At 26.5% G+C, this 119685-nt stretch overlaps 4 protein-coding genes across 7 annotated transcripts; 2 read left to right on the top strand and 2 right to left on the bottom strand.

The window, feature by feature from the left end:
* Positions 1-11581: 11581 nt before the first annotated feature.
* On the bottom strand, positions 11582-14665 carry LOC145840510 (GLIPR1-like protein 1). The gene is made up of 3 exons (XM_082947795.1): positions 14492-14665; positions 12567-12891; positions 11582-11957 (listed from the first exon to the last, which is right to left on the bottom strand). Exons 1-3 carry the CDS (start codon positions 14618-14620, stop codon positions 11701-11703), a joined length of 711 nt encoding a protein of 236 aa, XP_082803921.1. The 5' UTR covers positions 14621-14665; the 3' UTR covers positions 11582-11700.
* A 21263-nt stretch (positions 14666-35928) lies between these two features.
* On the top strand, positions 35929-50083 carry LOC145840677 (calcium and integrin-binding family member 4-like). The gene is made up of 7 exons (XM_082947999.1): positions 35929-36008; positions 36249-36283; positions 43788-43910; positions 44948-45081; positions 45640-45752; positions 48666-48754; positions 49686-50083. Exons 1-7 carry the CDS (start codon positions 35949-35951, stop codon positions 49705-49707), a joined length of 576 nt encoding a protein of 191 aa, XP_082804125.1. The 5' UTR covers positions 35929-35948; the 3' UTR covers positions 49708-50083.
* Positions 50084-62118: 12035 nt separating this feature from the next.
* LOC145840345 (arf-GAP with dual PH domain-containing protein 1-like) lies at positions 62119-81804 on the top strand. 2 transcript variants are annotated; one of them, XM_082947578.1, is made up of 13 exons: positions 62119-62228; positions 62657-62790; positions 68944-69035; positions 71730-71922; positions 74131-74283; positions 76156-76239; positions 76347-76409; positions 76634-76705; positions 77253-77374; positions 80156-80256; positions 80786-80836; positions 80990-81109; positions 81499-81801. In XM_082947578.1, exons 1-12 carry the CDS (start codon positions 62150-62152, stop codon positions 81064-81066), a joined length of 1221 nt encoding a protein of 406 aa, XP_082803704.1. In that variant the 5' UTR covers positions 62119-62149; the 3' UTR covers positions 81067-81109; positions 81499-81801. The 2 variants fall into 2 exon arrangements, with proteins under 2 accessions (XP_082803704.1, XP_082803703.1); XM_082947577.1 differs by having other exon boundaries at positions 80990-81804.
* A 9254-nt stretch (positions 81805-91058) lies between these two features.
* LOC145840317 (ADAM 17-like protease) lies at positions 91059-115733 on the bottom strand. 3 transcript variants are annotated; one of them, XM_082947533.1, is made up of 16 exons: positions 115515-115733; positions 114979-115122; positions 114212-114439; positions 113595-113728; positions 110343-110531; positions 108891-109094; positions 106622-106666; positions 104436-104592; positions 102738-102908; positions 97237-97371; positions 96573-96705; positions 95890-96083; positions 95193-95341; positions 94369-94579; positions 91960-92189; positions 91059-91706 (listed from the first exon to the last, which is right to left on the bottom strand). In XM_082947533.1, the coding sequence occupies exons 1-16, from the start codon at positions 115686-115688 to the stop codon at positions 91535-91537; spliced, it is 2670 nt and encodes an 889-aa protein (XP_082803659.1). In that variant the 5' UTR covers positions 115689-115733; the 3' UTR covers positions 91059-91534. The 3 variants fall into 3 exon arrangements, with proteins under 3 accessions (XP_082803659.1, XP_082803660.1, XP_082803661.1); XM_082947534.1 differs by having other exon boundaries at positions 91059-91703; XM_082947535.1 differs by lacking the exon at positions 106622-106666.
* Positions 115734-119685: the final 3952 nt, after the last annotated feature.

Here is a 119685-nt window from a genome sequence, read left to right as displayed (position 1 = left end):
GTTGCTTAAACATTCTTTAAATTTTATTTGAATATATAAAACGGAACTTTTGTTAAACATTTTATACAAATAAAAAGTTATGGTTTATAAATTTTATTTGTCTTTGTAGTTTTCCGTATAGCTAAAAGTTTTACAAACAAGTTTTGTTTAAATTTAAAAATACAAACGGATAACATTTATTTTTGTTAGTAAACTACTACATTAATTTTTTATACATAACTGACAAAAATGTTTTTGCAAATTTTCTTAATAAAAAAGATGTATACAGTTGTGTAATGAAAACAACTTAAAAATAAGCAAGTATCTGCCAAGCGAAAAATGAACACCTTTTTAAACATTTACACAAAAAGCTTTGTCTTAAATCTACTGAATAATCTGTTTTTAAGTAAAATATTATCTCGGCTGAACATTTTTTTGCTCGACGGGTAGTTTACCGAATTCTAATTAAACTATTTATATACAAAAATTGTACATTCGAAAGCTCATTGAGTGGCCAATGAAAAAGAGAACTTAAAGCTAGATGTTAAGAACCTAATGTTTAAGCTACTGTTAATCTGTTTTAGATTGTCTGATCTTCGGACAAATAAGCCATTGAGCTACTATTTTTAGAATAAAAACTATAGTTTACATATATAGATTGTAGAGGAAAATAGCATTCATTATTTTTTTCTACTGACAGAATATATTTATGTAACTTTTTGTTTGTAAGCAATTATCATGTTTGTAACAGACATTTTATCCAAATGCACTAAGTTACACTTTTGGAGTTTTTTTTTTTTATTACTTTATCTCGTTTTAAATTAGAAAATCTAGTTAGGAAATTCTACCTTGTAATTTAATTTGATTACTTCATCAATAACTAATCAAAGGTGTATAAAAACATATTAAGCTCCTAGATTAGTATTTAATACTTTATTTGTGTACTTTATTGAGGTAACATTAGTTTGGCTTTTCTGTAAAAAAATGTTATAAAACTATAAAATCTATTAATCTTGCATGGTTTAGAATTTAAAGTTTGATTAGAATTAGCAATTTAATTCTATAAGTTCCGTGTTTTATACGAATTAAAAGGAAATAAAAAGTGAAGGCTTAAAAGTAGTTTTAATGTTGTAGTTTTTAAGCATATTTATAAAATAAGAAATTATTCTTTTGTGTTAATGTTTTAAGTTTTTGAAAATTTTTACAAATTTGTATTTTCAAACTAAAAAAATAGTTTACACTTACATTATCATCACTTTTAAATTACTCGTAAATAAGTGTCAAGTAAAATATAAACCAAACTATCATTTACAAAGCTTTCATCAATTTCTTTGACATTTTCAATGCAATAAACAGCTGTTAAAAATACAAAACAAAAGTCAAAGTATAAACACAAAGTTAAAAAAATACTAAATATCAAAAATTAAATAAATTAAGCTTTACTTATCAACACAAACAAAAAAAATCCATATAATACAACAAAACATTTCACTTAATCCTTAAAATAATAACATTTAGCTTATAAGAATTAATAAAAGTACAAATGTACAAACCAAAAAAATTATATATATTAGGAAATCTACAAAAAATGCATCATCTTACAAAGTGTGCTTTTATTATTATACCCATATAAATCACTGTGTTTTGTTTTAGCTATATCAATATTTTATTTAAGTTGTTTATCCAAAAATGTTCTTTATAGTCCAGATTCTTAAAACTTGGTTGTTCTAAAAAACTTTGTAAATGTTATTTTGGTTTATATTTCACTTGACAGATATTTATGAGCTGTATTATAGCCTTTCTGATTTGATCTTTAAAACTGTATAACTGTCTGAAATAGTAGTAATTGGCTTTTATTCTGACCCCGGGTACGGCTTACTTGATTTTCTAATCACTTTTAAACTAAATACTTTAAAAAAATTTAATGACATTTGTAGCTTTATTTTTACACCATTTATTTTTGTGTTAGATTAATTGTTTTAATGTATATTGTTTTTAAACTATTTCAAACAACAAGATTGATATGGTTTTATACTGATAAAAATTTTGGAATACTTTTTGTTTGTACAAACGAACAAAAATAAACTAAAGAAGTTAAATGAGAAAATTATTTGACTTGTTTTAGTATTGGTATTTATTTTTGAAAGAAAATCTATTTAATAAACATAATTGCCAAGTTTTACACACATATAACAACAAAAATACTATTTTGTTGGTAGCTTTATTTTTTAGGTCTTTTTATTTTAAAACAAAAAACTTTAAAACTTTGTATTTTTAAAATTGAAATTATAAATATTTGGGAAAACAAGTTTAATGCTTACTCAAAGAAAGTAGAGTATAAGTCTAATTTTACTCTAGTACAATTAAATTCTTAAAAAGGTTTTAATTCTAAAAACACTTCGCATTTCAATATCTATGCATAAAACGTTTACCATACTATATTTTTCAACAATAAGGATAAACATGCTAAAAAATTCTGGTGTATGAAATACCTTTCGCGTATCGAGTTTTGCACCACAAATTACCAATTTTTTTAAATATTTTTTAAATTTATGCTGATATAACACCATTTGATTATTACAAAATTAAAGTTAATTCAATTGGTAATAACTTTTATTGGTTTTAAAGTTTTTTGCAATGCTAGAACAAGTTCTAGTATACCGGATTGTAAACTAGGAATAAAAAATCATTTTCTTGTTATTAGTTAAAACAATCAACTCTTATAAACGAATAGCTTCATTTCGTTTTAACAAACATTATTTTAAATTTTTTATTCAATTTTTTTGTTTTTCATATTGTGGAAGAACATCAACTTTCTCTGGTTGATAAGCAGCATTAACACTAGCATTTGGAACTAGCACATTTTAACCAGGGATCATTACATTTGAACCAGGAACCATTATATTTGAATTATGAACCAACACATTAGAATCAGGGACCATTATATTTCCAACTGGAACCATTACACTACCGCTAGGAACCATTTGAACAACAACTGATTGGTTTCCAAAATTTGGTTGAACTACAAACTGTTGGTTTTGAGGAACAACCAAGTTTCCTGAAAATTTATATTTTCAATCTTAAAAAAAAATAAACATTAAAAAAACATACATTGTATAAAAATTTCACAGCACACTACCTTTATAAGTACTGCAAACTTATGTTTTATAAAAATGTTTTTCAAGTAAGTAGGAAAAATTAGTTTTTTCATCATTCAGTTTTTTATTAGTTTGTTTTACATTCCGCATGACTTTTAATCATAAATTCAAAATGCCACTTTTTTATTGTTTCTTTAACTACAACAAGTTAAAAGTTAAGAAGTATTAAAAACCATTTTCTAAAATTAGTCAGAAAGACATAAGAACCTGGTTGAATGTTGCTTGATTGCACATAAACAACTTGTTGAGTAGCAGTGTTTTTGTTTTTCTGCAAAACATAAACAGTATTAATCTTTACTTTTTCCTAAAATAAGACATGAAGGTTTATTGCTATAAAAAACAAATTTCTAAAGCTAGAAAGTTGTTTTTTTAAAGCTATGTTTACTCACTTTATTTTGCCGATATAACCGAAGACGATTACAAAATATTTTCAATGATTAAAGTTTTATAAACTTACATTTTCGCAGGAACAATCGCATCGCTTGAAGCCATACACGCTTGAAGTTATGAGCAAAATAATCAGCGCTGCAGCGAAGAGTATTATGAATATTCCAAGAATTCGACTTACTCTTTAATAAGATTGATTCTGAAACGATAAAACATTTTAAAATTATATAAAATAAACCTTAGTTTTAGTGCTTGTTTAATTTTAATATTTCCTTACTTATTTGAAAGAATTATAAAGTTCTTTTTAATAGTTTTAAACTATCGAAACGCTATTGAAAACGAATTAAATGAATAATATATTACGCTTAATAAAAGTTACAAAAATATTTTAACTTAAAAATTTATGTTTAATAAAACATTAAAACTCAAGAGTAATAACTGTTGCTTCAATGTTTATTCTATTAACTATTATTAGTTAAACATGTACAAAAGTAAAAATTTAGTGAAGCTAACTACAATAAAATAACTCACTGTTACAAATATTGACTCGAGAATGAGTAGTGTAAGTCACATAATAGCCCCGGCAATACTAAGACCAATAAAAACTCCGTTCTAAAAAATTTTTTTTTAAGGTTTTAGAATGTTAATAGACTCAATTATTGAAATTTTAGAAACCAGTCTATTGAGACTAATTGGTTTTAGATATAAAGTAGTAAAAAAACAGGTCGTTTTAATATTATTATAAGTGAAATTACCAAGGTATTAAGTGATTGACTGATATTTCATACATTTCTTCTAAATATTATGATCTACGCGTCAAATGAAAAATTCACAAAAAAAATTGTTTTAGCTACTTTAAATAGTAATTATTATTTAATCATATAATTTTTTTAATCAATGGATGTGTTTTTAAAAAGAAATTAAACGTCTTTGCTTGTCTTTTAAACATTAGCAACAATTTTAAAAACTCTAAGTTAGTCGTCAAATTACCTTTTTAGCTACAAAGTTTATATACAAACAGCTTATTTTGAAGTACAGAAGCTTTTTTATTTAGTTCGGTTAGCGCTCAACAGAATAAAATTGCTAACATCTGGCAATAGTATACAAATTTTAGTCAAGCGTGAAATTATTTTATAATCGATTAAAAATAGTCACGTTATAAATAATGGGATGTAAACAATCTGAGAAAACTTTTAAATTTGGATTAATTTGTGAAAACTTGGTACTTTATGTACTGATTAAAAGTTAAGTTTAAGATAAAATTAACACAATAACTTTTTTATAAGTTTTACAAAATTAACTTACCAAATTAAAAGTAAATTAAAACAAAGATTAAAAGTAAGAAAATATAAAACTGACAACAATAAGAACACAAAACATCTCGTTGTTTACAAATTTTCGGCTTCTGTAATTTCGCGGTTTTACTTTATAAGCTTATGGATTATAGGTATGTCTTGTATAGAAATAAAAAAACTTTTGAATTAAAAGTTCTTCACTAAAACTACTCAATGCAGTGTGAAAGTTAAATCAAACTTATAAAACCACGTTTACTTTTTTATAGCTAATTTAATATATAATAAACTTAAGTATGCATTAGATTTTGAATTAGAATTCAACATTATTCCAAGCATTCCGGCAACAAATGGCTTAAAAAAGGTGTTATTTTTTTATTCTGTACTCAAAGTAGTTAATTTAAAGTTTAAATGCTTTCTTAACTAGGTTCTTAAATGTATGCTACAAAGTTTCTTAAAAGTACAAAGTTAAACAAAAAATTAAACAGTTTTATTCAATTTAGTTCTTAAGATTTATTAATCCGTATTCTTTAAACTTTTTTAAATACCACAAAGTAATTAAAAATCTAACCAGTAGTGGGCACCATACTCCGTGCCATATCGTGAACCACAAAAGCGAAGTTGCGATGCCGCATAAAAAGCAAACAACCGAAATAGCAACAACTGCAATCTGTAAAAAAATGCTTAAAAATTACTTTTACAAATTTGGTTTCTAATTACTTACACTTATGGGTTTGATTGTTTTTAACAGTTTTTCATCTTTTTTTGTTGTAATAGTTGAACAGCTTTGCAAAGTTGGTTGAGCAATAACTTGTTGTTGTAAGATTTCTGTCATACTTGTCTAAAAACTTTATTTCTTTGTATTTTACACACAATAAATGCCATAAATAAGTTTTTTTTTTGAGATATATTTCCTTAAATTATTACAGCTAACTGTCATTTTTTTATTTGAATTTAGTAAACACTTATAAATAATTATGTTTTACTAGCTAATGTACGAATTAATGTATCTAAAATAATCAACACTGTCTTTAAAAAAAGTAAAAACCCATATAAAAAAAAGCTTACGAACATATTGATTTATATAAGTGAAACGGAATAATTCTAGCTTGTTTAACATTATTAAAAAAATATTTAAATTTATTTTAACTAAAATTTTATTAATATTACTTCTTTTTTAGTTAAACTTGTTCTTTTTATTTTCTAACATTGATTTTAGTATTCCAAATATATAAAGGTAGCTAGCACGTTTTTATACTTATTATTAATAAAAAAACTTTTGTTTCCAAAACTATACACTTGTGCTATTACTAACCATATAACCTTTAAGTATTTAAATAAAGCTTTTAAACGATTTAGACATTTTTTATATTGCCCTAGGGATGCCATAAAAACGTAAACTAAAGAGAAAGTTATTCCTCAAATATATTCGAAACCAAGATTAAGCGAGCTAAACCTTTACTATTAGACGTTTTTGGCTTTTATAACGTATAATTTTTTATAAAAGCTGTACAAGTGTGTATTGAAAATTATAACTTACAAGTCTGTAAATATTTTCTTTTACTTGAATCTGCTTACGAGTACAAAAAATGTTTTTATCTGTTTTTTAACATATTTTATATTTCAGCTCTATTAAACACCGCTTAGTTGTTTAAGGTCGGTAGTCTGCGGCTTGGGGGCTTTGGACCTGCGAACCAAAATTTTTATCACAAACAAAAACTTTCAATTTCAAATTCATTAAAAAGATTGATATACTCACTTTAGAGAACAGAAAGACATATTTAAAATGTAATGGGGGCATTACCCAAACTCCTACCAAAAGTATGATCGACACTCAAAAAACAGACTTTTGCTTAGCTTATATTTTACTACAAACATAGTTTATCTTGTAAAATAAAACTTAAGCTTTTATATTTTTCATATTTACTGAGGCTAAGTGTTTATCTTCTTACTATCGCAGTCTTTTAGCACTTACCTCAAATCTAAATTTTGAGCTTTCAGGTATGATCTTGTTTTTCTTACGCAATATAAAGGACTTTGCGCAAAACTTCTTGTTCTTCTTTTCATCCATACTCTTCAGCGGTTTTTAGTTTTCTGCTTGTGACAATCATGCACCATCGATGGCACGTATAAATTCTGCAAGGGAGAATATGTTTCACAGCTTTTTTTTATATAACAAATTTATTAACTACGGGATATGAAATATAAACTTTAAAGTTCATAGGGTAATAACTAATACTTACAGTTATATACTTTTGAAATTTTTTTTTTTAGTTAAGTAAAAAAAGACTCAAAAAAATACTAACTTAACGTTGGTTATTAATACATTTAAAATGAAACGAACCCTTAGCATATGAGTTGAGCATAGTAGTTTAGTTCAAAATAGTTTTGTAATTTTTTTATTAAAACACATAAAACATTTCAATAAAAAAATAATTATATGTTGACTATAAAACTTATCGAGAAATTTTAAATTTGGAACAAATAAGTATTACAAAACTATGAAACGATTAAATTATTTTTTTAAATGATACTTTATTCCTTTTTAACTAGTTTTAATCTAACTTAAACATTTTAATTTTGTTGATTATAAAACAAAAGTTTTTTTGTTATATGGCTGTATATTTTTAAGTAACCGTGCTCTAATCCATTCAAAAATAGCAGTTTTTTATCAATAGTTAATTTTTTAACTTATGCTAATTTCTAATTACTTAAATGATAAATTATACTACTTTAAAACAACTAATTATCTGATTGCGAGTTAAATAAAAATCAACAAATATTTATATAATTGTCAATTACAATTCAATTTAAATATATAATATATTTTTTATGCTGGTGTAAATGGATGGAATGGGAGTAAATATATGTTAAAAAGATTCGATTTTTTAATAAAAGTAAATCTAGAACATTTAAAATAAATTCAATTAATTTGAAAATAAATCTGAGTTTAACCATACGAATACCTTTCTTCAACTTTCTAAATAGAATTAGACTATCCCTATAATAAGCTAAAAAAATGTTAAACAAATCTTAACATTTTTTTATCTTTTTATTGCTTGATAAAATTTAAATTGTTAGTTATAATTTCATTTGAATATAATCAACAAAACATTCATTTAGTAAACTTGTTTAAATATACAATTAATATTTAGAAAAAGACAATAAAAAACAAAACATATCTAAACATTGACTAGAGCTAATGATTTTTTTTTTGACACTGTAAAAAATATGTGTAACTTCTATTTTAACCATTTGTGTCTAACGCTCCATTTTTGAAAATAAAATCTATATATATATTTTCAAAGTGGTTTTAACTAGTTTGTCATTTTATCAGCCCCAACATGCAAAGTGACGTGAAAAACGATGGAAATTCTGATAAAAATTTTTCATTATGTTGGAGATTTGACTTAAATTCGGGGTTTGAAACGGGCTCTCACTTGCCAATGGTTCCCACAACTTTGTTTAAGTTTGCTATAACATGTTTGCCATTATAAGGACTTATAACTTTATGATACAGTAATCAGTTTACAACAAATCTTTAGCTTTTTTCAGTTTAGTACTTTTCAACATTTCATAAAAGCTTTTTGTTAACTTACAATTTAAGTTTAACGTTATATATAACTGTTAATATTTTCAGTTTGCAATTCGTTGTATTTCTTGTGCACTCACACATTTTTGTAATACAACAGCATCTATAAAGTTTTGGTTGTTTTTAATATATATATAAATTTAGTGTTAAATTGAATGCAACCTAATCGACAAGATATATTTTAAACATACACTTGAACACATTTCATATTTTGAAAAATATTTCTACAACGTGTGGTTAAAAAAGCACATTAGTTTTGGCTCTTAAACTAATAAAACAGTTAAAGTATACAAGCTCGTACTTTATGAATTTAGTAACGATATTTCTGTTATGGTAAGCTAAAATAATATTTAATGTAAAACTAAATAATGAAAAAATATTTAGTCTAAAAACTGAAACTAATAAAAATCTATTATAAAAGTATTATAATCTACCTATATAAAATTACTCGGAATCATGAAGCAAAACAAGCAGTTTAAGGTAGGGGTGGGCAACTTTTCTAATAGGCGTACAAGGTCCATTAAAAAACGATTTTTAACTACAGATTTCTTATTAAGAAAAAGTAACTATAATAGTAACCTAAAGATTATAAAAAGTTTAAATGTCTTTAAGAAAAAAACTTAAATAAAACTCTTTATTTACTAAACTACGTTTTTTACTGTTATACCCCGCAAAAACCGTATTGCTTTTTTTTCAGTTAAGTATAATTGTAATAGTAGACTTATTTTTCCTTGTTAACAATAGCATTTAAACTTCTTTAGAAAAATATTTAGTGTGATTTCATTTAGGTCTGTTAATGTTAACCTTAAGGGTGGGTGACATTTTTAGTCGAAGGGCCGAATGTAAAAAAATAGTTCTCGGCGGAACAGATAATTTCAATTTTATTTAACTAATGAAAACTAATCAATTATCTAACTCATTTAGGCGAAATACTTAAGTTATTTGTCACATTTATCTTTTACTTATGTGAATTTTCATTCTGATATAAATTATACCTAAAACCTTTTGTTCTCCTTATTTCAAATCCCAGAGTATCTAAAATAAGTTTCAAAACTTGGTCTATTGCGCCGGATCCAGCCCGCGGGCCGTACTTTTTCTACCCCTATTTTAGCCTAAAACATCACATACTATTATACTTGTTATGTCCTTAACACTGCACTAAACTATTTAAGCAGAGTTAAAAATAGCACGTGATTAAAGATAAAAGCAAAAACGACCAAGTAATTACATAAGTTTCTTACAAAACGAGTACCGATGGTTAAGAAAAAATAGAAAATTTTGATTAAAAACTATTATGTGTTTAAGTAAAAAGTTTAAAAAGTCACATTATACTTTAAGAAGATTAGAAAAACTACTGTACAACAAACACTAAGTAAGACTTTTATGACTTCTTAAAAACTTTTGTTTAGCTATTTTAAAACCGAAGCAATGTTTTTACAAACAGAAGTACGTTTTTATAACTATCTCATTCTTACAGTTTTAGCTTGCTAATAGTAGTAGTTTAAACGTAACTTCTATGTATATAAACTATTAATTTGATAGTATTTTTTTATAAAGCTCAACAAAGTAGTAAAACTGTATTAGCATAAGCAATGAGGGACAACTTCTTAAACTGTAACAAAAGGTTGAACATAAATCACAGTAAAATATAAGCAAAATTATTATATTATTAAACTAGCAAAAGCTAACTAAAGTTCTGCATAATCCTAATACAAACAGTGTCATTTGATATTCACTAAACTTTGTTTTTTAAGCTACAGATTTTTGTAATAGTTGGATGCTACAAATAGCACAAAAAAGAAGAAAAGTTAAATTTAATTTGATACATTCTTAGACAATTTGTTACAGTTAGTTTTAGAGAACAACTTATTACTAACTTGTAGTGTGTTGGTGTAAATCTTTAGTATATTGTTCATTTATATCGGAGCATTATTACATTAGATTGTATTAAACACGAACCTAATTCTAATTTTTTTTTTTAATTTAATATATTTTATGTACGTACTTTGATCAACAATTAACTAAGAAACTTTGTAATTAATAAAAAGTCTAGAGTACTTTCAGGTATTATGGCAGTTTTGTCTTTTAAGTTGACTATTAAAAAGTGCTCATTTCCCAAATACTTCGGGAGCTTCTATAGATTTTTATTTGTTTTGTTTTATTTTTGATTACACTCCGTAGAGCAGAGTTTCCCAATTTTTCGGAGAATTTTTTTTTTTAATTAAAAAAGTAATGCCTCCCCCCTTTCTCCCCCAAATAAGATTTTTCAAAAATCTACTGTGCGCACGTTTGATCAAAAAAAGAATGTTTTTTGAATAAAAAAATTTCCCATATCTTCTTTTGTAATTTTAAAGATACACTTTAAATACGAATATGGCCTTTTTTTGCTCTTTATCGTCAACTCCAGAAAATATAGTTTAAGGTTTCAAATTGTGACCTTATGGCCCCTTAAATTGTTACTTTACATATCACAGCATAAAGTAAAACTGTATGTTTTTTACATATACTTCTAAAACTATTAGCACATCATTTTTGTTTTAAACACTGAATGTAACTATTATAAAATACTATAAATTTTCATTTTAAAATTACTTAAACAACAGACATAAGCATATTTTTAATCAACTACAGTTGTTATACATAGTGTTAACAATAAGTTTTTCTGAACACATAAAGGTACTATGGCTTTATAAAAATAGTTTTTTTTCTAATTGATTTACAGATTGACCAAAGTTTAGAAATAAAAAAATAATTTTACAGATATTTTATTAGTAGGTTTAGTAAGCAAATTTTTTTGTTTTTGCAGTTATACCATCAATTAAGGTCATATTTAAAACTATAATCACCTTAAACTTCTAGCGAAGCTTGCAGTTTTATGAATAATACATTACATAACACTATTCAGAAAATTATGTTTTTAAAGCACATAGATGTTTACTATAAGTTTGAAAAAAAACCATTATAAAATTTAAACACAAATAATTTCTTCAGTTTTTTTATAGTTTATTCTAAAAGTAATTAGAAAATCAGATAATAAAATATTTAGAGACTACAAACATTGAGTCTAACGTCGTTTTGAAACTAAAAGATAAGCTTTTTTATCATCATTTGTTATTGGTGTTTTAGCTAAGCCAATAACATTCAAAACTTCAGCTGAATTGTTTAAAAAAAAGTCAAATGATAGAATTTATTTTAACATCAATCACAATATATATTATTGGGTATGTCTAATGGAATACGTACAAGTAAATAAAACAGTTAGATAAAATATTGCAATAAACTTCACGTTTCATTAGTAACGGTAATAAAGTGCAGTGAAACAGCTGAAAATGCAGCCGAACATAACGGCAAAACCGGTTGAAAGTTTGCTTGACGAGGCCTTTCCGAAATTGTCCAGGCAAGTTTTGCCGTCCGGGCACTTCGACTTGGCGACGCCGTTTATGTACGGCTTCTGTCCGACGTAGTTGCCCGCCGGCCCGTAAGTGCAGACCGTCAGGTACTGCGGACCGTCCTGCTTTCCAATGCCCTGGATCGAATCGCAAGCTTCCACTGTCACGTTAAACTATTGTTAGACAAGACAGTTGATTTATAACAGTTTACTTATAAATAAAACAATAGTGATGAATGAAAACCTTTAAATTGATACATAAAAAACGAGTTTTATTTTAATTTACATGTTTAATAGTTAAAAGTATGTTGAACGTTAGTATTAAATTAAATTTAACTTTAGTTATTAGGTGTGACGAGATTTATTTTATTAAGTTTATGAAAATTTAATTAGTTTATCATTTATTTTTATCTAATTTATATCTAGTAAAAACATACACTTCTAATTAAAAAAACTAATGTTTTGATAATGTTTAACTATTATTATTTTGACATTTTCGTGGAAGAAGACCAACTTTTATATACAATTTTAGCATTTTGTTATTAAGTTTGAAGTTTTAAAAACAATAATTGTATACTGTGTTTTTATTCAACTTTTGAACTATAAAGCTAAGATATTAAAGTTAAACTTGTTAAACTCAAATTTAAACTTCATGAAATTATTTACTCTAAAACATAACTTAAAAATGATCAAAAAAAAAAACTTTAAATCTAAATTAATAAAATATTATAATACAAAATCAATACACAATAAAACACAACTTTACGAACCGGCACAGCCAACAGTTTCGGATTCGGCCCAGACCACCTGGGTGTAGTGGCCGCAGACCCCGCTGCACGCGTTGCTGTTGTAATCGTAGTCCTTCACTTCGTCCGCCCATCCCTTCACCGCCCCCTCCACGGCCGTCTTCAAGTCGGGCCGGTAGCTGGTGCCCCACTTGTACGCCAGGTTCTCGCCCACCGACGAGTACTTGGACGTCTTCCGCGTGTTCTTGTCGCTGTGCTCCCAGATGCACTTCTTCGCGTAGTTCTGGGCGAGAGTTTCGAGGCCCTGGTCGTGCTTCAGCTCTATCATGTTCGCCGCCGGGGGATACACCTAAATTGAAATTGGGTTTTTGTAGTAAAAAACTGGCTGTGGTGGTCAGGAGTCTTATATGCACAAAGAGACGCTTTTGCACGGGTAGAAAAAAAATTTAATTTTGTTTTTTTATTTCTTTTTTTTTTACTATTCCCCCTTAAACATTACCACCGGTCGGATATTTTTTTCTTTTTATTTTTGTTCATTTGTTTTTTATTTGATTAATAAATTTTAGTAGGTATATATATTTTTTTTCTATCACTGTTACCCTTTATCCTTACCCTCGGTCGGTAACTTTTTTTGTTAGTTAATCTTTTTACTTTTTCTGTTTCTTTTTATTATTTTTAGTTTTTTACTCTCGTGCAAAAAGACCCTTCGTGCAAAATTGTCTTGTGCAAAAATTTACCTTCGTGCATAAAAGTCTTCGTACATATTTGACCAATTTTCGGCTGCGGTTGTCTTAATTAAGATTAAATGCTATGGTTTCTGTACAAAAAATAAAAAACAGTACTGACTTTTAAGTAGAGCTAAAACAAGGTAGCTATGAAACAACTATTTAAATTGATTTGTTTGAAGTTTAACAATAAACAAGATGATATTTCCTTAAATGAAAACTTTTGAAGTAAAAGGATAATACTTTATTATTAATAGCTAAATTTACAAAGATTTTGCTAAGCATTTTTATTGAGACACTATTTTTGTAAATCATTTCATATATTTATCTTGTTCCATAGTACTTAAATATTAATAAAAGAAAAAATAAGTTTGAGCAAATTAAATAAGAAGAAAAACACAACTTTTAGTAAACAAAAAAGCTGTGTAGGCCTATTTAAAAATTTACGTAGCTTTTTTCCGTTTTGTTTCAAGTATTTTACAAGCTAGATCAGAACTTACTTTTGCTAAACTAAAGAATACCTATGACTTTTTGAATTAATTTCCTTTATTTTAATAAAATTGCTTTAATAGAATTGTAACTTGAATAATCACATCATATATGTTTTTTGAAATATATTTCTGAAAGCGTTGATTAATAAGTAAAGCATTTTGCTTGAAATACTATTTATAAATAATATAAATTCGTTTTGAAAATAAGCATTACAACAATAGACTTATACATATAGTATATTTTTAAAAACTTTATTTTATAATTACAGTAATTAGTAAAGCTTTTTTAAAGTAGTTGTATTTTCCCCATATTTCAAAAATAAGTTGCTTGAACTTTAGGATAAAAGTTTTATTTGTAAGCAAAACTGATAAACTTTTAAACTTATATTATCAGTTAAGATTACATTTGAAACAGTTCTAAAATCGAACTTTTAGCGATACTTGCGGTTTTATAAGTACTTTAATACACAAAGTTAACAAGATATTTAAAATTTTATAGCAAGCACAATTGTCACTTAAAACCATTGACTCGTATCAAAAAGCTTCAAATCTTATGTTATTTAAAACGCAGGTCTATAACAGGTAAAAATTTGTTTTACTTAAAGTTTTGAAAATAAAATATTAGTAAATTCATTTACAAAGTTTAATTTAAATGTTTAAATGTATAGATTACTTGTTACTTATTGTACTTAGATTGAACAACACACATAATTATAAATTGAAAATTACTTACGTTGAGTCTAACGTCGTTATGTAGCTTGACATAAGCTTTTCTGTCATCATCTGTTATTGGTAATGTAGTTGACCTAACTTTTAAAGCAACCACTGATATAATTACCGTGATAATGATGTGTCTTATCATGCTAAAGTTTTAATTTTGGAAAACTTTAAAATTAATAATTTTTAGCAAGCTATTTAGAAAGCAATAAATGTTTATAAATACCTACATTACATACACATGATGATGCAATAATTAAATAGAGCAAGACTAAATTATTCAATTTTTCATACCTTTTAAACTTCCTTAAACTTCTCTTGTTTTATGTTAGTAAATACAATAAGTTTTTCATACATTGAATTAATTACTAGAAAGTTTGCCATACTTAAGAGAGATATCTATTTTATATTTTAACTTGGTGTATACAAAAATGATCTGGGTTTTCTCCATAAAACCAAATAAGTTCATTTGAGTAAATCAATGCAATGTTTAGATAAAATCGTTTTTCAAATACTAAACACAATGTAAAAAGAACTTTATTCCTTTTCAACATAAATAACTTGTGTATAAAATAAACAGAACTTAAAAATTAATGTCGTAGTAAAAATGTTCCTTTTATAAAAGTAATTTAAAAGAAAAAGTACTACACAAGGCACTAAACCTTTATTCAGTAAAAAGAGAGATAATAAACTTTTATAAACAATTAACTGAACAAAAACAGCACTAGACTAAATGTAGCACTAAATCAATGTAATAAAACAAAATTGCAATTATTAAGTGGATGCTTTTATCAAATTACCAGTGCAATACATAACTTTTAATCAATAATGCTTCAACGCAAATTCAAAACGTGATAATTAAAACAAAAGTTAGTTCAGTTTGCTTGAAACAATAAGCATAACCGGAAACAAATACGCAATTTTAAATCATATTTTGAAGCTTCAATTTTTTTGCGTGAGATAGTTTACAAGGTTATGAACTTTATTGAGTATTCTGTTTTAAAATAATTTGTATCTTCAAATTAAACTATTTTTGTTTCAGATATCTGTGAATTCAAAACCTAAAGTATTTTAACAGTAGCAAAAACCTTTATTTTAGGAAATGTATTTTAACTTTACATAAAAATAAAGCTAGTGTTTTATAAATTAATGATAAATATAAATAGAACATTAAAGTTTTAACGTCAAAAAATCTTCAACAATTTTTTTTTTTATTTAACCGCAAAAAAGTACTCATATTTGTTGATAAGTGCTATCTAAAACTCACTCTACAATTATAAATGCTTATTAAATTTTGATTGAAAGTAAATACAGTAAGATACTAAGCTTTAATACTTTCGGATTATAAACTTAAATCTAGCAATAATTTTATGCTTATATGTAAAAAAAAATTGCATACTTTTCAAATAAAGACAGGAATACTTCAAAGTAATTTAAATTATAATGGATTTATAAATAACGGTGTAGTACAAAAGCCATTTAATTTATAATAAGTAAAAGCTATTATAAACATGTTGTAATTAGTTATTTAATTATTTTTAGTTGTTTAAACGTTTAAAAATGTTTTGTTTTAAAAAATTTAATTATAACAAATTCTACTAATTTCTAAGCTGATTAAGTTGTTTAAATGAAAAATTAAATAAGCTTACATGTACTGTAAACTGTTTAAACGCGTAAGTTTTTTTTAAACTGTTTTAACAATTTTTTTCTGGTGAATAAGTTATTTAAAAAATACAACAAAATAAATTTCTTTTTTTCTTAAATTTAATTGAATATTTATAAGTAAATCATGTCAAAAATGTTATCTTACTAATCAAAATGAATAGAAAATGAAACGAAATTATAATGTAACTATAACTTTAAAGTTTAAAAATAACAAATGACGCAAAGATCAAATCTAAAAATTAACTAAATGCTAATACTAAAGAACTTTGCTGTACTAATAAACTTGTTAGATTAAAATCAAACTAAAAAAACCAGCGATAAAAACTAAGAAAAGAAATAAAACTACACTTTTTAAAAGTTTAAGGAACCAATTTCTTTAAAACTACTTAATATAATGATTTAAGACTAGACTTTCCAAATCCTTGTATTGAGTAGTTTTAAAGTAATTGGTTCCTTAAACTTTTAAAAAGTGTATTTTATTTTTATTGTTAGTTTTTATCGCTGGTTTATTTTAGTTTGATTTTAATCTAAGAAGTTGATATTAGTACAGCAAAGTTTCCTACAAATAAGTTTCCCACTAAACTATAAAAAATAGTTTTTATTTATAAATGATAACAAAGTAGTTAAAAACTAATATTTTTGTTGTAACTAGGTTTTTTAATAGAAAAAGACTAAACAAACTTCACTTGATAGTTAATTTTATACTTTATAAAGTTTTCTGTGCACAACAAAATAGTTTCTATGCACTTAACTGTTCTAATGTATACTCATTTTACTGTACAAAAGCAAAGACAAAGTAGGTTAGAAATGATGTAAATAATCGCGTTCATTTATGCTATTTTTCTACATATTTCTGTTATTACATACACCCTCTTTATTTTTCAAGTAAACTACAATTATATATTTACAGTTGAAGGAAAGAAATAACTTTTCAATAACTGTTATATATTAAACAACAGCATTCGTACAAACTTTTTTAATGTTTGCTAGTTATTACTTCTTTTTACAACAAAAGGTGTATACGTGCAGGAAATTTCATCTAAAACGTTATTTGCTATGTTTAAAGCCTTAAATGTTTCCAAAGCTCATCATAAATGTGTTCTAACAAAGTTAGTGTATGCCAAGGTGAAGTTTTTAAACACGTTTTTTTTTTAATAAATTTACTCTTTACGTACCCTAAGATGGTTTTTTATTTATATAAATTCTTGAGTGATTTGAAAACAATGCCTAGATTTTTCCCTCCTACTTACAGAAAGTTTAAGAGATGCTTTAATTTTTCAGTATTACGTTTGACTTATAGTATTCTTTTATAAAAACTGATATGTTAGTTCCAAAATGTATTATAATTTTTACCAATGTCAAAAATAAAATTTTATAACACAAGTGTTGCTTGCTTGTTTTTTTTTTGCTTTTAAACTAAATCGTGCACAATTAAATAGATCTAAATTTTTTTTTTTTTTATTGTCTTACAATCAAAATAGTATGTTTGTTTATGTGATTAATTATTTAAGACTTTTTGTTTTCAGGAAAAGTGCAAACTTACTAAACAGTTTTAAAACATAGATACGCTACTGTTCATTTTACATCGTTGGTTGATTTCTTTTTAAATATGCAAAACACTGCTTTTTTTTCAATAATTACTTGTTTTTCTTAATTAAGACTCTTACAACCTTTTAAACTTGAGCAATTCGCCAAAGTGTACGGAACAAAGCTAAGATAAAACACAAGAAATTACAAGTATCGACGTTAAGTATAGGAAATGTCAATTTAAATAAAACTGTAAAACTTTTTAGCATTTTTGAAAGTAAACTACTTATTGTATGTTTTGGTTTTAAGAAAACAAACAGAGAGATCTCAACTATTGGAGGAGAATAATGAATTTATTATTTCAAGAATTTATTTTACAAACTAAGTTTCGGTCGAAAACCTCGTCAGTGCTTAAATAGACCTAAAAAGACATGTGACAGTCATGGAAAAAAACATTTAGACAATTAAATTAAAACAAAAACAAATTTTTACTCAAAAATTTTTACTTTAATAAGCATTTTAATAACTGTATAAAACTGTGAATAAAAAAGTAACAGCTAAAACATATAGTTTAACAGGGACAAAATAAAAATTTATTACGTCTTTTGAGTTTTAACTTCAACAATGTTTTTCTTTTTAGAAAAGATTTAAATCTTTCAATTTTTTCGTATATTAACTAAAAAAAATATAACTGTACGATATAAATGGTTTTTAATTTATAAGTAAGATAATTAAAAGTCATAAACAACAAACAAAAAATTAAATGTTTGAATTTAATTTGAAACTTACATTTTGTAAAAAGTGAAAACATAATTAAAAAAAAAACTGCTGTAAGAAGTTTACATAAATATTTTCAATCAAAGTTTAAGATAATCAATTCTTTCTGAATCAAATTACAATCATAGACTACCTTTTTAGCTATAAATCAAAAGTTCAAAAGTTTTGAAATATTGAAAATTTATTTTTCATACAATAAGTTACATAAGACACACAATTTCAAAAACACTAAATATATTTCGAGCAATTCTCATCAGTAGAATACAAAGCTAACATATTATAAGATTTTACAAACTTATATAGTAACCAAGTAATCAAGTAATCATAAAGTAATCAAGAGATTGATAAAGGACAAAAGCAATTAGTAACAGTTGAAATCAAATAAGTCCATTTACGTTATAGTTGATCTACAGTAAAACTAAACATAAATAAAATGAAAACAATCCTTAAAAAGTATAACGAAAATAAAGAAACAGTATAGTCAAAACATTTTTGCTTACATAAAACAGGTTTCTTTAACAAAATACAAATGGCTTTTAATTAAATCAAATCGAAAACACTACTACAAGTTTTAATAATTTAAAATCTGTTTGTATCATTACTGTTAGATTAACTAAATGTTCTGCAATAGATGAACGTTTAGATGCGTTTAAAACCTTGACCGGTGTATCATCTTTTTTGTCTGCAAAGCAAAAATTTTCAACACTTTTTGGTACATGCTCTTGAATTCTTTTCTTCAGATGTCTTGTCGTTAATCCAATATAACTTGCTGTAAAACAGCAGCTATATTGGTAGATTACCATACTTTTATTTAAGTTTGATACTAGATCCTTACCAACTGGTGTTAACAGTGGCTTCGAGGTGAAAACGATTCTAGGGTTTGCTGCACGACAAGTATTTCTTAATAATTGTCTAATTTTATTTTCTAACATCTCTGAGCTTTTATTAATGAGTGGAACTTTTAAAGTAGCTACACATTTTTCCGGTCATATTGTCTTTATTCTATCCAAGCTTTTTAAATGTAGATGAATTGTTTTGTAAACTAGCTCTTGTGGGTAACCGTTTTTGTTTAATAGTAACTTGATCTGTTTTATTTCAATAAGAAGCAACTCTGGGGAACAAGTTTTGTGTGCACGATGACACAAAGTTCTTATTAGATTTACTTTCCTTCTTAAACTACAGTTTGATTGAAAATTTAAATAACATCCTGTAAAAGCTTTCTTACTATAAACTGAAGTTTAAAATTTATTTTCTTTACGTTTAACTAGTACGTCCAAAAATGCAAGTTCATCATTGTTTTCTATTGTGAAATTATAGAATCATGAGCATTATTCAAAATATTAAAAAATTCATCTATAATTTTCTCGTTTTTTACTAAAACAAAAAAATCACAAACATACCTTAGATACAACAAATTATTTTTGAAAGCAGGAACAACTTTTAATTCAATAAAACCCATAATTATATTCGCCAATGTTGTTCCCAAGGGGATTCCATGTCTATTTCGTCTTGTTAGAAATAAATTAGGGAGTTAAAACTAAACTTAACGCCAGAAGCTGCAAGTTTCAAAAGTTTTTTGAAATTCATTCTGCTAACTGTAGGTTTACTTATCTTATGCAATGTATCAACACAAATTTCAATAACCTCTTCCAACGGTACATTAGTAAAAAGGCTTTTAACAACAAATGACGCAATAAACGTATTATTAGCTTTCATTCCTTTAATTTGTCTACGAACGTAAAAGAATCCTTTAAACAATATGCAGAAAAGTGTTTCAAAACTGGTTCAAGACTCGAATTCAAAAACTTTGCCAATTTATGCTGTGCTGAATTAACCATAGATAAAATGGGCCTTAAAGGAATGTTTTCGTTATGAATTTTTTGTAACCCATACAAACGTGGGGTAACTGGTCCAACCGGTTTAATTAAGTTTAATAAAGAATCACTAATTTCATTCTTGAATAATAAATGTTTTAAAAACTTAGTAATTTCACTTTCCACTTTATTAATACTATCTAGATCTTTTGCTTCGCCTAAAAGTTTAAATTTTGTTGAAACACTAATAATATCAATCATTTTTTTCCAAATAATCAGATTTATTCATTAATACACACCCATTTCCCTTGTTGGGTTTAGAAATTATCAGAGATGTTAGAAAAGAAAATTAGACAATTAATAAGAAATACTTATTATGCAGCAAACCCTAGAATCGTTTTCACCTCGAAGCCACTGTTAACAAAAGTTTGTAAGGATCTAGTATCAAACTTAAATATAAGTATGGTAATCTACCAATACAGCTGCTGTTTTACAGCAAGTTATATTGGATTAACGACAAGACATCTGAAGAAAAGAATTCAAGAGCATGTACCAAAAAGTGTTGAAAATTTTTGCTTTGCAGACAAAAAAGATGATACACCGGTCAAGGTTTTAAACGCATATAAACGTTCATCTATTGCAGAACATTTAGTTAAAAATCCAACTTGTGCAAACAGTAATGATATAAATAGATTTTAAATTATTAAAACTTGTAGTAGTGTTTTCGATTTGATTTAATTAGAAGCCATTAGTATTTTGTTAAGGAAACCTGTTTTATTTAAGCAAAAATGTTTTGACTATACTGTTTCTTTATTTTCGTTATGCTTTTTAAGGATTGTTTTCATTTTATTTATGTTTAATTTCACTGTAGATCAACTATAACGTAAATGGGCTTATTTGATTTTAACTGTTACTAATTGCTTTTGTCCTTTATCAATCTCTTGATTACTTTATGATTACTTGATTACTTGGTTACTATATAAGTTTGTAAAATCTAATAACTTGTTAGCTTTGTATTCTACTGATGAGAATTGCTCGAAATATATTTAGTGTTTTTGAAATTGTGTGTCTTGTGTAACTTATTGTATAATTACTGGTCAGTGGTCACTATGTTCCAAATTATCTTTTGTAAACTTTTTTTTGTGTTTTGTTAAATTCTCAGGGGAAAAATTTTACTGCTAAAATTCACCTACAGCTTCTTATTTATTGTGATTTTTTTTTACTATTCAACTATCAATAAGGAGTATAGTATGCCAAGTTTTAGTTTTAGAATTTTCACTATGCTTAAATTTTTTGGAAACTTTAACTAGTGTTGCTTTAAGATACAAAAATAACCGTAAAATCAACAATAACTGTAAAATCAATGAAAATTAAATTTTTATATTTTGACATCAAATACTTTAAATATCTTTAAAATCCTTTAAAGTATTAACTTAATTTGTATTGATTTTTTTTAGTTTTAAAACGTAACAATATACAAAGGATCAAATATTCAATGTTGTAAAAAATATTAAATACTTTGTACTTTCTACTTTTTTTGCCATTGGTGCTCGGTTTGTGAGAAACTGATGGAATTACTCGGTCGTTTTTGCTTTTATCTTTAGTGACGTTTTATTTTTAAATTTTTCTTAAATAGTTTTGTGTAGTGTTTAGGACATAACAAAAAAGTATAAATATGTGCTGTTGCTATGCTGAAATAAGGCTGGGCAAAGTAGCGGGCCAGATCCAGTTGCGCTAAAGCAAACTTTAAATCTGATGTTAGATATTGTTTGATTTGAAGTAAGGAGAAAAAACGGTCTTAGGCATAATATACGGCAGGATGGAAGTTTACGTGAGTAAAAAATATAGCAAAAAAAAAATGTCACAAAGAATAAGTATTTCGTCGAAATGAATTGGATAACTGAGTAATTTTCGCTAATTAAATAAACTAAAAATGCCTTGGTCCATCGAGGGCTAGTTTTTTTACATCTTAAACCCAAAAAACGTTACCCATCCTTAAGTTAACATTAACAAATCTAAGAGAAATCTCAGTGAAGCTTTTCTTTTTTTTCAAACAAAACATTTTACTAAACAAATTTGAACGCTAGGGCATACTAGGAAATATAAACTTGATATTAGAATCACACGCGGTTTTTGAGAGGTATAATTAATAAAAATATAGCAAAAAACCTAGTTTGTTGAATGAGCAATTGTATTTTAGCTTTCTTCTTAAAAAGTTTTAAACCTTTTTATATTCTCTAAGTATAGTTTATCAAAGTTATGTGGGACGCGAAGATGATTTGTAGCAAATCCGTAGCTTAAAAGTTTTTTTTTAAACCTCGTACGTCTACTAGAAAAATTGCCAATTCCTACCTTATACTGTTTTTTTTTGCTTCATTATTGTGAGTAATTTAATTTAGATGGAGCATAATACTATTTGAAAAATCTTTAAACTAAAGTCTTTCTTTTTTTAAAGTTCTTAGATCATTTTGTTTGTGTTATTATATATCTATTATATGTTTAACAGAAATATTTTACTAAATTTAAGTCCAAACTTCTTTAACTGTTTTTGTAGTTTAAGAGCCAAAACTTATCTGTTTTTTTTTTACCAAACGTTAAAGAAGTATTTTCAAAATACAAAATGTGATTAAACATATATTTTTAAGTTCATGTTTAACATTTAATTTCTTAATCAGGTTAACAACTGTTGACTTTTTATTCAAATATTTTACTAAAAAAACAAAATTGCAAACTTTGCACAAGAAATTTAACAAAATTGCAAACTGAACTAAAATTTAGATTATAAAACGACAAAAAGTTTAATGAAATGATAAATAGTTTTAAACTGAAAAAAGTTATATTTATTTATAATTTAAAGGTGACAGTGTCGTAAACTGTTTACCAAACTATAAAAGATTATAATTCCTTGCAATAGTAAATAAGATCATACTTAAATAACCAGGTACACAATTAACGGAGAACACTGTCATCTTTAACTAGCATAATCAACATCTGCAGGCAACAATGAAGTATAATTATATTTATCGACGCAAGTAATCACATTCTCGCGCTCATTCCAACTAAAATCACACACTTTAACTTTATGTAAAAATTCTAACTTAACATGAGTGTTCTACTGAAAGTCGCATATTTTTATTGTATTGTCAGAACATGCTATTGCGATAACAGTCTCACTGTGCAGTTACCAATCTGCCTGTTATATTGGAGTTTTTAGAGAAATTAATTAGAAAATATTTAAGTACAGAACTATTTATAAAACTTATTTAATATATGAATTACGTAATCCTTTCAAATCGCCATACCACCAAAGTATTAAGAAATTTAAAAAAAATTCTTCTTATTTGCCAAATTGCTCCTTTTGCGTCGTATGTAAAAATATTCTTTTTGATATGCCTTATATCCTAAACGTCAATCTCGTTATTAGCAGAACCAGTAGCTAGAATGTTCTCATCTTAGCGATTAAAACATATAGATTTGATTTCAGATCTGTGTGCTTTCAGGCTTTTTTGGGAAAAATTTTCTTTTCTACTGTCCAAAATTTTAACCACCCTTTTTCGCTGTTTGAGCCAAATAAACTGTCGTGCAATCAATTGGTTGAGATAGCATTTTTCGCTGTGTTCAAAAACATAATCAAGCAGCAGGTTTCTGTATTAAGTCATAAAGAGTGATAAAAACCTTTTTTTTAACATTATAAAAAAATAAGAAATTTTTGCAATTCAAATAAGAAATTAACAATTAAAAATAAAATTAATGAATGTGAAAAGGTAAACGAAGTCTATTTAAGTTCAAAAAATAAATAACTGTTTTATACAAATTGTTGTAGCAAATGCTTATAAAAGCTTCTAAACAGATAGTCAAATGAAATAAACCAAACAACAATTTCAAAGCTTTTGTCCGTTTATTACAAAACTTTCAATATAAATCGTTTCAATTTATGATACACAAACTGTTGAAGTCATAAATTAGCAAAGTACCAGCTGCCTGTATGTTTAGATATTGTTTTTAACTCTTAGGGCTCTCGATACTAATTTACTGTGTTGAAAGCAGTTAATACGTTTTTTAAATTCGTTGTATAGCTTTTTTTTTAACTTATAACACATAAGAATTTTTTGTTGATTTTTTTTACACGTGCATCGTGCAGTTATAAATAAACAGCGACTAACAGCAGACAAATGTTTTTTGTAACAAGTCTATCAAAAAATATTGATGTTTACAACCTGCACTATACTGAAAATAAAGTGAGCAGAAAAGTGTGGTTATTTTAATAATTCAATTTATTTTTAAAAAGTCAGAACTTAAGTGAAAACGCTAAAAAGTAACAAGAGTAGAGAGAAAAAAGATGATAAATAGATTTAACACTACTTGAATACTTAATTATAATGAGTAAACAAAGTATAGCTATAAATTGAAAGTAAATTTTTTGTTATTTAAGTTTTACAAACTTTCCTTATTTGAGTTTATCAGTATTATCAACAAATAAATACTTCGCTTGCTTTTGATAAACTTTTAAATTTTAGAAAAACCAAAAACTCTAAAAGTTAAACATTTTATTTGATTGTTCAAAATTATAGTTTATCTAACAAAGTTTAAAAATTAAGTATAACTAAAAATTATTATATAAACAATAAAGGGTAAAACAGCTTATATACGGAAGAAAATAAAAGTATTATAGTTTAAAAAAAAAACGCTAAAAAGTATGGCAAACTGCCACATGCAGTGCCTTGCGTGGAGGTGCATTTGCTAAATCATTGCTTGGACGACCCGAAAGGAGTAAAGCTCCTGCTGAGAATTAAACGTAATATTCAACTAATTAGAACTTTAATTTACCTTTTAAGCAACAAATGTGATTTTAATTTTGATGTGATTGAGATGAGACGCCCCTCGACCGAGCGCGAAGCATCGGGAGGGAGATGGAGAGAAAGTGAAATCTTGAGGGGAGAAACTCTGAGGGCGACAAACACCGTTCAGATCAGCAAGTTTTAATTGGTAACGCGATCAATGACTTAGAAGTGGCCCGCCGGCACCTCCGAAAGATGTAAATAGAGAGCTAGTAAATATACGCGTCGGTTGTGCTTGCGTCGAGCGTTTGCGAATTCATTTTGTGACGTATTATTTTGAAAGAGCTTTGTTTTACGTGAAACTTTGGAGAAAAAAGAGAGGCTTCAGATTTCCACTACTTTTTTGAATTGCTTGAAAATCATGAAAATAATTTGCATGTTTGCTGAGTCAGAATTTTTAAAAATACTATTCTTAATTTTAGTAATGAAATATAATTTTTTGATTAATATTTTTTATGTTTGGGTAAGATGGGTTAGGGATAACGGTACAAATATATAAAAAAATTAAAAAAACTAAAAAAATATTTTGCTGACTCGGCAAATATGCAAATGATATGCATGATTTTAAATTTACTCAAAAACATTAGTGGAAATTTGAAGCGAGAAAAAATGCTTAAGCCTGCTTATGATTTTCATTTATAATAAAAGTTATGATAAATTGTTTTGTAGAAGTAGTAGTATGGAACACTGGAAAATATAATGCGTTATAAGTATAATAAAGCTTTAAAACGATTAAAAGATAATCCAAACATCGTATGTACTGTGTAAAGCAGATAAAGAAAACATAATTGTAATTTTAAATTAGGCTGATTATATCGAAAAAATGATGGTAACTTTAAATGACAGTTCAAAAATTTTTAAACGCGGACAAATCGATAAACTTGATCATACAAGTGAAATTGAAAACAGCATTCAGATAAAATTGAGAAGTTGATTTGCAAAAGGTCTAATATTGAAAGAAGTGTATGAATCAACCAGACCGATTAGCTCACAGCGCCCTAAGTTGTATGGACTCCCTAAAACACACAAAAAATAAATTCCACTTAGACCCATCTTATCTATGACTAAATCATCACAATAAAATTTATCTACCTTTTTAATTTCCGTTTTAGAACCAGTATTAGAAAAATTCACAATTCACACAGTACCTGATTCTTTTAGTTTTGTTGATAAACTTAAAAGCTTAAATTTTTTCCAACCAAACAACTTAGGTCTCGTTTGACATTAAAATTTTGTTTACAAACGTTCCACTTGATGAAGTTTTGAATATTTGTTTATATCAGCTGTACAATTTTGACTTACTTCCGCCTCCTTTCCAAGATCTGTTTGTAATGATATGTTATGAATGGCTACGAAGAATGTACAATTTAGTTTTAATAATCTCCTCTTTCGTCAAACTGACGGCGTAGCGACGGGAAGCCATTTAAGCCCTATTCTTGATAAAATTTTTGTCTGTTATTATGAAAATAGTCTTCTTTCACTAGATAATAGTAAGCCACTTGCGTATTACAGGTATGTCGATGATGTTTTTGCTATTTTCCCTTCAAAAAACTATGTCAATAACTTTTTTACTTCTTTTTAATAAGATGTACAAATGTATAGTTTTTACCGTCGAAGAAAAAGTTTCTGGTAAAATTCACTTTTTAGGCATTAACATTACTATAAACAGCAACAACACCTTTTCTACTTCTGTGTACAGAAAATAAAATTTTAGTCCACACTACATTTCTTGGAACTCGTTTTGCCCCAGCAAACAAAAGATGAAGATCATACAATGCATAACCAACAGAGCTATTAAAATTTGCAAGGCCGACTGTTTGGATTTAGAACTTGACAACATTTACAAAACTTTTCTCACATTAGGCCATCCCGAAACAGTCATCAAGAAGACAATTAAGGCAACTCACTCCAAAATGAACTGCTTACCCTCTTTCGGCCCACATCCTTGCCCAGTCTACCTCCGCCTTCCTTATATGGGTGAAAACTCAATAAGACTGGCTAAGAAAGCTTCATTAGCTGTAAAATCCACCTTTAATAACGTTTTGCTACGTGTTGTTTTCAACACCAACCGCCCACTTAACAGAATTGTGAAAGATGCCACACCTATCCATGATTTAAATAATGTAGTGTACATATTTAAATGTCATTGCGGAAATGACTACGTAGGTCAAACATCTCAACGTTTCCACGTCAGGTGAGAGCAGCATGTCACGAAAAAGCTAAAAAGGTTTATTTTTAATGACGACGTTAAGCCGAAAGGTGAACAGTCATCTATCCAAGAGCACCTCCTCAACAACCCTGTTTGTGCTGAAAACTACTTGGATAGTAGGTTCAAAATTTTATCTAGAGCGAAAGACACTTACCATCTATCAGTTCTAGAATCTTTCTTTATTAGAAATCGTGAGCCGAAAATTTGCAAACAAAGAGATTTTTACAATTTAAAACTTTATAAATAGCATGTTTTAGTAATATTGTTGTCGTTTATTGTCGTATTTTGTAATGTACTTTTTATTTAGTTTTGTTTCAGGTAAAGTTTCTACTATCTTAAATGTTTTTGTTTTAACAGGTTTGTTTTACAAACAACTACAAGTCAGCTAAGTATAATTCAACTATAATTTAAACATTTTAAACATACTTTTATGCTTCATAATGTAACAATTATTAGCTATATATTTCAAAATTACTGTTTATAACTAAATTTGCACTATATTATTATCAGTTTTAAGCAAATTTATTCTGATGAAGAGCTAAACAAAATTAATTAATAAACCTTTTTTTTAAATGTGTGATTATGTTTAAACTTTTTAGTTAAAACTAGTACCAGAACCAAACTATTCGAAAATAACAAAATTTTCTACAAAGTTTGTAGCATTAGCAACTAGAATTTACCTACCTTTATTTTCTTATTTATTATCAAAGTTTAAAATTGCTGTAATAATGTTTGAAAGTATTTTATTATTATTATTATTATATTGTTTATTGTGCAATGTTGGACTCAGGCATCAAAACCTGAGCCACTTAAACAGGACACACAAAAAGAGAAAAAGAAAATTTAATTGATTTTATTCATAAGTGTTGACATCAATCAAAGTTCTTTAAAAGTTAATGTTTTACTAATTTTAATAATTAAAAAAATTGTTAACTCAATCAAGAAAGTTTTAATTTTTTGATGAAAAAAGTAAGTTTATTGCCTATAAGTTGTATGAACAAGAAGTTACTACGAAATTCGAAATTCGAAATTTCGAAATTTCAGTGCACTGGTCTTCTAATATTTTAACATACTAAACCTTTACTTAGAACGTTGAAACTTTTTATTTGTGTACTATTAGGTCTTGTCTCCAATAGGTGCCAATAAAATTGGTCATTTGACCATTTTCGTACAAATGGCTAAGTATCCGAAAATTACTCTGAAACTTAACGTCTATCCAAAACATAACACCATACTAAACACTGGTCTTCAAATATTCTAACATACTAAACCTTTACTTAGAACGTTGAAACTTTTTATTTGTGTACTATTAGGTCTTGTCTCCAATAGGTGCCAATAAAATTGGTCATTTGACCATTTTCGTACAAATGGCTAAGTATCCGAAAATTACTCTGAAACTTAACGTCTATCCAAAACATAACACCATACTAAACACTGGTCTTCAAATATTCTAACATACTAAACCTTTACTTAGAACGTTGAAACTTTTTATTTGTGTACTATTAGGTCTTGTCTCCAATAGGTGCCAATAAAATTGGTCATTTGACCATTTTCGTACAAATGGCTAAGTATCCGAAAATTACTCTGAAACTTAACGTCTATCCAAAACATAACACCATACTATACACTGGTCTTCAAATATTTTAACATACTAAACCTTTACTTAGAACGTTAAAACTTTTTATTTGTGTACTACTAGGTCTTGTCCACAATAGGTGTCAATAAAATTAGTCATTTGACCATTTTCGTACAAATGGCTAAGTACCCGAAAACTACTATAAAACTTAACGTCTATCCAAAACATAACACCATACTAAACACTGGTCTTCAAATATTCTAACATACTAAACCTTTACTTAGAACGTTGAAACTTTTTATTTGTGTACTATTAGGTCTTGTCTCCAATAGGTGCCAATAAAATTGGTCATTTGACCATTTTCGTACAAATGGCTAAGTATCCGAAAACTACTCTGAAAATTAACGTCTATCCAAAACATAACACCATACTATACACTGGTCTTCAAATATTTTAACATACTAAACCTTTACTTAGAACGTTGAAACTTTTTATTTGTGTACTATTAGGTCTTGTCTCCAATAGGTGCCAATAAAATTGGTCATTTGACCATTTTCGTACAAATGGCTAAGTATCCGAAAATTACTCTGAAACTTAACGTCTATCCAAAACATAACACCATACTAAACACTGGTCTTCAAATATTCTAACATACTAAACCTTTACTTAGAACGTTGAAACTTTTTATTTGTGTACTATTAGGTCTTGTCTCCAATAGGTGCCAATAAAATTGGTCATTTGACCATTTTCGTACAAATGGCTAAGTATCCGAAAATTACTCTGAAACTTAACGTCTATCCAAAACATAACACCATACTATACACTGGTCTTCAAATATTTTAACATACTAAACCTTTACTTAGAACGTTAAAACTTTTTATTTGTGTACTACTAGGTCTTGTCCACAATAGGTGTCAATAAAATTAGTCATTTGACCATTTTCGTACAAATGGCTAAGTACCCGAAAATTACTATAAAACTTAACGTCTATCCAAAACATAACACCATACTAAACACTGGTCTTCAAATATTCTAACATACTAAACCTTTACTTAGAACGTTGAAACTTTTTATTTGTGTACTATTAGGTCTTGTCTCCAATAGGTGCCAATAAAATTGGTCATTTGACCATTTTCGTACAAATGGCTAAGTATCCGAAAATTACTCTGAAACTTAACGTCTATCCAAAACATAACACCATACTATACACTGGTCTTCAAATATTTTAACATACTAAACCTTTACTTAGAACGTTGAAACTTTTTATTTGTGTACTATTAGGTCTTGTCTCCAATAGGTGCCAATAAAATTGGTCATTTGACCATTTTCGTACAAATGGCTAAGTATCCGAAAATTACTCTGAAACTTAACGTCTATCCAAAACATAACACCATACTAAACACTGGTCTTCAAATATTCTAACATACTAAACCTTTACTTAGAACGTTGAAACTTTTTATTTGTGTACTATTAGGTCTTGTCTCCAATAGGTGCCAATAAAATTGGTCATTTGACCATTTTCGTACAAATGGCTAAGTATCCGAAAATTACTCTGAAACTTAACGTCTATCCAAAACATAACACCATACTATACACTGGTCTTCAAATATTTTAACATACTAAACCTTTACTTAGAACGTTAAAACTTTTTATTTGTGTACTACTAGGTCTTGTCCACAATAGGTGTCAATAAAATTAGTCATTTGACCATTTTCGTACAAATGGCTAAGTACCCGAAAATTACTATAAAACTTAACGTCTATCCAAAACATAACACCATACTAAACACTGGTCTTCAAATATTCTAACATACTAAACCTTTACTTAGAACGTTGAAACTTTTTATTTGTGTACTATTAGGTCTTGTCTCCAATAGGTGCCAATAAAATTGGTCATTTGACCATTTTCGTACAAATGGCTAAGTATCCGAAAACTACTCTGAAACTTAACGTCTATCCAAAACATAACACCATACTATACACTGGTCTTCAAATATTTTAACATACTAAACCTTTACTTAGAACGTTGAAACTTTTTATTTGTGTACTATTAGGCAGAGATGGTAAAATGCTAATAGTTACTATGGTCATTCAGCATTGAAGCGTATAAACTTTGGTTTGTTTTAAGTTAGTAATTTCACGCTCGAGTAAACAAAGCAAAGCTTTTTAACATGTCTGCTATTAGGTCTTGTCACCAACAGGTGTCAATAAAATTGGTCATTTGACCATTTTCGTACAAATGGTTAAGTAACCGAAAATTACTATAAAACTTAACGTCTATCGAAAACATAACACTGATCTTCTAATATTTTAACATACTAAACCTTAACTTAGAACGTTGAAACATTTTATTTGTGTACTACAAGGTGTCAATAAAATTGGTCATTTGACCATTATTTATCGTACATCGATACTCTATCGACCAAATAGTTTTGCATAAAAGTTTTGAAATTTTTAGTTTTAAAATAAATAATTGATATAAAAGCGTATCACCTTTCTCTTACGAGTTTAGGTTATAGACCTATTTATATTTTTAATTCAAAGTACAGTTTTAATTGCATGTTAATAAAAGTCAGCTAAGTTTTCACTATATCATGTCTATTTATAACTTTTTACATTATCTAAACAATAGCTTTGTGTATTAGATTAAAAAATCAAAGTCTGTTGTATTTAATAATTAGAAAGTTAAAGTTTAGTTTGTAGTTTATTTGTAACTAAATGAAAATTTTTAGTTTATTATCCAAAAGAAAGTTTATATTTTTGATGCCTTTAAAACCAAATCACAAGAAGAAAGCGAAGGAAAAGAAATTATAGATAACATTAAGTTAGTACATTTTCAGCGATAGTTATAGAAAGTCGTTTTTAACTTTTACCGCTTCTAGAAACAATAAGTATAAGATAACATTTAATTTAATTGTTATTAAAATAGGCGACAAGTTAAAAGGGATACTGAGTTATTACAGAAAGTGAGTGAACTTAAAGCTGTAGGAATAGACCACAACTTACAATCAGACAACACTAGCTGCGGACTACATGTCATCGAGGTAAGAACTACAATAAATTATTTTGTTATAGTTCTTAGAAAATAAAAGTTATCCTTTTAATATTAAACTTCAGGCTGCAGAGCAAATACTCTCAAGTTTTCCGCTTTTACCAGAAGAAATAGTACTAAAAACAGGGGGGGACGAAAACTATTTAAAACGATTAGACGTGGCGACAAAGTTGATAAGGGATGGAGGTAAAACTAATTGTTACAAAACTTTCTAAGATAAAAAAAGTAACACTTATATAAATTATATAAGTAATAAGATTACATGTTTTATATAAGAAAATAGTTTTCAAATATAACTAAAACTTTCTCTACAGTTGTAAATACGAATGCTTGCAGCATTTGCAAGTATTTTCACCCTGTTAGAAGGCAAGCTGAAAAAATTGGAAAGAACAAAAAAGTTAAATGGGTTAGATTAATTGATTGTATCAAATGTATGTTAATATTCCAAAGACTAGTACTAAATAAAGTTAAAACTAATAATTTAACTAGATAGTTAACTAATTAAAATCATTAATTTTCAGTTAGGATGTCATAACTGCAATAAGTGGTATCACATATGTTGCCTGGACATGACAGAGGAAGAATACGATCGGCTAGAAAACAAAGAATACTTTTGTAGTTTTTGTGACTATATAGCGCCGAGTGAGATTGAAGAATAAACCGTTAAATGTGATATTGTTTTGTTAAATTATAAAAATTAACATTACTGTAAAAAGCAACGAAATAAAAAACTATCATAAAACAATACAAACAAAAATTTAAAAATTTTATGTGAAAGAGTTATATAATAAATATGCTTTGTATTAGGTAAAATAATAGTATATGTAATAGGTATAATGATAGTATAGGTCAAAAGAACAATGTTACGTTTTGGTTAGACGTTAAATTTTATAGTAATTTTCGGGTACTTAACCATTTGTACGAAAATGGTCAAATGACCTAATAGTACACAAATAAAAAGTTTCAACGTTCTAAGTAAAGGTTTAGTATGTTAAAATATTTGAAGACCAGTGTTTAGTATGTTAAAAGGTGTTATGTTTTGGATAGACGTTAAGTTTCATAGTAATTTTCGGATACTTAGCCATTTGTACAAAAATGGTCAAATGACCAATTTTATTGACACCTATTGGAGACAAGACCTAATAGTACACAAATAAAAAGTTTCAACGTTCTAAGTAAAGGTTTAGTATGTTAAAATATTTGAAGACCCGTGTTTAGTATGTTAAAAGGTGTTATGTTTTAGATAGACGTTAAGTTTTATAGTAATTTTCGGGTACTTAGCCATTTGTACGAAAATGGTCAAATGACCAATTTTATTGACACCTATTGGAGACAAGACCTAATAGTACACAAATAAAAAGTTTCAACGTTCTAAGTAAAGGTTTAGTATGTTAGAATATTTGAAGACCAGTGTTTAGTATGGTGTTATGTTTTGGATAGACGTTAAGTTTCAGAGTAATTTTCGGATACTTAGCCATTTGTACGAAAATGGTCAAATGACCAATTTTATTGGCACCTATTGGAGACAAGACCTAATAGTACACAAATAAAAAGTTTCAACGTTCTAAGTAAAGGTTTAGTATGTTAAAATATTTGAAGACCCGTGTTTAGTATGTTAAAAGGTGTTATGTTTTAGATAGACGTTAAGTTTTATAGTAATTTTCGGGTACTTAGCCATTTGTACGAAAATGGTCAAATGACCAATTTTATTGACACCTATTGGAGACAAGACCTAATAGTACACAAATAAAAAGTTTCAACGTTCTAAGGAAAGGTTTAGTATGTTAAAATATTTGAAGACCCGTGTTTAGTATGTTAAAAGGTGTTATGCTTTAGATAGACGTTAAATTTTATAGTAATTTTTCGGTACTTAGCCATTTGTACAAAAATGGTCAAATGACCAATTTTATTGACACCTATTGGAGACAAGACCTAATAGTACACAAATAAAAAGTTTCAACGTTCTAAGTAAAGGTTTAGTATGTTAAAATATTTGAAGACCCGTGTTTAGTATGTTAAAAGGTGTTATGTTTTAGATAGACGTTAAGTTTTATAGTAATTTTCGGGTACTTAGCCATTTGTACGAAAATGGTCAAATGACCAATTTTATTGGCACCTATTGGAGACAAGACCTAATAGTACACAAATAAAAAGTTTCAACATTCTAAGTAAAGGTTTAGTACAGTGGTTCCCAACCTTTTTGATTCCCCGCACCCCTAAAGTCTCTTAATTTGATCTCGCACCCCTAACACTATATGCCATAATTATTCATTAATAATTTGATTATAAAATCATTGATTTCATTAATTAATAATTTGTATTTTAATTTTTATTATAGTGTAATATATTAACAAAAATAAAATACTTGGACATTTAAAACATAACAAACTATATTCGAACAAGTTTTATCTATTTTTTAAAAGGTAGAAAATATCAGAACTTTTCCCTCTGCAACGATAAACGTTTTCTGAAGGTCAAGTAAGCGAGTTTGGAGCTCATCACTTGTAATTCTACCTGCTATTTTTTAAACTAACTAAAATAATTAATTGTTTTTCGATTAAACGAAAAAAAAAAAACAAATATTTCTTTATAAAACACTTTTTTTTTTTGTTTTTTATAAAGATATAGCAGCTAGGAAGTTTCAAAATAATAAAGGTTTGAGTTAAGATTTTAAAAAGTTAAAAGATATTTAGTCTTAAATTGTAAAAAGATATGTATAAAAGCAAATACAAAAAAAAATTGTTTGCTTACAACATAAATAGAAAAAAGTAGATTGAAATAGGTAAATGGTTTAAAATTCAAAAAAGGAATGAATAGAAATAAAGTTGATGCATTGAATAATTTTTCTGATCTATAAAAAATGGTTTCACTAAAGCTAAAAACAAGTTTTCTTAAATGGTATAACAAACAGTAATTGGTGTGAACTTTACAATTTACTGATGTAAAATATTAAAGCACAACTTTCTGCACAACTAAGCTTGATAAAAGATTAAATTATAAATGTAATAGACTTAACAAAACCTGTTCTTAACAGCTAATAAAAAACCTGCTGAAGAAACTAATTATTATCTAAGTATTTCAATTAAAAATGATGCTAGCTCATAAGCTGTTTTAAACAATTAATGGCTAGTTAAGAAAATATAATATATAAATAATAGATGATTAAATTTCACAGGTGTAAAACTCTAAGAAAGCTTTACTGATATGTTAATTCTAAACTAACAGCTATTAAATGAAATTAATAAAACGAATTTACTTATAGAAAAGCGCTCTTGCTTTAAGACGTATTAATTAGATTAATTTATTCTGAAAATTAGCGCCAACTTGTTTTTATAACAAAATGTAATTTTTAACTTTACAAACTTTATCAGAGAGTGAAAGTCTCCTTATTTATCATACAAAAATGAAAAGCTATCTCGCACCCCCTGGAATGCTGCCTCGCACCCCCAAGGGGTGCGAGCACCCCTGGTTGGGAACCCCTGGTTTAGTATGTTAAAATATTTGAAGACCCGTGTTTAGTATGTTAAAAGGTGTTATGTTTTAGATAGACGTTAAGTTTTATAGTAATTTTCGGGTACTTAGCCATTTGTACGAAAATGGTCAAATGACCAATTTTGTTGACACCTATTGGAGACAAGACCTAATAGTACACAAATAAAAAGTTTCAACGTTCTAAGTAAAGGTTTAGTATGTTAAAATATTAGAAGACCAGTGCACTGAAATTTCGAAATTTCGAATTTCGAATTTCGTAGTAACTTCTTGTTCATATAAGTTGTAGTGCAGGAAACTTTTGGGTTTAAATTAAAAGAATGATCTGTATGTAACAGAAAATATTTAGAGATTTTAGTTTTTATTTATTGTTTGTATTTTAATACATCCTTTTTCAAAAGTAAATGTTACCTTTAAATATTCAAGTTTTTTTTGTAAGTTTCATGTGTTATTTTACACAATGAGAACTGTTTTCTAAAAACTTTATATATTTATTTTATATATTTCAGATATATAGTATTTAAATCATGGGAATTGGCAGATCAAAACAAGAAGGATTTACAGAAAAAGAGTTAGAAGAATATGTGGTAAGTTGATAAAAATACATTCTACTTTTAATAATAAGTGTTCTTTTAATTATTAGTTTTTTATTTTCAAAAATTTAATATTAGTTTCAATATTTATAAATAATGTTTTTTTATAAGCTAATACTTCTTAATATTTAAAAAAACATAATTGATGAAGAGTATAAAATATAAATTCTTTAAATTAAATCATCAAAAAACTATGCAAATTTATTATAAGCTTATACACTGTTTATATTTCAGACTCTCACATACTTTACAAGAAAAGAAATTATAAGGTAATCAGTTTAAAATTTTGTTAAAGTTTTTTTTTTTTCAAAAATAATTTCTTTATAATAAGTAGTTTACAACTATATATGGTGTTGGCTTTAGAGGAGTTTACCTTATGTTTTACAATTTTATTTTATTTATAGAGTTTTATCTTACTTTATCATACACTTTTAGTTATTAACAAAAAAGGTATTTTTTGAGATACACAGGATCAAAGTTAGTGAATTCAATAGGTCCTAATGAAAAGCAAAACAAAGCTTTTTTGCTAAAAATATTTTTCTCACTCATTTTTAAACAATATTCTTTGAATTTTTACTGTAAGTCTGTTTTTGTCATTTAAATATTTATACTAGGTAAGAAATTTTTGTTTTAAAAAAATATGTTTTCAAAACTCCTTCTTTTTTGCGTTTAAATACTGTTTTCAAAATTTAAACACTAGAAATCTTTTAAAAACAATTAGACATGGATACTAAAAGTTCCTAGTGTACCTAGCTTAAGAAACAAAATAAGTTTATTTTTCATTGGTACTTTAAATTTCCAAAAATATAAAACAATTAATGCCATAGGGGGTGGGGGAGATACAACATTTTTTCTTTATCATAAACTTAAGCTAGTTTTAAAAGAGTTTGAAAGTTTTTATTCAATTTTTAAGATATTATAATTATTGTAAAAAGTTTCCAATTCAAACATATGACCTGCAAATTTTCCATGATCAATTTTCCTTGAAATTTAAAAATTCACTAAAAATCTATTTTCTACTTCATTTTTTGATCTAGAGACTTCAAACTTTCAGGAAACATTCCTTATACAGTTTAGAAGATTTTTAAGATTTTAATTTTTACATGATTAAAGTAAATTTTTTTACATAAAAAAAACAAAAAAGTTGTTGGGTTTTTTAATTAATATTTTTATTTTTCACAACTAGATAAAATTTTTCATTGAAAAGAATAAAATATTAGTAATGGGCTTATTGTAAAAATTTGAAGAAGATTGATTAACAGATGAGATAGATTTTTAGTAAAATTGTCTTTATTATCATTTTTGTTTTACTCTTTCTATAATAAATCTATTCAGTTCCCTAACATTGATCACTTGTATCTGAAAAGTTACTTTGAATGAAATTAGTTGATTAATTAAACTCAAAATGTCTGGTAGCTAAGATAAAATTCTACAAAATAAGATCAGCTATGGCTCCCACTATGACCTCCCACTATAGGTTCAAATAACATCAGTTTATAAATTTGTATCTATATACCACAAAATATTATATAGTTGCTACTTTAACGTTCATATAAGTGTTGATATTACATTTTTTAAAGTTACCACTATTTCCTAAGTATGCAACTTTTTTACTTGTTTTAAGAATATTAATTTAAGATACTTTATATTAGTTCAATTAAAAGTCATTTAAGTTGATTTTTATCAAAATTTGATTTTTTTTTTTTTAATTTTCTATAAAAATTGTCTACAAATTTACTTATGTTTCTAAAAGCTAACTTAGGTTTTAAATTAGTCTTATATATTTCAAATTAAGGGCATAGGGGGGTCTGACATTGTTTTTACTAAAAATAACATTGGGTCTTATATAAAAGCTTAAAGTACAAACTACAAGCCAGTTTTTATAGAATAAAAAAATATTATTTAACTTTTGAGATATTTTACATTTTTATAGAAATTTTCCAATACAAACGTATGGACCGCAAATTTCTAGGGTCAATTTTCTTGGAAGTTTAAAAAATCACTTAAAATCTATCTTTTCCTTCATTTTTTGAGCTAGAGACCTCAAACTTTCAGGAAATATTCCTTTTATAATTTAAAAGACTTTGAATGTTGGAATTTTAAAAATATTTAAAATAAAAATTTTAGATAAAAAAAACAAAAAAAATAGGTAGTTTGTTTTTAATAAAAATTTTGTTTTCCAAAATTAAAAAAATTCCTGCATTCAATCATTTTAAAACTTAATAGTACACTTTCTTTGAAAATTTGAAGAAGATTGTTGAAAAAATGAAGGAGGAGATAGATTTTTAGTGAAATGGTCTTTTTTCGCGTTTTTAGTTTGTGCCTTCCATTAGGAACCTATTGAGGTCACCGACTTTGATCGCTCATATCTCAAAAATTACTTTGAATTTTTTCAAGCGGTTAAAAATGTCTGATAGTTCAGATAAAACTCTATAAAATAAGATCAACTTGTAAAAATCAAGGTGTACCCCACTATGCCCTTAATATAGGATGCAAACTACAGCTTTTGGTCTTTTACTGAGAGTTCATGTTAGTTTTTGAAATAGAGCACAATTTTATTTTATTAATTCTATATAAAAAGTAAATTTTTACTACAACATTATTGTATATAATTGTGTCCAATAAATTTACAAACATTTAAAGTTAATATTTTTTTCTATTTTAGTTTGATTTTTTTTCAAATACAGAGTAAAGGAGTAACTTATTGTTTGCTTACTAAACAATCTTTTTTTAAAGCATGAATAACTAGAAAACCTTTTGAAATAGAGTTTTATTTTCTGAGTTTACTTAGTGACCACATTATTTTTGAATCCTTTATAGAAAAAAAAAAATAATCTGTAAATTTTATATTTAAATAAATTATTACATCTGTTTAAAATTTAGAATAAAAATAATTCAGTGTTATATTCAAGTTTTGTAAATAAGAACTTTTGTTAACTTTCTAATCATTTCGTTTTTATTTACTGTTAAATATTAATTTAATTAATTTTTACAATAAACTAATGAGTTAAAATATGTCTATTTAATTTTGAAATTTTCCAATCATTTTTAGCAGCTTCCATTGTTTTTAACTATATTTTTCAAAAGTGTAGAAATTTAGAGATACCATAGACAACTGTTGTCTCTAGTAAAAAAGTAATTGTGTTATTTCAGTACCTAACATTTATTTAGATTATCATTTTTATAAGTCATTTATAGTTATCATTTTCATAAGCATAAACAGTAAATACTGTAAAACCAAATTGCACTAATGCATATTTTTAATATCTTCACATTTTTATTAGTAAATACAATATGGGTTTATTATTTTTTATTTGTAAACATATAAAAGATACGCTTAATCTAGTTCTAGTATTTAGTGTTGGAATTTTACTTACCTGATATTTTTAACTTGTTTAAATTGTAGCAGATTGTTTGTAATTTTATTTGTTAATAGAATATTTTTTCATTGCTGAATACTTAAAGTCTTTATAATTGAAGTTTTTTATTTGTTTTGCATAAACATTGGTTTAACTTTAAAAGTACTATAACACAGTGGTCTTCAACTTTTTTAAAAGTTATGCACAGTAAATTGCTGGATATTAAATTCTGTGCACTCCTAGACTATAAAAGGTATTAGTTATAAATAAACTAATTTATTTGTTTACCTTTTGAGTGTCTAGATATAAATAACAGTTTAAGAACAGTTAATTTTTGTTATAATTACTATTTTCTAACACATAAAGACAGAAAAAACACTATTAAATAAAAACTTTTTCGTTTACTAAATTTTCTATGCACTGTAAAATATTTTCTATGCACACTTCTGTGAAATGCCATGAAGACTCGTTTCATGAATCTGTGTTGTTTAAAAAATTAAAATTAACATACTTAATCTAAATAAAGATAATTTTGTTTTTATATGACTATATTTACTAAAGCACAAAAAAGTCCCAACTTTTGTCAAAATATGAACTGAACTATCTTGTTTTAATAATAACGTTACACAAAAAAGTAAGGAAAGATGTATACAAAATATCCTTGATTATATTTTTAAATGCTTGGATAATAACAATTCAAGATTACATTTTCAATATTATAATTTTACTACACTGGGTTTGCCTAGACAATTGCAATTAAAAAAACACTGGATTTCCTTGTAATTTTTTTGTCTAGTTCTACCTTTAGTTATGTAACAATTGTTTATGATAAAAATGTTGACTGTGTTTTAAAGTATAATAATACTAAATAAAAAAGTCCTTAAAGGGCCATAGTGTTTTTGAAAATTTTCACTTAACTATTTTGCCTCAGAACCAAAGAACAAAAAATGTAATTCTTTAAAAGTTTACACTGAAACTTGTTTTGTAGGTTTTTAATTTGTGGAAACCCTTAAATATATTATCAAGGTGATATTTATTTTTTATATTAGTTTGTTACACTAATATAAGATCTGTTTTAAATAAATTTTATATTTTAGAGAACTATATAAATTTGAATAACATTGATTTATTTTTTTTGACTGAAACATGGTTGACTAATAGGGTCAACAATGCCACAGTGTGTTCTTTTAACTATAACATTTACCGAAGTGATAGGTCTAGTAGGGGTGGAGGTGTTGCTATCCTTTTCAAAAATTCGCTTAAAGTTATTAAAGTTAAAAACGATTCTATCTCTAATAGCAACATCAATTTTGAATACCTATGTGTAGATGTAATTTTTAAAAAGATAAAATTAAGATTTTGTTGTGTCTACGTTCCTCCACTGTCTGCGAGATGCTCACTGACTGTTCAAAATGTAATTAAAATGATTAAAATCGTTTTTCCAAAAGAGTGTTCTTTTTATGTTCTTGGTGATTTTAATATGCCAAACATAGATTGGAGAATTCCTAGCACAGATTTCAATAAACCCCATGAGTGTTTTCTTAATTTTTGTACAGACAATTTTTTAACCCAAGTAATTGAAAATCCAACCCATAAGAATGGTAACATTCTCAATCTCATAATTTGCAATCATTTTGGTCTAGATAGAATCATATCACACTCAACTAATTTTCCATTAATAAACACTTGTGACCATAACTTGCTTTCACTAAAAATTAAAATTGAAAATAAAACAGTACCTATTGCTAAAAAAGTCTCATATGACTATAAAAAAACAGATTTTGAAAGCATCAATGATTTCCTGTCAAAAAGTAATTGGACCTCTTTATTTAAAAATTCAGAAAATCTCCAGCATTTCTACGATCAATTCATTAGCTTAATCCAAATCTCAATCAAACATTTTGTTCCAATTTATTCTAAAAATAACAAAAGTAAAAAATATCCATCTCATATTAAAAAGTTATTAAAAGAAAAAGCAAATCTATACAAAAAAAGTAAGACAAATAAATCACTTTTGATAAAATACAAAAACAAGTCTAAAGAATATCAATTAGCTGTTAAAAAATACAACTTTGAATATGAAAACAAATTCTGCAAAAACCCAAATTTAAAAAAGTTTTATAGCTACGTGAAATCTAAACTTAAGTTAAATAATTCCATACATCTCTTATATGATAATGATAAAAACAAAACAGTAACCTCAGATTTTGAAATAGCCACACTTTTTAACATAAATTTTCAAAAAGTTTTTAAAAAAGACGAGAGTTACCAGTTTTTTAAGCTGCCCCAAAAGAATTGTAGTAAAATGCAAAATTTTTTCATAACCTATGAAGACATTATAAGTTTAATTAACCAATTAAAAGATAAAATTATAAGAACGCCAGAAAACATTCCACCCTATTATATCAAGCATGTTCTCCAATCAATAATTTTTCCACTATCATTGATATTTAATTGCTCTCTAGAACTATCTGATGTTCCTAAACAATGGAAAACATCTTTTATTATTCCTGTGCACAAGAAAGGTAATATACACGATGCGTTAAATTACAGACCAATATCTCTAACAAGTGGCTTTTCAAGAATTTATGAACATATTGTATCTGTAAAAATTCTCAAACACCTCTTTGATAACAAATTATTAACTAACAAACAGTTTGGTTTTGTCCCAAACCGCTCATCAACCATTCAACTGTTAACATGCTTACATTCTTGGTTAGTTCCCTATCTCAAAAATGAATTTACTAAAGTAGTTTATACGGATATTCAAAAAGCCTTTGACTCAGTATCACACAAAAGATTATTAAAAATTTTAAATCAGTATGGGCTATATGAAAGCTTAATTGATTGGTTTGATAACTTTTTAAATAATAGATCACAAAGAGTACTCATCAATAATACGCTTTCTGACTCTTTAACAATCTACAGTGGAGTACCACAAGGTGGTGTAGTTGGTCCCCTTCTCTTTTTAGTTTATATTAATGATATTTGTTCAAACATTGATATTAAAAGTGAGTTAAGCTTATTTGCAGATGATGCCAAAATCTTTAGTCAGTCAAATACTTCATTACAACTATCTTTAGATAATATTTACATATGGTTAAAAACAAGAAAACTAAACTTAAATCCTAGCAAATGTAAAATTCTAACCATTAACAAAAAAAAAACTTCTCCAACTGACCTCTTAATCAATAACATCAAGTTACCGGGAATTAAAGTTTTTAAAGATTTGGGAATTTATATTTCCAAAGATTTAAAATGGAATGAACATGTCAACTATTTATATAAGATTGCAAAAACTACATGTTATCAAATATTAAAAAGTCTTAAACTAATTATGCTTCAATTCTGATAAAACTATTTAAAACATACGTTCGCCCTAAACTTGAGTTTAGTACCCAAATTTGGTCACCCCATTTAAAAAAGGGTATTAATAAAATTGAATCTGTGCAAAGGAGTTTTACCCGTCATATTTGTAGTCGTTGCAACATATCTTACACATCATATAATGATAGAATGAATAAATTTGGCTTGAAATCACTGGAATATAGAAGATGGGAATTTGATCTTTTAACTCTTTACAAAATTATCAATGGCAAATATAAAAGTTTTTTAACCAGTTTTTTAATTTTTCCCAAAATAAATATCAACTAAGAGGAAATAATTTGAAAATAAAATGTAAACATGATTTTCAAAACAGTCAGTGGCAAGGCGCATTTTTTCACAGAGCAAAAGCTATGTGGAACAGACTACCTCAGAATATATTACTTGTGAGGGGTAGAACAATTTCGTTTAAAGCTAAAAAGATTTGATTTAAATACAATAAATACCAGTAAAATTCACTAATTTTCCACTATAAACAAAAGAAAAAATATTCGTTTCCATACGCCTCCACCTTACAAACTATTAGTTTGCTTATTTATTTTGTAATTATGAATTTTGTTTTATAAGCGATGATTTTAGACAAACTTCTTTGTTGTGTGTACTAAGTAATATATAAGTTTGAATTTTTTGAATTGAATTTTTAATTTAGTTCATTTGTATATCATATTGTGTTTAACTTTGTGTTTTCATTTAAATTATGTTTATATATATATATAATTTATCTTAAAGTTTTGAATATAAGTTTATTTTCTTTTTCTCTTTTTGTGTGTCCTGTTTAAGTGGCTCAGGTTTTGATGCCTGAGTCCAACACTGCACAATAAACAATATAATAATAATAATATAAAAAGTTGTAAATAAATGCAATTCAAAAAATCAAAGAAATATAGTCAGTAACTAACTTGTTAGATAAGTTATTTTTGGTTACTACCCTGTACTTACAAACTATTTATTTTTACTGACTACCTTCGTATGGTTTTATTTACAAAACTACTTTGTCCTAATTTTTATTTTAAAACATTTCAATTTTAAGCTTGTACAAAATATTCGACTCGTTGGTTCACGACGAAGGGGATTGGGCAGCCAATAAGAAGCAAGTGAGAATTTCCCCCGAACAATTCACCTCTCTCACTTACTTTGAATGCAATCCTTTCAGGTTAAACAAAATATTGTTGATAAAAGTAACATAAAAACAACGTAGAAAAACTTTAGTTTTATTGAGACTTAATTGTGAGAGCTAGTGCTGTCTTTTTCGATCAATAAACAAATAAAATAAAAGCAATTGCTTTCTTTTTTAAGTATAAGTGCTGTCTAGCTGTATATTTTTACGATCCAACTAATACATAGTTATGTCATTTAATCAAAAGTTTAACTTTTCTACAAAGGTAATACTATTTCTTTAGTTTGCTTAAAACTATTAAATAATTTGTTAAAAACTATCATACTTTACTTAATTATAATTTGTTTTACTAAACTAGTTTATAAAATTGTCATCCATTTATTATGATATTATGTAAAGAATTAAGGGGTGCACAACTATTTTAACTCTGACAATTAAAATTCTTAAAAAAAAAAACGAAAGGGCCACAACTAAAAAAGTAATGTATGTTTGACAAAGATAAAAACTACATATGTAGGTTTTATTAATATCTAAAAGCCGTTTTTTTTCTTTTTGTAAAACATTAAATAATTTTTGAGATATGGCTTAAATAAAGTAAAAAACATAGTTATTTTTATTAATTTTAAGATAGCTTCAAAAATATTTAAGATTTTGAAAAAAATAAAAAGTGGCTTGTAGATTTTAATAAGATCTACATATGTATTTTTTATTTCTGAAAAGTTTATATTACTTTTTGAGATATAGTCTTTTTAGTATTTTTTTAATTTGTTTAAATATGAATTGTCATATAACCAAGATTAAGACGCACTAAGCATGTAACTTGATAATTTAGACGTAACTAAAAAATTGTCATTTTAAATTTTAATTAAAACTATTTATCCAAATTTTCTTAGTCATTTGTAAAAAATGTTCTGAGATTTAACGACTAAGAAAATAAACATGGTTGAAAATTTTTATCATTAAACTTTTTTTTTAACTTTTATCAACCAAAAAATCAAAAATATAGCTTTAATTTATGATTACAACACGATTAAATATGCCATACTTCTGAACATTATTGATTATTGAAACAGTGACAGAATATGCAGGGTGTTTTCGACATCAAACGACGGCCGCATATCTTTTGATGACTTCATTGACATCATGAACGTTTTGCACCCAAACGCTCAGAAATCACTGAAAATTGAATACGCGTTCAAAATATATGGTAAGTTATTTGATAAATTTTTACCTTGTAAATTATTACCATTCTTATATTACAGTAATGATGTGTTTGCATTTTCGAGCTTAAAGTTTTTATTTATTTAACTGATCAATTACCTTGATATAATTTTTTCTCCTTTTTTTTTCTTAATAAACTTAATCACACTCCCAAAAAATTGTTATGCTTTTTACTAATGTTATGAGTCCAAGTTTCTTTTATAACTATTGTGACCACTTTCTGATTTTAATCATTGTCGACGCAAATTGCCATTTCCTCTTTCTACACTGCTATCAATATGAATAATTTTCAAAAACGTAAACAAAACTTTTGTTTTAATCTCATTGTTTAAATTATATTAATGTTGACGATTCAAAAAACTTCAATGTTGTAATATAATTCCTCATTCTACTTATCGGATTTCAAGGAGGGCGACCTCATTTCTCTAATGGCTATTTTGACAAGTTTTCACTGCAGGTTTTTTTCATTCTTTTGTGTAATTCCACTGCTTTTGTATTTTTTTACTTTTTTATAAAAAGTTCAAAAAGTTTTTTTTTTTTTTAGACTTCAACGAGGACGACCTGATTTGTGAGGAGGATATTGACGTCATAATACATCGTTTGATCAGCGATTCTAAGCGCATCACCGAGTCGGAGATGGCCATCATACATAAAAATGTTGGTTTGAGTTGTAAAGTTTGTATCTACTTTAACTTTAGATAAAAAATATTGAAAAATGTTGGCTTGAGTTGTAAAGTTTGTGTCTACTTTAATTTTAGATAAAAAATATTGAAAAATGTTGGTTTGAGTTGTAAAGTTTGTTTCTACTTTAACTTTAGATAAAAATATTCATAATGTTGGTTTGAGTTGTAAAGCTTGTGTCTACTTAAACTTTAGATAGAAAGTACTGAAAAGTGTCGGTTTGAATTATAAAGCTTGTATCTAATTTAACTTTAGATAAAGAATATTTAAAGTGTTAGTTTAAATTATAAAGCTTGTGTCTGTTTTAACCTTAGATAAAAAATATTTAAAATGTTGGTTTGAATTATAAAGTTTGTATCTACTTTAACTTTAGATAAAAAATATTGAAAAATGTTGGCTTGAGTTGTAAAGCTTTTGTCTGTTTTAACTTTAGATAAAAAACTTTTAAAACGTTTGTTGTTTTTGTTGAAAGATTGTTTGAGATATAAAGTTTGTATTTATTTTAAGTTAAGTAATAACTAAAAAATTTTGTTTTTTTTGTTATAAATACTAGACTAAATTATAAAGTTAATATCTATTTTAAGTTTAGGTAAGAAATACTTAAAAATTTTGGTTTCTTTGTTGACCTTTTTTTTAATTGTAAAGGCTGTATCTTTTTTAACTTAAAAAAGTATTAATAAATGTTTTTTTTTTGTTGCTTGTTTGAATTACAATTTGTTTATTTATTATAAGTTGAGATAAAAATACCAAAAAATGTTGGTTTCTTTGTTTAAGAACTTATTAAAGTTACAAAGTCTGTATCTATTTTAAGTTTAGATTTTTTTAAATACTAAAAAATGTTGGTTTTTATTGAAAACTTGTTTAAATTATAAAGTTGGTGACTTTTTTTTAAAGATGAGATAAAAATTTCAATATTTGATTTATCACTGGTTATAAGTGTTTTATTTTTCATTGCTAAAAGAATACAAAGGGTTTTACGAGAGCGTTATGGGGTCATACCCTTACAATCCTTATATTTGTACATTTAACTTTAACTAACTCGGGAAATTTGTTTTATTTATTTTTTTCTTAAATACCATAAACAGCTTTGAAATAATTATTCCTTGTGTAACCCTAAAAAGATAATAAAGTCTTTAAAAACTATATTTTATTATTTTTGTATATTGATACTAAGTTTAGGCCTTTGTTTTCTATTTAGCTAAATGGTACATAATATCATCAAATTCATAACACTGCTTTATAACTTTCAAAGCACCTTTTAGGGTATGAAACTTCTTCTTTTTTTTAATATTGTATTAAACCTTAAAATAAGACATTGAAAAAAATTATATCTTTTTTTTTTTTAATTTCTTATAATAGTTTGACAATACTAACAATTTTTTTTTAAATTATTATCTTATAAAGCTGTTTTTTAAACATAAGTCATCAAAAAAGATTTGAAATGTTTAATAAAACTTAAAATATTTTAAACCAACTGTTAAAACTTTTAGGTAAGTTTTCATTAGGTTTGATTATTTTAAGATTTTTTATTGCAATAAAAAAACTCCATTATGATTTTATTTTACCTACGTATAAGGTTAATTGTTGAAGAGTAAGTAAAAGTTTTACTTTAAGAATTAGTTTATTATTTTCGTTGTTCAATACTGATTTTGAATCATTTAGCTTTTATAATGAAATGTTGTTTGTTATTAATATATTGTAAAGCTGAAAACAATAGTAAAGTTAAAAAAATTTAACTAAATATTTAGCACAACTGTTTTGTTAGTTTGAATATCAACTTAAGAATTTTGAGCAATTAAGCCATCCTTAAACTTTCACTTCAAAGTTTGTTTACTCGACTTAGCAGGCAATAAACGCAATATTTCACTTGTTTCAAAACAGAAGTTAAGGGCATAGGGGGGGGTCCACCTTGGTTTTTACAAGTTGGTCTTATTATATAGAGTTTTATCTGAGCTATCAGACATTTTTAACCGCTTGAAAAAATTCAAAAAAAATTTCGAGATATGAGCGATCAAGGTTGGTGACCTCAATAGGTTCCTTATGGAAAGCGCAAACTAAAAACGCAAAAAAAGACCATTTCACTAAAAATCTATCTTCTCCTTCATTGTTCAATCAATCTTCTTCAAATTTTCACAGAAAGTGTATTATTAGATTTTAAAAAGATTGAATTTAAAATTTTGAAAAATAAAATTTTTATTAAAAAAAAAACAACCTATTTTTTTTTTTAATCTAAAAGTTTTATTTAGCAATATTTTTAAAATTCCAACATTCTAAGTCTTTTAAATTTTAAAAGAAACGTTTCCTGAAAGTTTGAGGTCTCTAGCTCAAAAAATGAAGGAGAAGATAGATTTTTAGTGATTTTTTAAATTTCCGAGAAAATTGACCCTGAAAAATTTGCAGTCCATACGTTTGTATCGGAAATTTTTTCTAAAAATTACAATATTTCAAAAGTTAAATAAGATTTTTTAATTCTATAAAAACTGGCTTGTAGTTTGTACTTCAAGCTTTCATATAAGATCATATGTTATTTTTAATGAAAATAAATGTCGGACCCCCCTATGCCCTTAATTAGTTTCTTTTTAAGGTTTTAACTACGATTACTTGAAAAGTTTAAAATCCTAGTTAAGAAAACATTACGCAACGTCTACAAGCTGTAAACATACAGGCTGTTTTGTGCTATGTTCTAATAAAGCGTTACTCGCTAAATATATAGAAATTTTTTGAAATAAATTTTACTTTTTATCTAACATATTTTCATAGGAATTTTTAGAATATTTTGTTTTTATTCAACATATTTTCACTGGAATTTTTTATTTTCATGCAACATATTTTCCTGGAATTTTTATTTTTCTCCAACATATTTTCACAGGTAATTTCTTATTTTCACAGGTGTTTTCGGAGGCGGATTTGGACAATGACCGGTCGTTGTCATTCGCCGAATTTGAGCACGTTCTCACGAAGTCTCTCGATTTTGACAAGTAAATTTAATTATTATATGTTATGATTTTTTGAAAACTAATAAAAAACATCTCAACTCCTAGAGGAGAAATTACATTTATTAAATTCTTTCAAGACTATTTTAAAGTAGACTCAGTTTTGGTCAAAGACCTCTTCAGTGCTTCTAAAAGATCTATCTAGCACTGAAGAGGTCTTTGACCGAAACTGAGTCTGCTTTAAAATATCTTGAAAGAACTTAATAAAAGTAAATTTAATTTCTACTCTACATGTACATATTGATTACTCTCTCTTTATGAGTCATACACATATGTCTACCTATACGTCATAATTGTTATGTAGAAAAACTTTCACAGTGTAGCTTGTTCACATAACAAACTGTGTTGAATTAAACAGAAGTAGATTTTTTTTTAATAAAAATCTTTTGACCTAATTGCAAGTATCATTAGTGATTACGGTAAAATAAACTGTATTACTTGTCTTATTTATTCTAGTTATAATTTCAGTATCGAAGCCTTTTTTAAAGTAAAAGTAAATATATATTTGATATTATTATTACAAAACATGATTACGGTTACAATGTGCTAGCTACAGTAAACGACAAATTTTTAGTTTTATAATAAAAAAAAGTATGCTATAGGACCAAATATTTTAAATTAATTTACTAATAAAAATTTTCTTTTATTGTTGAGCGACAAAAACTTGAGACTTTTTGATAAAGTCTATCTCTGAATGCTTTTGAGGTGTGAAATAAAAAATTAATTTCATAACTTTTACGATATTACAGTGTTTATATTACAGTGATTATAAATGATTCATAGTCATACAAACTTTCAAACATGAAAACCCAATAAAATGTTGTAGCATTCTGTTTTACTTATAACAATTCAAGATTAGCTATTTTTTGTTTTCAAATAAAACTAAATATTTCTAACAAGCATAATTACTTTTCAGCTCATTTATAGTCAGAGTGTGAACTTTAAAAAGAACCCAAACTCAATCAGCACAATTTCGATTAATTGTCATTTTTGACCCGTCATTTTACGAACATTGTTTTATTTTGTCATTTAAAGTTCGTTTTGTGTTCAAAAGTTTTGTTTATCTGGAATTGTTAAAAGATTTAAAGTTATTTACATTAAAACTTCTTGATATTCAATTCATACATTTTTTAATTTTTGCTTCTTTTCTTAAACTATAGAATTTTTTTTACTAAAAAACAAAAAAAATAAAAAAACAATTTTTCTACTTACTTGAATATGAGAATTCCAAAAATTGTTTCAAAATTAAATTAAATCAAATTATTCTCAACTTCTTATAAATAGTTTTAGTCATCAAGCTGAAATTTATATGAAAACTATGATTTCGCACATTTTCTTAATTTCATTGATTTTTTAATTTCTTTGTAATATTTTTTTGTAAGTATTCTGCCACATTTTTTTACCTAAATTTTTATAGCTTCTTTTTTATTAAAATTATTCCTTTTAGTGTCTTACAAAATGTTTCTTATATTTTGAAATGTGTCTTCAAACATCAATTATTGTTATTATTAAAAGCTTATACACTGTACAACTCTTCAAACCATATTTGTACCAAATTTTGAATATAAATAAACTTTTATGCAGAAAAAATTGTATTTGTTTATGTTGTGTTTTGTTCCAAAAAGTTGAAATTTTAATAAATTTATGCGTCATTCTGTTGTAAGGTATGCACATTATATAAATTTGTTGAATATTTTTTGTACCTTACAGTAAAACATCTGAATCGTTTATAAAAAATCATTATGACAAAAAATTCGGTTACATGACAACTCAAATTCCGAAAATTCAAATTCTTATAAAAACATTTAAAAGACTCTAACTCTCAAAAAGTTATATAAATTTGAAAAAAAATAAATATGTAGATTTTATTTTAATCTACAAGACATTTTTTGATTTTTGAAAAATCTTAAATATTTTTAAAGATTTTTTAAATTATTAAAAATAACTATGTTTTTTAATTTATTTAATCCATATCTCATAAAATGTTTAATGTTTTGCAAAAAGAAAAAAAAACGGCTTTTTTATATTAAAAGGACCTACATATGTATTTTTTTATTTTTGACAAATAAACATTACTTTTTTGTTTGTGGCCCAGTCAATTTTTTTTTAAGAATTTGAATTGTCGGAATTTGAATAACAAAAATGCAGTAAGTCCAACAATTTTACTAAAACACAAATATTTTTATTTTACTCCGACCTCTAAGTTTTTTTTTTTTCAAATAAATTCAATAAACGGTATCAAAAATTGTTGTTACATTGATTTATAAGTGAAACTTGTAATTTATATTCCATTAGCTTTCAGCAACAGCTATTACAGTTTGCTTTCAAACTAAAGTTACATAAACCTGGTAAACACAAGCTAGTTAAAAAAAAGCAATATTTTATTTAACCATATTAAATGTAGTTAATCTTAATAAAAGTATCAGTACAAAATTATAGAACATAACCATAGAAACGAAATTGCATCGCGAGAAAGTTTTAAGAAACAAACTTAACTACAAAAGTTGTGTTTATTATATTAAGCTTACATCTTATAGTGAAACTATATATTTTTATACAAAAATATTGAATACATAAACTGTGTTATTTGAGCTTATTTATTACTGCATGTTTAATTTATAAGTACAAAAAAAAACTATCATATAAATAGTTGTTTACTTAATGAAAACGTTAGACAATGCAGTTTATATTTACTTTATATATACATCTAGAACAGGGTCGGCAAACTGCAGGCCAAATGCGGCCCTCAAAGCCAAAATCTCCGACCTCGAGGTACTTTTCAGCTAAAAACATACTTCTTTAAAAATAAAAAGAAGGTATAAAAACTTATAATTAGGCTTTTAATTTAATTAGAATTGTTTAGTAGTGCTAATTTGCTGCTTATTTTGTTATATTTTTGTTTTAAAGTAGTATTTTTCTAATAATTACTATAACTAGTTTTAAATAACTGACTCTCGATAACTTTTTTAAATTATGCGGCCCGCGAGCAAATTTTTCTGAGAAAACTGGCCCGCGAGTTACAAAAGGCTGCCGACCACTGATCTAGAACTAAACTGATGAATGTAAAAGACCGTTGTTGTTTTGATCAAAGCAAACGTTTTATTGTTTTTGGAAAGTAATCTTAAAAACAATTAAATATATACTAAAAATAAACTGTAGCTTTCTTGTTTTTACCAGCTGCACTTTGAATAATTGTAACTCTGATCTGAATAACTCAAATTTAGTTTTGGAATTAAAGAGGCTGCATAAACTTTATCAACAATATTGCTGCTTAGAAGCAAGTTTAAAAAAACGATTTATTTTTTATATATTAACTAGTTGTAAAAAAAGTTCTTTTAAATCCAGCTGTTTTAAAAATTAATATTTTTTGACTTTAGTTTTTCAGGACTAGACGCTTGACAATCCAAGTATACAAAAAAGATTTAAGTATGTACTTAAAAACGCTAAGTTTACACCATACTAAAGTTCTGCCAACCTTGCTTAGTAGTACTAACATTTATTTATCGGATAGTCCTCATCTGAAGCTTGATAGTTATTTACTACTTGCTGTTCTCAAGAAAAAAAATAGACTGTTTTCCTTTGCTATACCTCTTCTGCAACATATGATTGCTTTCGCCTTCCAAACTGATTTTTATTTTAAGTCCAGGATTTTACACAATCAAGCGGCAGTCTGCTAAAGTTTCTAGTCATAAAGTTAGTTACAATTGTAAACCACCCTACATAATATTTGTAGCAATAAGCAAAATAATTTACAGCTTCAGAATGTTTTTATTTTTGATATGAAAATAATTACTTAATAAAGTATTATTAAAAGTATCATGAAATTTATTTCAAAGCAGTTTATACATACACAAAAATGATACATAATAAAAGTAACTTATATTAAAAATTGTTTTTATTTTGACAATTTTTACAATTCTGTATGCAACTTCTTGATACATAAAGAAAATGTTTATGGCTTAAACCAGGGGTCGAAAAACTTGAGCCCGCGGGCTAAATGCAGCCTTTTAAGTAAATTTGCGACCCGCGCGCTCCTTTTTAACCAAAAATATAAATAAACATTCTAATACCAATAAAAATAAAAGATTTTGTAATAAAATCTTACAATTAGCTTTTAACTCAATAAATATTCTTTACTAGTGCCCTTCCATTGCTTAATTTATCACATTTTTGTACTAAAAATTATTTTTCTACTGACTACTTGAATTTTTTTTAAATAAATGCGGCCCTCAAAGGTTGTTTTCTAAATAGTAAGACCCGCGAGCAATTATTTTAAGAAATACTGGCCCGCGAGTTACACAAGGCTGTTGACCCCTGGCCTAAACTATTACCAACATATAGAATTCGTTCCAGGTGCTACTTAAACGTAATAAAATAATAAAAAGTGATATATATTGATAAGTTGTTTTACATATATACAACTGATTCAAAATATTGCTAGAAGCTCTTTCGACGCATGAAGCAAATAAATTTTATTAGCAAATTTATATAAAGATTTACAAGTTTACAAATTGTTGAGTATTAGATAAATTAAATTAATTAACTTAGGTTAGTAGATTTAAAAATACTGTTGCACAAGTAAGCAATTTTTGTTTTATAAAAACATTTAAAAGAAAAAGGAAAACTGAAATTATTAAATTAGAAAAAACAGTGCAAAACCAAAAACATGTTTAAATAAAAATTTGTGACATAAATTCATTTTGCAATTTATGTTTTTTTAACTTTTTTCGATCTACGCTTATCAATAGTTCATGTGGATAACTAAACATATTTGTGTAAAACAGTAAAGTTAATAAAATTGTAAGATTATGAGTCAATGATAGGTAAATAAAATTATAAGTACAATGCAATGCAATTACAGTGCTTATTCATTTATCCGGACTTCACTTATCTGGACGCTCACTTATCCGGACAGTTTCGGTCAGAAAAAATTCAAGAAATTTTCAATATTAAAGACTAACATTTTTGTATGATACAAATATTTAAGCTTTCATGGAGTAAGAAAAATAAAAGTGATTTTATAAAACTGTAAAACGTGAAAAAACTATATAAAAAACGTTTATTCTTTCCTATTTTAATAAAACTTCCAAAAAAATTTAGTTTGTTAGGAGTTATATGTATCCGTTGAATTAACTTTAAACTTAAACAAAAATTTTCGTTTTTTTTTTTTTTGTTGTAAATGTTTTCACAATTACTATGTATTTGTTTTAACCACAACACTTTTATTATGCATCGCATTATATGCAGCAATTATACTATTATATGAAAAAAATTTTTATTTAAAACATCCGATATTTTGGTTATCCGGACATATTTACAGAAAAATCTTGCCCAACGTGTACGGATAAGTGAATAAGCAATGCATAAACTTTCGTTACTGAGTTTCGTTTTCTTTGTTTAATTTTATTTTTAAAGATAGTTTGAATAAGTTTGTTTCCTCTTATTAAAATTGCTATTAATGCTTTCAATTTCTAGTACTTTAGTCTTATAGTTTAAATATTGTTAAATAGTTTTGTAATAGCATCGCATTGTACATATAGTTTTATTTACCTATAATTGACGCATAATCTTACAACTTTATTAACTTTACTGTTTTGCACAAATATGTTTAGTTATCTACAAGAACTTTTAATAAGCGTAGATCGAAAATTTTATGTTAACAAAACATAAATTGCAAAATGAATTTCTGTCACCAATTTTTATTTAAAGTTAGTACCGAAAAGAAGTTGTTAAGTAAAAAAACATGTGACTTGTGCAAAAGTATTTTTAAAGTTTACTAACCGAAGTTAAGTTAGTTAATTTATTAAGTAGTCTCTTTATATAAACTCGTAAAGCTTTATATAATTTTGCCAATAATTTTTTTTTGCTTCCATTACTGACGCTTTATGAGTCAAAACAGTTGTTAGCAATATTAAAAAACAAATTTTATAAAATAGTGTATACGTATACATATATTACTTTTAAATGTTTTATCAGATATAAATAACATTAAAAACAAATTTTATGCCAGTAAAAAGTATAAATAATACTAATATTTTATTAATTAGAAAATGAAATTTTTTAAGTGCTTAATTATAGACAGTTTGTAATTGTTCATATAAACTAAAGTTTAAAACAAAGTTAAGTCGAAGGCACTCTAACAAAAGTTTTTTTTTAATTAATTATTTTTTGTGCATTTTTAAAAAAGTTGACGGTTTTGTAGCCGTCTAAAAAATTTGTTTGGAAATCCAACAAGAAAGATTAGAAAAATTATAAATGGACGACAAGTAAGTTTTAATATATATTTTATTTTGAAACTCGTGTTAAAAAAACTCTATTTTTCAGCCACAAGAGGCACTTTAATACTCATTGAGTATATTACTTGGTGAGCTAACTTATCATTCTTGTGATATTTACACCAAAAATACTTCAACGTATCCTTTAAAGTATTTACATTTTTATTGATTAAGAAAATAGTTATGACTAAAACTTTTTCTTAAAACTATAAGACGTCCTTTTACGTTTTTCTACCAACTTTCTTTTCTAGATTACTGTATAGAAATTTATTATTTCTTTAAGTTTGACCAATGATCACTTTCATTAAACAATCACAAATTATAATTGTTAAAGTGTTCAAACAATTTTAAAAGTAGTTTACAAAATTTCATATTAAATAAAGTGTATACCCAGTTTGAGAAGAATTTATTCCAAAATAAGTTCTATTAAGTAAAACAGAATATTTTTTCATTTGATAAAAGTTAATTGACGAATTTTCAGCAGCCTAAAAATTACTATACAATTAAATGCGAATGTTAGTAACGATATACTTATCAAGAAGTAAATGTTAAATTGCAATGCAAATTTAAATTAATATTTTGTGTTGAAACTCATGTTAAAAAAATATTTATTTTCAGCTACTACTGTAAGTTTATTACTTGGTTGGTTAACTTTTAAAAGTCAGTTTTGTGACAATCAAATCAAGAATAATTTGATTTATAACGTATATACATTTTCACTATAAGAAAAATACTTAAGACTAAAACAAAAAAAAATTGCTAAAAAATATAATTCGACCCTTTACTCTTTTTTTTTTCATGAAAAACATTTCTAGATTACTGTATAATTTTTTTGGTCTAATAGAATAGCATCCAAGCAAAAAAAAAGTTAGCAAAGAAGATTCCTGATAAGAAAATTTGTACATACTTATTACCAAATTATTAAAAATGTTTTAATTTGTATAAAAGAGTAGCTGTTTCTTTTATTCTAACTTATCTTTATCTATGAATATAAAATTATAGGAAATTTCTAACAACTAATACAAATTTGTTTCTAAAAGTTTAAGATAATTTGCAGACCCAACTTGAAAAAGTTTTTATAAACTTTTTTTTTGTATATTACTGTGAATCACGATAAGTTAATGCTTAACGATTATGTTGATGTAACAAAAACTTAGAACTGTTTTTATTGGTTATTGTAACGTTTTCCATTGTATTTAAGAGCAAAATAATAAAGTTGTTTTTTATATATCATTATCAAAGTAAAGTCTCAACTTTTAGCTTACATTTTTTATAAAAGCAAAAGTGACAGTTGTACAAGTAAAGTAAAATTATTTTAAAAAATGTTGAAAAATGTAACCCATACAAAAGAGACGTATAAATCATACAATTCTGACTAATCCAATTTTCAAATTTTGAAAATAAAGTAAAACTGAAAACAAAACATATTATTTTAGACATAGCAATTTTAAACTACTTATCAAATAAATATATCTTTCTTGGTTGAGTTTATTCACAAACTAATTACAAGAATGATAAAGTCTGTAATACAAAACATAATTAAAACTAGGTAAATACTTATACATCTCCCCCCAGATTTTATCTACGAAGGAGATAAAACGATAAATTTACCTAGCGAAATAAAATTATTTTAAAACAATTTTTTACAACTTAAACACATTTTTCAGGTCTGAAGTTCAACGAAGTTAGATCAAAAAGACAAAAACATTTAAAAAATTACGATTAACTTAGTTCACTATTAAATAATTTGTTTAAACAAACTACAACTTAAACAAACAACTGTAACAAAATGTTTGAAACTTAATCTTTACTTTTCTTCACTCAGATGCTGAATACAAGCATTCAAAAACTTAATTGCTTCACCGATTTGAACTTTTCAGCTTTGAAGAACGAAACCACACGCCATTCATCTAATTACCTTGAAACTTCACTTAATTTGCCGATAAACACCTTTACCATAATTTCGACTTCAAACAAAGTAGAAGATACATTACTGATAGCATTAATCACTGAGAAATACTGCTACACTTATTTTCCAAATTTTGGTACCAATCAACAGTTTGAATTTTTGAAAGTCAATCTCCGCGTCCTAATCCAAGATTACGTTGAACAGATTGCTGTTAGACAAGTCTGCAGCAAACTTTATGACGTCACCATTAGACTGAAACTCAATCATTAGTTAGACCATAAAACATTAATTTACAGTGAACATTCCAACTTGACAATAAATGAATATCAGCAACATTGGTGTCACGAAGCTTTTGAAAAGCATCATAAAGTCTTACACGGAAACGCTGCAAATAATCCGATAATTTCACACACTCATTCCGGACACATTAATGTTCGCAGGTTAACTTTAGTGGTCTGTTTGTTTTTCTGTAGAAAATATAAGTCAAGAAAATATAGATCAAAGCAAATCTGAGCCATTCCGGTTCAACATCAATTTTGAAGAAAACTATTATTACAGAGGGAAATTACACAATGCTTATTCAAAAAGAATCTTCCTTCTGGAAATACAGAACATCAAAACTTTTCTTCACATCTTTTTCTCAACTTTTCCAGAAAAGACAAACTTTTACAGTGGTATGTTTGCTTTTCTAAGATTAGGGATACTACTTAGAGATTTGCAAATAGGAGGAGTAAATCTTCTTAAAAACTTACGATCTCGAACAGTTAAGCGACCTGATCCATCAACCTTGACTACACATTGATGGCAGTCCTTCACTTCCACCACCACTCCACTTTTCTCCCACTTGCTAGGAAACTTAGCTGTTTGGTTTAGTATCACGACATGATCACCGCAATTCAGTGGTGGCAACGATTTTGTGTTCTCACTTATATTTTCCAGAGACTTAACAAAATGAATATTGAGAAATTCTTCCTTTTTATTCCAAATGTCACGCCACATTTTTGAGATCTGCGGGTTATTGTGAGTCACAACACTCTTTTTGACGTAAGGTAATGACTTCTTATCATTTGGAGGTAGGTGAGGATTGTTTTGGGATTTGTACGGTTTTTGTCGCCATCCAGTGTGTAAAAATACATTTTTCTGTCCGTGTACCACCTTTTTCTTCTTTACGTTTTTACGCTCAAACATATTTTTCCTACGACCTCGGATGCAAAGGCTATCAGAATTTTGTGTAGACAATCCACCAACCAGTAGTGCATTTGACTCATCAACTTTACTTTGGTGACTTTGATAAACTTTTTTACGGGACTTTATCCAGTATTGTTTACAGGCAGAACACTCAATATACGTCATACTTTTACTGCTCCAAACAAATTTATCAGTTGATTTAACACATATTCTACAAGTTATTTTACCACTTGGTTTTTGTGTGGTTTTCTTTAAGGATTTGTATACATTTGGTGTATATAATCCACTAACTAGAAGTGCATTTGACTCATCAGCATAATTTTGGTGACTTTGATAATCTTTTTTACAGGACTTTATCCAGCATCGTTTACAGGTAGAACACTCATTATACCTCATACTTTTACTGCTCCAAACAAGTTTATCAGTTGATTTATTACATATACCACAAGTTATTTTACCACTTGGTTTTTGTGTGGTTTTCTTTGAGGATTTGTATGAGAAAACTGAGGCTGTAACAGCGGGTTTTGACATTGCATCACGTGCCATCTCTTTACCTTCAATAAAACCGATTGTCTCATAGACATTTTTCTCATCTAGATTTTCCCATCCTAGTACCTCTTTACGGATATCCTCATCAGCTAAACCTGTTACCATGACATCTTTTAGAATTATGTCTGTAAAATCTATCATTTGATTACAGCCATCCTTTGGGCATTTACATGTGTACGAGCATGTACTGGCTTTTCCCTTTAAACGTGCAGCAAATTATCTAGTGCTTTCAGTCAAATCCTGTCTTGCACTAAGAAAGTCTGATCGTCGTACAACAACTGAAACAGGAATAACTGCAAGCTGCTTGATCATCCTTAAAAGCTCTTGCTCACTTAAATTTACTACATCTTCATAACTCTTCAGAAGAGCATCGCCTAAATCTTCCTCACAGTACTGGTACAGTTGACGGCCTTTTTCTACTTCTGTCATCTCCATGCTGTCTTTGAAAATAGTCCACTTTTGTACAAATATATTCCAACCCTCTTCATTGCAGTCTGTCCCTATTCGAGGACGGTCCATCTTTGGAGGCTTTGGCTTTGAAGAATTTGCATAAATGTGAACGTTGTTGTGAATGATAAGCAAAGAAGCAACTACAGAAGCATCGACGTCTGGTGTTTAATATGTGCAACTCTCAAGAGGGCATTTAATCACAGGCATTGTTGATTCAATCTAGCTAGACTTTATCATAAATAAATATATCTTTCTTGGTTGAGTTTATTAACAAACTAATTACAAGAATGATAAAGTCTGTAATACAAAACGTAATTAAAACTAGGTAAATACTTATACACTTATAGAACAATTTTTATGAAATTTTTGCAAAAGCTTGAAGTCCACCGAGTAAAAAGTGTAAATATTTTAAATATATCAAGTTAGAAGTGTTTAGTTAGATACGTGTAATGATCAAATTAAAAAATAAATAATATTTATAAACTAGAAACTTAAATTTATAAACGAAAAAATTTCAAGTTATCAACACCAGTTTTAGTTTGATCAACAACCAGTTTGAATGTGAAACATGAAAGACTGAATGAAAATAATGGTCATTCAACCGTAGCATCTTATAGTGTTTGTAGTAAAAATGAAAACAGTAGTAAATCTCTTAAATTCTATCATTTTTAGGTGAAGTGGTGGTCATTATTTTTTTTTGTATGTAACAAAATATTAATAGTAAAGTAAAGTTAACACTTTAATTTGTATATTACTAGAAAAACTATTGTTTTAGTTCTTTTTTCCTAGAGTAAATAGTCTTCACGGTTCTAAGTCCTTATCATATCTTGGATGTAAGGTATGGGAGGAAATTCGAAAAAGCTTAAAAGAACAAAACTATCTTGTAGTATTTCAATCTGGACTAAAAAATGTATTACTCAAAAATCAATCAGACAAAAGTCTATCTTAATTTTCTGTTTTTAAATAGTATCACATAAAATGATTTCTTAGTTATTAGGTTTTACTCTCTATTTTTTTAAGAATAATCAATGGCAGTTGTGTTGGCTGGGTGTGAGCGGAGTTGATTTGGTCTTGGTTATAGTTTTTGAACATGCAGTTTTTATTTACTAACTTAACTTATTATTAATACTTTTTCATGTGGCTTTGTAATTAGGTATGATTATTATTTTTATTTATTTATTATTCTTTTTTAAATTAAAAAAAAAGGTTGTTGAGTTTGTTTAAAGTAACAAAGTTTTTAAACAAGTATAGTTAAGACTTATTTTGTTTATTTTTATTTTTAAGTGAGATTTATTAATTAATTTTTTATTTGCTTAAGTAGTTGTTAAGTTTTTTTCTTATTTTTGTTTTATTTTTTAAAAACATTTAGTTTTCAAAAAGGAAAATATGTTAGTTATAGCATTTTCACCACTTCTCCCTTTTTGATTATTATTGACCTTTTTATTTCATTTTTCAGGGTTGCTCTTGTAAAGAGGGCAACAATAAAAATGTGAACGTACATGATCATAAAAATCAAAATCTTTGGGAGGAGATGGTGTAGTGCCCATGGTAGACTATGATTTTCATGGTTAATATTGACAGTAATGGGTTTAAAAAAGAGTGCATATCATTTCTCTAATTAGTTTAAAAAAAAATCATACATTTAACTTAAAAATAAATTTTATCAAAGTTTTAAATAAAAATTATCAGAGTTATTTACACATATATGGTGTGAGGCTTGCTGACCGAAAGGTCTTTCTCCACACCAATCCATTGACCATAATTGTGAGCGTTCACATTTTTCTATCTTTTCTTTCTTTCTATAAAATTTTATCATAAAATCAACTTTTTAATATCTTGTGCTTTAGTAAAATTAAACAACTTACTTATGAAATACAAATAAGAAAGTTTTTTTTTCTATATCAAAAGATAAAATCAAAACTAAAGTGGTTATTTAAAAAGTTTTATCTTATTTTTAGGATACAATTTTTTACTAGGATTTCATTTCATAATCTATTAACCTGGACAAGACATTATGGACAAAATGTTAAAAGGTATCCTTGGTGTTCAACTAAATAACCAAAAGGTTCTTTGTGCACCAGTTCCAAGGACCAACTATTTTGAGCGTCTTTTTTTTGTTGTTCAATAAACTAAAATACTTAACCTCAACTTTTTAAGAAATACTCTTTACATATAAGAAAATATCCTATTGTGACTATTAAAAAATGGAATAAATAGGTTTTTGTTCAATAAATTATTATTTAATATTGTTCACTTTATTCATGTTTTTAGCATTTATCTAACAGATTTAGAACCACTAGTTTTGAAATTGTGTTAATTCTGAGTACTTACAGGGTTACTGGAATTTGAGAAATTTTGAAAAAAAAACCTGGAATTTTGAACAACTTTTACACTTTTCACGACACAAGTAGTAAAATTTCAATTTGACACAAAAAATATATGGTATTGATAACATTTTTTTGTCATCATCAAAATTTTTGGTTGTGCTTAACTTTAGGTGATCACGCTTTGGTTGGTAACTTATAATAAATAAAAGTTGATTGCCAAAAAAAAAAAAAGCTACCGATCTAGGGTAAGGGTTAGGGGTAACAGTGATAGTGAAAACAAAATACAAATAATAAGTAAAAAAAAAAACTAACAAAAATAGAAAATAATTTACTGATCAAAGCGTGCTCACCTTAAGTTAAGCATAACCAATTTTTTTTTTTCACAAAACACATTTGAATAAACACTAACGTATCTTTTCAATGTTGTTATATATTTAACACAATTTTTTACCTTAAACTTAATTTTAAATTTAAGATATACCCTAAAACGTTTTATTTAAAAAACCTGGAAGAAATTTTGAAAACCTGGAGAAAATTTTACTAAAACGTTTGATAACCTTGTACTTATTTACAACTCTTTATAGTTACTTGCAGTTTTTGTACCGATTTATAGATGATGACATTAATTTACCTGACACTTTTATTAAACTCAGGCTACATTTATTTAAATTAATGTTGAGAAATGAAGAAAAATCTTGAAGAGCTGCTTAGCTTAGCTGAAAAAGATCATAACAATGTTTGTGCAGATTGTGGAGCAGTTGGTTTGTTCTTTGTTTTTATACTTGTTTATAGTGCTTAATATTTACATTAGAAAGTATTTTGGTTTAAAATTGACTTAATTGATATTTTGTTAATAATTGTTAGAATTTTTTTTATTATGATTCATTATTCAAAAACGTTTGGTAAATTTGACAAAGTACCATTAAGTTAATTTTTTTTTATTGACACAAATGCAATACTTTAGTTAGTTTTACAAATTTGAGGTAAACATATATAGTGAGTTAATAATAATGTTTTAAGGGTTTTCTGTAGTTAAAAGAATTTAAGCCTTTCAAGTGTTTATATGATTTATTATAACATATATTTATTTTCAACATTAGAAAATAAAACAAAAATATGTTCAAGTATAAACAACACAAAAAAACATGACATTTAAGTTTAAATGATACATAACAATTTCAAAATGCAGATCCACAGTGGGCGTCGTCAAGCATTGGCGTGTTCATATGCGTGAACTGCTCAGGTGTGCACAGAATGCTTGGTGTTCACATCAGCAGGGTCAGGTCACTCAGACTCGACCAGTGGGACCACAAAGGCGTCAAGGTTTGATAATGTTATTTTATTGGCATTCTTCTATTTTTTTCTTCCAAGTAATTGTATGATTATCTTTTTGTTTGGTTTTTATATAAGAATTAGCATCTGCTTCTAGTCGTTGTTTCTTACTGACACTATTTTGTTTTCAGCTTTCATCTGTGTGTACGTTTATATGTATTTTGTTCATTTTCGAATTAAGTGTTAGCATATGCTTATAATTTTTTAAATGAAGTTTATTGCAAGTATTGTAAACTTATTTATACTGCAGGGTTGCCACATGGTCAGGAAAAGTCAGGAAAAATTAAAAAAAAAATGACAAAAATCAAGAAAAGTCAGGAAAATTGATAAAAAAAAAAGTCAGATTTGTCAGTTTAAATTTACAAATTTCCTTATTTTTCCAAAACCTTCAAATGGTAAAAATTAATTAAAAATCCTTTAAAGTCAGAGAAGAATTCCAAAATGTTACTAGAAGTTTACAAAATTATTTAATTTCCATTGTCTTCATTTGATATAAATTAATAAAATATCCTTTATAAAACTGCAACATTTTTCTGTTAACATATTGAACAAGTACCCTACTTGAACAAGCTGATTTTGTAAGCTTTTTAGTATTGATGATCTGTAGCAAGGACACTTCTATAGTGAAACTGTGATCTATACACAAAAGTTTAAATGCAAGTAGTGTTCTTGTACTCTGTCACTGTCAAGTATGGGAAAAAAAGCACTCACTGTACATATGAATGGAGCTGGACATAGAAATAAAAGGCCAGGAGTTCACCGAATAATTTTTCTATAAAGCTGGATTGAGCTCCAGTGGGGTATTGGTGAAAGTAGCGGCAGAGCAGCAAGTTGTGAGAGCATTGGTGTAAGCCCATCAATAGGTTTGGTATGTAAGTCACAAACCACGACCACTGAAATTTTATGGGCGTTACACACTGTCAAGCACAATTACTCAGCCAGTTCGTGTAACAACTTTTACACTTTTCACAACACAAGTAGTAAAATTTCAATTTGAAACAAAATATATATGGTAAAAATATGCCTTGGACCACATTTCGAAAACATCTTGCTGGAATAATAATGGACAAGCTGTGTTTATAAGGTAATAATATAAGTATTTTGCTGATAGAGCTGTTTATTGCAAATACATCAATCATACACAGATGGTTCAAGTAATGTAATTGAATTCAGCAAAAAACTGTTGTTTTAACCTATATTAAAATAAGATTGAAAGCTTTATATAGTTTCAAGTGTTAGATTGTGTATTTTAGAATAAGTTAAAATTAAGAGTTTTATTTAGAAAAGTCAGGAAAATTTTGGTAAAAAGTCAGGAAAAGTCGAGAAATTTTTCTCAGCTTGATCTGTGGCAACCATGATACTGTCAGGTATACTCAGGGTTGCCACACACTCAGGAAACTCAGGGAATCTCAGGGAATTTCCAAACTGTAGAAAATCTCAGGGAAACTCAGGGAATTTTGGCATTTTTCTTTTAATCAGGGAAACTCAGGGAAGTTTTGATTTTTTCTTTAAATTTCAGGGAAGTTTTTGAAAATCTCAGGGAAATTTTTTTTAGATCTAGAATGAGATTTAGTTAATCCAGTTTCAATATTTTGTTCAAAAGTAGTAATTTTTATTATTTAAGTGGTTATTTAGAATTTTTTTAGCCTTGCGGCTAGTTCTTTAATATTCTTAGTATTAACATTGTAGTTTTTTTAAGTTTTAAATTTATATTTACTTAAGTAAAATCAAACAGTTTAGAGAAATGAAAGTTGTTGTTAACCATTCATTGAAAAGTTCTAATAAACTTTTTATTTTTAGTAACTTATGTAGTTTGAAAAACACTATGTTGTACTATTAGTTCTTATTTTTTAAATAATAAAGTTATTTGTTATTTGTTTACAACTACTTGTTTTCAGTAAAAAAAATTAAAATGAATACAGATTAATAAATAGATTGTGATTTAAAATAGATTGTGTATGAACATCTAAAAGACATAAAAAAAATTTTAATTTTAGATTATTTTGTATCAGTTGTTAGGTATTAAGTTGTACTTTGATATGAGATATTTCTTTAGCTATTTCTTTAAACTTTCTTTTTGCAGGTTTTTTTACAATAATGTTAAGCTTTTAAGTTTTATTTACTGCATTCAGAACAGTTGCTAGGAAAGACATACAAGTCATAATGAAGTTATTATGTTTGCATTTGAGTGAGTTCTTCATGTGAAATTATTATTTTAGTATAATTAAATTTTGTCAATTAAAATGTCAAACAAATTAAACTTTATTCTTTTATGTAGAAAGTTAACTAACAAGTTTACACAAAGTTGTGCAAAAATTTAGTTTTTAATTTTTAATTGGTTTAAACGTTTTAAGATTGAGTTTTTGAAAACAGTTTTTTTCATTATAATGCAGAAGCATACACATACAACCTTCCTTTTATTATTAAAGAAGAAAAATGAGAATGAGGTATTAATAATTTGTGTTTGAAGAGAAAGTTTTTTTTTTAAGATTTGAAAAATACTCAGGGAAATTTAAGGTTACTCAGGGAAATTTTTGGTCACTCAGGGAAGATTTTTTGGCTCAAAGAGTGGCAACCCTGTATACTCTGCAAAATTGCTTTGATCAGCTTATTAAACATGTCAAAAAATATTTTTACTTTGTTTTATATATATATTCAGCCTTGTTTTGTCAAGTGATTTTTTAATTATTTTTAGCAAAGTATGTTCAAATTTTTTATTTCCCTACCTGTAAAAGTATTTGCTTTAAAAATAACAAATTTTTTATTTGATTTTTTAGTATATACTTAACTGAAGGTAGTTATCCTTATATTTTTGGTGTGTATGTGCTACAAATTCATGAAGGATGCTGTTATTTAAAACTTTTTTTAATTTCTTGTACAATGGAGAAAAAATAAATAACTAACTTGTTAAAAAATGCTTAATAGTTCATATTAGATTTAAATAAACAGTTTAAGCATCGAGCTTAACATTGCTTTTGATTATATTGATATTATTGTATTAAAATAGTATAAAATTTTGTATAATTTAATATATATGTCTTTAACTTAAGGAAAGTCTTTCACAATTGGAAACTGAAAAAAAAATTACAAGCAAATTATATATTTTTCAGACTATATTGTTTTTATGACTGTTTCTTTTTTATTATAAATTAAGTGTTGTATTTGGTATTTTAACAGTAACATTTAAATATTTTAAAGTTTTGTAAACAGTTTTGAATTAAATATCCACAAAACAAAATAAACACTTTGTGCTCATTTAAAAAAGTTCATATGCATAAAGTTTTGTTTAATAAGCCTGTTATGTTACAATTAAAGTTTTGATAACTTTTATTAGTTTTTGGCATTCTTCTAACAGCTGCAATCACTATCCAGAAATATTTCATATATATTTTAAAATTATTATTATGAAAAATACAATTGAAACAGTACAAAAAAATCAAACTTAGTATGTACAACATACAAAATTTATACTAACTAGTCAGTTAAAAACACAGTAAGTTTAATAAACAACACTTTAATTAAATTACAATATATTAGATTTTAACTAAATAAGGCAACAATGTAGTAAAACTCTTTTTTTTTATTAGCTTAAGTTTGCTTAATAAAATTTTTTTAAGGATATTAATAATATCAAAACTCTTTAATCAATGTCTAAAAATACCAGTTATAGAAATTATAAAATTATCAATACGATTAGGGTTTAAGTCTCTGCTATATCTAATCTTTTTATTTTGTATTGTTTCAGTTTTTTTTTTCATGTTGATAGTTGAAGAAATACTTTCTAATATTGTTTGGAGTTATTAGAAGGATTAAAAGTTATATATTTGAATTTGAAAAGTTGAGTTGTTTATTTTATTAAGTACAAAACAAAAAAGTATGATATTTCAGCTATTAGAATAAATATTTTTTACTTGAAAATGCAATATAAACCAGGGGTCGGCAAACTGCGGCCCGCGGCCAAAATTTGCGGCCGGCGAGCTACTTTTTAGTGATTTTTAGTGAAAAAATAAACCTTTTAAAAAGCATAAACATAAACGGTTTTGCAATAAAAACTTACAATTAGACTATTAATTTTATAAATACCCTTTAAAGGTGCTATTTTACTGCTTGTTTTGTAATATTTTTTGTTTTAAATAGTATTTTTCTACTAATTACTATATTTGTTTTTGAATAACTGCGGCCCTCGACGTCTTTTTTCTAAAAAGTACGGTCCGTGAGCAATTTTCTCTGAGAAAATTGGCACGCGAGTTACAAAAGGCTGCCGACCCCTGACCTAAACCAATGTTAACCCATTCTATGGCTCTATCACATGGTGTTAGTAAAGTATATAATTAATGATAATGTATCTTGTGAAAAGTTAGCAGATATGCTTTATTTCAAAGGTTCATTTAAATATGCTTTAAAAGTGTGTTGTTAATTTATACCTTTTTGCTAAGTTGCTTAGGCAATTGCCTAATCAATTGTTGTAAATTGAAGCTGATTGACGATCAGTTATAACCGCTAAAATAATTTATTATTTTTTAGCTTATCACAACATTGTATATTTTAGTTGTAAATACTTTTGTTTGGTTTCTTAAGCATGTCAAATGATTATACTACTGAGAAACAGTGTTTTGAGACTAAGTAATTGGCTAGTATGAAGCAGCTGTTTATAAATGTATAACATTGTGTTTTATAAGTTTTTTGTTAACAACAAAAAACAGTATAGGTACTTGAGAAAAAAAAAACTCTGTAGATAAATTTAAGTCTTCAGTTATGATATTATTTATGTTTTGTTTGGCTTTAATTTTTATCAATTATAGATGAAGTTTTAAATTATAAATAGATAATAACAATTTATTTGTATGAATAATATACTTTTTAGCTGTGAAAAAATAGATTAATAAAGAATTAACTATCTCATGCATCATTAACCTATTAAATGTTATTAAAAACTTGCTTACAAGAGTTTTTGAGGTTTTTTTTCGATATAACATGTTTTATAGCAAGTTTTATAAAATCACAGCTTATGAATTATATTCAAGTCAAGTAAACAAAGTAAGGAACTTTTTTATATAGAATAGTATAAGTAGGCTTATAGGTAAAAATATATTTCTATATGAGGGTTTTTAAAAAAATGGCCATGTCAAAAATATAAGCTGCAAAAGATGCCAAAGGGGGGAGGGGGGCATGACTAGTAAAGGGGCCATAAGACCATGTTTTAAATTTTTAACTAGACTATATATTTTGGAGTTGATATGGTGAGAAGCAAAAAAAAAAAACAGTCTTAGGCGTATTTAAGATTAGTTTTGTGAGAAATCTTATTGGAGGGGTCTTATCGCATTATTGAAAAAAAATTGGGAAACCCTGTTCTATCTTTATATTTTTGTTTTTAGGTACACTATATATATATTTTTATTATTTCACAAAGGTTTATGCTTAATACATTCTTATATTGAAATACTTGCTTAAAAACCTTATATGAGTTATAACTTTAAGTCAAATTTATTTATCTATTTTTAGCGCTTTTTAATTCTAAGCATTTACAATTAAGAATTTTTAAGTCTTACTTATTAAAATGAAACATAGCAAAATAATTTGTTACTTACGATTGATTTTACAATTGCAATGAATTATAAATTGAATAATTATTTTAATTATTTGAGAAAAAAAAGTTTTTCAAGCAGAAAATTATATTTAATATTTGTCTTTAAATAAGACATTTACAAAGCTTTTAAAGAATAGGCTTTTAATCAACATATAAATTGAGTAAATACAAATTAGATAATGTATTTTTAGGTCTTTAATTAGCTTACGTTAGTCAACTCTAACGTTATAACTTACATCTACAATAAAAAGTGTCATTTAAACAAATTGTATGAGTATTTGATTTTTTTTGGAATATTGCACCATAAAAATAATTTAATATATAATTTTAGCATATTTTCTTCCTCTTTTTCATTAATAGCACTGTCAAAGTTCAAACTAGCTTATTGCACTAGATATATAAATAGCTTTTATTTGTTGTAATAAAGTTCAAAAAGTGTTTAGTTCCTGCTGCTTGTTTAATTTAAGCGAAGTTTTGTCACAAAACATTTTGATATTTTTCTCTAACTATTACCTATTTAACGCATGCTTTTTTGCAAACCTTGATAATTTCCACAGCACATGGAGGAACAAGGCAATGAAAAGATAAACAGCCAATTAGAAGCTTACATGCCACCTTACTACAGAAAACCCAACGCCGAAGACCCGCAGTTGGTTTTTTATTTAGTAAACTTTGATTTCGTATAGAATAAACGTGATGGAAAGTTTTTCATTCGTTTGTATGCAGACTGTTGAAAACAAAATGTTGAAAGCTGTTTCTTGGGTAATAGTTTGTGAGGAACTTGTTATTTACACTCGAGTTGAAAACATGTTGTAATAAAATAACTAAGAATGTTAACAAAATTTTGATTATAAAAATAAAATTGTTTTATTTTTGTGTAGCTGTAATAAGTTAAATTATTGGTTACTATAAAAAGATTTACTACAGAATATTGTTATTAAAAGTAATACAAGGTTTTTTTAAACATAAATGTATTTCTACAATTTTCATCAGTGTTTGCATGATGGTAATGATAATGATTCTTTTTAGTATATAAATTGTATTTAAGAACTTCTTGCAGAGCTAGCTTTTAGTATTATAAGATGTGTTTAACTAAGTTAATTAATTTTTACTAATACGACAAAGTGACAGACCAGATGTTTGAAACCTAAAAATAAAATAATAATATAATTTTGAAAAAGTAATAAATTGTCTGTCATTAATTTTATTCGTAACAATTATATTGTCATCAATTATAATCCCATCTATTTTTATTCAACAGGCTTGTATCTACAAATTGTAAACTAAAAATAAAAAAATATTACCATTACAATTGTACACATACTGATGAAAACTTTAGAAATATGTTTGTGTTTAAAAAAGTACCCACGTTTGTATAAGTATAACAAAGTAACAGAAAATATATTATTTTTTTATGTTAGTTGTATACAAAACTGAATGTTTTACAACAATGAGTTATAAAATTGTAATATTTTTTATTTAAATTGTATTTTTGGTGATTCATAACAACATACAAGTATGACGATAAAATCAATATATTAGATACGAACTGTAACTCACGTTTTATGCTTCTTTTTATTTAGTTGTAAAATATACGCTTAAAATTAATTTTTTTGTTCTTTAAATAAAGTATCACCTTTTTTATTCTAAATTAGTCCATAAAGTGATTTGGTGAAATATGTTTATAAATTAACTTTTTTTCAACAACCTGAAAAAGTTTAAAAATAGTTGTACTACCATAATAAATTGTTTATATTTGGAATTCATGGTGTTGTTATTTCATTCTATTTTATATTTATTTCCTTTTAATTCAAATGAAATTACTATACCCATACTCAGTTTAAAACAAAAATGTGTTGAATTGAAATTAAGTTATATTTTGTTTGTGAAAAAAAAGTAGTTAATTTTACTAAAACACCAATTTAATGTAGAGTGTTTACTACAAATTCTTAACAGTTACTAATAATGAAGCACAAAAATTTTCTTTGTTTTTGATAAACCGTGGGAAAGAGTGATTAAAATTTCTTCCATTTTAATTGTAAATGTAAATTACAATTTTTCGTCCACTTTGTGTAAAATTAATGTAAGCTGTTTAAAAACTACACAATCCGTATTGTAGTTCAAACTATTTTATTAAATACTAAAATTATAAATTAATAAGTATGAAATTTTGTTTTTTTTAAGATAAAAGAAGCTTAAAATTTAGTGTTTTTCAACCATTCAAACAAAATAATAGATTTATTTAATCTGCTTTTGTTGTATCATTAATAACTTAATATTTTTAAAAATACTTAAAAAATGAAAAATAAAGCAAAGTTAAAAAGAAAAAGCTTTAAATTATTCTTCAAACTTCCTTAAAGTAAAAATACTTTTAACTTATTCTTAAGGATGTAGTAAAAGTTTTGTATTTATTTCTTTTTTAGATGTTATGTTTAAAAAGGTTGGTTGTCAAAAATGTATTGTTGCAAGCTATTTAATTTAGTTATCAACTTTTATAGGCATTTAATGTAGTGATTTCTTTAAATACTACATAAAAAAAATTAACATTTTTTAAATATAAATAAGTCCCTGACTGAGTCAAATTAAAAGTAATAACAATTTTTGTATGCCTTAACAAGAACATTTGATTTAAATAACTTTGTAAATTGTTTAAAGCCTACACTACTTAATTGTATTAAATAAAAAACAAAGCTATAAGCCCTAAAGGAAAAAATACTTCTAGTTTTTCTTTGCCAATTTTACTAATTTACCAATTGAACTAATTCATTGTAAAAGCTTTGCACATTTTTCAGGGTGTAATAAGAATATTTAGTTTTGAAGAACATTTGGATATTAAACAACATGTACTCAAAATGCAAGTTCCTTAAAATAAAAAACTGTCTTAGACTTTTTGCATTGATTTTATTGGACAGAAAAAAAGGGAGCACAGAAAGTTCACTAGGGAGTACATAAAGCACTTAAAATACGCCAAAAAGTTACTAATTTAACTGCTACTACTTTAAATAAGTATTACGTATGACTTTATGATGAAGCTTGCTTGCTTGACTTTCACACAAAAGTTTAGTCTTGAGTGTAAAACTACTGATGTATTAACAAAATGCAATGTTTTTAAGGGTATGTACAAGGAGCACTTCGTATGCGCCAAGTAAATTATCTATTCAACAACTTGAAAATGACTCCCGTTTTAATCGTGCGGCTTGATTGCTTTAGTGTTAAACTCTTAGTGTGGAAGTGCTGCTGTTACAAAAAAAAACTATAAATTTTTCCATGAAAAGCACAAACTTTGAGACCTTTAATCTTTATTTTACTGCAACAGAAAAAAAAACCGTAAATATTCACCCAGGGTGTACAGGGAGCACTTCATATACGCCAAGTACGAGCGCAAGGAGTTCACCCAGCCGGACACGAGCTTGTACGAGTGTGGTGTGAAGGAGGGCACGCTGTACAAGCGGGGCAAGAAGGACAAGAACTTCAGGCCGCGCACGTTCGTGCTCGACACCAAAGAAGGCGTGCTGAAGTACTTCGTGAAAGAAGATGTGAGAATGTTTATATTATTTTGTTGAATTTATTAAAGTAATTTTCATTACTGGTTCAAGTACTTCGTCAAAAATGATGTGGGATCTCAATTTTTCGACATTTTTATATGTTTTTACAAATATAAAATCATACTGAAGTACTTCGTTAAAGAAGATGTAATTATGATTTGATAAATAATTAAATTTGTTAATATTGTATTTGAAACTAGATACTAAATTTATATTTGAGGTTCTAAATTGAACAAAAATAGTTCTCAACTTATTTGGAAATAAGGAGACAAATATACAACATTAATTAATCAAAATTTTATTTGTAAAACTCAGTTTCACCCTTTAAGGGATCTTCAGTTTCAATTTAAATCTTATTCAAATAGAATAAGGTTTAAATTGTAACTGAAGATCCTTTAAAGGGTGAAACTTAGTTTTACAAACTAGATAACTAAAGGGAGATAAGCCACTTTTTTACATGTTGATTTATTTTTATTCATCTTTAGCTAGCATTTGCTTCTTTATTATTAAAGCTAAAAGCCTGTAGTACTCCACCAAAGAAGGTGTATTCATTTTTAGTGTGTTCAGTGTAAGATTGTTGAAAAATCTTTGAGATTGTTGGTCTAATAATTGAAACTTTTGAAGGATGCTATTTTAGTTCCAACTAAAAGTTCTTCATCAAAAAATAAGTGAGACCAACATTTTTAAGTAGCAAAAAAAATATGTGAGACCAAGATTACTAATGTGTTTAGTAAACCTAATTGACTGGAAAAACAATTAACTTAGTTTGTTCCTTAAATATGCTAATTATAAGTATAAAGTCGTTTTTGTAATTGCCTGATCTACTTTATCAATAAAACATGTAAAAATTATTTATAATTATTTTGTTGTTTTCCAACGCTTGACTTAGGCATCAAAACCTGAGCCACTTAAACTAAAAGACACACAAAGGTTTAATTCATTAGCAAATTATGAAAAATAAGTTAAAGTTTATAGTTACAAAAACTAAATTAAAAGATTGTACTAATGAATAGATGATTACTTAAGTACACATTATACTTAAGATAGGGCATACGTTTTACAACAACAAAATCAATAATATAGTTTGACTTAAAATATATTAATACTTTTTTTTAGCTGTACGGTTATTTAAACATGCTCTAATTGTTTTTGAGACGGTTGTATTGTTTTATTTAAGTTTATTTTGCCGGTTTTATAGTTTTTAATATATGTATCATCCCTATAAAAAAAACCTTTTTAAAAAAAAATGAAACAGCAATTTTTATAATTAGTTACTTTCTTTTCAATTAAAATGTAATTTGTATAGCCTCAACTAAACATAGCATAGCAATTATTTATTTTGTTGTAACGAAGTAATACAAGTGTAACTAAGTAATTAGTCACTGCAACATCCATTGTGGTTAAAGTTTTATAATATTTGTTGTTTGTCACGTTTTAATGTAAACCTTTAAATTATAACATGAATTTAGCTAGCAATTTTTATTGTTTTAAAACTTAGTAAAATTTTTCAAACAAGTTTGTAATGTTCAATGATTATAACAACAAACATGCATTGTACTAAAGTTTTATCAGTTATTGCTTTTAAGTATGTAGAGTATTTACATAAATTATCTGAAGTCAGAACAATTATTTTTTATATATTTACTTTTTATTAATTGATTTAAAATTAGATTTAATAGTAAAGTTGTGATGTATATAAATTTATGATTTAATAAGTTATATATTTTTATTACTTTTTTTTTTAGTTTTGGAAACTTCGAAAAACTGTTTGTAACTACTGTAAGAATATTCGTGTAAATTTATTGCTTAATGTATCAGTTTTTATTTTATAGTTTGTTTACTTAAGGTGTTGTAATTTAAAAAGTTGTTTACATATCATAGATAGTTCATTATCACAAAACATCTTTTTACTGAAACATATAACAAACAAATCCTTTTTTTTGTAGTCACTTAAAATTAAATAATTTACTGTCTACTTACACGTGTTATGCATGTTATATCACAGTTTGTTCATCAGTAATGAAACTGTTCGTATATCTGTTGGCTATAGTTAATTAAAATTATCAACAATTTATTTTATCAATAGTGTACTATGTCTTTATTACTCTTCATAGCATTGATAAGCCGTTTTGATCGAGTTAAATCTGTTTGAATATTAATTAAATGCAATTAATTTTTATAAACTAATTACAACTGAAGGCAAAGGAACCAAAGCAGTCGATAATGCTGTCCCAGCTTCACATATCGCTGGCACCGGAAAGAATTCTCCCACACGGGCTGGAACTGTCCTTCACTCCTTCGCTGGGCAGCAAAACACTCAGGCACATATACTTGTACACCGAAAACGCCAAAGTTTGTAAATTTTTTGTAATAGTTTAAAGCGATTTTTTTACCGTTTTTTCCAACAAAAAAGCTTAAATAAAGTAATGTTAACAGTAGTTTCTAAATACATAATATGATAAACTATTTTGCAAATATTGAAAGTTACAATTTTTCTTAAAAAAAATTAAACCAAAGTTTTAGGGTTCCTATTAGTTTACTCTTTTATTTTTATTTTTTGTCAAAAAAATATTTTTTATTAGCGTAGGTTTTGTTAAAAAAAATGCACTATTGAATATTTCAACTTAAAACCATTATTTAAGGCCGTAGGGGGGGTAAACCATGTTTTTTACAAGTTGATCTTATTTTATAGAGTTTTTTCTAAGCTTTAAGATGCATTTTATCGTTTTAAAAAGTTCAAATTATTTTTTGAGATATGACCAGTCAAAGTCGGGTCGCATAATACGTTCCCTATGGGAAGGGAAAACTAAAACAGCGAAAAAAGACTATTTCATGTAAAATCTATCTCCTCCTACATTTTTCAAGCAATCTTCTTCAAATTTTCACAGTATAATCTTTATACAATAACAAAAAAACGTTACTTTGGAATTAAAAAAAACTTGTAAAAGTTTTTTTTTTTAATTTTTGTGATAAAACTTTTATTTTTTAAATTACTCAAATTCTAAAGTATCGTTTTTTCCTTTTATTATCAGGAACGTTTCCTGAAAATTTGAAGAATATTGCTTGAAAAATGAAGGAGGAGATAGATTTTTAGTGAATTTTAAAATTTCTAAGAAAATTGACCCCGAAAAATTTGCGGTCCATACGTTTATATCAGAAAAATTTTACAAAAAATTAAATATCTCAAAAGTTAAACAATATTTTTGAATTCTATAAAAACTAGCTTGTAGTTTGTAGTTAAAGCTTTCATATAAAAGCCAAAGTTAATTTTTGTAAAAAAAAATGTTGGACCCCCCCTATGGCCTTAAATCAAAAACTAATTATTTACTGTTTTCTTTAAGTTTAGGCTTACAAGCTTATCAGTAAGATTTAGTTTCGAAGTACGAACTACTTCGATTAATTGCATTAAAAAAGCGTAGTTTGTAAGACGTTCAAAACAGCATGACTAAAAAGTTAAACTCCTTGTGGTTAGCTCCACACAAATTCAATGTTTTTTCATTTGTCTTACCATGCTATATTTAGCTTGTGAAAAACCTAATCAAATCTAACATTAATTTCACTTTTTACGTGTGTTTAAATATTTGTTTTATTAATAACAAAGTAAATAAAATCCTATAAATTATAAAAAGTTACCGACACTTTTATGTTTATAAATCCTTGCGATTTTTTATTGTAATTCATGATAAATACAGGTTTAAACTTTTAATAAATACTTAAGTAATAAATAGTACAATGTTTTCATATTTACTTATAGGTTTTTTAGTTCTAAATTAGTTTATTTCAATTAGTAGACATACTATACTTTTATGTTTGATTTCGTTATACACTTTCGGGATCTGACTTCAAAAATATACCTAGAAAGTTATTATTTAACACCCAGTTAAAGATTAGTATTAACGTCAGTCAAACCAAATTAGAACATTTCAAATGACTCAAATACTTTAAGATTCTTTTGAGATAAATCTACCCAACCAATAACCAATTTTAATGTCCTGTTAAAACAACAGCATTTTCTTAATAATTTCATATTGACATTGTTAGGCACCCTAAAACGTCTACATCAGAACTAAGATTTTATAAACTATTCAACAGTGTGAATTTAACTTTTTTATATTCCAGGTTGTTATTAATGTTATTTAAACATACTGCTGTATGAAAGCAACTTCCAAAACATGTCATATTGACATTGTTAGACGCCCTAATTTTATTTAAATTTTATTCCAGGATGCAGTTGACTGGTACATAACCCTTCGTGCTGCCAAATTCAATTTCATCAAAGAAAGTCAGCCTGCCCTCACACAAGATGAAGTAAGAATTTAATTGTTATAAATTATTTAATTGCACAAGTTCTATTATTCGTAATTTATTGTTAGAAATTTATTTGATTGTATTAACATTGTTAAATTTTATTGCAGATAATTCGACAAATTGACCGCCAACACATAAAGCAAGGTTTCATGTTTAAAACTGGACCTACTGTTAGTTTTGTTTGTTAAAAAACAAAATATATTTCTTAGTTTTACTTTAGTTTTTCTTAAGTTAATCTGAAATAGTTTATAAAGTAGATTAAGCTGATATGTTATCACTTGAGTATTTTCATTCTGTAATGAGATATTTTTATATAATAATGTATTCAAGAATATATACTAATATTGATTTTTTAATTTACGTCTTTAAAATTCTAGTAATGCATTAAATTTAGAAAAAAGAACCATTTCGAAAACGGTGGTTTAGTTTGGAAACAAGAAAATTGAATTACTTCATCAGTGCTTTGGTATGTTTTATGTTCTTTAATTTTGATAGCTTTATTGCTGGAAGCTTCTGTAAACGTGTACACTTAAGACTATTAGACAAAAACTTTTAACAATTATTTTGATGTTGTTTAAAAGAAAAAAGTTTGTAGGAAATTATTTTTTGTGCAGTCTGTTTATAAGCTAAATAAAGCCAGAATTAAGTTTTTACTGATTGATGGTGAAGATATTTGATACCCACCCCAATTTTAGTGTGTATACTGTATGTATTCCCATAAAAATTGATGCTGTTCAAAGCTTTCTGTTTTGAAACTATTTTGCTGAACTATGAAAAGTATATTAGTTGTAATTTTCAAACATACTTTTAAAGTTTTTGTTTTTTAAGCTACTACTAAAGTTAAGATAGATTTAAGTAAATAAAAATGTTAAAAATATTATCGTTAAAGTTAGTTGTCAACTTATGAACAGTTTTTTTCATTTGAAACTTTTTACAAACTGTAATCGAAGAAGTGAAATTAATACTCTTTGAGTTTATGCAACTAAGATATATCAAGTAGTAAAATAAACCAGGACGCATACCCGAAGGGAGAAATATACATCGGAAACGCGAGCAATGGAATAACAGTGGAAGAAGACTGGTCGGGCAGGAAAGAGGAAAATGGGTTCCCAATACTGATAAAAACTCCCGAACGGTGAGTTTTATAATTGATTTCTATTTTTAACTATGCTTTATTTGGAACAACGCGTCTTGTTTTAAAAACAAAACATAATAATATTTTTTGATAAGTTTACGCTGAACCATCTCATAGAGTTTAAGGTTGTGTAATGAAAATCAAACTTTAGTTAATGCAGTATGGCCACCAGGGGCGTAGCGTTGGGAGGGACGCTGGCGCATGCGTGCCACCCAAAAAAAAAAAAGTAAAAAAAATGCAATATCTTTATCCTTTATTGTTTATTTTTTCTGCTTAATTTGCCTTTTAACAACTATGTTTTTCTAGTATTTGAAAAGTTAAACGAAATTTCGAAAACCAATTAGTGACAAGTTAGGGAAATTACCAGTAAACTGATTCGGTGCGTAATTGCAAATGTGCACCGATGTTGATGAAAAACTCCATAAAGAAACATTTTATAACTTCATTTAACTTCATAAGAATTTCGACTCAAACAGTACGCAACTAGTTAGTGCACCGCAGTAGTATAACCTTATGACAGATTTTTTTACAAGGATAAATGCTAACATTTTGTTAACAAACCATGAAGCTAAACCTGTTTTATAGTGATAATGATTCAAGAATAAACAAATTGTAGTAAAAATAGCAATAAACAACTGCTAATAAAATAAAAATAAATTGACAATAAGAATAAAAAATATTAACAACATAATTTAATAGAAAAATAAAAAAAAACAGAAAAAAATAAAATAATAAATTAAAACAAATAATAAACAAACATACTGTGATTACAGTTTTAATCTTACTGCAAAAAGTATTGTTTAAATTATCTAAACTTAAAATTTTTATTAAAAGTAGTTTCTTTTTTTATTAAGATAAGAAACATATTAAACTTTGTTATTCTATCAGCCATAAAGTTTAAAAATTAAACAATTCTTGTAGCAAGTTATTTTAAAATTTCTTTAGCCACATCATGAATTAATTTATAGCAACTTGTAAAACAAAAGTTTTACAATCAATTTTTAGTCTAAAAGACATAATAGATTAATTTTGAATTTAAATTTATTTAGTTTTAAATAAAATTTTAAATGGTATTTAAAAAAAAATTCTTTCTACCAACTGTTTGTAGTATTTAAAAAATGCTTTTCCCTAAAGATCTTAGAAAAGCTCAGGCTGACTAAGGATAGATTTGTTTTTTTTTTAACTCAGGGTAGATTTAGTGGTTTTAAAAGCTTTGTTGTAAAGCCTAATTTCTATAAGTTTAAAAATAATAATAAATTCTTTAAAAGAATTTTAAATGCTTATGATGACACATGACATAAAAGACTAACTCAGGACAGTTATTTTGACTCAAAGAGTGGCAAGGCAACCCTGATATCTTCAAAGATCTTGTTTTTTGTTTTTTTTTTGTAAAATATGTTTTATTATACTAATGAGAAAGTAAACACTTGTTTTTATTATTTTTAGTATATTATTTTAAAAAATATGCAAAGTGATATTGTATGGAATGTTGCAAGTCTAAAAATATGTCAGATAGTAAAATTATCTGAAGTTAAAAATTGAATTGAAAAATAGCAGACCAACATCAGATATTGCTATTACTAAAGACTGCAGTTCAAGTTGTATGAAATTTTTATTTTGAATTTTGTTTATATTATAAATTTTCTTCATTTGTTAAGATTTATTTTTACAGTTTTATATTGTAATATATGTAAAAATGTGAAAGTTAAAAAATAAAAACTAGCGCTTTAGATTTCTTCTACAAAAAATTTAAAACTTTCAATTTTAATACTGAAGATTTAGCATTTTTATATATAAGATTAAAATAGTATATTAAAAGCTGCAACAAACTAAAAGTATGAGATATTTTGAGTTGAATAAAATTCTTTTTTGCTGATATAAAATAGATATTGAACATTATTTAGAAATTGCACAGAGAAAAATATTTTGAAGTATTAATTGTTATACTTAGTTGACTATTTATTTGTAGTTTAAGGCCATAGGGGGGGTAAGCCATGTTTTTTATAAGTTGATCTTATTTTATAGTTTTTTATAACCTTTAAGGTGCTTTTTGTTGTTTTAAAAAATTCGAGTTACTTTTTGAGATATGACCAGTCAAAGTCGGGCCGCATAATTGGTTCCCTATGGGAAGGGAAAACTAAAACAGCAAAAAAGGCTAGTTTGTTTAAACTCTATCTCCTAATACATTTTTCAAGCAATCTTCTTCAAACTTTAACAGTTTAATCTTTATACAATTACAAAAAAACATTTCTTGTGAATTTAAAAATTTGAAGTAAAAAAGACTTTTTTTTTTAATTTTGTTTAAAAATTTTTTATTTATTTTAATTATCTAAATTTATAAGTAAATTTTTTTCTTGTAATGTAAGGAAAATTTTCTAAAATTTGAAGAAGTTTGCTTGTAAAATGAAGTAGGAGATAGATTTTTAGTAAGTTTTTAAATTTCCGAGAAAATTGACCCCGAAAAATTTGCGGCCCAAAAGTTTTAATTTAGGGGATTTTTTGAGAAAAAAATTTGCGCACCCGTGACTAAAATACCACGCTACGCCACTGATGGCCACCATTGGTATTTTAAAGTATTTAGTTTTTTTTCACACAGAAAAGTTTTTTTTTCTAAATTATCATTTTTAACCCTATGCCCACGCGCGCACATATTTTCCCAGAATTTGAAAATATGAGAAAACAGTTGCGCGCATTGCAAAGGGTAAAAATTATTTTGGTTCAAACTTTCACCCAAATAAAATATTCGATAAGATTTAAACAACACCTTTTATGACGTCACAGCGACTTCCTGATGTACGTTGAGGAGCGTGAGGAGCAGCAGAGTTGGATGAAGGAATTGAATCAGATCCTGCAGACCCCCATGACTGCCAAGGAGCAGCAGGGTTTCAGTTTATATATTTATAATTTTTTTTAGTTCTTTTAGTAGTTGCTAATGAACTTGTTATATGTTTGGTATTGGTTAAATAAGTTTATTAGATTAATTAACGTTAGTCAGGGTTGCCAAAAAACTTGGAATCCTTAAAAATCCTGGAATTCGACAATTTAGGTAAAACACCTGGAATTTGAAAACTTTTGAAAAAGCCTGGAGTTTTAAACTTTGTTTACTTGAAAAGTTACGATTAGATACAAAAATCTATCATAAAAAGAATTTTATCAATCGTTTTTTATCATTAAATAACTTATTTAAAGTAGCTTTAAAGCATCTTTTCAATGTATTTATACTGTTTAAAACATTTTTTTACCTAAAGTGGACCAAATATATATTTTTTTTTAATCTAGAAGACATTCAGAAAACTTAAAGAAATCTATCAAAACCTTTGGCGACCCTGATTAGTTATTTTTTTTTAATAACTCAAATTAATTTGTTCATGAACCAGTTTCAACAAATGTTTTTAAATTATTTTTTTTCAGAATTCGAAACTCACAAGCTTAGAAGCGACAAGAAAACTCCTAAGCGACGAAGTACGTGGATGAAAAAATCCCCCAAATAATAAATAATCAAATTATCCACCTTTCAGACTTTTTGCAGCCGAAAATTATTTTTCAACACCTTTTTTTATTATCTTTTTCAGCTTTTTATTAATTTTTTCAATTTTTATTTTATTTTTTTTCAAGGCATAAGCGCTTCGTTTCGCAAATTGAAGCTGTCCTCTTCCAAACAGACTCGGGTTTACCACGTCAATAACGAGTAAAAACAATAAATCATAAATCAGCCGCCCGTTAATAAACATTGAGGTATTTTTAAAAGCATAAAATGGCAATTAATGTATTTGTTTTGCTGCTGCACGGGAAAAAACTGCTGCTTTTTAAAATTCACCATCGCTGCTTTCTAATTACCACTTTCTGTATTTTAAAACCACCGCTTGTTTGTTTGCTTCACTTTTGTCATTAGTAATTTAATCATTTTTTTGTTATGTACGCATTAACAATTGTTCAAATTAATTCTTTGTAAAAGATTAATTAATTATGCCTTTCATCTCGTATTTTAGCATTTTTCTGCATGACCAGTGTCTTTTTTAAGTGCTTTTAATATTAATATAAGCCTAAATATTAATCGTAGCGTTTCGTAATCGGATTATTGGCTTTAAAATGTTTTTTTTTATTGCAAGTAACTGAATTAATAGGCTTGTTGGAATTGCACATGACAAACAACTTTATCAATTGGAATGTCAACTCCTTAAAATGTCGATTGATGGATTTTGTGAAAGTTGGGTAGGAGTAGAATTGTGTAAGAAACATTCCTTAAATAGTTTGTATTATTTACCAAAAATAAAATGTTTATCGTTCTTAGTGTAATGTTTTTTTTTTGTTTAATAAACACTTGCCAATTTATTTTAGTTTAAACTTTTTATATCAAGCGCATGACAAAAATTATAAATAGTTTGGCTGTAAGCAGTTATATGTTTTGCAAAAGTAATGTTTGCGTTGAAAAAGCAATAAAGTTTGTTTTTTAGTTAAAACAAAATTATAACTTTTAGTTGTTTACTAAAAACTATGAAAGTGAAACCAGTACCCGGCTATATTTTCAAGCATAAATTAATTAAAAGAATGTTCTAGATAGCTTTATAAATTTTATGTATTTAGCGAATCTATTTAATGCTGTTAAATCTAAAGTTATCAGTACTATTACTTTTAATTAGTATTAAATTTTCTTTTTTCTATTGTGTTTCTGTAAAATTCTTATTCGACTACAATTCAAAGTTAGTAAAAGTAAGGTACATAAGTCCTATAAAGTTTTGTATGACTAAATTTATCTAAGAATGTTAATTTTTTTTTGTTTCTAACTGAAGTAAAGGTTTTTTTTTAAATAGTTAAAGTTTTATAATTTTTGATGTTTGAATATAATTTTTTTTAACTTAAAATTTTCATAAACTTATTAATATTTGGTTACTATATTTTCTTTAACATGTCGTATAAACAGTACACACACTGATAAGTTAAATAATTATTTTATGTTTTTTTGTTTACTAAACTTGTTTTCAGAAACTAAAAATTTTAGACAGTTTAGGTCAAAACTTATATATATATCTTAATAGAGAATATCCAAGTATTTTTCGTAAGATAATAAGTGCAACTTTTAAATGGGCCCCATGGTATTTAGTATTAACTTATAAAATTTAAAAGAAAAACCTACAGATAAACTTGAAACGTTGTTAAAAAATGTACATGTAAACAGAAAGAATAAAAACTATGGTTTTTTTTACCGGGAAATGCATAATACTAAAGTATTGAAGGTTTAAGCTTCTGAGAATCTAAATAAGTGCATTTATTAAAAATCAAATTATGTTTAGCATAGAAATTTGTAACACCAGTCATTGGTAAGCATAAGGAAGTTTTGAAAGTATGAATATAGCTGATGTCGAAATACCTTATTGAAAAAATAGGTTATCAACATTTAAAATAATTTAAAAAAAATCTTTAAGTTTGCTTCATATTTTTAATGCACATTGCTTAATAAATATTTGTCTTAAGTACCTTTTTTTATTATTGCTAACTTAGAAAAACTAAAGCACAAACATTTATTTAAGTAATTTGTCATGAAGATACTTTGAAAATATAACTTAGTCAGTATTAATTAATTTAAGTTCTGCTAAATTTTAAACTAAAACTAGACTTTTAATAAGACTAATTATTTAAAAAAATCTTATAAAAACTTTAATTAGTTAATAATAGCTGTGTTTAAACTAGTGATGTACCGGACTCACTATCCGGGTCCGGGTCCGGCCGGATATTGCCATTTTTGTCTGATATCCGGATCCGGCCGGATTCTAATTTGAAAAAAAAGTCCGGTTCCGGCCGGATTCTAATTTGAAAAAAAAGTCCGAGTCCGGTTCCGGCCGAATTCTAATTTGAAAATAAAGTCCGGGTCCGGCCGGATCCGAACAGAGATCCGGCCGGACCCGGATCTAGTTAGTAAAAAAGAGCATACTGAAAAGTAGTTTTTCAAAAACAAACCCTGTGTAAATTAATAAGAATCATTTTCGTCAGTTAAAAATAAATACCTACCGTGATTGGCTCATTTTGTACACGTGACTAAATTACATTTGTTTACATTTAAACTATGAAAAAAACATTTCATGAAATGCAACTCTTTACATATGTTGTAAAATTGAAAACTTTGGAATGAATACTTGCATTATTCTTTGTTTAAAGTTGAGCTCAGAGAATACTTAGAGTTAATACGGTTGAATGTACTAGCCAATAAGAATCAAATGACGAAATGTTGCAAACTAAATACTGATGCAACAAAACATCAGAACATGACAGGCAGTTTATATGTAAGCAGTTAGTTAGTTTGGTGTGTAGCGTGAAGCAACAAAATATCTTGAACGTTTTTGTGAATGCTTATTGTAAGTAGTGTTTTGTTTTAAAAGTGAATATTTCAACAGGTGTTTTATTGTTTAAATATTTAAGCCAGGTTTATAGTTTAATAGTTTATTAAAAATTTTACATTTTCTTTTATAGTAAAAGTTTTATTTAAATTTTAGTTTTTTGTTTTAAGTCTTTTGATATAGATCTAAATAGCTTCCAGTTTTTAAAGTGTTACTAAAGTAATTAATAATTTTGTATATGCTAGTATTTTTTGTTGTGTTTTATATAAATGATTCATCACTTAAAACTGTCGTGTCTGATTGTAGAAAGTAGTCTCAGTTAGAATTTAGTATTTGTTAGATATTAATTAAACAAGGTAGGATTTAATTATGATGAATAGTACTAATAAGTTAAGTGTACCACAATCAGTCCACTACTTTACTACCAAATTGTCAACCTTTGCTAGCTGTTCTACTGATTATTATATTAAAGTAATTTTTTCGGTTTTTAAAAACCTCATTCTGACTCAGGCTTGTTTGTACTCACTCTAGCTAGTTTTATTGACTTAAACAGTGGCAACCCTGCTAGTTTGAAAATTTTTGGGAATTTTAGAAAATCTTGGACTGCCTCAGGCTAGTTTAGTTTTTTTATAAAAACTCAGGCTAGTTTTCTTTTAAATTTTGAATGAGTTTGAGCTGATCCAGTTTTCAATATTTTGTAATTTTCTAGTATATTTTGTTCAAGAACTTGATTTCAGATTTTTAATTGTAAATAACACCTAAATTTGTAAACCTTGTGGCTAGCTGTTCTACTTATTATTAGATTAAAGTTTTTTTTTTTAGTTTTTAAAAACCGTATTCTGACTCAGGCTAGTTTATTCTAGTGATGTACCAGACTCACTATCTGGGTCCGGGTCCGGCCGGATATTGCCATTTTTGTCTGATATCCGGATCCGGCCGGATTCTAATTTGGAAAAAAAGTCCGGATCCGGTTCCGGCCGGACTCTAATTTGAAAAAAAAATCCGGATCCGGTTCCGGCCGGATTCTAATTTGAAAAAAAAGTCCGGATCCGGTTCCGGCCGGATTCTAATTTGAAAAAAAAGTCCGGATCCGGGTCCGGCCGGACCCGAAATTGTGGGTCCGGTACATCACTAGTTTAAACATAATTCAAAATCTCAGAAAATATAGATTTCTTATAAGAGCAAATAGTTCAAAATTAAAAAATGTTTCAAAGCTTCTTTGGCTTTGTAAAAGTCAAACTTCTAGTGAGTTACCGTTTGAATTGTTTATAAGTACAAGATAAGAGATTTTTTATTTACTAAGCAGAATTAAAACTATATGTCAAAGTAAGTTGTTTTGATAATAATTTGGCTACAAAACTTTACAATTCCCTTCAAAATGATTGAAATAAAAAAACGTAAACACCAGCAAATAATTCAAAACAAAACGTTACTTTAAGAGAAGATTCTTAGAGAATAAGTTATAAGATTATTCTGTTTACAAAATTCTTAAAAAAATATTTTACGGTAAAAATCAAAGTATTTTAAGTAACACAACGTGATTAGTTAATAAAAGCTATTTTTTGAAATAATTTAAATGCATTAAAGTGTAAAAACTTTAAAGTCCTTTATTTTGTTCGGTTTACAACTTAAGTCGTAAATTTCATCGCTCGCCTTAAAAAAAATATAAATTAAGTTGTTTTTAAAACAGAAGCATTTTGGAACTTTTTTTTTTTAATTTTGAGCTTAATTAATGTATTTAACCTAAATTTTGAGTGTCGGTCTTAAATATATCAGGTTAGGAAAATGAATATTTGCTTTTCATATAATGAGCAGAATAATTCAAATAAAGGTGATTAAAGCTTTTTTGAACTAAGCTTGAAAAATGTATATATTATACAACCTGTAGGCAAAAAAGTTATGTTTAAATTTTAGCATGAAAAATTTAATATCAAGTCAAATTCTAATAAGCACTACTTACCAATGATGTTGCTTATATAAAAAACAAACAAAGATTTTATTTTACGCTCATTATATTGCTTGAAGTACTTCAAGTAAAAAAAATTACAAAGAATAACTGATAGACCAAAAAGACAATTTGATAAACTTTAATATTATATTATTGTTACTGTTACCAACGGTTGCAACGCTCAAAAAATTGAGAAAGTTAGTGACAAAAGCTTTTTAAAATACCTAATAATTGATTAGTGTACACCAGGGTTTCCCAAACTTTTTTGCTAATGGCCCCCTTTAAAGAGTTTGGAAAAGTAATGGCCCCCTTCTACATATAGATCACTCATAAACTACGATAAAATACACATAGGACCTTTTTTTTTTTTTTTTTTTTTTGCTCTTCATCTGAAACTCAAGAATACCTAGTGTAAGTTTCTGAACTACCATAAATTACACATAAGACCTTTTTTTTTTTTTTTGCTCTTCATCTGCAACTCAAGAATATCTAGTGTAAGTTTCAAGTTATAGCCTCATGGCCCCCCTGTGGCTCCTTTACTGCTCATGGCTCCCCCTCTTCCTCCTTTGCTGCTCATGGCCCCCTGAGTATCTGTCATGGCCCACTTTGGGAAACCCTGGTGTACACTCTAATTTCTTCAACAATCAGCACACTTAACGCTTTCGTTTTAAGTAAAAATGTGGTTTAAAAGGCTAAAGCAACAACGAAAATTAACCAATTAATCAATTCAGGTAAAATTCAGATTTTTTAAATTTGTTGTTAACATTCTAAAAACAAAAAACTCTGAGATTAGCTTATTTAAGACTTTTCTAAGTTTCAAAATTTCCATACAAATTCAATTCAACACTCAAGTTTTAAAACTTCAAAAAGACTATCACGTAATGATTAAAGGGAGACCAAAATGTCAATATTGATAAAGCTTCCAATGAAAAGCATGCATACTTTATAAAGTTGTATAAAAAACTAAAAAATAATAGTTTATAGAGTATCCTTTTTTTGCACAAGAATCATTCCTTCTAAAAAGTTTATTACAAAAAATATCTAACAAAAACTGAAAATAAAAATTAAAATTTAAAAATTAATTGACTTAAAGTAATGAGTTTGTATCTAAAGCTAGTTATATATATTTTTTTAAATTTACAATTGTTAAAGTTCTCTATGCAACTTTTGTTGCAGAGATATATATATACATATATTTTCTATAAAAATACAATTCTTTTTCAGTGTTGCTAACGGCTGTTTTGAAGTTATCAAAGAAAATGAAGTTTGTAAGCAAAGTTTTACAGCTTTATTTGCTTTAATAACTGACGTCTTGAAGCGTCGAAACATTATTTTGTTTTATAAAACAAACCATATGTAACACCTTTTTATGAAACCTAAATATCACTGGAAACGTATTTTAACTTTTGGTTACAGTTTTAGTTGTTTGTGTTTTACGTATAGATAAGATAAACATAATACGATGGACAACTTAAGAAAATACAATAATGCAAAAAATTATAATTGAATTCAAATTAAAATTAAAAATGTATAGCGCTATTACTAGATAATTAGTTAAGAAAAATTAAAAGTTTTATAACAATGAAAAAGACTTTTAAACAAAATTTTTTTAAATATGATTTATACTTACAATAGATGATTTGTTCTATATAGATTTGGATTTAGCTTATAACAAAACAAAACAAAATGGCGCTTAACAAATGGGGGTACAAGTAATAACAAAAACAGAACTTGTTTTGTTTTGTTATAAGCTAAATCCAAATCTATATAGAACAAATCATCTATTGTAAGTATAAATCATATTTAAAAAAATTTTGTTTAAAAGTCTTTTTCATTGTTATAAAACTTTTAATTTTTCTTAACTAATTATCTAGTAATAGCGCTATACATTTTTAATTTTAATTTGAATTCAATTATAATTTTTTGCATTATTGTATTTTCTTAAGTTGTCCATCGTATTATGTTTATCTTATTTTACAGGCCTGAAGATCCCTTAGGGGAGAAACATTGTAGCCTTGTAAATAAATAAATTAAAAATTAACTTTGTCTCCAACTTTTTAATTGTCGAGACCTGTTGTGCCCAAGGAATAATCCTTGCATATATTTTACGTATAGATAAAACTTACGGTAGATAATTATTTATGCTTAATAATAATTGAATTTAAGACAACTATAGTTTGCACAAATTTTTCTGAACTTTAAAGAAGTAGGCTTTTATTAACATTAAGATAATTAAGTAATTTTTAAATTGAATTATTAAATTGAAAATTGATTTAAATTAACAACTATTTCTTATTTTAATAAAACTTAAAGAGACTTAGTTAACGGTTTTACAACCGTCTTTAAATGCTTCCTACAGTAAAAAGAAGGAAAAAATGTGGTTGTAATATGTCAATACCATATAAAATTTAAATTTATACATTCAAGCTTATATTAGAATAATTACTTATTTTTAGCCACTAGAGGCGTTTAAACAAAAAATATAGTTTTATTACTCGATACGCTTATATTAAAAAAAAAGAATGATGATCAAATAAATTTGTTTTATTATTATTTGAAGTACTTGAATTCATTTTTTTTAAGATAATGCTCATGACTATAACTAAAGCTCTAACCAAAATTAGAATTTATCACTTTTCCTCTAATATTTTACAATGGAAAATTTTATTGACTACTGTAATAAAACTTCAATTATTTTTGTCATTGCCTAATGCAGTGATTGCTAAACAAAAGGCTACACAAAGAAAACTTATAAAAAAATACACACAAGTATACACACAAGTTGTTAGGTCAGTAAAATTTTGTTTTATCAAAATAACTGTTTATTTCGATTTTTACTTATCTTTATTTATGTATACTAAAATTAAAAAAAAATCAAAATATAGTTTTGAAAAATCTACAAGTTTATTGCACATTAAAAAAGTTTAAAACGTTTTCAGATAAAATCCGTCTTAAGTAATCTTTTAATAAACTAATCATTATATTTTTGAAGAATATCTTTTGATTTTTTCTAATTATGGACGCAGAAGAAAATTACAAAAAAAAATTGACTGTGTCCTGGACTGATTTAAGGATTTTATATAAATCTTGTCTATAAACTAAAAAAACGTTTTTTAAGCATAAACATAAGATAGTTATTAGACCTAACTTAATTTTTTTTATCACATTTTTGTTAACGTTTTTATGCATACGGACTTTATATGTCACATTTAGTTAGAAAAAAGTTTTTAGAATATCGTATTTTCAATTGGTTGTTGTAGTTATTTTTAGTGGCATTTGTAAACAACCCATCGCACTGTCACCCGTGATTTAAGTAAATGCAAATGTGTCACCCGTGCAGACAATTTTACAAACCTTATCAAAAGTGTGCGTTTTAAATTGTATGCTTATAAAACTAAAGTAAATTAGGCATAAAACATATTCTGTTATTTTTTATTTGTGCAAGTATTCCAGAAAAAAAACATTATATTTTAGTTTAGTAAAGGCTTACATATAGAAATCTTTTTTGCTATCAAAATTTTTGAATTTAACTAAAAAAATAAAATTTAGTGATACCTAAAAGTTATTTTCTGGATTTAACTAGTAAATACACGCATTAAACATTTTCAATAATTTCTTCATAAAAAACTATTACTTGCACATTTTGTAAAACTTAGCCAGTCTACTATTAGTTTGCTATTGATCTTGATTATATTTTTTATTTTATAAATGTTTCAAACACATTCTCTTAAAATCTAAAATATGTTAAAATAAACATTAATATAATCAATACTTCTTATGTAATTGGCTATGTCTTCGGTTTGACTTTTTGAAAAAAAAAATGTCGCACGTAAAAAATATGTTAAAATAATCTTAAAGATAATAAAATATACAATAATATCTCATATAAAATAAAAATCTAATAAAATGTAAAAACAACATAGTTAATATGTTTCTTTGTTTGTACATTATAGCAAAGGAAGCATAGCAATAGTTTTTTTAATTTACTTTTATTTTAGAAATACTATGATTCAGATTTGTTTTTACACGAATTACTTTGTGGACAATAATTTCCTGATTAGGTATTTTAAGCAATAACTGAAAATTAGCTTATAAAGTATAACTAAGAGTTTTTGAAAAAAAAAAACAAAACATAAAATATTAAATAAGATTTTTATAGAATTATATTTGTAGTTTTGTAAAAACTATTTTTCAAACCATCTTTTTGATTTTGTAAAGCTATAAGCTCTTATATCCTTTCAGTTCTTAGAAAAAAAAATTAAACTAACAAATGTTTTTTCTTAATAAGGTTTTCTCTTATAATTCAATGAATAGTTTTATTTTATATACCATTTGCAACTTAATACCAATAGGTTCATTTTGTTTTTTATATTTTATTACACAAAGCTTTTCAAAATCATGCAAGATTTCTTTGTCAAGTGATAAATTTTTAAATGAAATTTGAAAAAATTTTCGTTGAGTGAATAGCTTAAAAAATAACTTTTAATTATGACGTATGAATAAATTAAAACAAATACAAAAATTAGAGATTCAGTAATTAAAACTAAAGGCATGTTTATTAATAGATTGTTAATAACTTTGTTTTGCCATTTAATGCTACTTGCGTATTTAAGTTAGGTCGCTCTTCTTCAATCAATATTGATTCCAGGCTGTAAAGTTCGCTTTTCTTACATCGTTTTAAAACTTTAAAATTTTGAACAATGTCAGAGTTTTGACAGGATGTGCAATTAAAAAGATGTTCAAATATTGCGCTGTTTTTATCTGTTCCGCAGTGGTCTGTAATTCGTCGGAATATTTGCCGTGATGTTTCTCCAATGTAAGAGATGCTCTGATCTGCAGAGCAGGTATATTTATAAATAACATTTGCGTCAAATACTTCCGAGCATTTACTTTTGTTGCTGAATATTTGAACATCTTTTTAATTGCACATCCTGTCAAAACTCTGACATTGTTCAAAATTTTAAAGTTTTAAAACGATGTAAGAAAAGCGAACTTTACAGCCTGGAATCAATATTGATTGAAGAAGAGCGACCTAACTTAAATACGCAAGTAGCATTAAATGGCAAAACAAAGTTATTAACAATCTATTAATAAACATGCCTTTAGTTTTAATTACTGAATCTCTAATTTTTGTATTTGTTTTAATTTATTCATACGTCATAATTAAAAGTTATTTTTTAAGCTATTCACTCAACGAAAATTTTTTCAAATTTCATTTAAAAATTTATCACTTGACAAAGAAATCTTGCATGATTTTGAAAAGCTTTGTGTAATAAAATATAAAAAACAAAATGAACCTATTGGTATTAAGTTGCAAATGGTATATAAATACATTCAAAAACCTTCCTACAATAGTTTTATTTTAATACACTATTTTTTATACTTATGCAAATATCTAGACGCCTGAATAAAAGAAGGTGATTTTAATTAAAACTAAGAGACGAAAAATTCAGCAAAAAAAACTAAATACAGTTCACGCAACGTACAAAGCAAACCGTTTCAACAAAATAAAATCTCAAAACAGCACACATAAAACATTCCTCATCCAAAAAAAATAAATAAAGAGCTTGCTAGACTTTTGGTCTTTTAAATGTGCAAAATATTGTGAATTTTCTTTATAGTTAAACTGATTATAAACATTGCAGTAAAAAATTCAAACATAATCAAGTTCAATCATGTGTATCATTTTTATGATTAAAAAAATTACAGCAGTTCTAAATAAATTGATGTTAATTTGTTAATTAAAAAGCATTTCTGCATGTATCATGATTTGAATAGTTAAAATTGAAAAATAAAAAAATAACAAATATTTCACTTCAAATATTGAATTTACAGCTTGTGAGATTTAAAAAAAGTAACTTCATCCAAATGACGTCACAATCAAATGTTGTCTTCTGACGTCGCCGCCTGCCGCTTCAAGCTCGGTCTCTGCGACGTCACGACTTCCTCCTTGAGCGCTTGCAATTGTGACGTCATGGTAGGGTTGAGGGGGGAGGAGGGCGAGCTGATGACGAGGGCTTGCGCGCGAACGAAGGGCGGACGCTCCTTGCTGCTGTGACGTCATAAGTTAGTTTAATCTTACAGCATAAGTTAACAGAACCATAAAAATATTTGATTTTTAAATTTAAACTTAGTTTTGTTAATTTGTAACAATTATAATCAACCAATCGATTATTCAAGTTGCGGTCGTACTCAAACAAAAAAAAAACTGATAGAAAATTTGTTAGTAATTTAAAAAATACATGTTCGTTCAGGGTTCTTTTAAAAATAGATATAAGCAAAATAGATCGATTGATTTCACTCACCGATTGTTCAAGTTGTGATCGGCGTCGGAAGCAATCGGGTCATCCTTGAACCTCTTCGCGAGGTCCTCGTCTTCGTTCAAGTCTTCGTCGCTCCACGTTATCGGAGTCAGCTGCATCAGCTTCCGGTCGATCTTGCTCCTGATTGGCCGCTGCTGGGGCGTGACGTTGAAGTTGATTCCAGCGTCATCCGAAGCTGACGTCATCATTCCTTCCAGCATCGGGTCGTGCTCCTGAGAAAATGTAAATAAAGTTTTATACTTTTACGAATAAACGCAAATTTTACTAAATAAACGATTGTGATTATTTTTTAATATTATATTATTTACTTTTGAACTACTAAATATTTTTGGTACATTTTACTTTTGAACTAAATTTTAAAAAATATTACATTTATAGTAGTTACACTGTTACTAATACTTGAGATAAGATATTTTAGTTGTATACTTATTATAAATTGGAATTTGATAGTAAAGTTTAAGTTGAAGCCGTAAAGAGTAGGAGCTTTAACTAATTTTAACCAATTTTTTGTTTTATTTTAAACAATATATACGAATCAAGTATTAGTTTCAAAATTTTTTTCAAACACACATATGTGCAAACAAAAACTCAACAGAAAATTTAGTGAACTGTAAATATTATAACTGTGTATGAAAGTTTAAACTTTTTGTGAAACTTAAATATTTTTTTAACTAAAAACTGAAGTTAATTACACTTAATCTTAACGTGCAACTTAAATACATTTCTCAAAGATATAAATCTATATGAATATTTTTAATAATATATTTTTTATTTAAGTACTGTATAGAAACATTTATTAAAAAAAAATAGTTTATCAGCTTTTAAATAAATTTGCTATATTTATAAAGGAAGATATATTTTCACATTTACAAATATATAAGGTTCTAAAAATTTAAAACTAATATAAACTACTTGTAGTAATTATAACTGTATAATTTGTTGAGAACTGAAAAATAAATGAAAGACATCCATACTAAACTATATAACTAAATTTTTGGTACATACTACTCCGATCCTACTTTTTGGTCTTATCGTCTTACTTTGGAAATCAAAATGTTTGTTTAATACGTAATCTGTAAATAGTTCCCGTCAATCTATAAAAACAAAACTTTCTAAAAGTACTTTCTACTCTCATTAACTTTCTAAGCAAATTTTTCATGTAAAATTCAAATCAACACTTAGGGTAGTTCGAAATGAAATAAAATCAGAAAATGTAAGCACTTCTAAAATGAAAACATACATGTATTTTTTTAACTGAATTGAAATCAAACAAAAATAATAATAATAGGGTTGTTACTGTTTGGAGCAAAAAGCCACCCTGATTTACATCAATCTAGACCAGGGTTTCCCAAGCTTTTTTTAAAGGGCCCCCTTTAAAGAAATTAAAAAAGCTATGACCACCTCCAACAAGATTACTCAAAAACTATCATTGAAAACACCTAAGACCTTTTTTTTTTGCTCTTAAACATCAACTCCAGTTATCTGGTGTAATTTTCAAATTATGACCTCATGGCCCCCTGTGGCTCCTTTACTGTTTATGGTCCCTAAATTTTTGTCATGGCCCTCAAGGGGATCACTTGGCCAACTTTGGGAAATCCTGATCTAATCCGAGTCAGCCTAGTTTACTTTAGAAATTAAAAAGAGGAGAAGTAATAGTAAAAAAGTTTACTGTTAATTATGTTTAAACACTTAAATAATAACATAATAATAACAAAACAGCTTAATATTGAGAAATATACATAACGTTTTAGAAAAAAATCTATTTTAAAGTCATAAAAACCAACTAGAGATATAGAAAATCAAAACAAGCCTGAGTTTTGCAAAAAACTCCAAACAAGCCAAAATTTGAGCTTTTAAAATTTTGTCTGAATTTGTAGTAATCACATATTGTTCTGTGCAGTCCAAATGTTTAACTGAGAACACAAAAGCTAAAAGTTATTACAACAAAAAATAGTCGTTATCAACCTAAAGGGTACATAATTATTTTCAAAGGTTGAAAAATGTTTTTTATTGAATAAAAAATGGTTTATAACTTATACATTAACTTAACCTCTCATACTTAACGGAGCCAATATTAAGCTTTGTAAAACAACTCCTTCAAAATCGCCCTTAATAACAAAGCAAACAATTTTTCAAATCTTGACAAATCCATTCCTTTTAGCCCTGTGCCAATGCACGCAAGTATCTGCCCAGATTTTAAAAACTATACAATTTTTAAATTAGTTTAAATTTTAATGAATAATTAAAGATTTTAAAATCTTATAACACTGAAATAATATAAACAACTCAAAGATTTTAAAAGTTTGGGAAGATGCCTGCGACCATTAGTAGAAGGGAGAAAAATAATCTCGCTTTGACACAGAAAAATTGAAACAGTTAAAATTTTCAAACTTGGATGGTCTCCGTGTTGAAGGGTCCGTACCTCGACCTCAACCTGCCCATTTTCCCTCCCCCTCGGTACCCGCTCCTGTTGTCGCGGAAACTGCCAACCACGTGGTGGCCGTGGGAAAAGTAGTTGGGTGGCGCCACGGAGCTGTAAAACTTTTCCTCTTCTTGCTGCTGGTGCTGCATTCGCTTCTTGTCGACGAAATTTATGAAGCAGCTGCAAAAAAATATACATAAAACAAATAAACAAAAACATAATACGTGGCATAAAGAACAAAAGTAAAGTAAAAAAAGTATTTTTTAATCACTATATATTCGTAAAATTATCAATATTGATGTTTTTGAAAACATAGTCGCTTTTTTTGTCGACGAAATTTATGAAGCAGCTGTTTAAATGTGAGAAAAAAAACTGCTAAAAAAAATTATACTTTTAATTGCAGAGAGTCAAAGAATTATCGATTTTATGTTTTTAAACGAAGTTGCGTTTATTTTTGTTTGTAAAAATAGAAAGTTTTTAAAACAATAGGTAAAAGTTGAAATGATGTTAGTTATAAATTATATAGTTTTGTAGGTCATTGTATTGTTCTTCATTAAGCATTGTTATTTTTACAGATAGTTCACTATTCTTGAATAAACTAAACAAGAAACTATTTTTAATGAATAAATTGATTCAAATAGATCTAGTTTACCTTTACATTTATAATTATTGACTGAAGTAAATTTCTTTTTTGTTTCTATCAATTACAAACCTTAAGGAGTCTACTAAACAAGGACTAAAAATTAAGATACTCATTTCATATATTTATTACAGTTATTGTGTTGAATACAACCTGAAAGGAATCCAGAAAAGCAGAGAAATGATCATAATGCCACCGACTATGTTATGCTTGAGTGATTCACCGATCTTGTCCGGGGCTATTTCGTTGAACAAATCAAGAACCCTCGCGATGAAGTCTTGCGATCTTTTTATGCATTTGCCCTGTAAAACAAATCGTTGAAGTTTTTTATGAAAAGGTATAATTAAAGAGATGCAAAAACTTTTTCAACCATTAGACTGTATTTAACAACTAATATAAAATACATTTATTATTTATATAAAACGCATTTTTTATTACTAAACTGTCAATTACAAAACTAAAACTCATAATTAGCAAACAACAATCAAAGTAAAATTTAAAAACTTGATCAAACCAACAACAGCAAATTTCACATGCAAAAAATCAATATATTAATATTATTGTTCTCACTAACTTTGAAAATTTTTAAATTTTAAAATTCCAATAAACAATCCAAAATAATTCTTTTTAAATCAAAACATTCCTATTAAAAGTTACAACAAATTATTAGTTGTAAAAAATTCACTTTAATTAAAGTACAACGTTTTATGTTCAAAAAAACCTTGGAACAGTAGCCAACAACAAAAAAAAAAATAATAAAAAAATTATTTTTTTTTCTAGTTAAGTCAACATGGTTCCTATTTGTACAAAACTCATTTTTTTACAACAAATTTTATCACAAACTACCAACCTTGGAACAGTAGCCGACAACGCAGGTTGAATTGTCCTTCAGTATCATCGTGTTGTCGTAAGGTTGGCAGGAAGTGGTCACGTTCTGCTGCCTGCAGCACATCTTGCACATGTCGGCTTGCAGTTTGCACAAACACGGCTCCAATCCCTTCGTCTCGCAGAAGGACAAGCACCTGCCCTTGTCGTTGCACTTGCCTGCGTTTTGATACTAAACGTTGAAAATTATTTAGTTCGGAAATAATTGGAAGTAATTGTTTTATGTACTAAAATGTTTTCGTCAGAAAATTAATAAATTTAATGTATTAGTCACTGATTTTAAAAGTTTGCAAAGTTTATTTAATAAGATAAAAACCAAAAAAAGTGAAATTTGCCCTTGACGTTGCTTTTGCCCGTGTTTTGATAGTAAGTTGACTAGAGAGTGAAAATAATTTAGATTGGAAATAATTAGATGTTTTCTCGTTTTTTTTTGTGCCATAATTTTTAAATTTGGAGTTTTCACGTACGTGAACATTGTAAGTCGACAAATAAATAAGAAATAACTTGCTACAAAGTGGTAAAAGTGGATTTTCAACTAGTAGCTTTTACGTGTACTAGTAATAACCAAAATATGTTTTTATATAAGATTTATAAATTTTATTATTAGACTAATTCATTTTGTTACTTATCAAAAATAAATATTCAAACCGTTGTCGCCACACGGGGTTCCTTCCCTTTTAGGGGTGGGTTTGGGGCACTTGTGACCCACACCGTCGCAACTGGAACTTTCGAAACACAAACCCGGTATCGACTTCTTACACTGCTTCCCTGCCGGTGACACCTGTCATATGTGTTTACGTTAATTAATTAAAACATTTTACGTACAATTATGATGGGTTAACATACACTGTTTAATTGAAAACTTTTGTTCATAAAAGTTAGCAACTATTAGCCACGAAACTAAAAAAACAGCTGACAGCAGAACTTTTAAACACTGGACTCACAGTACTTTAAATTTAACCTTTAAAATAAAATTCGTCTGAAGTAGTAAAAAGCACTACTCAAGTATAACGACTTTTTACCTTTTTCTCAAATGAACCAGTTTTTAATTGGTAAGAAACAAAGCTTTTTTTGATTGATTCGTGACAACTTTAATTTAAATCAAAGCGTTCGCGGACAATTACTTCAAAGTAATGTGTTTCAATTAAAAAATAATAATTAACAAGGTTGAACAACTTTTTTTTAAATCTGACAACAATGCATTTTGAAGCTTTCTTTTAAAAATCTGAGAAAATAAGCACTCCTATTGGCACTGGGTATAATTCAAATATTTTCCCGCCAAAATATTTTCAATTTAAACTTTTCCGTCAACCTGGCACGTCTGCTCGCAGCACCTGGACTCGTGGGAGGTGGGGCTGCAAACCGACCCGGATGTGAACTTGCACTCCGACGTGCAGCAGTTGTCTTGTGGGGGATTTCCCGAATCGCACTCCTCATTCTCCTCTTGCTGAAAAAAAAAAAACTATTAGTTTTTCAAAAAAAAAATCTGCGTCTAGATTTTTTCATTTAGGGTTGCTGAAAATATTTTTTTTACCTGATGATCTTAAAAACTAAAAATAGAATATTAATATTCTACTTGAATAGGATGACTTGAAAATTAGCTTTGCGGTAGAACAGGGTATTTGTGTTAAAATAATGAAACTTTAATACTAAAATCATGATATAAAATGCTTTTAAATATGAGAGAAATTGTTGTAAGTCCTTATTTTCTTCTTCCTAACCATTTTTAATTTTTTATGCTTATTTCAATATTTAATTTAGGTTTCAGTGCTATTTAATTGTTTTCTAACTTTTCTAAAAATGATGCTCCATATTGCTCAAATAATTTCAGTTTCAGAAGACTTGAGTTTGAACTGACAAAAATATTAGTTTTTTTAAGAAATCTGTTTAACTTCAAATCTAATAAACAATATACAAGTTATATAATCTCTCCTCTTGCATAGATGAGGAAAAATATATAAACTAAATACTAACAAATTAATTGTACTAATTATTGATTTTCAGATATTTTTTGCGTTTTTTGCTTTGACATTTTTCAGTTGATAATTTTAAAAACAAAATAAATGTTATTTGATGATTTCTGTCGTTCAAAATAACTTTTGAAATTTAAATTTAAATCTATGAAAACTTTGGTTCAAAATTCAGTTAAATTGTTCGTTTTAAAACAAGTTTTTTAGAATTGGTATAAAGTGTTAATGTTCAGAAAAAATACTAACTAAATAGAAAGTTTTTTTTTTATTAAAAAATTGGTAACGTTTAAAATAAACTGTTAATTTTTAATTAAAAAATAAAAACTAAAATCAGAAAAAAATCCTTGTTTAGCTTTTAATACACTAACTACTTTAAAAAGTATTTAAAGCTTTTATGTCTATAAATAGTCAAACAATCATCTTAATATTAAAAGCGAAATGTTTTAATATCTATATTTCATTACAACATTTTTTCACAAGATGTTATAAAAACTCATTCTTTTTTGAGCTTAAAATAGAAAAATGACAACTAATGTTTTAAGAGAAAATTTTTTTAGGACAACAAAATTAAGTACAAATACTTAAAGAGAATTCTACTATTTCGGGTAAAATACTTCACAGAAGAACACAATGTTAAATTTCATTCAATCACGTTTAAATGGAAACCAAAAAATATAATTTATCAATAAAAATTTATCGTTTAAAACTATTGTGTGGAAAAAATTGAGTTTAACATCTAAAATAAAAATGCATTTTTTGCTTTATAACTTTGTATGAAAAATTATATTAGTCGGTCTTTGATAGCAGCTTAAGAGCATTTTCCTTAAAAGAAAAACTCAACTGTTAAATATACATTTAATCAATACATAAATAATATTTAAGAGAAATGCTCTGCTTTCGGCAATGAATAATTTAGGTTAAATATGATAAAACATAAATAAATATATATAAACTTTATCATTTTTACTTGTTTCTTGAAAACTTATACTAAATTTTTTTTTGCAAGCTGAAAAAGGCTTTGAAATCACAAAAACATTTTAATTCTTTAAAATAAAACAAATAATTCCGATTAGATAATACAAAAATTTTTTTTTGATTGAAACCTAAATTACTTAAAACTAAGACCAAACACATTTTAGATGCAGTCAATGACCTTAATATTTTTTTCAAACAGTTTAATTACTAATACAGTTCATGAATACTTATTTGGTAAATTAAACAAACTGGTTATAATAGAAATACTTTAAAAATGAAGTGTAAATAAAAAAGCAAAGTTAAATTTTAAACTAAATCCATGTGAATTTTGTGCAACAGGTGATTTTTTCCAACTTTATACTGAAGTATAAAATCGTATCGATTTTTAAATTGAGTTACGAAACCTGTAAAATTTATCAAAACTGCAAACTTCGATAATGGCCTCCACTCAAGTTTGGATGAAAAATAAAAAATCAACGTTTATAGCAATTAACCTTTGTTAGAAATGGCTTTTTAATTTTTTCAAACCGTGCACAGGTGATTAATTGATTAAAAAAAAAACTTAAACTTACGCTTACTTAAAAAACATTCTGTAATTACGGGTCATTCTAATTGTGATTATGAAAATACGAAAAGTTCTTTAAAAAAAGACTAAATATATGTATAACTTTTTTATGTTCTCATTACTTTTCAAGTAATAAGTACACAAAAAAAATTGTAGTCCAAATGTGGTCGCTTTGAAAGACACTGACTATCTATTTTTATGTTTATTGATGTAAACAGTTATCTATTATTGATTAACTATGTAAGGATGAAAAAATATTAAAAAGTAATTATAAAAGCAGAAGCTTTAAAATATCACAAAACAATCAAAAAACAACCAAAAACTTATTGAAAAAAAAAGCTTTAGTTAACAGTTTGGTAAGTTTAAAATCTTATAAATTTTGATAAGCTGTGGGAATATAAGTTAGAATGTTAATCATAATAAGTACTTTTTAATATACCAATGTAACTTTCATTCACGGCCCAATTACTGTTATTAGGACCAAGTATAAAAAACGTTCCTATAAAACGTTCCTATAAAACGTCCGTTTTTAAATACTAAAACATTGTATTTTTGGTATTTGAAAATTTAAATAATTTAAGATTAGTTTTTTTTTAGCAACAAAAAATAATTTTTAAGTATTTTAAAAATCTAGTTGAATAGATTTCCCACCATAGGTACCTACCTATAAACAAAGCGTGATTAAACACAGTACTATTTCTCGTTTAAAAACACTACAAAACAACTACTTAAGTTTCATTTACTACCTCTTCCAGTATTTTTTCAATTTATTTTTACAAGATAAGTTTTCGCAATCTTGAATTCATTATACTAAATCTATTTTTACATATTACGATAATTACTTGTATTTATTTTAACTACTAAGAAAAAATAAAACTAACTAAAGTAGCTAACTGAACTGCTGGTAAACATTGATACCTTTTGAAACTCTTGAAACGCATCTAATCTTTGTTTTCCATAACTATAACTTTTTTTCGGGTAAACTTTCTAAAATAAAACTGCAAAAAACGAATATTTTAAAATATAAAAAAGCAAATTCTTTAAATAAACCTTAACAGCTTTAAAAAACTCACTTACGATTTCAAAAACTCACTTACGATTTCAACAAAACCATAAAATATCGCTAATAATACTTTTTCTAATGGCTGACAAAAAATCTAATACTCTAAACTACATACATAATAGTTGAAATTTATATTAAAAAAATTTTGTTTGTGTCAAAAGTCCAAGTAATATAAATGAATTGAAAGCTTGTAAAACCAAGTTTTAAATATTTTATCATTTTCAGATTTTGAAAGTTATGTCTTGACTTAATTACTTTATGTTTCATATGAGATGACCAAGTTAATTAAACGTACTTTTTAAAAGTTGTAAAATTTACTTTTTTGAAAAATTTAAATAAAAACTATTGTTTCTTCTGATATTTAGTCATCTAATTCCTGTTTTGAGGTAATTGCACTGAATTAGGTAATTAGTTTTTACGCACTCATACAACAGAACAATCTTAACACTTGGTTTTTGAAAGTATGACGTAATTGAAAGAAAAAACTATGAATCTTATCATTCAAAAACAGTAATGCACATGTAATTGAAAAATAAATTTAGAGTACAAACTTTTAAATGTAACTTTATACATCATTGTTAGCATCTAAAGTTTTATAAAACGTTAGTAAAGTTTATTAAGCAGTTTCAATAACGCTTATGCTCGCTGCCTCGATTTTATAATATATATAACTACTTACCTTAAACTAAACAATATCTTGAAATTACAACTGCTCATTTGTAAACAAAACACTGGTTTTCCCTACATATAAAAATACACAGATTATAAACTAAAAATAGTAAATTTTGTCGAACATTTTTTTATCTCTCTGAAATGTGTCATTAGTGCAAGTTTAGGAAAACACCTAGCTGTAAACTTTGCACATGAACTTTGTTTAAACCAATTGTTATTGTAACCAAAATTTTACAGAAGAAAAAGGAAATTACACCGAGATTAGATTGCATTTAAGTCAATAAATAATGTTTCTTATATTTTTGAATGTTATACTGTTATTCATACAACTTTTATCTTGTTAATCCCATGTAAAAACTACCCTAAGACTCTTCGAGTTTAAAAATTTCATATGCAAGAAAAAGACTTTTTTCACAACTTAATTTTTGCTTTAAAGTAGTTGTAAGGTAGTGTGAACTAAAAAGATTTATTTTTAGAAGAACTTCATTGACAAGCTTTCAACTGAGGAATCAACTTTGTGAAGGTTTATTGGCAACCATTAAAAACAAAATCTCTATCATACACACACAACCAACTTTGATTGTTATAAAAAATTTATAGGTGAATAATATTCATATATAAACATTTTTTTAGTTAAACTTTATTTCTAAAGTTAAAATACTAAAATAAACTGAAACTGAAATGTTTTTTTTTGAAAAGTTGACGATATCTGTTGTATGTAAATCAAGATTCAATAGTTATGAGTTCAAATTTAACTTTTATAACTTGAAGTAATTGACAATTAATGAAAAAAAAGTACAGTAAGGTCATCAGTAAGGTACCTTGAACCCAAAAGTTGGTAAATTTTATGAAATGCGAACCTTACAGTTTTAAAACAAAATATTATTATTTTACACCAAATGATAGTTAATATATATATATATATAAAAGTCTAATCTACTTTAATTTAGCGTTGCTGTAATTTTTCAAAAAATAACCTTAACATTCTTGCATTAATCATATATTGAAAATGTGATCCTGCTTTTACCCATTAATTTCCTATCGTTTTATATAACACCATCAATTATTTTTCCTCGAGAAAATAAACTATTGACTTGAATATGTTCAAAATTTAGTGCACATCTTATAAATGTCCCATATGAACGAACATTAAGGTTGTTATTTGTATCTTTTTATTGTCCCTACTGTAACCTGAAGTTTGTAAACATCAAACTTACGTTGAAGTTTCCGAAGTTTTTTATTTATTGAAAATAACGTTATATATTGCTTACTAATAATTTTTAACTGTACATATGTATTTTAGAATTATTATAATTTGAAAAAAATAACTTTGATGCTATTGCATAGTCATATTAAAATGGAGCTTTTGTTTTTTGAACTTAATTAATTTTTTAAAAAATCAAGATTTTTTTTTTTAAATTAACTTCACACACATTCAAGATTAAGTGCGTAGTGGGCACGTTATATATGTCACAAATGCACGAATATAAAGTGCATTTTACTAATATTGTTTGTATTTTATAGATGTCCTCACTGCAATCTGAAGTTTGTAATAACATCAAACTCACGTTGAAGTTGCCGCACTTGGACATGATTTCAGAGGGCCGTTTGAAACACCACTCGGCCCTGCTCTCAATTATCTTCCTCACGCTCAGCTTCGAGCAAGCCGAAAACACGAAGTTGTTCTCAAACTTGCCGCTCACCGCCACCGGGAACATTATGTAGTTCCCTTTCTTGTCCTGGAATTGTACAAGGAAATAAAAATCAAGCAGGAAAAGTTTCGTGTTTAAACTTTCACGATTTCAATTTTTAAGACTAATATAGAGTTAAGACTAATATAGTGTTTAACAAACATAAAAATGTGATTTTTCAGATACAAGGGACCATAGTAGAGGAATTTAAAAGGTACCTCATGGAAAGCGCAAAGTATAAAAAAAGACTATTTCACTTCTAAAAGTCTATATTCTTCATACCTTTTTAACAATATTCTTCAATTTTTTAACGGTTTATTTTTAATTATATTTTATGAAATGCGTAATTTTTAGTAATAACTTCATTATCTTTTTAGTGAGTATTTTTTGGGGAGTTTTGGACTGAAAGTTTTAACTTATCATTAAATTTTACTGCTTGATGAACGATTCGAGAAGTTTTTGACTATCTAGCTCACACAAAAAGTATATATAACTTTTGTGAGTTTTTAGATTTAGGAGAAAATTTGCAATGAGAAATTTATTCTTCAGACATTTGTATTGGAAACTTAAAACATTAAAAGTAACTAAAAACCAATAATAAATATATTTAAAAAACATAAACATCCCAAAACTTAATCAATTTTTTTCTGTTTTGTAAAACGCTGCTTTTAGCTTATACTTAAAAATCTGATATAAGAGCCAATTTTACTCAAAAAAGGATCCCCTTATAGTTTTAATTAAAGGTGAACAGTTAAAAGTCAGATCACTTAATATTTTATAAAAATGTTAGTCAAAAGATCATAAAAAATCTTCAAAGTCGTAAAAAATTTTTAAGTACTTTCCAATATAAGTATAAATTAATCTCTTTCTCCAGACAAAAATCAAACCAATTTGGAACTAAATACATTGTAAATGTTTTTTTACATACATAAACAATTGTTTAATATCACTATACTAATTAGTTTCAACCGACTTGTCCGGGGGCGCAATCGTCTTGTACAACCCCCTGTTGACAGAGAAAAAATCGGCCACCTCTACTTTAGATAACGTTCCTTTATCACTTAATATCGATAGATTATTCATTTTGTTTTATATTTTATTACAAAAAGCTTTTCAAAACTATACGAGTTTCATTCTCAAGTGATAAATTTCAAATGAACTTTGAAAAAATTTTTGGTAAGTGAACTGCTTTAAAAAATAACTTTAAATTATGACGTATGAATAAATTCAAATAAATACAAAATTTAGAGATTTAGCATGTAAAACTAAAGTAAAGATATGTTTATTGATAGATTGTTAATAATTTTGTTTTTCAATTTAATGCTATTTGCGTATTTAAATAAGGTCGCTTGACAAATTTATCACTTGAGAATGAAACTCGTATAGTTTTGAATAGCTTTTTGTAATAAAATATAAAACAAAATGAATAATCTATTGATATTAAGTTGCAAATGGTGTATAAATACGTTCAAAAACCTTCCTATAATAGTTCCTTTATCAGTTATTGAAATCCAAAATGGCCCTGTTTCTGGGAACCCCTAGTGCAAATTCAATTTAAACATATGTTCAACCGACCTGTCCGGGGGCGCATTCGTCGTTGCCAGGCAGCTTCTCGTCGTGGGCGGCCCCGAAGTTGTGGCCGATCTCGTGGGCGGTGACCAGGTACGCCTCCGTGGACAGGATGGTGCGGCCCCAGTTCTTCAGCGAGGTCAGGCCCGTGTTGAAGTAGCATCTTAGGAAAAAATATTATTAAGGTCGTTATTAAGTATACTAAAAATGTATTAATTTTATTTTTACTATTTAAACTTATCTAAAGTTATTCACTTTTTTATTGAAAGTTTCAAAGTGTAAGTCATAAAGTTTTTATTATTTGTAGTTATCTATTTAAATAAAATAATTGAAAAAACTATTTATCAAAAACTTAATTGCTGTTGTATTTATTAGAAAAAGTTTATTTTTTTTTAAACTAAATCTTTAAAAGTTTTTGAAATTTTATAAATTATGTTAAAATTATAGGAGCTTTTTTAAATATAAAAGGAGTGAAGAGTTTATAAACGTTTGCTTAACTCAATATTTTTAATACCGTTTTAGCTATTTAGCAACTAGTTTAAAATCTCAGTAAATAACAACTTAAGTCTACAGTAACGTGTCAAGCTGAAAAAGTGTATAAATTCTGTTTTTATACTAAAAGGCAATAAGAGAAAAAATTACCTTTGAAAATTTACTTTAAAGTGTGAGAGGTGTAATCAAATAGTTTTATGTTATTTATAAAGAGGAATACGTTTTATTTAGATTTCTTATATTAAGTACGTAACTTTGTTATAGCAAACATTTTCATATGTATGCAATGATAAGACACGTTTGTATTGACAAGACAGTATGTTTGAAAGTTAATTAAAAAAAAAATATTTCATTTTAGTTTGTACCAAAACAAAACTTAATTAAATCTCTCAAAGTATGATCTCAAAGTTTTAGCAAGCTTACAAAAATCCTGTATTTTTATGAAAGTTAACAACCAACCGGTAAGTAAAACATAAACTTGAATTAACTTCATATTCTACAACACTTTTGAAAATAGATGTTTTACAAAGGCTTAAAAAAAATATTTTGTAAAATAATTATTCCAACACTATTAGATATAAACAACACATAAAAACCAAATTTAGCTTACTAATCAAAATATTTAAAACATTGGAGCAAGGTATTTTGTCGATTAATTTTTAAGCAACACACTACCAGTACAAACAAATCTGAAATTTCGATTAAAAGCTTTTTCAAATAAACTATTTTGAATTTTATAATTTTTAAATACAACCATAATTTAAAAGAAAACCACCAACAAAACTCTAAACTTTGTATAGAAAATTATGCATTTTATAAGTTAAAATTAAGAAACACCTTAATGATTATAGAACTTTTAAAATTATTTTAATTAACCTAACGCACAAAATAAAGAAGCTTATAAACTGCAAAAAAAAAAGTTGAACTTTAATTTGGTGTTTAGCACAAATATTTATCAAAAGTTGTATCTCAGAAATAAATACAATTTGAGTTTTGTAAGACTATGTATAAAACTTTCCGATGTGATCTTTGAAAAACATAGCTCAATTTTTAGAGAAAATAATGTTTTTAAGAGCAACTGAAACTATACAGAAACGGTGAATTTGCTAACATTGAAAAACAATCTTTTAGTTAATAACTTTGTACAGTTTGTCTAAAAATTAGTATAAATCACAACTACAGTTACAAGTAGAAAATGTATATGTCTTATATTTATGTAAGAACTTAATAGAAAACATAAACAGTTATTTTTGTTACAAAGTCAGCACAGTGCAATTTAGGCAAAAGAAAAAAGTTATAAGGTTTATTGTTCTTATACCGTTGGTAGGATGATATTGCACATCAAATCTATTAAAGATAACTTTCAAAATATAGCAGTATATACTGTGTAAAATGCATTCAAATTTGATTAGAAGCAATTGATGATTTTATTTTATTTGTTAGTGAATGTATTCGAAATCTTGAAAAGCAATAAACACCATAAGCATACGCCTCTAAAAAATATAAATTTAGTTTTGAAAACAACTACTAGACCTTTAATAAAACATCCTGTATAATTTTCAAGTGTGAAAGCTTGGATGTAAAACTGTTGAAAACTCATTAATAAAAGAAGCAGCAGAGCTTTGCATTTAAAACAAATTTTTATTTTCAACACCAAGCAAATTAAATATTTCTATCTCACTCAATTCACTAATTCTTACCTGGCCCGTTCCTCTCTACAAGTTATAAATTCATTTTTATTTTCTCTGTTAATATTTGTGTTAAATAATAATTGCACCAGAGCAACACATACATACGCAAGTTAGTTCTAGAAAAAATAAAAAGGCGTAGTTTAAGTTTTAAAGTTAAAGCAACAGTTATAAAATAAAGTTTTATTATAAAGGGCAGGAAAGTAATAAATGCTTCTAGAAGTATTCAAGTACCACTTGCAACTTAATATAAATATATTTTTCGTTTTAAAAAAATTTATAAAACTTAAAGCTTTTCGAATTTTATCTCTGATTCTTTTTCAAAAGTTAAATGAAATATTAAAAAGTTTTGAATATTGATTTAAGATTTCTAAACTAATTATGACGTAGATGTACAAAGTTAAAAAAGCTAGTAAAACTAACTTTATCACTATAATTTAAATAGTATATTATTAGAAGGATATAGTGAAATATAGCCCTTCTAAGAATATGTCAACTAAATTATCGTCATTAATTTTTGTTTTACTAGAATGTTTTTTAACTTTGTACATTTACGTCATAATTAGTTAAAAAATTTTAAATCAATATTAAAAACTGTATAATATTCCATTAACTTTTTGAAGAAGAATCAGAGATAAGATTCGAACAGCTTTAAGTTTTAAAAAATTTTTGAAAATGGGCAGTATACTTATGTTAAGTTGCAAAAGGTACTTAAATACAACAAAATTCATTCCGATAGTAGAAGCTATACAATTACTTTTATTATATTCAAAAGTTTTATCTTGTATAACATTAAAAACTTTGCTATAAGGGTTTATACGTGCATTTTAATAAAAGCATATTTTGTTAACGTACACAACAACTCAAATTGTATTGTAACTGAAATAACTATGACAATTAAAATCCTTATACAAATTTTTTAATGTGCCGCATCTTAAGAAACAAAAATTCATTAGACAAAAAATTTATAACAAAAAGTAGTTCACGACAACTCATAGTTATTAAAATTTGAAATGTCAAAACTTTCACTATCAGAACCTTAACTGCCTTGCATTTTTTATTGACAAACTAAAAGATGATATCAAAAACCTGGATTCAGTGGATAGTATAAATACTTTGATTATGATTAAAAAGTTAATGTTTTTTGTATAGTGTTATAAAACTTTGCTACAAATTGGAAAATGTAAAGACAAATTGTAATAAGTGAACAAAAAGAGTAACACCTATTTCAAGGTTTATATAGCCACCAAGAAAGAATTCTACTTTTGTGGTTACGACATTAACACGGGCTAGTTCAAGAAAGAAATAAGATGTTATTTCCATTTAGCTTAGCTCTATTCAGTAAAAAAAAGATATATTAACAAGAATTATTTATTGTTCACCAATTATCACTATAACTATATTACCAACATAACCAAAAACTGGATTTGGTGGACTTGGGTCTTGATATTAATATTTAATAGAAATATTCTCTAATTAATCAACAACGTTGTATTTGCACGTTTGAAGTATACTTTATGTTGTAATTAACGCTAAAATGTTAAAATTAAAATCAAATGATCCTTATTTTTTAAAGTAGACAGTTTTTAGAAGCAAAATTCGAAATTAAAATAAACTTTTGAAAAAAAACCTGGTGCAGTGTCTTGGGATCTAAGGTATAAATGATACAAATAATTAGTAAAAAGATTCATATTTAAAACATAGACAATTTTTTGAGTCAAAATTTAAAAGAAAAAAAAAACTGGATCCGGTGGTCTGGCGTTTAGCGCACTTAAAAATTATAACGGTTAAAAAATTTATTTTAGTGCAAAAATATTTTAATAAATAGTCAAAACAAAAACCTAGATCCGGTGGTCTGGGGCTAAGATATAAATGATACAAACATTTTTTAAACTCAATTAAAAAAAACACACAAACCTAGATCCGGTGGTCTGTGGTTTATGATATAAGCAATCAAAATGCTTTATTTCAAAACTAGAAAAATTTTCAAGTCCAAAAAAAAATAACAAAACAAAAACCTGGATCCAATGGTCTGGGGTCTAAGATATAAATGATACAAATATTTTTTAAACTCAATTAAAAAAAAACACAAACCTAGATCCGGTGGTCTGTGGTTTATGATATAAGCAATCAAAATGCTTTATTTCAAAACTAGAAAAGTTTTTAAGTCCAAAAAAAAATAACAAAACAAAAACCTGGATCCAATGGTCTGGGGTCTAAGATATAAATGATACAAATATTTTTTAAACTCAATTAAAAAAAAAAAAAAAAAACCACAAACCTGGATCCGGTGGTCTGGGGCTTGGCGCACACCCCGCCGCCACCCCCCTCCTTCACCGCCACCTCCGCCACGTAGGCCAGCCCCAGCAGGCCCTCATCGAAGTCGATGTAGGTGAACAGGTGCGCCAGGCAGGTCTTGTGCTCGGTGTACTGGGCGAACTTCTCCAGTTGAACCGACGCAGTGTCGGGGCGCCGGCGGTTGAAACTGCGTGTTTAATTAATATTTCGAATGTGTTGACAGTAAAAATTTATTTTTGGAACTGGAAATTTTTAACGTTAAAATGTTGCAAGGCAAAAAAGGTGGAAAATATCAGTGTTGAAAGATAAATACTTTATAAACTTTTTATAAACTAATGTCTTTAAAAAAAATTTGTTGGTGAAATGTTAAATCAAAGGAAAAAATGCTAAAAACGATGGAAGTTACTAGTGGTAAAAAGTAAAACAACTTTTTTTCACATTATCAGGTGGAGTGATACCATTATCCTTATTTTTAGGTTGAGAACTTCTATTGTAATCTCAAAAGTTAAAAGTATACACACATTATATAAACGAATGTAAATTGATTAAAAATAAAAAATTAAAGTTTAACATAATAGAAAATATTTTTTTCAAGTAAACATTCATCTGTATGACTCTTCCCTTCACAATGATAAACGTTTATAATAATTTAGCATGCTAGTAATAAGGAGCAAACAATATTATAATAACTGTTGTTAAAAATAAACAAATTGTGTGATTTCATGGTTTATGTTTCAATTGCATAATGATCATTAAAACTGGAATTTTATGTTAATAAAAAAAAGATATATTTGTGTTGACAATAAAATTAAAAAAAAAAACTATTGCTTAAAAGAAATAGTTTACCGAAACAGCTTAAATGATATAAAAAGTTAGTTAATAAAGGAGAAATAGTTTTTATTCATAAACTTTTATCAAATTAAAATAATCAATTTATGTGAATTTTACCTTAAGCTTTACTTATATTTTATAAATGTAAATTTTATAAATTCTATATATTTCATATTGATATTATCAAAATAGCCGACTATTAATGTAATTTAAGCAGAGGTAAATCTAATTTTTTAAAGAAGTGAAAACTTTACTTCAAATTTTACTCTTTTTAACTAAAACACAAAAGTTTTAAGACTGCATCATTGTTTAACTGTATGAAAAAACCAATTAAAAACCAGTTTATAAGAAATACACGTTTTCTTGTTTCCACGAAGAAATTGGACACAGCTCAATTGCATGACTGAATATTGTATTAACATTATTAAGTAGCTAAATGTTAACCAAGTTCAGTTTAAAAAATTTTCAATTTTTTAAAATCTAAAAACTTTATCTCATTTCAAATATCCCACAACAGATATTACAACAGCAGGTAAGTGTTTAAAAATAAAAACAAACCTTAAACATAATTGAAAATTTTTACATTATATCAATAACAACATACGATTTGTCATTGTCGGAGGGGTCGGGGTAGAGCTCGACTTTTTCGAGCACGAGGTGGTACCCCTTCATGTTGCCGCCACTGCCAGGGTTCCAGTCCTCCTGCTCGTATATCTTGTTGACTTTTGAGTGGTGCAGCACGATGTACGCCAGCGCTTCCTCCTTGCTCCCGTTTCCCACGTGCTTGATGAACCTGTTTGAAGTTTTGAATATTATATATATATATATACAATAAGGTTAATGTTCAAACTTAAACACCTTCTATTGAGCCCACTTAAAGGGCTTTTAAATAATTTATTGAAATGGCGATTTTAAAAATTCTGGTACATATGTTTCATAAAGCTTTAATTTTTCATAAAGCTTTAATCATCAGCCAGTTGAATTCAAAATAAAAAACACTGTACTAAACAAAGATACAAAAGTTATGCAAAAAAACAAAAAACAGTATGACGTAATATTGTACATTACAAATATTCAGTACAAAAATCGATCTACCATCTAACTAATCAAACAACTAAAATTAACGAAAACAACAGTTAATTGACTATAAAATACTTCAAATTTTGTTGTATTTTAAGAGAAGCTTTTTCATATGTCGACTTATTTTATATGTATATATATATATTATATATTAAAGGTTTTATACAAAGTTCTGATCGATAGTGCTCGACAAATCAAATTGGAGCTTAATATTTATTTATTTAATTATATAAAAACTATAATTCAAACAGCTGTTTCACACATTGAAATGTAAAATTTCATGTGATCTTCAGTGAGTTGTAGTTTATTATAATAGTGAACAGAAATTTCGATTTTAGAATTTTTTATAGTAATTATGACGTAGTAATGGTACAGTTTATTGTACGATTAGTTGAATTTGAAATACGCTGTAAATTCTATGCTTTTTAGGAAAGTTTAAAAAGGTTATTTTGGAAAAATGTTTTAAGCTATTAGAAAAAATTTTTAGGCTATTGGGAAAAATGTTATAAAATGCTATGAATACTCGTGTTTGCCGCTTCGATTTTATTTTGTTTTAATATTTAGTTGGTTTTAATTTTGTTAAAAAAGTATTTTTGATAATGGATGCATATGTTTTGTCTTTCGCTTTTCTTGTTTAGTGTTACGTTCTTATCTGATTTTTCGATTTCTATTTTTTCTAAGTTACAAAGTTTGCAGCCGAATTTAGTATTGAATTTTAATTTTGTCCTGTTTAATATTTCCCATTTAATTTTGTAGTCTGTATTGTTATCTTTTAAGTTCCATATGTAATTCGCTAGTTCTGTTGTGTGTCTTTTGTTAATATTGTTGAATGATGATTTGTGGTTTCTGTATCTTTGTTTAAAGGTATTTCCTGTCGACCCTATATACTGCTTTGTTGTTTTATTTGATGTTACTGTTGCTTTATAAATTATATTTGACACTAGGCATTTGTTATTTAAAGGGCAAGGTTCTTTACGGCAATTACAAAGTTTATCTTTTATGGTGCTTTTATCGTCTATATTGCTTTTGTTTAATATTTTGTTGTTGTGAGCTATTATTTTACTTCTGAAATTATTTGTGCAACTGTAAGATTTTTTGATTGTGTTTCGGTTGAATATTTTATGGAATGGGTGGTTTTCGTCAAATGATGTAGTAATCAGGTTTAAGAATTGTTTGCCTATTTTTGAACTTATATTTAGACTGAATGGTGGGTTGAAATATATTATGTCTCTTTTTCTTTGTTTTTTATTTCTTTCTGGTAAAGTAGTTTTATCGTATTTTAAGGTGTTTTTATAATTGGCCGAATTTAATGCTTTTTGGTATTCATTTTTTACATTGTTGAAGGATTCTTCGTTATTAGATAGTTTTATTAGTCTTCTGTTTATTGTTTCGGGTAGTTGTTTTAGTATTTGTCGGGGTGGTTGGAGTTGTAGTTTACGTATAAAATTGGTGAGTTTGGTTTGTTGTATGGTTGGTAACTTGAGTTTGATATGTTGAAGGATACATCTAAGAAGTCTGTTTGGAATAATCCGGATTCTATTGTTATTTTAAAGCCGTTTTGTTTGAATAATTTAAATAAATATTTAGCGGTGTTTTCGGCTGATCTCGGTGATTTGCTTCTTATTATCCCTAGCCCGTCATCTCTATATAATCCGAATTCATTATCTATAAAAATCTTACTTTTTTTGATTTCATTTAGTAAAAATAACCCTATTAAATCGCAGATTTCTGCCCCGTTAAATGATCCCATACTTACATTAAATAGTTGGTCTGAATTTGTTTTTTCCCAGGTTTGGCTTTTATGAGTTAAAATTGCTTTACAAGAGTGTATAATTAAATTCATTTCTTTGTCTGTTATTGGGTAATATTTTTCAGCGAATTCTAATGCTTTAATTAAATTATTTTTGGTTATACTAGGGTAAAATTTGGTGATGTCGAATTTTATATAAGCTTAAAAGTAAAATTATCTGTCTTCTAAGATGCCTGTAAATTCCGAAGTTATAGCAATAAGACTTGATAAAAACGCATCCACAAACAGAAAAGGATTAAGGTTAAGAAAAATTAGTCTGAGATTTTAGAAAATGTCAAAACTAGCAAAGTTTTTCAAAAAGAAATAAAAAATCCTGAGTTAGCCTGAATTTAAAAAGATAAAACTTGCCTGTTCGAAAAAATATTTAATTCATTATAAGTAGCTTAGATGTATGGCAACCTTGCAAGAAATTATTTTTTACATAGACCATAGGAAATCAATATATTTTTTGACTAAAAATACCACTTGCTTCATTTCTATGAAAGTTAAAAGTATGAACCATAAGTCAAATTTAATATAATGTAAACACTTAGATAAATTTTTTAAATGTAGTCTGTTTTGTAAAAAGTTTACAACACAAACGTATGAACCCTGACTTAATTATAGACAGCTTTCTCATGAATTCAAAGTTTTCAAAAAAATTATTATTATTTTTATACTTTAATCTAGACAATAATATTTTCTTGAAACATCTCTGATAGTTTAAAAGAAATAACAAATTGTAATTAAAAAAAAAACAACTTTTTTGGACCCTAAATTTCCGAAAACAAACCAATTGTTTTTAAATAAAGTAACTGCATATAATATTTTTTAATTAGTTAAAAAAATACAGTGAAAACTTTTAAAAAATCAATATAAAAGTTAATGAGAAGGTAGATTTTCAAAAAATTGTAATTTTTCCATGTCTCAAACTCATCTTGTTTGTTGGAAAGCTGATACCTTTGATAAACAATTCTTTAAACATACCTGTGATCAGCTACGAGTTTGATTGTGCAAATTTTAGGTTCATCGTCTTCTTCTGACCTCTTTTTACGTTTGAGCAGGTTTTCATGATGCTGTTCAAAACTGCTTCTTTCTTTTACTACTTGAAAACTTCTATCCTGTAATTTTTATTTACTTTACAAAATTACTAAAGTTTTTCTGAATGACAAAACTCAAGGTACTACTTGTGTGTAACAATTTTGTTTAAGTAAACAATGCATAAATGAAAAAAATCCAGAGTACTTAGATATAGTTATTACTAAAAAAATCTGATACAAAATGCTTCAATACAAATTTTCACTTTTTTAAAGGTTTTCAATTATAACAAAATTCTTATTAAATTTCTTAAGTTACATGACTTTTATAAAAAAACATGTTGCACTTATCAGTCACAATATACACTTGAAACCAAATATAAATAATAAAAACATTTAAGCTATAGACAAGTATCAAAAAAACCTTTGGGGCAAAAGCACCACTAAAATAACTAAACTTTTGCTAGAAATAACAACTCAGAGTGTTACTTATATGTTTTTTTAAAGTAAAACAACACATAGCTAAAACAACCAAGCTAATTACAAACAAGTTACACAACAAAAAACCTTTGGAGCAACGGCACCGCAGAAAGACGAGTGCCCGTCTCGAGTCCGGTTGACTTTTACGTCCGATGCTCTGTACATGATCATGTGGTCTTTATTGTCGTTGTTTAGGTGCCTCCACGCCGGCTCCAGCACGTAACTTTCGCCGTCAACTTGTATGTGGGCGTGCAGAAGGGAGCTTTTCAAAGCGTACAGGTGCACGTCTGAATTGGCGCTGTCTATCAATCTACCCTGTTTTTTTTTAATAAAAATTTAGGTGTATGTGTTTGCCATGGGTTTCAATCTTGCAGCGTTCAAATCAGGGAGTTTTCAAACAAACCACGAATTGTTATAATAGAAAAATGATACTTTTTTTTCAGCTGTTTGTTGGTTGACATTAGTAGCAAATACTAATATGTTTAAAACGTATAATGTTATTTTTTTGAATATTATATATATTTTTTTCAAATAATATATTTTCAAAAGTTAGTATGCTTCCAAAAATATAAAAAAAACTACAAACTGATGTTTCAAATTTAAACAGCTTTGTTTTCATATACTATAATCTATAAAAGTATACTTCAAAAAAATTTTAAATTGGTTTATTTAACTCAATTATACTATACAAACAAATCTGGCACAACTACGATGCTAAATAAAAACTAAATTTTAGTACAAATCTAACTAAATTACAACTAGTCTGTTAAAAAGCTATAAACAAATCAATTACTAAATTAAAAAGATTAAAGATCATTTGTCTAGAGAAGTGATAAAAACTTTAAAAAACTTACGTGATACAATCTTGTTTTGTCAAAATGTTCATACTCAAAGTTTCTGTCATCCTTAAACACTTGAACTTTGAAGTCTGCATGGTAAATTCCTAAGTTAGGGAAAAGTGACATATGGAACCTTTTTCCAAAGCTATCAAAGATTATCTGTAATAACAATATTGTTTTTAAATATTTTATTTTTGTGTTGTTTTCATACCATATGTACCACAAAAAAAAGACTGGCTACTATAAAAATCAAAGAAAGCTAAAAGAAAAATACCGTTATAAAATGCTGTTTTTAGAAAGAAGAAAAAATCACAAAGTGCTACAGATAGACTAAAATACAAATTTGAACATTTTTCTCAAATAGCTATAACACCTTAAACTAAAAATTCATTTTTGAAATTTTTAACCACAGACAATTTTATCCAACTGATTTCATACTATTTAAGAAATATATGTAAAATTATCTTTTATATATTAAAAACTATTTATCACATAACACTACTAGTTACATTTTGTTTTATTTTATTAAAAACATTAAAAAGCCTTCTAACCTCATGATCCAATGTTTGTAATAGCAATGATTTTGATGTAGCAGGCTTTCTTGTCTTGTTAGAAATGCTTATTTCATTCTTGTGTATCAAGTTCCAATTATTCAGCTTGTGGTGCAAATGTGATTTGCACAACTTTAAATGAACTAAAACAATTACAAAAACTAACAGTTTCATCACTTCAAGTTGTCTTTTTTCATGTCAGAACTAAAGCAAATTATATTTTCTAAAAAAGGTGAAACTATATTAACATAAATGTTTAAAAAAAAAGTATATTTGAGAACTTAAACAAATAAATAGCAGTAAACGGCTGTAAACATTAAAATTTGTTTAACTTTTGAACTGACCATAAAAACTGATTTAATTGTATTTACAACATAAGGTTTTTTGTAATGATAAAAGTAGTATTTATTTTTTTTTTTAAATCTATTCTCATATGTTATTTATTTCTTCAGTTTAAGTTTTGTTACCTGTTCAAGTAATAATATATAAAAAATGATATACTTCTGTTATCATTAAATTATATTGATAAACAAATCAAAAGCATTTATTATTTCAAAGAATTTAATTTATTGATCAACTATAAACAGTTTAACTTTGCATCAAATTTTCATAAAGTACTACTATAGTAAGGGTATAGGAGGAGTTAAGAACATTTTTTTACATAGTTAAATATTGGTTTGTATATTAAAGATAAAAACTAAAAGTCTTTTTTTATAGAATATAAAAACTTATTAACTTTTAAGATAAAGAAACTTTTAGAAAATTTTAACATAGAAACATATGCACCACACTTTTTTTTTCTTCTTTTTTGAATTGAAAAATTTACTTAATTGAAATTTGAGGTTTTATATCTTACATAATTAAATAAAAATATAATCAAAAACAACTATAATAAAAATTTATGATTAAGTTCTGCAAAAAATAAAATTAATAAAAACAAGTTAAAAAGCAGTTAATATACATGCTTGCATACTAATAAACCAACACAAGTTAATTTTCTTTATCAACAAACCAAAACTAGCTAAACATAAACTAGTATAAATATGCACAAAACTAACTAATCATATACTAAAACATACACATGACAAAATACAATTTGGCGGTGCAAAACAATCACAGATTCAAACAATTCTAAACTTACTCAGTATACTGTTTATTTAACGAAAAAAAAACCCTCAAAAATGTTGGACAAGGACCAGGTGCACGAAAAAATCTGTTTGGTTATAGAGTCGTATACCACTTGGATATAGTTTTGTCTTGTCTAGGACATAACTTCTCAACAAGATTTTTTTGTAGCTGTATTTAAATAAAAATTTTGGAACACTAGTCCAAAATTTAGGACTTAAATACCTTGAGGAGTTAATGTCAAGCATTGTTTAAGCTTTTCAATTACAAAATTATTGTTCTTGAATTTCTTATATTGTGTGAAAAAACCATAATAGCTGGAGTAAAACAAATGTGGTCAACCTCAAATCCTCTCAAAGTATTCAGTATCATCTTACAATACTAACTTGCAAATTAGAAATGTCATTAAATATAAAAATACCATTTTTTGCAAACAAGGAATTTGTTGGAGTCAGTGAAAGCAAACAATAAATATATCTTAAAATTCTTTTTTGCATACTAACAATTAGCTTTAAATGACAACTACAGGGTTTGAAAATTTTAGACGGCACCCAGTTTAGCTTATAATCAATGAACATAACTTGTTAGAAAAGTTTTAACCGTGTAGTTTACTAATAATAGAACTTTTATTTGCATTTTTTATTTTTCAATTAAAAATATTTGATTTGATACAGTCCCTGGAAAAAATCATAAAAATTAACTTTAGGAACTTAAATTTCTATGTAACTGCTTTAGATGTAATTATGATTATATTTTCTGAATGTATCCTCACTTTTCTTATCATTTTAAATAATTTTAACTACATCAACACTAATAATCCCCTCTCAATGATAAACGTAATATAAAGGTTTGCCACTGGTTTTTGAGAAATTTATTCAAGGTTTTTTTTTATTATTTCAAGTATTTTACAGTACATTTTTTCGGGTCTATTTTTAGCTTAAAGTTAAATTTAACGTTTAAATCTGTGTTAGTTAGTATAACTACATTGAAAGATACTGCAAAGCTATTTTACATGTGTTTTTTAATATATATTATTTAATTATTTAACTAATATATTTTATCTATATGATAGATATTTTGTGTCAAATCAAAGTTTTACAAGACACACACTTTCAAAAACACTAAATATATTTTGATCAATTTAAGTTTAATTAACAAGACATCTAAGGAAGCGAATAAAAGAACACATACCAAAATGTGTAGAGAACTTGCCTGTCAGATAAGAAAGAAGATATACCAGTTAAGGTATTAAAGCATCTAAACGTTCATCTATTTCAGAACATTTAGTTAATAATCCAACTTGTGCAAACAATTATAATATAGACAGATTTAAAATTATTAAAATTTGTAGTAATGTTTTTCATTTGATTAAAGTAGAAGCCATTTGTATTTTGTTAAGGAAACCCGTTTTATGTAAGCAAAAAGATTTTGACTAAACTGTTTCTTTATTTTTGTAACATTTTACAAGAAATGTTTTAATTTTATTATTTTGAGTTTTACTGTAGATCAATTATAACAAAAATGGACTTATTTGGTTTTAACTTTTACTAATTGCTTTTGTCTTTTATTAATCTCTTGATTACTTTATGATTACTTGATTACTTGGTTATTATATAAGTGTGTAAAATCTTATTATTTGTTATCATTGTACTCTACTGAAGAGAATTGATTGAAATATATTTAGTGTTTTTGAAAGTGTGTGTCTTGTATAACTTATTGTAATATACTGGTCACTTATGTTCCAAAATCAAAGTTTTACTAATTCAAATGTAAAAACTGTTTTAAGTTTCAGGTTTTTCTAAGTTTTTTTTTTCAATTTCTCAAATTCCAGGTTTTTCCAGGTTTTGAGGCAACCCTGAATATAATAAATATTTATAAAGTATCCTTCAACACTCTAATTAAAAAGTATATTAGAGTTAGGAAATTAACAATATCTTCTCAAACAAAAGGAAAAATCTCAAATTTATATTTTAAATCAAATTTATACTATTATTGTTTTCTTGGCAGTATATTTTTCAAGCTGTACTTTTGCTTCATTTTCACAAATTTAGAGTTTTAAGATGCACCAAAGGTGTATTGTTTTCTCAATAGTCTTACACTTGATTACCTTGAAACTTTGTTAAATTGTTTGTTCTAAAAAGTTCTCTTATCTAATTTTTTGTTTAATTTTAAAATCCTTTTGTTATGATGTCACAGCTAAAACCCTAAAAAAGTACCACTGGAAAAAGATGCACTGTTTTCTCAGCCTTCTTACACTTGTTCGCCTAGAAACATAATGTAAAATTGTTTGTTCTAAGAAGTTCTCTAACCTACATTTTTGTTTGTACGAGTGTAAGAAGGCTGAGAAAACGGTGCACATTTTTCCAAACTTACTTCAAAAGGTAGTTTTTGGGCTTTAAGTGTGACATCATAAAATTAAGGTTTCACAAAAAAACGAAATTGTAAGTAAGAGAACTTGTTAAGATGTACAAGACTACAAAGTTTCAAGGAGATCGAGAATATAACTATCAAGAAAACAGTGCACCTTTGGTGCACCTTAAAACTATAAAGTTGTGAAAATTGAAGCAAAAGTACTGCTCAAAAGTTACCACCCAGAAAACAATGATACTTATACTTAAAATTTTGTCCACAAGACCAAGTTCTTATAAAAAAATAACAATTTAATGGACTAGTCAAAAAAAAACATGTTTTAAGATTATTTTTTTTTAATTTAAAAGTTTTATCCCATTCTAACTGCAAAAACCCAACGTTTTTAAATATTTAGTAACATCAAGGCTATAAAAACAAACTGCTCGATAAGAAAGTTTCACAAATTAATAACCTACTCATAAACTTTATTTTAGAATTTAGAAGCATTTATGTTAAAAAATATCAGTCAAAGTCAACCCTTTGCCACAATCAATGGTTTCTGGGCAAGCATTGAGCTTACAAAAACTTATGTTGTGCTAATAATTAAAAAAAAAACATATTTGGCCTGATGTATATGAACCATGCAACTAGTAGCAATACCACCCCAGGAATATATACTATTTTACTTCTATTTGCA

This window comes from Thalia democratica, chromosome 7 (genome assembly GCF_965202585.1).
Source record: "Thalia democratica chromosome 7, ktThaDemo2.hap1.1, whole genome shotgun sequence".
NCBI classification, from domain to species: Eukaryota; Metazoa; Chordata; class Thaliacea; order Salpida; family Salpidae; genus Thalia; species Thalia democratica.
This window is presented reverse-complemented; position numbering and strand designations above follow the sequence as displayed.

Excerpts from the sequence above, each read along its gene's own strand:
- LOC145840510 (XM_082947795.1), bottom strand. The coding sequence starts at position 14,620 with ATGATAAGACACATCATTATCACGGTAATTATATCAGTGGTTGCTTTA. Across the intron at positions 12,892-14,491 it reads ATAACGACGTTAGACTCAAC|GTGTATCCCCCGGCGGCGAA; the intron begins GTAAGTAATTTT and ends ATTTCAATTTAG. Across the intron at positions 11,958-12,566 it reads CGAAACTGTTGGCTGTGCCG|TGGAAGCTTGCGATTCGATC; the intron begins GTTCGTAAAGTT and ends TTAACGTGACAG.
- LOC145840677 (XM_082947999.1), top strand. The coding sequence starts at position 35,949 with ATGGGAATTGGCAGATCAAAACAAGAAGGATTTACAGAAAAAGAGTTA. Across the intron at positions 36,284-43,787 it reads ACAAGAAAAGAAATTATAAG|CTTGTACAAAATATTCGACT; the intron begins GTAATCAGTTTA and ends TTCAATTTTAAG. Across the intron at positions 48,755-49,685 it reads AAGTCTCTCGATTTTGACAA|CTCATTTATAGTCAGAGTGT; the intron begins GTAAATTTAATT and ends ATTACTTTTCAG.
- LOC145840345 (XM_082947577.1), top strand. The coding sequence starts at position 62,150 with ATGAAGAAAAATCTTGAAGAGCTGCTTAGCTTAGCTGAAAAAGATCAT. Across the intron at positions 76,240-76,346 it reads CTGCCCTCACACAAGATGAA|ATAATTCGACAAATTGACCG; the intron begins GTAAGAATTTAA and ends ATTTTATTGCAG. Across the intron at positions 76,706-77,252 it reads ATTACTTCATCAGTGCTTTG|GACGCATACCCGAAGGGAGA; the intron begins GTATGTTTTATG and ends AAAATAAACCAG.
- LOC145840317 (XM_082947533.1), bottom strand. The coding sequence starts at position 115,688 with ATGAAACTGTTAGTTTTTGTAATTGTTTTAGTTCATTTAAAGTTGTGC. Across the intron at positions 106,667-108,890 it reads CCCCAGACCACCGGATCCAG|AGAAAATAAAAATGAATTTA; the intron begins GTTTGTGGTTTT and ends AAATATTAACAG. Across the intron at positions 94,580-95,192 it reads CTTTTCTGGATTCCTTTCAG|CTGCTTCATAAATTTCGTCG; the intron begins GTTGTATTCAAC and ends ATTTTTTTGCAG.